The sequence below is a fragment of the Balaenoptera borealis genome, assembly GCF_965194805.1.
Source record: "Balaenoptera borealis genome assembly, chromosome: 12".
Taxonomy (NCBI): Eukaryota; Metazoa; Chordata; class Mammalia; order Artiodactyla; family Balaenopteridae; genus Balaenoptera; species Balaenoptera borealis.
In genome coordinates this window covers 58,022,608-58,144,503 of record NC_138869.1, presented here as the reverse complement: position 1 = coordinate 58,144,503, position 121,896 = coordinate 58,022,608, and the positions used below count along the sequence as shown (strand labels likewise).

At 42.8% G+C, this 121,896-nt stretch overlaps 1 long non-coding RNA gene across 1 annotated transcript; it reads left to right on the top strand.

Moving 5' to 3' along the window:
* Positions 1-8,825: 8,825 nt before the first annotated feature.
* On the top strand, positions 8,826-83,560 carry LOC309608564. Its single transcript, XR_014232972.1, has 2 exons — positions 8,826-8,934; positions 79,031-83,560. It is a non-coding gene; the product is annotated as an uncharacterized lncRNA (long non-coding RNA).
* Positions 83,561-121,896: the final 38,336 nt, after the last annotated feature.

Below are 121,896 nucleotides of genomic sequence, written 5' to 3'. Positions count from 1 at the left end.
CTACCCAGCCACCAGCTGAATTTGGCCTACAAACAGGTTGTTTTGGGCTTCTACCTTGAGTTACTAAAAAAATCAATTGCCAAACTATTTCTCATGAAAATCTCATTCTCAGCATCTCTTGAAAAATCAGAACCTTTTGGCCACAGTGGGCTTGGCTTCCCTCATGGTGTCAGTCAGCAGAAACTGAAAAGCAGCCACTGTCCTTAGTGCTCTTCTGCTGTCCCCTGACAAGCCCACCTCCTGGTAGGCATGTAGGCATGTGAGTTGGCAGAGCCTGGGATAGGCCGCCAGAACTAACTGGAAATTTGGAGAAACCAAGATGGCAGAGAATTTGACCTTTGGTGTGGAAGGAAATGGGGCTAGCAACTCCCCAAGCCTGGGGGAGGCAGGTCAGAGGTTCAAACAATTGCAGTAAGTTACCCAGGTCTTGGCCTGGACCCTGGGGGCTGGAGGTAGGCAGGCTTCATTCAGAAGGGGCTGGTGATACAGGCACCTCTGGAGGGGGAGGCAGATGGTGTCAGCCTGATCTTCCCAACTGTTCCTTTGGAATTTGAGCCACGATTCTGGTCCGCCTGGTAGGTGATGAACCCCACCAGCTGGTGTGCAGGCCCCTCTCCCATCACCAACTACTTGGTATTGTAAGACTCAAGATTCCCTTGCTACAGAATGCCTAACCAACCCAGCAAGTGAGTGCTTGAGCCAAACTTAATGGACCTTAGGAAAATAAGTAACTGTGACATTGATTGCACTCTGGGTGCCAGAGAGCAATTGCCATCTGTTAGAGAAATACTTCATGAGTATCTACCATGTACGGGCTCTGAGGCTACAAAGACAGGTCAGACCAACAGTAGTATTTGCCCTGTGATGCTCTCAGCTGAGGAGTGGAGGCAGATGTGTAGAAAGATAATTAGGACACATTGGGTGAATCAAATCCTGCAGCAGCCAGAGCATAAGTAACAGGTCTCTGCTTGGAGAAACACAGGCTTCCCAGAGGAGATGGCATTCAGCTGGGCTTAGAAAATGAGGGAGTGTTTGTTTACCAAATGAAGAAAAGAAAAGAAGCCATTAGCCACAGGAATCAGCTTGTGCAAAGCCAGAGGTTTGCAGGTTTGCTGAAATGAGCAGCAGTTCAGGGTGGCAAGCACAGGGGGTGGGGTGGGGGGGAGTAAACAAAGTGGTGGGGATCTGAGAAGGGGGTTGGGGTAAAGTAGTGTCTTCAAGTCAAGGTGTTCAGACCTGAGCTTGTACATTGAATGTCAACTCAACAGGGTATATTATCAACTTTGTTTCTTTGAAGGTCAAATCTGGTGACACATTAAAGATAGACTAGACAAGAAGAGCTGGAGATGGACAGAGCAATTCTGAGGCCATTTGTAAACCTAAACTAAGGAATAAGGAGGTAAGGAGGAATTTTCTAGAAAGCTCAACACTTGCATTAAAAGGGGAGGTGAGGAGACCTTCAAGATGGTGGAGGAGGGAGACATGGAGATCACCTTCCTCCACACAAATACATCAGAAACACATCCACATGTGGAACAACTCCTACAGAACACCTAGTGAACGCTGGCAGAAGACCTCAGACCTCCCAAAAGGCAAGAAACTCCCCATGTACCTGGGTAGGGCAAAAGGAAAAAGAAAAAACAGAGAAAAAAGAATAGGGACGGGACCTGCACCAGTGGGAGGGAGCTGTGAAGGAGGAAACGCTTCCACACACTAGGAAGCCCCTTCGCGGGTGGAGACAGGGGTAGCGGGGGGGAAGCTTCAGAGCCACGGAGGAGAGTGCAGCAACGGGGGTGCGGAGGGCAAAGCAGAGAGATTCCCGCACTGAGGAGCAGTGCCGACCAGCACTCACCAGCCTGAGAAACTTGTCTGCTCACCCGCCAGGACGGGCGGGGACTGGGAGCTGAGGCTCAGGCCTTGGAGATCAAATCCCAGGGAGAGGACTGGGGTTGGCTGCGTGAACACAGCCTGAAGGGGGTTAGTGCGCCACAGCTAGACGGGAGGGACTCTGGGGGAAAGCCTGGACCTGCCTAAGAGTCAAGAGACCAATGTTTCGGGGTGCGCGAGGAGAGGGGATTCAGAGCACCGCCTAAACGAGCTCCAGAGATGGGCACGAGCCACGGTTACCATCACGGACACCAGAGACAGGCATGAGACACTAAGGCTGCTGCTGCAGCCATCAAGAAGCCTGTGTGGAAGCATAGGTCACTATCCACACCGCCCCTCCTGGGAGAGTGTGCTGTCCGCCACTGCCAGGGTCCCACGATCCAGGGACAACTTCCCCGGGAGAACACACGGTGCGCCTCAGGCTGTTGAAACGTCATGCCGCCCTCTGCCACCATAGGCTCACCACACATTCCGTACCCCTCCCTCCCCCCGAACTGAGTGAGCCAGAGCCCCCAATCAGCTGCTACTTTAACTCCATCCTGTCTGAGCGAAGAACAGCCGCCCTCAGGTGACCTACACACAGAGGCAGGGCCAAATCCAAAGTTGAACCCCAGGAGCTGTGCGAACAAAGAAGAGAAAGGGAAATTTCTCCCAGCAGCCTCAAGAGCAGCGGATTAAATCTCCACAATCAACTTGATGTACCCTGCATCTGTGGAATACCTGAGTAGACAACGAGTCATCCCAAGATTGAGGTGGTGGACTTTGGGGGCAACAATATATATATTTTTCCTTTTTCTCTTTCTGTGAGTGTGTATGTGTATGCTTCTTTGGGTAATTTTGCCTGTATAGCTTTGCTTTTACCGTTTGTCATTCGTGCTAGGGTTCTCTCTGTCCATTTGTTTTTTTTTTAGTATAGTTTTTAGCACTTGCTATCATTGGTGGATTTGTTTTTCAGTTTCGCTGCTCTGTTCTTTTATTTCTTACTTTCAATTTTTTTTTATTTTTAAATATTATTTTTTATTTTAAGAACTTTATTTTACTTTTTTCTTTCTTTGTTTTTTTCACCCTTTTCTTCTGAGCCGTGTGGCTGACAGGGTCTTGGTGCTCTGGGCGGGTGTCAGGCCTGTGCCTCCGAGGTGGGAGAGCCGAGTTCAGGACATTGGTCCACCAGAGACCTCCGGGCTCCACGTAATATCAAATGGCAAGAGCTCTCCCAGAGATCTCCATCCCAACACTAAGACCCAGCTCCACTGAACAACCAGCAAGCTACACTGCAGGACACCCTATGCAAAACAACTAGCAAGACGGGAACACAGTCCCTCCCATTAGCACAGAGGCTGCCTAAAATCTTAATAAGGTCACAGACAGCCCAACCACACCACCGGAGGTGGTCCTGCCCACCAGAAAGACAAGATCCAGCCTCATCCACCAGAACACAGGCACCAGTCCCCTCCACCAGGAAGCCTACACAACCCACTGAACCAACCTTAGCCACTGGGGGCAGACACCAAAAACAACGGGAACTAGGAACCTGCAGCCTGCAAAATGGAGACCTCAAACACAGTAAGTTAAGCAAAATGAGAAGACAGAGAAACACATAGCAGATGAAGGAGCAAGGTAAAAACGCACCAGACCAAACAAATGAAGAGGAAACAGGCAGTCCACCTGAAAAAGAATTCAGAATAATGATAGTAAGGATGATCCAACACCTTGGAAAAAGAATGGACAAAATACAAGAAATGTTTAACAAGGACCTAGAAGAACTAAAGAGCAAGCAAACAATGGTGAACAACACAATAAATGAAATTAAAAATTCTCTAGAAGGAATCAATAGCAGAATAACTGAGGCAGAAGAACAGATAAGTGACCTGGAAGATAAAATAGTGGAAATAACTATCGCAGCGCAGAATGAAGAAAAAAGAATGAAAAGAATTGAGGACAGTCTCAGAGACTTCTGGGACAACATTAAACGCACCAACATTCGAACTATAGGGGTCCCAGAAGAAGAAGAGAAAAAGAAAGGGAGGGCTTCCCTGGTGGCGCAGTGGTTGAGAATCTGACTGCCAATGCAGGGGACATGGGTTCGAGCCCTGGTCTGGGAAGATCCCACATGCCGCGGAGCAACTAGGCCCGTGAGCCACAACTACTGAGCCTGCACGTCTGGAGCCTGTGCTCCACAACAAGAGAGGCCGCAATAGTGACAGGCCCGCGCACCGTGATGAAGAGTGGCCCCCGCCTGCCGCAACTAGAGAAAGCCCTCGCACAGAAACGAAGACCCAACACAGCCAAAAATACATCAATAAATAAATAAACTCCAATCCCTTTTTAAAAAAATAAATAAATAAAAGAAAGGGAATGAGAAAATATTTAAAGAGATTATAGTTGAAAACTTCCCTAATAGGGGAAAGGACATAGTCAATCAAGTCCAGGAACCACAGAGAGGCCCATACATGATAAATCCAAGGAGAAACACACCAAGACACATATTACTCAAACTATCAAAAATTAAATACAGAGAAAAAATATTAAAAGCAACAGGGAAAAAACAACAAATAACATATAACGGAATCCCCATAAGGTTAGCAGCTGATCTTTCAGCAGAAACTCTGCAAGCCAGAAGGGAGGGGCAGGACATATTTAAAGTGATGAAAGGGAAGAACCTACGACCAAGATTACTCTACCCAGCAAGAATCTCATTCAGATTCGGTGGAGAAATTAAAACCTTTACAGACAAGCAAAAGCTAAGAGAATTCAGCACCAGCAAACCAGCTTTACAACAAATGCTAAAGGAACTTCTCTAAGTGGGAAACACAAGAGAAGAAAAGGATGTACAATAACAAACCCAAAACAATTAAGAAAATGGTAATAGGAACATACATATCAATAATTACCTTAAATGTAAATAGATTAAATGCTCCAACCAAAAGACACAGACTAGATGAATGGATACAAAAACAAGACCGGTATATATGCGGTCTACAAGAGACCCACTTCAGACCTAGGGACACATACAGACTGAAAGTGAGGGGATGGAAAATGATATTCCATGCAAATGGAAATCAAAAGAAAGCTGGAGTAGCAATTCTCATATCAGACAAAATAGACTTTAAAATAAAGACTATTACAAGAGACAAAGAAGGACACTACATAATGATCAAGGGATCAATCCAAGAAGAAGATACAACAATTGTAAACATTTATGCACCCAACATAGGAGCACCTCAATACATAAGGCAAATGCTAACAGCCATAGAAGGGGAAATCAGCTGTAACACAACCATAGTAGGGGACATTAACACCCCACTTTCACCAATGGACAGATCATCCAAAATGAAAATAAATAAGGAAAAAGAAGCTTTAAATGACACATTAAACAAGATAGACTTAATTGGTATTTATAGGACACTCCATCCAAAACCAACAGAATACACGTTCTTCTCAAGTGCTCATGGAACATTCTCCACGATAGATCATATCTTGGGTCACAAATCAAGCCTTGGTAAATGTAAGAAAACTGAAATAGTATCAAGCATCTTTTCTGATCACAACACTATGAGACTAGATATCAATTGCAGGGAAAATATGTAAAAAATACAAATACATGGAGGCTAAACAATACACTACTTAATAACCAAGAAATCACTGAAGAACTCAAAGACGAAATCAAAAAATACCTAGAACAAATGACAATGAAAACACGACGACCCAAAACCTATGGGATGCAGCAAAAGCAGTTCTAAGAGGGAAGTTTATAGCAATACAATCCTACCTCGAGAAAAAAGAAACACCTCAACTAAACAACCTAACCTTATACCTAAAGCAATTAGAGAAAGAAGAACAAAAAAAAACCAAAGTTAGCAGAAGGAAAGAAATCATAAAGATCAGATCAGAAATAAATGAAAAAGAAATGAAGGAAACAATAGCAAAGATCAATAAAACTAAAAGCTGGTGCTTTGAGAAGATGAACAAAATTGATACACCATTAGCCAGACTCATCAAGAAAAAAAGGGAGAAGACTCAATTCAATAGAATTAGAAATGAAAAAGGAGAAGTAACAACTGACACTGCAGAAATACAGAGGATCATGAGAGGTTACTACAAGCAACTATATGCCAATAAATTGGACAACCTGGAAGAAACAGACACATTCTTAAAAAAGCACAGCCTTCCGAGACTGAACCAGGAAGAAACAGAAAATATAATCAGACCAGTCACAAGCACTGAAATTGAAACTGTGATTAAAAATCTTCTAACAAAAAAAAGCCCAGGACCAGATGGCTTCACAGGCGAATTCTATCAAACATTTAGAGACGAGCTAACACCTATCCTTCTCAAACTCTTCCAAAATATAGCAGAGGGCGGAACACTCCCAATCACATTCTACAAGACCACCATCACCCTGATACCAAAACCAGACAAAGATGTCACAAAGAAGAAAACTACAGGCCAATATCACTGATGAACACAGAAGCAAAAATCCTCAACAAAATACTAGCAAACAGAATCCAACAGCACATTAAAAGGATCATACACCATGATCAAGGGGGGTTTATCCCAGGAATGCAAGGATTCTTCAATATACACAAATCAATCAATGTGATACACCATATTAACAAACTGAAGGAGAAAAACCATATGATCATCTCCATAGATGCAGAAAAAGCGTTAGACAAAATTCAACACCCATTTATGATAAAAACCCTCCAGAAAGTAGGCACAGAGGGAACTTACCTCAACATAATAAAGGACATATATGACAAACCCACAGCCAACATCGTTCTCAATGGTGAAAAACTGAAACCATTTCCACTAAGATCAGGAACAAGACAAGATTGCCCACTCTCACCACTATTATTCAACATAGTTTTGGAAGTTTTAGCCACAGCAATCAGAGAAGAAAAAGAAATAAAAGGAATCCAAATCGGAAAAGAAGAAGTAAAACTGTCACTGTTTGCAGATGACATGATACTATACATAGTGAATACTAAAGATGTTACCAGAAAACTATTAGAGCTAATCAATGAATTTGGTAAAGTAGCAGGATACAAAGTTAATGCACAGAAATCTCTTTCATTCCTATACACCAATGATGAAAAAACTGAAAGAGAAATTAAGGAAACACTCCCATTTACCACTGCAACAAAAAGAATAAAATATCTAGGAATAAACTTACCTAAGGAGACAAAAGACCTGTATGCAGAAAACTATAAGACACTGAGGGAAGAAATTAAATATGATACAAACAGATGGGGAGATATACCATGTTCTTGGATTGGAAGAATCAACATTGTGAAAATGACTATACTCCCCAAAGCAAACTACAGATTCAATGCAATCCCTATCAAACTACCAATGGCATTTTTCACAGAACTAGAACAAAAAATTTCACAATTTGTATGGAAACACAATAGACCCCGAATAGCCAAAGCAATCTTGAGAAAGAAAAATGGAGCTGGACGAATCAGGCTCGTGGACTTCAGACTATACTACAAAGCTATAGTAATCAAGACAGTATGGTACTGGCACAAAAACAGAAATATAGATCAATGGAACAGGATAGAAAACCGAGAGATAAACCCACACACATATGGTCACCTTATTTTTGACAAAGGAGGCAAGAATATACAATGGAGAAAAGACAACCTCTTCAATAACTGGTGCTGGGAAAACTGGACCGCTACATGTAAAAGTATGAAATTAGAACACTTCCTAACACCATACACAAAAATAAACTCAAAATGGATTAAAGACCTAAATGTAATGCCAGACACTATAAAACTCTTAGAGGAAAACACAGGCAGAACACTCTATGACATAAATCACAGCAAGATCCTTTTTGACCCACCTCCTAGAAAAATGGAAGCAAAAACAAAAATAAACAAATGGGGCCTAATGAAACTTAAAAGCTTTTGCACACAAAGGAAACCATAAACAAGATGAAAAAACAACCCTCAGAATGGGAGAAAATATTTGCAAATGAAGCAACTGACAAAGGATTAATCTCCAAAATTTACAAGCAGCTCATGCAGCTCAATATCAAAAAACAAACAACCCAATCCAAAAATGGGCAGAAGAACTAGACATTTCTCCAAAGAAGATATACAGATTGCCAACAAACACATGAAAGAATGCTAAACACCATTAATCATTAGAGAAATGCAATTCAAAACTACAATGAGATATCATCTCACACCGGTCAGAATGGCCATCATCAAAAAATCTAGAAACAGTAAATGCTAGAGAGGGTGTGGAGAAAAGGGAACCCTCTTGCACTGTTGGTGGGAATGTAAATTGATACAGCCACTATGGAGAACAGTATGGAGGTTCCTTAAAAAACTAAAAATAGAACTACCATATCACCCAGCAATCCCACTACTGGGCATATACCCTGAGAAAACCATAATTCAAAAAGACTCATGTACCACAATGTTCATGGCAACTCTATTTACAGCAGCCATGACATGAAATCAACCTAAATGTCCATCGACAGCTGAATGGATAAAGAAGATGTGGCACATATATACAATGGAATATTACTCAGCCATGAAAAGAAACGAAATTGAGTTATTTGTAGTGAGGTGGATGGACCCAGAGTCTGCCATACAGAGCGACGTAAGTCAGAAAGAGAAAATCAAATACTGTATGCTAACACATATATATGGAATCTAAAAAAAAAAAAAGTGGTTATGAAGAACCTAGGGGCAGGACAGGAATAATGACGCGGATGTAGAGAATGGACTTGAGGACATGGGGAAGGGGAAGGGTAAGCTGGGGCAAAGTGAGAGAGTGGCATGGACATATATACACTACCAAATGTAAAATAGATAGCTAGTGGGAAGCAGCCGCACAGCACAGGGAGATCAGCTGGGTGCTTTGTGACCACCTAGAGGCGTAGGATAGGGAGGGTGGGAGGGAGACGCAAGAGAGATGAGATATGGGGATATATGTATATGTATAGCTGATTCACTTTGTTATAAAGCAGAAACTAACACACCATTGTAAAACAATTACACTCCAATAAAGATGTTTAAAAAAAAAAAAGTGGGGGTGGGAGAGAGAGAACTGCCTCAGCTTTCTGACTTGGGAGACTGGGTGGATGATGAACCTATCAACAGAAAGTAAAAAACTAATAAAGAACTAAAATCGTGTTTGGGGAAGATGCATCAATAATGAATTGTTTGGGATAAATTTGAAACAAATGTGGGGCCTCCAAATGATGCTTTAAAATAGGGCACTAGAGATTCCAAGTCCAAGAGAATGAGAAGGAGATACTAAGACAGAGAGTTCATGGATGGTGGATGAAGCCACGTGCAAGGCTGACATCACCAGAAAGAGGAGAATAGAAAGGCCAGGAAAGAAACTCAGGAAGCCCCAAAAGTAAGAAGCAAACAGAGGAGAGGATGCAGCAACAGGAGAGAGAAAAGACAGTCGGAGAAGCAGGAAAGTAAAGTCTAGACAACAGAAGCAAGATGAAAGGGGGTGTTGGGATGGTCACCCTGACGTGCTCGCAGAGGCCAGGCCAGAAGAGATGCACATGGGACAGAGTGATGCAGAGGCCACCACTCAGAGCCACTTCAAGGGGTGGTGGTGGCCAGAGTCAGAATGCAGTGGGCTGAGGCGCAACCCGAGGGTTTGTGGAAGTAGAGATGGCCAAGGTGAACTATTAATTCAAAACGCTTGATGTTAAAGATGAGGAGAGAGTCAGAGGCACGATGTGGCCTGTGGTGGTGGTGTTTCAGCTTTGTCTTGCTTTTCAGACTTCGGGGTGGGGGGTCAAGTCGGGGGACAGGACTTGAGCATATTTTCAGGGAGTGGGAAGGACCTGGTGAAAAGAGTCTCGCTGACAGTGCAGGGGAGGGGCCTCTGGATCGTGCTCCAGTGAAGCCACCATCTGGGACTGAGGGAGGAACCACAGGCCGTCTGGTTTCACAGGTGTCATGGGAGGGAAGGTGACTTGAGGGAATGTCTCTGGAAAACCTCACATCCCCCCGAGACTTGTTATGCCCCAGCAGGTGGGTGGCACTCCCACAGGACCCACCAAATCAGAATATCTGGGAGACAGGCCCATAACCTGCATTTAAAACCAGCACCCTGGGGCCACCGTGTGACAAAGGCCATGGAGTGACAGTGGAAAGAGTGGCCTCTGAACCAAAATGCCTGTATCCAGCTCTCATCTCTGCCTCTGACCAGCTGTGTGATCTTGGGAAACTTATGACGGGTCTCTGTGCCCCTTCTGGTTAGTGAGAATGATAGCACCTACTCCACAGAAGGACTGCTGGGGAGTAAATGAGTTGGCCTACGGAACACATTTACAGTCATGTCTAACATATAGGAAATGCATGGGGACTGAAAAAAAAGCACAACCTAAAGCTGAGACATATTTCATTTGGTGGACTTGCTGAAGACTTAATCCCGGGATGCAGCCTCTCAGAGAGCTCTGAGGGACAGCTCCAAAGAGGTAAGGGAGGAGCCAGGATATACAAGGGGTTTTGCAACAAAAACCAGGTAGTTGGAACATCAAAAGTTTACTGTTAATTAAAGAAAACCAGACATCTCAAGTTAAGGAATTTAACGCTTTTCTATGTGTGGGAAGATGCAAGAATACGGGCTCACTGAAATCATTCCTCTGATATGCACCTTAGCTATCCAGGGCCAGTATCCTGCTTTTCTCCACCCTGAGTCCCCTCAGGATGCACAGTCAGGGGCAGCTGCAGAGGCTGCTGGCTTGATGGCCCCAACATCCTCTGTTTACTGATATGGCAGGCGACATTCTTGGTCCACATGCACAAGAATGTGAACATTTATGGTTTTTTCCACACCGTCTGTCATAATAATTCTGCTTACAGTTTGCCCACAAATCACCTGGGGTAGCTTGTTAAAATGCCAAATTCCACTGCTGAGACTCCAGAGATTACGATGGAGTTGGTCTTGGTCTAAGGTCAGAGTTTGAAATTCTGCATTTTGTTTTTTTACTTTTTCAATATTTATTTTTTTACTTTGGCTGTGCTGGGTCTTAGTTGCGGCACGCAGGGATCTTTGTTGCAGCGTGCAGGCTTCTTAGTTGCAGCATGCAAACTCTTTAGCTGCAGTAGGTGGGATCTAGTTCCGCGACCAGTGATCAAACTCGAGTCCCCTGTACTGGGAGCACGGAGTCTTACCCACTGGACCACCAGGGAAGTCCCGAAAATCTGCATTTTAAGCAAGTCCCTCCTCTTCCCAGACGACTCTGGTGCAAGTGGGCGGGCACAAGGACCACACTTCTAGAATCATTGTTCTGTAGGACTGGCCATCAGGCTGGCTGTGCCTCGTTCCCAGCTCTGTCCACACATGGGAGGGTCAAGATGGCTACAAGGTCTTGAGGGGGCCTCACAAGAATCCGCAAAGAGAAGAGAAAGGGCTGCCAATTAGAGCTAATTGTGACAATTCTAAGAACAACTTTCACTCTTAAAAACCCTTGACTCTCAAACTACTTTCACCCAAATTAGTCATTTGTCTACCTTAATTGCTACTGGTGTTTTCTTTGGGGGCAAAGAAACTTTGAAAAGAGATACGTGTGATTCTGTAGGAACTAAGTTTCAGGGACATGAGGTCATTTTTTGGTGTATTTACAGCACGGCTGTCCCTGTGTATGTTGGTTTCAAACCTGACATTATAAAAAAACAAGAACTGTAAGAATGTAAATGGGCACAGCAAACCAAACATTTTCTTCCAATTGGGTAGTGGTTCCACAATTTCAGCTTGAGTACTCAGTAAAGGGATGGTTATTTATTTTCCTAAATAAAAGTAATGGGGGGGAGAGGAGAAGACGGCGGAAGAGTAAGACGTGGAGATCACCTTCCTCCCTACAGATACATCAGAAATACATCTACACGTGGAACTGCTCCTATAGAACACCCACTGAACGCTGGCAGAAGACGTCAGACCTCCCAAAAGGCAAGAAACTCCCCACGTACCTGGGTAGGGCAAAAGAAAAAAGAAATAACAGAGACAAAAGAATAGGGACGGGACCTGCACCAGTGGGAGGAAGCTGTGAAGGAGGAAAGGTTTCCACACACTAGGAAGCCCCTTCACGGGCGGAGACTGCGAGTGGCAGAGGGGGGAAGCTTCGGAGCCACGGAGGAGAGCGCAGCCACAGGGGTGCGGAGGGCAAAGCGGAGAGATTCCCACACAGAGGATCGGCGCTGACCAGCACTCACCAGCCCGAGAGGCTTGTCTGCTCACCCACCGGGGCGGGCAGGGGCTGGGAGCTGAGGCTCGGGCTTCGGTTGGATCGCAGGGAGAGGACTGGGGTTGGTGGTGTGAACACAGCCTGAAGGGGTTAGCACACCACAGCTAGCCAGGAGGGAGTCCGGGAAAAGTCTGCAGCTGCCGAAGAGGCAAGAGACTTTTTCTTGCCTTTTTGTTTCCTGGTGCACGAGGAGAGGAGATTAACAGCGCCGGTTAAAGGAGCTCCTAAGACGGCGACAGCTGCTGCTGTCAGCGCAGACCCCAGAGACGGGCATGAGACGCTAAGGCTGCTGCTGCCGCCACCAAGAAGCCTGTGTGCAAGCACAGGTCACTCTCCACACCTCCCCTCCCGGGAGCCTGTGCAGCCCGCCACTGCCAGGGTCCCATGATCCAGGGACAACTTCCCCGGGAGAACACACGGTGCGCCTCAGGCTGCTGCAACGTCACGCCAGCCTCTGCCGCCGCAGGCTCGCCCCGCATCCGTACCCTTCCCTCCCCCCGGCCTGAGTGAGCCAGAGCCCCCGAAGCAGTTGCTCCTTTAACCCTGTCCTGTCTGAGCAAAGAACAGACGCCCTCAGGCGACCTACAAGCAGAGGCAGGTCCAAATCCAAAGCTGAACCCCGGGAGCTGTGCGAACAAAGAAGAGAAAGGGAAATTTCTCCCAGCAGCCTCAGAAGCAGTGGATTAAAGCTCCACAAACAACTTGATGTACCTGCATCTGTGGAATACCTGAATAGACAAAGAATCATCCCAAATTGAGAAGGTGGACTTTGGGAGCAAGATATATTATTTTTTCCCCTTTTCCTCTTTTTGTGAGTGTGTATGTGTATGCTCCTCTGTAAGATTTTGTCTGTATAGCTGTGCTTTCACCATTTGTCCTAGGGTTCTGTCCATCCGTTTTCTTTTGGTTTTTTTTTTTTTTACTTTAAAATTTTTTTTTCTTTTTTTCTTAATAATTATTTTTTATTTTAATAACTTTATTTTATTTTATCCTCTTTCTTTTTTTCTATTTTTTCTCCCTTTTATTCTGAGCCGTGTGGATGAAAGGCTCTTGGTGCTCCAGCCAGGCATCAGGGCTGTGCCTCTGAGGTGGGAGAGCCAACTTCAGGATACTGGTCCACAAGAGACCTCCCAGCTCCACGTAATACCAAATGACGAAAATTTCCCAGAGATCTCCATCTCAGCACCAAGACCCAGCTTCACTCAACGACCAGCAAGCTATAGTGCTGGACAGCCTATGCCAAGCAACTAGCAAGACAGGAACACAGCCCCATCCATTAGCAGAGAGGCTGCCTAAAATCATAATAAGGTCACAGACACCCCAAAACACACCACCAGACGTGGACCTGCCCACCAGAAAGACAAGATCCAGCCTCATCCACCAGAACACAGGCACTAGTTCCCTCCACCAGGAAGCCTACACAACCCATTGAATCAACCTTAGCCACTGGGGACAGATACCAAAAACAACAGGAACTACGAACCTGCAGCCTGCGAAAAGTAGATCCCAAACACAGTAAGATAAGCAAAATGAGAAAACAGAAAAACACACAGCAGATGAAGGAGCAAGGTAAAAACACACCAGACCTAACAAATGAAGAGGAAATAGTCAGTCTACCTGAAAAAGAATTCAGAATAATGATAGTAAAGATGATCCAAAATCTTGGAAATAGAATAGACAAAATGCAAGAAACATTTAAAAAGGACCTAGAACAACTAAAGAGGAACCAAGCAATGATGCAAAACACAATAAATGAAATTAAAAATACTCTAGAAGGGATCAATAGCAGAATAACCGAGGCAGAAGAACGGATAAGTGACCTGGAAGATAAAATAGTGGAAATAACTACTGCAGAGCAGAATAAAGAAAAAAGAATGAAAAGAACTGACGACAGTCTCAGAGACCTCTGAGACAACATTAAACGCACCAACATTCGAATTATAGGGGTACCAGAAGAAAAAGAGAAAAAGAAAGGGACTGAGAAAATATTTGAAGAGATTATAGTTGAAAACTTCCCTAATATGGGAAAGGAAATAGTTAATCAAGTCCTGGAAGCACAGAGAGTCCCATACAGGATAAATCCAAGGAGAAACACGCCAAAACACATATTAATCAAACTATCAAAAATTAAATATAAAGAAAACATATTAAAAGCAGCAAGGGAAAAACAACAAATAACACACAAGGGAATCCCCATAAGGTTAACAGCTGATCTTTCAGCAGAAACTCTGCAAGCCAGAAGGGAGTGGCAGGACATATTTAAAGTGATGAAGGAGAAAAACCTACAATCAAGATTACTCTACCCAGCAAGGATCTCATTCAGATTTGATGGAGAAATTAAAACCTTTACAGACAAGGAAAAGCTGAGAGAGTTCAGCACCACCAAACCAGCTTTACAACAAATGCTAAAGGAACTTCTCTAGGCAAGAAACACAAGAGAAGGAAAACACCTACAATAACAAACCCAAAACATTTAAGAAAATGGGAATAGGAACATACATATTGATAATTACCTTAAATGTAAATGGATTAAATGCTCCCACCAAAAGACACAGACTGGCTGAATGGATACAAAAACAAGACCGGTATATATGCGGTCTACAAGAGACCCACTTCAGACCTAGGGACACATACAGACTGAAAGTGAGGGGATGGAAAAAGATATTCCATGCAAATGGAAATCAAAAGAAAGCTGGAGTAGCAATTCTCATATCAGACAAAATAGACTTTAAAATAAAGACTATTACAAGAGACAAAGAAGGACACTATATAATGATCAAGGGATCGATCCAAGAAGAAGATATAACAATTGTAAATATTTATGCACCCAACATAGGAGCACCTCAATACATAAGGCAAATGCTAACAGCCATAAAAGGGAAAATCGACAGTAACACAATCATAGTAGGGGACTTTAACACCCTACTTTCACCAATGGACAGATCATCCAAAATGAAAATAAATAAGGAAACACAAGCTTTAAATGATACATTAAACAAGATGGACTTAATTGGTATTTATAGGACATTCCACCCAAAAACAACAGAATACACATTTTTCTCAAGTGCTCATGGAACATTCTCCAGGATAGATCATATCTTGGGTCACAAATCAAGCCTTGGTAAATTTAAGAAAATTGAAATCGTATCAAGTACCTTTTCCGACCACAACGCTATGAGACTAGATATCAATTACAGGAAAAGATCTGTAAAAAATACAAATACATGGAGGCTACACAATACACTACTTAATAACGAAGTGATCACTGAAGAAATCAAAGGGGAAATCAAAAAATACCTAGAAACAAATGACAATGGAGACACGACGACCCAAAACCTATGGAATGCAGCAAAAGCAGTTCTATGAGGGAAGTTTATAGCAATACAAGCCTACCTCAAGAAACAGGAAACATCTCGAATAAACAACCTAACCTTGCACCTAAAGCAACTAGAGAAAGAAGAACAAAAAAACCCCAAAGTTAGCAGAAGGAAAGAAATCATAAAGATCAGATCAGAAATAAATGAAAAAGAAATGAAGGAAACAATAGCAAAGATCAATAAAACTAAAAGCTGGTGCTTTGAGAAGATAAACAAAATTGATACACCATTAGCCAGGCTCATCAAGAAAAAAAGGGAGAAGACTCAATTCAATAGAATTAGAAATGAAAAAGGAGAAGTAACAACTGACACTGCAGAAATACAGAGGATCATGAGAGGTTACTACAAGCAACTATATGCCAATAAACTGGACAACCTGGAAGAAACGGACACATTCTTAAAAAAGCACAACCTTCCGAGACTGAAACAGGAAGAAACAGAAAATATAATCAGACCAGTCAGAAGCACTGAAATTGAAACTGTGATTAAAAAATCTTCTAACAAAAAAAAGCCCAGGGCCAGATGGCTTCACAGGCGAATTCTATCAAACATTTAGAGAAGAGCTAACACCTATCCTTCTCAAACTCTTCCAAAATATAGCAGAGGGCGGAACACTCCCAATCACATTCTACAAGACCACCATCACCCTGATACCAAAACCAGACAAAGATGTCACAAAGAAAGAAAACTACAGGCCAATATCACTGATGAACACAGAAGCAAAAATCCTCAACAAAATACTAGCAAACAGAATCCAATAGCACATTAAAAAGATCACACATCATGATCAAGTGGGGTTTATCCCAGGAATGCAAGGATTCTTCAATATACGCAAATCAATCAATGTGATACACCATATTAACAAATTGAAGGATAAAAACCATATGATCATCTCAATAGATGCAGAGAAAGCTTTTGACAAAATTCAACACCCATTTATGATAAAAACCCTCCAGAAAGTAGGCATAGAGGGAACTTTCCTCAACATAATAAAAGCCATATATGACAAACCCACAGTCAACATCGTCCTCTCAATGGTGAAAAACTGAAACCATTTCCACTAAGATCAGGAACAAGAAAATGTTGCCCACTCTCATCACTATAATTCAACATAGTTTTGGAAGTTTTAGCCACAGCAATCAGAGAAGAAAAAGAAATAAAAGGAATCCAAATCGGAAAAGAAGAAGTAAAACTGTCACTGTTTGTAGATGACATGATACTATACATAGAGAATCCTAAAGACGCTACCAGAAAACTACTAGAGCTAATCAATTAATCTGGTAAAGTAGCAGGATACAAAATTAATGCACAGAAATCTCTAGCTTTCCTATACACTAATGATGAAAAATCTGAAAGTGAAATTAAGAAGACACTCCCATTTACCATTGCAACAAAAAGAATAAAATATCTAGGAATAAACCTACCTAAGGAGACAAAAGACCTGTATGCAGAAAACTATAAGACACTGACGAAAGAAATTAAAGATGATACAAACAGATGGGGAGATATACCATGTTCTTGGATTGGAAGAATCAACATTGTGAAAATGACTCTACTACCCAAAGCAATCTACAGATTCAATGCAGTCCCTATCAAACTACAAGTGGCATTTTTCACAGAACTAGAACAAAAAATTTCACAATTTGTATGGAAACACAAAAGACCCTGAACAGCCAAAGCAATCTTGAGAAAGAAAAACGGAGCTGGAGGAATCAGACTCCTGGACTTCAGACTATACTACAAAGACTTGATTACTACAGTAATCAAGACAGTATGGTACTGGCACAAAAACAGAAATATAGATCAACGGAACAGGATAGAAAGCCCAGAGATAAACCCACGCACATATCGTCACCTTATCTTTGATAAAGGAGGCAAGAATATACAGTGGAGAAAAGACAGCCTCTTCAATAAGTGGTGCTGGGAAAACTGGACCACTACATGTAAAAGAATGAAATTAGAACACTCCCTAACGCCATACACAAAAATAAACTCAAAATGGACTAAAGACCTAAATGTAAGGCCAGACACCATCAAACTCTTAGAGGAAAACATAGGCAGAACACTCTATGATATAAATCACAGCAAGATCCTTTTTGAACCAGCTCCTAGAGAAATGGAAATAAAAACAAAAATAAACAAATGGGACCTAATGAAACTTAAAAACTTTTGCACAACAAAGGAAACCATAAACAAGACGTAAAGACAACCCTCAGAATGGGAGAAAATATTTGCAAATGAAGCAACTGACAAAGGATTAATCTCCAAAATATACAAGCAGCTCATGCAGCTCAATATCAAAAAAAAAACAAACCCAATCCAAAAATGGGCAGAAGAACTAAATAGACATTTCTCCAAAGAAGATATACAGATTGCCAACAAACACATGAAAGAATGCTCAACATCATTAATCATTAGAGAAATGCAAATCAAAACTACAATGAGATATCATCTCACACCAGTCAGAATGGCCATCATCAGAAAATCTACAAACAATAAATGCTGGAGAGGGTGCAGAGGAAAGGGAACCCTCTTGCGTTGTTGGTGGGAATGTAAATTGATACAGCCACTATGGAGAACAGTATGGAGGTTCCTTAAAAAACTAAAAATAGAACTACCATACGACACAGCAATCCCTCTACTGGGCATATACCCTGAGAAAACCATAATTCAAAAAGAGTCATGTACCACAATGTTCGTTGCAGCTCTATTTATAATAGCCAGAACATGGAAGCAACCTAAGTGTCTATCGACAGATGAATGGATAAAGAAGATGTGGCACATATATACAATGGACTATTACTCAGCCATAAAAAGAAACGAAATTGAGTTATTTGTAGTGAGGTGGATGGACCTAAGTTTGTCATACAGAGTGAAGTAATTCAGAAAGAGAAAATCAAATACCATATGCTAACACATATATATGGAATCTAAAATACAAAATTAAAAAAAAAATGGTCATGAAGAACCTAGGGGCAAGACAGGAATAAAGACGCAGACCTACTAGAGAATGGACTTGAGGATACAGGGAGGGGGAAGGGTAAGCTGAGACAAAGTGAGAGAGTGTCATGGACATATATACACTACCAAATGTAAAATAGATAGCTAGTGGGAAGCAGCCGCATAGCACAGGGAGATCAGCTTGGTGCTTTGTGACCACCCAGAGGGGTGGGATAGGGAGGGTGGGAGGGAGGCAGATGCAAGAAGGAAGAGATATGGGGACATATGTATATGTATAAATGATTCACTTTGTTATAAAGCAGAAACTAACACACCATTGTGAAGCAATTATACTCCAATAAAGATGTTAAGGAAATAAGAATTAAAAAAATAAATGAAAACACTAAGGCTCAAAAAGACTAAAACAAAAACAAAAACAAAAAACTGCCCCTTATTAAACAACTAGTGAGCAGGAGAAGTAAGACAGAAACCCAGGGTAAGAGTCTAAGACTCGTGCTCTCCTCATTCTGACAGGGCTCCAGGCCCACCGGTATCAGCTTTAACCAATCTACTGCTGACTTCACAAACCCATGTGCCCCCAAGAAATCTAGTTGCGTCCTTGAAATTTAAGACTTCACTTCAGCCAGAAGAAAACACACTACTTGCTCAACATTGCTAATTATCAGAGAAATGCAATTCAAAACTACAATGAGGTACCACCTCACACCGGTCAGAATGGCCATCATTAAAAAGTCTACAATTTACAATGCTTGGTGTCAGTTTATTTATCTCTTGTAAAAAAAAAAAAAAAAAAAAGTCTACAAATAACAAATGTTGGAGAGGGTGTGGACAAAAGGGAACCCTCCTACACTGTTGGTGGGAATGTAAGTTGGTGCAGCCACTATGGAAAACATTATGGAGGTTCCTCAGAAAATTAAAAATAGAGATAGAGTTGCCATATGATCCAGCAATCCCATTCCTGGGCATATATCCACACAAAACTCTAATTCAAAAAGATACATGCACCCCTACGTTCATAGCAGCACTATTCACAATAGCGAAGACATGGAAATAACCTAAATGTCCATCGACAAATGAATGGATGAAGAAGATGTGGTACATATATACAATGGAATACTACTCAGCCATGAAAAAGAACGAAATAATGCCATTTGTAGCAACATGGATGCAACTAGAGATTATCATACTAAGTGAAGTAAGTCAGAAAGAGAAAGACAAATACCATGTGATATCACCTATTTGTGGAATCTAAAATACAGCACAGGGCTTCCCGGGTGGTGCAGTGGTTAAGAATCCACCTGCCAATGCAGGGGACACAGGTTCGAGCCCTGGTCCAGGAAGATCCCACATGCCGTGGAGCAACTAAGCCCATGTGCCACAACTACTGAGCCTGTGCCCTAGAGCCCACGAGCCACAACTACTGAAGCCCGTGCGCCTAGAGCCCACACTCCACAACAAGAGAAGCCACCGCAATGAGAAGCCCATGCACCACAAAGAAGAGTAGCCCCCTCTCGCTGCAACTAGAGCAAGCCCGCGCGTAGCAACGAAGACCCAATATACCCAAAAGTAAATTAAAAAAAAAAAAAAAAGGGCACAAATGAACCTACCTATGAAACAGAAACGGCTCACAGACAGAGAGAACAGACTTGTGGTTGCTAAGGTGGGAGTTGGGGGAGGGACGGACTGGGAGTTTGGGGTTAGCAGATGCAAACTATTATATTGATATATAGAATGGATAAACAACAAGGTCCTACTGTATAGTGCAGTGAACTATATTCAATATCCTGGGATAAACCATAATGGAAAAGAATATGAAAAAGAATGTATATATGTGTGTAACTGAGTCACTTTGCTGTACAGCAGAAATTAATACATTATAAATCAACTATATTTCAATTAAAAAATAAATTTAAGAAAACACACACACACACAGAAAGAAAATATATGTAGGGGAAAACACATGGAACAACAAATTTCCAGGAAATGAATGATGACCCTTCATAAAGGTGATATACCAAAGTGTATGTGTGTGTGTGTGTGTGTGTGTGTGGTGGTGGTGGGGAGGGGACATGGTTTCAAGTTCAGAAATTTCACACTATGAGCTTGAAATCCTTCCTAGGTTTTAGGAAGGATTCTTCCACTCACTGATTCTCATTCATTTATTTTAATCAACACATATGTATTGAGGGTCATTCTGTGCTAAACAGCCAACATAACAAGGAATGCTTGTCCCTGTTTAGCTTGGGAGACAGAAAAGTAAACAAGCACTATATCCCCTGTGAAAGAATGCTAAAGAGAAGAGAGAAGGTCTTGAAGGATGAGTGGGATTTGACCAGGTGGGAGGAGGTGGGTTGGGGGTAGAGGAAATACAGAACTGCAGTGTATACAGAGAAAGCCACAGATAAACGGATTTAGATCACAGAGAGAAGACTCACATGGCTCAGGGCAGCTGGGCAGTAGGGATGGGTGAGGAACTGTGGGAAGTAAAGCAAAGGCATAATTTATTCAGAGGTAGCAGGGGTGCAGAATGAAAAGCATTATTTGCTAGCTTTACATTTACCCCAAGGAGAAAGGGGAATTATATGTTAATTTCCAAAATAGATCTATTTCTGGATTTTCAGTGTGTGTCCATGTGTTCATATCTAAACAGATGATTGAACACATCCCTAGAAAAGAAAGTGGGACTCACCAAAACCCATCATGGTTCTTAAGACATGTTCATGATTATTTTCTGCTAAAATTTCAGGTACAGAAATTGGAAGCATGGCCCCAAATGGCTACTTGGTTCTGGTGATAAATTCTACAAAGATTTCCAAAATATCCTAGTAGCCAAGACGAAGGATAGGTTAATAGTATAATTAGGTAGATCTATTGTGATTGGACAATTCAGGTATTAGGATCAGCCTAGGCAGATTCATATTTGGTCCTTTTCCTTTCATTTACTTTTCAATCAATAACTTGGATGAAGATATATGATTTCACAATGTTTCAGTAACAAAAGCAATAGCTAATAATTTTGACAATGAAATCCAGGCTCAAAGGAACCTTGATATACTCTAAATAATGAAATCTGAGATAAAACTCCTACATTTTGGTTAAAATTTTTGACACATCAACCAAATGCAACATGAGAGCCTTGTTTGGATCATGAGCTAAATAAACCAATTTTGAAAAAAAATATTTGAGACAATTTGGAAAAACTGAATATGGACTCAGTATTAAGTAATATTAACAAAATATTATCAGTTTTTTCTTTTAGGTATGATAATGACTTTCTGGTTACTTTTAGAAAGAGTTTTTAAATTTGAACAATACATGAATGTTTACAGGTAAAATTATATAACTGTGGGATTTACTTTAAAATAGTTCAGGAAAAAAAATGGGATGTGGGGGCTTCCCTGGTGGCGCAGTGGTTGAGAATCTGCCTGCTAATGCAGGGGACACGGGTTTGAGCCCTGGTCTGGGAAGATCCCACATGCCGCGGAGCAACTAGGCCCGTGAGCCACAACTAATGAGCCTGCGCGTCTGGAGCTTGTGCTCTGCAACAAGAGAGGCCGCGATAGTGAGAGGCCCGCGCACCGCGATGAAGAGTGGCCCCCGCTTGCCACAACTAGAGAAAGCCCTCGCACAGAAACGAAGACCCAACACAGCCAAAAATAAATAAATAAATAAGTAAATTAAAAAAAAAAAAAAAGATGGGATGTGGATAAATGAAATACATATATCAGAAAATTACAATGTTGAAGCTTGGTGATAGGTTCCTGCTCTGGGGACTGATTATTACCTACCCCTCTGATAAAGGTTGGTAGACAGGCTTTCAATTGTCAAAAATTAAAGTCTTGCCTCCTTTTTAGTTGGCAAGGAAATACTCGCTGTGGATGGTATCCACCCAGAAGGGTGGTTTGTATTTAGAAGGCCATCAGGTGAATAGACCACTTGGTTCTCCAAGCTCCATCATCCTCTTCAATGGGGGTGAGGCCAACCTTCTGTCTACTCTGCCCTCCACAAGCCAATGGTTTCCAGTTCTAATGTGTGATGTAAGTGCGGGCATGTGTTGAGGGAGGGGAGGGTGAGGCAGGGATCAGAACAGGGAGAGACCAACTTCTCTCTCAGTCTTTCTAGAAAGGTAACTACGTCAGGCAACATCTACTTGGTTTCCCTGCAGACTAGTCACTACTTCAGTCCCGCCGTGCAGGACACCTCCTTTTATAGTTTGGTCAATGTCCACTTGAGAAAACTGTAAAACAAGGTCCTCCCATCCAATATTCTCATTGTGTGGTGTGCCCTGTGGGAAGTTGCAAACTCTTGAAGACTACTTTATAGAAGGGCTTAAGCTTAAGCCAGGTGGTTAATTACCAAGGAGCTTATCACCTGGCTAAATGCCTCTTCTAACCCTAACATTTCATAATCTATGACACTAAGTTGTTCAAAGGTCTTTAGGTGAAAGGAACCAAGTCCTCCTGTTTTCAGGTACTGAGGCAACTAATTTTATAAATAGATGGCTCTGCTTCAGAAAAGTGAGCTGGAGCTTTCAACCTGTAAAATTGTTAACTGAAGGACAAGAACCATCATGGTATTAAATGAAGAGGCAGAAATGCAGGGGAGGCAAGTGCAAATAATATGCTAAGAAACTAAACATGTCATGGGGAGAGAAACCAGATGGGAGGGTGGAGGATTCTGAAAATTATGGCTGAGAAACAGCTTAATAATTAAATCAACACTTAGTCAACCTACGTAATTATTGTGACGTACAGAAGGTGCCTAATATTCAGAATTTTTAAAAAATCGAGTTGTACATTTTGTAAATTCCTCTTAAAATGAGCAGGTAGGATAATACAAGTGAAAGCATATCTAATCCAGTAAAAGGGAAACTGAAGATTAGGGAGGTGAAGTGACAAAGTCACATAGTTAATTAGAGTCAGCACACAAATTAGCATCCAGATCTTTGAACTCTTGATTACATTTTTTCCTCTAACAGATTAAGACAGATGAAGCGCCAGGAACAGGCCTCCACCTACAGAACCACAAAGCCCTAGAAACCCAATAAGGCTCATCCTTGGCTATAGAGTTTGGAGTTCCATTTTAATTTTTGCTGTTATCAAGTACCTTATAAATACAAATTAGTAGAATCAGGTTCTCCATCAGGTAAGAGCGTATCCCCAGAGTAATTAGGCATTAGAGCCAGTTCCTGTGGGCAGGATAGTGGTGGCGATGGAGGGCTGTGGGAAAGGTCACAAGCTGCACTCACCTGCTGGGTTAGACATGCCCCACAGGTATCATCAGAGCGGTGCCTGTCTCAGGCTCAGCTCCAGCTGGGCAAACGCATGTACCAGGAGGAGCTCTCCCCTGTTCCCCAAGCTATGAAAGTCTTTTGCACATACCCAGGTATCTTCCTGTTGCACTGCCCCCCGACTTTTCTCTGTGCTTCTCCCTGATTGCTAAGTCTACAATCACACAAAATCACAAAACCATGCAGAGCAATGCAGCTCTTTGAAATCACAGTGCTGTTGTATTTTTAGTTTGGGATGTGACCCTTTGATTAAGGCCTATCTCCCCACTAGCCTCTAAGCTAAAAAATAAGAGAGAAAAATTAACTCACCAGACAGAACCTCCTCACTTTCCAGCCGTCAGCCTCCAAGCTTGCCTAAATCTTTTCCCACCCAGCCTTCTCCCTTCCCACCTGTTATAGGAGAAGAGATGTGGGTCCTGGCTCTGGCTAATCTCTCTACTTGTATTCTAGGTTAGAGCCTTTTCTACCTGGTCATAACTTTTATATTGGCTCCCCCCGATCCTGTCTACATCTTCCAACTGTCCCACCCTGTTGGCTCCTCCCCATTAGAATGTAAAGACTCTCAGGGCCTTTTCCAGCTGCCACCCTTTCTCACTCTCCTTTCACTAGTGAACTTGACACTTGTCCACACTCACTGATTCTCCCACTTATCATTCACTCCTCGGCCCCCTAACACCTCACTGAACATTGCTCTTCCAACCTCCTTGTCACCAAACCCAACGGCTACTTTTAAGTGCTTGTTTTACTTCATCTCTCAACAACAGTTGACAGTGTTGACTGTTATCTGCTATTGAAACTTGTTTCCTCTTACGAGACACCCCAACTCTGTGTCTCCCCCCATCTATTTAGCTGTGTTCAGTCTCTTTTGCAGGTTCGTTCAATTAACAACTATCTATTGACCACTTAATACGTGCTGGGCAATGTCCTAGGTGCTGAGGATAGAAAGGAGAATGAGACAGGAAGCTTATATTCTAGTGAGGGAGGAGCCAAATAAGTAGGTAAATAAACTAACAAGATGACATCAAAAAGAAAACTTGGCCTTAGGTAGGGTTGGCCAATAGCTTCTTCCTAGGTTTAACTTTTAGTTATGCCGTGAACTTGATATCTTCTCTGTGCCTCCCTATTTCCCTATTTGGGGAAGATAATTAGAAAAAGATGACAAGGATGGGAGCAGAGTGGCAACTAGCATCCTGCACCTTCACTACTTAGAAAAGCAAGTCATGAACAGAAAAAAAAATAAGTATAAGAGAATCGGGACACACCTCAGTCCTCCTCCCCTAGAGATGCCACCTATTAAAGAAAATGCACTTCCCCCTGCCCCGACAGTAGAGGGCGCTCTTAAACTAAGAAAGCTATTGAACCATCCAAACCTGTCTGCTACATTTTCTAATGATCATCCAGTTAAATCTAAGACATTTAAAAACAGAACACAGGCAAGATCCATATGAAGTTATTATATAAGAACACTAAAGATGGGAAATAATTGATATAAATACTCTAAGGAAAGGAAAAGCAGAATAAAACTGTACACAACATTTCAACACAAATCGTATGCCATTAACAACCATTTGCAGATACAGGAGGACACCTCAAATAAGAAATCCAGTAGAGAATGGGCAGAAAATAGGAATATGTGAAATAGACACCCAAACTCAGGAAATAATTTGAATAAAAAGAAAAACTATATCAGAAATAGACTAAATTGCAAAGTCGCCAAGGGAAAATCAACTCGATTAAAAATAAATTAAGAAACATTGAGGAAATGAATAAAAAGTTAACATAAAGAAAGTGAAACAACAGATCTGAGAAAAACTATAAGTATTCTTGGAATAAGGATAACTGAAATCCATGAAGGAGAGAAACAGAACAGTGGGATCTAACTAATGTTTAAGAGTCTAATCCAAGAAAATACTCCAGGAGAAAAACATTCTGGAATGCACATATTGAAAAGGACCACCACATGCTCAGGGCTGTCAACTCCAAACCACAACTTAGAAAAAGTTTAGACTTTAAGAGATAAAGAAAAAATGACATGAGCCTCTCAGTAAAATGATGGAGTCACTGGTAAAGGATAAAAATTCAGGTTTGTGTCAGCAACGTGAAAATCCAAAGAAACTGGACCAACATTTTCTTAAAACTGAAAGTAAGAAATTGTGAACCAAGGATTTTTTTTTAATTCAGGCAAATTTCTAGAATCAAAGCCATTGAAAAACAAATTTAAACACGTAGGAACTTAAGGAATACTGTATTCCTAAATTCTTGAAAAATCTACTAGAAGATGGCCAAGAGAAGATTGGGAAAATGTCACAATTTTGAATGTACGTATGTAAATATGTGTGTGTTATATCTATAAGCACACATACACATATATTACATATATATTTGTAGATCTGAGACAAAAACAAAGGTAGTTGTAAAGATGGGAGATAGTTTGTAAATGTTTTGTTCTGATAAAGTTGAAACAGCACAACTAAAAAATTAGAGAAGGGAAAAAAAGGAAGTAGAATAAGCACATCGATTGTCACTTAGGTAACAGGTGAGGTACAAAGGATATCATTTAAAGATGACAAATCAAATAGTAGAAAGCTAAGTAAGAAAAATGGAAAATAACAAGGAAAGGTATTAATACTTAGGTAATACTACAACAAAAATACAAACCCTTTCTAAATACCAACAAAAAAAGAAAAAAGAAAATTTTAAAGCAAAAACAGACTACCTAGAGAAAAAAAACCTCACAGGAATATGTAACAAAATACACAGCAGATCTAAGCACTTTTCAGTGTGGTCTTTTCTTTCTCCCTTTTTGTTAATTCCCTACTCTGTTTTTTCCTTACCACATCCTCACAGAGCTCTTCCTCTCCCAAGGTAGTCCATGCATGTGTATTTCCATTCCCATGTGTGTTTCCACACTTATGTCAAGTATAAACACACACACACATTAATACACATGCATACATACATATTGGGAGGGCTTTTAAAATGTACAAAATGACATGTATTAGTCACCCCTTTCTGTATTTTATTTTCCTTCTTCAAGCAAACCTCATGACAGTATCTCCATGAAAAACTCTCACTCACTCATCCTGAGGCTACACAAAATACCAGGGTGTAGATGTTCCGACTCATTCATCTGTTCCCCTGATAGTTTTGTGGCCACTGGAAATAGTGCTGTAAAAACATATGAGTACACACATCCTTTTATTTCTATGGGATAAATTCCAGAAGTGGGGTTTCTGGTTTGAAGGATACTCATATTTTTTATTTCAATAAATGTTTCCAGATTGGTTTCCAAAACAACTCTAACACGTCGTATCCCCATGAGGCAAGAATATTATCTCCCTTTTAAATCTTAAGAAATTGAAGTGCAGAAAAAGTCAAGAATATGCTGGGACCCAAACTACACCTGCCTGCCTTCCAAACCGGTGCTTTCTCCACCCCGTACTCAGCCTCCCACGTGACCCGCACCTGTCCTTCAGCGGCCAAGTGTGGGTGCTTCAGGGAGAAGAGCTCGTTTTTTCTTAAACCTCCCGTGCACGCAGCTGGCAGTGCCCTCATTGTGGCCGCGGGGCCACCGCTGCTGGGCTTGTGCTATTTACAACATATAATGGCCCTCTCATAAAAGTATAATGATATAAACTTTGTAAGAATAATGATACTTCAGGAGCGAAAGTGGCTACTAGAGCTTGATGGTACTAAATTTTACCTGAGAGGTCACAAGAGATTGCTAGTACAATGAAAAATACAGGGACTCTTCTGCCCGATTAAACACATTATCCCAGTAAAGGCGGTGGGAAAGCAGAAGGGGAAAGAGAGGCAGGTCCCGGGGTCAGTTTGGTTACTACATCTCTACTCTTTTGAGTTATTATGTTCTGCAAATAACTAAAGAATGTGCCACTCACTAAATCCTACTTACTTAGTGGGGAGAGAGAGAGAGACAGAGAATGAAAGCAGAAAGCGGCATTAATTTTAAGAATAAACAAGCTGAAGCATCCTTCTGTAGCTGTTGTCGATGGAGCTAATTTTGGGAATTCGGTTATGCCTCTGGACATGTACACTGGAGAAGGTTAGCTATAACAACTCAAAGAGCATTGCTGTAACAGCATCCTTTCCAAATAAATTTGAGAAAAAACAAACAAGTTTCTGTTTTGACCACGGGGAAAAAATCGGCATGGCATTTGAGTCCTTTCACAGTGTACAGGAAAGAAGTTCTGCTAATGTGCGAGCTTTGGCAGGAGAGACATAATAATGAATAATATTATGAATAACAACATTTCACTTTCTTCTTGGAAAAATGTAGTAGAGAGTGGTCAAGTTGACGTGGGAATGGTCAAGTAGGGCCAAACCATAAGCTTCAACAAGTCTGATTTACACTTGACCATGAGCACATGAGCAATGGGACAGGAGTTCCTGGGTCTCTGTGGCAGACAGGAAACTTACAGAAAAAAATAAAAAGCAGGAAATATCAGAGTGATCCAGTTCTGCATGATGGGGCAATATTGTGTAATCCCTCTAACCTTCAACTTTCTTTTAAACAGTTCTTTAAATAATTGAGTTTCTGTTTTGTTTTTCTTTTAATCACTTTTAAACAGTCACTTTGAATGAATGCTTTAGTTTGAACTGAAAAATACCCAGGAAGAAGAGATTAGAAAAAAATAACATAGAATGTTATAACGATAATATCGTTATAACATTATATCGATATAACGATATGACATTATAACGTTATAACGATAATGATAGAAAAAAATAACATAGAATGTACCCTTATAATATTCGACTTTTTCTAAGAGCAGTCTTTTCACAACTTCCCAGTGGGGTAAACACAGTAGGTGTAATTACCCCCGCTTACAAATCAGTGTACAAATCAGTTAAGTCGCCTACGCAGGGTCACTTAGCCATAAATAGACTCAGGAAGGACTCAAACCTCCAGACGCCTAGTCCAGGCACTTACATTATAACACACTTTGTGCAAACAGCAACATGGAGTCCAAATCAGTGTTTATCACCTTCTGTATGAAATACCCAAGTTCTGGGCTGATGACACACCAAGTACAGAGGTGTTTCCGAAGGGTCATGAAGCTATCAGTGCCTGTGATGGGTTGGAAATGTCTGCTGTGGGTGAGGAGAAGGCAGTGTTAACATGCACAGCATGCCAGCCCCAGGCTCCCTATTCTCCATTTGGACCACAGTCTTTACTGGCACCCAATCCCATCAACTTAATCTCCTGGTCACTTCCTGGACCATATTTCTCAGGACTGAACCATTCCTAACATCCCGTTTTTTCATTTGTGTCTATAACCTCCTCTTCCTCCACCTTCCTCAGTTTCCACCCCCCACCTTTGTTCTTTCACCTCAGAAACATCCTCAATTCCTTGACTGCTTTCTTACCAGTCTGTCTGACTCCACAATCCATTAATTCAATTATTCTTCTACGATGCTAAACTATTTTGATCCTTTGTCTTTTTACTAAACTTTGTTTGAACATGTCTTACCGTGAATTAATCTAACCAGCCTGATTTTAAACTGAAACCCCACTGCAGTAAATGTCTCCACATATAAATCCTAGTGCCACTAAAAATTTTGGATGTTCAGCTTCAACGGGCCCATCTGTGTCCTTTTCAAACCATTTCCTCCTCACTGGTCAGCAGATTGTTGTACTGCACAGCACCTGTGAATGGTGCCCAGGGCTGTACAACGCAGCGGTGCTGTTGGTCAGCATCCCTTCTCGTTCCCCTCACTGGTCATTTCAAGCCTTCAGAACTAGCCTCAAATTCCCTCACTCATTAAAAAAGATGACTTCATGGTGCATTAATAGTTCAAAATCATGACATAAGGTAGACCTCAGTCTCTCCACCCTCAACCTAAAGAATTGTCTGTATCCACATCCATCCTTCTCTCCTTCCTTCCCCCCTCTAAACATGGGCCACCTGTTCTACAGCTGTTCCATCCTCCCGTTGAAGTGCAAGAAAGCACCCCTCCTCTGACACTCTGCCACATGAATTAGTTCCTCTCTTTTCTAAATCCTAAACCTCTCCCTCTCCGTGGACCTCTTCCCCTGGACTTATAAACATGGTCAGGTCTCTCATGCTCAAACCAAAACAGAACACACCCTTGTGTAACAGATACTGTGAGAACAAGGCCCATACATCCTTAATTCCTTCCATTTCAGGGAATACCAGCCTGACTTCAAACTGCTGACACCTGCCTCTACTTGTCCGAGGGCTACTTTGGCCACCAGAGCCCATTCTCCTTTCATTCAGCAAGCTGAAAAGTTCCATGGAATTAATGAACTGCCCCCTACCTCCAGAGCAGCCTTCCACTTGTGATTAATGGTAACTGGTGCATAAATATCCCAGCTCCCTAACTCATCAGGTGGGATAGACTCCAAGGCATATGTTCTGTATTTTCACCAAGAGTCCCCTGATAGGATTAAGTGCCAGTTGTCCCAAAGTAACTTGCTTAAAAATACATTCTTTTTTAATGCTTCCTTCTTTCCCCGTCTGTCTCATGTACTGCTCTATTTCCTGGGACTTCCTCCCGAATAAACTACTTGCACTTGAATCTATGTTTCAAAGTCAGTTTCTAGGAAAACCCAAATCAAGACACCCTCCTTTGACCCTCTGCTTACACCTAGTGACCACATACCCTTTCACTCCTTCACTGCTAAGGTTCTTGAAAAATAACCATATCATGAAGAAACTGCATTTTACTACTAGTACAGAGAACCCAAAATGGCTTAAACAAATTCAGGGTTATCTTTTTCTCATGGAACAATAAATTTGAAGGTATGAATCCCTGGGCTTATACAGCAGCCCCAGGACATCCTGAGGAACTCAGGGTCCTTCTGTCTTCCCACTCAGACATCCTTCACATCTCCTAAGCACCTCATCATCTTCAAATGGCTGAATCTCCTCCAGTATCACCTCCAGGTTTGAGGACGGAAGGTGGCAATGGATGGGCAAGAGACAGAAGGTCCCTGTCAGCTGAGTCAGCCCTTTCATCAAGGAACTTTTTCAGAAGCACTGTCCAACAGCCCCTTCTTACATCTTATTGGCCAGAATTTAGACCACACTTAACTTCAAAGACCACACTTAACTTCAAAGACTAAAAAATTTTTTTTTAATCTGGGCTTTCTGTTTCCTCTAAAAATATTGGGGTTGTCTTATAAAAAGGAAGACGGGATATTGGGTAGATAAACAGCCATCTCTGCTGTAAAAGTCTATATAACCAGTTATAATTTCTCAACTGCTATTGTCTGCTTTAACCACTGTATGGAAAATCTCTCTCCTAAGTTAACAATTACCACCTACCTCTGATACACAATAGACAATTTTCAGTCCATTTCTTACTGACTTCCCTGATTTCTCATCAACTCCCCCTATTTTACTTACCACATTTGTACCCATTTCCCTATATTGAATTGAAAGTCCTCATCAAACCCTTCAGCTTTTCAAGGTCAACAGTCTTATGCTAAACTAGTTAGGAAGGAATGGAGAGCAAAGATAAAATGGTGGAGAGTATGTCACAGTCTGCCCAATCCCCTCAAATACCCCTTTAGCATTTATTTATTTACAGGCAGACCTTGCTTTATTGCACTAAGCTTCGTTGCACTTCACAGATATTGTGTTTTTTACAAATTGAAGGTTTGTGTCAACCCTGTATTGTCAGATGATGGTTAGCATTTTTCAGCAATAAAGTAATTTTTAATTAAGGTATGTACATTTTTTTAGACATAATGCTATTTACTGCACACTTAATAGACTACAGTATAATGTAAACATAATTCTACACATGCTAGGAAACTAAAAAATTCGTGTCTCGCTTTATTGCGATATTCAACTTATTGCAGTGGTCTGGAACCAAACCAGCACTGCCGCCAAGGTATGTGTGTATTTTGTATGTGTGTGCACATACCACCCCCCCCCACCACCACCCTGGGACATTGATGTGCTTTTGCCTCCAATAGTTTTGTTTCTGAGGACTCCTCTCAACCCCTGGAACCCACTTTGCCTGTGTGAACAGAGCTAGGAGTCCCAGAAGAATGAAGAACTCGCCTCCCCCTATGGGTGCAGGGGTATAAGAGCCCCGGCTCCCTTGCTGAGAAAGTGACAACTTTGAGGTGTGACTAATGGCCCAGAGCTAAAGCTACCCTCTGCTGGACTCCCCTGAGCTCACACCTCTGTTTGGCTGCCTCCCCTTCCCCCTCTTCCTTCCCCACTCCCTTACTGGTCTTCACGGAGAGCCCTTCCTCAATAAATCACTTGCACACGTCTGGGGAATCAACGTTGAGACAATCAGGTAATAAATACCTGTTGGAATGGAATGAAACCAAACAAGCTTTTCAAGATATGTTGCTGCATGAAGATAACTTTTGAGGTTTTCATATCACCTCTCTAAAAATTAGACTGTTGCTTCTGCAAAGTAATATTTTGCTACAGTTCATAAAGTCTAAAATATCCAATTGCAATTATTTGTTTAAATGCACAGCTTATCTAATACTTATCCATAAATCATAGGTAAAATCATATAAATAATTCTAATACAATATTGCCTACACAGTTTGAATTGCACTCTGTACTAGCATTCTTAATTTTATTGTTTCATAAGAATTATTCATTGAAGTTATAGAAATTTTATAAGCAGTGTCTGAGAAATCTTTTTGGAGATATAGGAAGATACAGATATATTATCTTTGTATAGACTCATCCTTTCTTTTTTGAAGAAGAAAACTAATGGTGTTGAATTCTCCTATTATCTCTTCTCCCACCCATGTGGATGGGCGAGTTATCGGTAGGTAACTAGCTCCAAGGTCACCCTTTTTTCCTGCTCCGTGGTAGGGAGCTGGACCTGGTGGATACTTTGTTAGCCGGGATGATGCTGAGTTAGCAGAGTGCACTGAGAGAACACTGGAGAAGGAAGGGGTGTTCGCTTCCACATTCTGGTGGGCCCCTCTTGTTGTCCTGGTTGTGCTCCTGCAAAGTGGGTGGCTTTCTGTGGTCGTGTCCCCGTAGCTGGCAGCAAGAGTCACCTGCTCATGGGGTGTTTAGCAGCGTTCCCAAGGGCAGCTAATAAGTTCCCTGGGCACCCAGCTCATTTCCCAGTCATTTCCCAATGACAGCTTCTTCCCAAGGAGTAAACAGCACCCCACCACAATTTGAGAAGCTTCTCAAAACTTTTCTAGTGAATCCACTGGCTGGCTTTCCAGAAAGTCAATGATACCCACCCCTCACCCTCCTTGGAAGCTTCCTGGTGAGTTTCCTTGGCATCCCCAGTGGTTCTCTGCCTGCTAGCCTCAGCCCCAGCCTCAGCCCACTGACTCTGGACATGACAATGTACTGAACTTCTCCACCATTCAGTGGGCTTCAACCACATCCTTGCCAGCGAGGTCTGAGTCCCAGCCTTGGAAAGAACACCCCCCTCCCAAGAATTTTGTTCCTTCCTTGGGTACCTTCCCTCAGACCTAGGGTACCCTTAATAGCTCTTTTATTCCCCTCCTCTTAGCCATTTCTTTATTAATAATTTTTCATATTAAACTTTCCTTGTCTGTCTTCTGATAGGACCCTAGCTAATAGAGAGACTAAGGAATACAAAGTACCTAAATCTTAAAAATGGAAAATTCTCTAAATGTGTGAGTTCTTTGAAGATTTTTCCTAAAGATATTTAAATAGGTCGTGCCCTTTAAATCTCTTTTTCTAAAGTTGTTCTTGAAGTCTGCAAATGGTTTTCAATTTGAGGCAAAAGAAGTTGCTGCCCCCAAGAGTGAGAGCTCTGATTTTTATATTAACAATATGGCTATATGGCCGTATGACTATATACAGAAATCCGGGCTGTCACTCTTGGACTATCTACATAGTGCTCGGCACTCTACAAACAAGCATGACACAATTCTCAGAAGAGCTCTGCAGATCAGCATCACCTTTGTCTTAGAGATAAGGAAACTGAGGCTAAGAGGTGTGAAATTATTTTCCTGGTGTCACCCGCCTAATATGTGGTCTAGCTGAGATTTAAACCTATATGTGTGGATCCAAAGCCTTTCCCCTATTTTCCATGGCATCTTCTATAGGCATAGAGTAAAACTTTCCAGATTTTTGTTAATTAGTTCCTTCATTCTTTCCCCAACATTAGTTGGGTACCTGCTATGTTTCAGGTACTATACCTCATGCTAGGTTAAAATTAAAAGACCCAGAGCCCTTGCCCTCAAGGAGTTTTCATTTCAAGCATTTTTCTCAACTACGTGATCTTGACCATTCATTGTACCTTGACCCTTTTACAGGATCTTAATTCCCATCCAGGCTTGTGACACTTTTCCAAAGTTGCTGTGGGTACCTCCTGCTTGGCAACACTCTCTATTTGACTTGCCTAGTTTTTCTGCCCCCTTTTGGGTCCCTATACCTCAGAATTCAGTCTCAGCCTATTCTGTTGGCTGTTGACCTATCTGGCGGCTGCTTATCCCTCCTCTGACCTTCACCTCTTCCCCTTCTCCATCTTTGCATCTAAGACCAATCTCTAGGCTCTCCCAGAGTCCACATTCCATGACCCATCACCACCTCTCCTGGGCTTGCCTCCCCAGTCAAGCAGTGGCATGCACTTTCTCTATGTGGGGAAAGTCTGTTTCACCAGGACTCAGATTTGGGGGCTGTTCTGATCTGCCTGGGGTCATGAGCAGGCAACACTTTCACAGAGGCAGCTCCTCTGGCCTCCTCCTATTGCCTTAAACAGGGCATGTTGTATGTCTTTCCTGAATGCCCTTCTTTTCCTTTCTTGTGTCTTCTGCTCTTGCCCATAAAGCCGCCCTTCACTCCAGCTGCCTGGATAGATGCTACTCACCTTGCACCTTCCACTTTAGCATTAATTCTTCCTGACAACCCCTCCCTGTCCAGCTCAAGAACATGGGCCACCCTGTAGCACTGGGTTGTAGTGGGTGATTCTTTCCAACAGGAATCAGGAGTATCTGGAGTGCAGGGACTTGTTGAACTAGTATATACCCCAGGGCCCAGCACTGTGCTATATGGTAGGCACTTAATAAATATTTGGGGAGGGAGAGTGAGAGGGAAGAGAGAAAAGGAAGGGATGGAAGGAGGAAAGAAATGTATTCTCTGTTTCTCTTTTGATCATTTGTATGGCGTTTTATCATCTGAATTAAACAAAGTTAATCATCTGACATTTAGGATATCTCTAAAAACACTGTTTTAGGTGGGCCTTGGCTGAGCCTCAGTTCCAGCCAGTGACCTCACTCAAAGACAGAAGGAATAACTACACCACCATCAGTACCACCACAACAGAAATGACATCAAACAATGCACCAGGCCCCATGCTGAGCATCTTCTGTGCATTATCTTATTCATCACCACAGTCAGCCAATGAGTAGATACTATTCCTGTTCCTATATAGGGAAACTGAAGCTTAGAGATGTGAAGGGCCTTGCCAAGGTCACACAGCTTGTAAATAGCAGGGCAGGGATTCTAAATCAGGCCTTTAAACAGCCAAACTCCTAACTATCAAAACAGGCTTTGTCTCTAAGGAAAGTCTGTACATTCTCATGCCCAGAAGGCACACAGGACAGCAGCCTGGAACCTAAAGAGAGACACCTATCAACCTTGATCAATAAAAGGCATTTAAAAATCCACAAAATGAGTCAACATGTGATGACATTTTCTTATGGAAGCAAAGTAAATGTCGCCCCCAGAATGGTATCTGCCTGCTTATTTGAGTGGGGGTGGGAGGGTAACAGGAAAGAAGGAAGAAGTGAATAGCATCATTTGTACAATTTCCCAGCAAACTGAAATAAAAAATAATAAAACGATCGTTGCGCTCAATCAGGAATGGAGGCATCAAATAGACTATCGTAAAGAAAATATTGCAGTAGTGAGGCTCTTGGGCAGAATCAATTCCCCAACAGCCTGATAAGATTCTGTCTCAGGTCATAGCACATGTTGAGAGTCCCCCATGCACTAGGTGGGGAAAAACATTAGCTGCAGAAGACCCTTTCAAAAGGAGGGTGACAATTTTTCACAGTGATGAAACAAGCTTCATAAGAGTTGGTTTCAAAATTAAATGGCTTGTATGATGTTCACTTTGACTCCTGACACATCAAAATATAAAATGCTCTTTTGCATGCATTCTCACAGCCATTTCTCTGTAATACTGCACTGCTTTGACAAGCGTGTTATGTTAGGAGGAAATAACACACAAAGGGAGGTGGGCTGCCTGGGGACCTATCCTATGGAGTCCCCGTGACTTGCTTAAAATTATTCAAAGATCAATACAAAGAGATGGGTCTTGCATCTCTCCCCTAAACTTCATCTGGTCTCTTGGAAAGGCAAGGATGAGAATTTTCAGCTTTGAACCCTCAACTTCAGAAACTCGCTAGCTTGGTTCTGCATATACTAAATTTCAGACTAGTTTCCACTCTCAAGTGATTCATTCTCAGAATGATTGGTCACTTGTTGGTTGACAGGTTATTTACTTGGATGCAGGCAGAAGGCAGTAGGACATCATAAGAAGAGTTTACTCCCAGGCCCTGGTCCTCAGATAGGAATCCACATAAACCATTTGTGGTACATTGTTTGCCAAAGTGGCCACGACCCTCTACTGCTTCTTGGCTTGTGGCTTTGCAGCTCCTCCCATCAAGAGATAGTTTATTTCACCTCCTGTTGAGTTTTGTGTCTGGCTTTGACCAATAAAATGTGGCAGAAGTGATACTCTGCTGGTTTGAGTCTGGGCCGCAAGAACCTTGCACACTTCCACTCACTTCCATGGCCCCTGACTCCACCATGTGAACACGCCCAAGCTGACCTGCTGGAGCATCAGAGACCACATGGACCAGAGCCACATGAGCCAGCCCAGTTGTCCCAACCAACATCAGCAAGCCATCCACCTGGCCGCCATTCATCACAGGGGCATGAAGGAGCCCTGCCAAGACCAGAACTACCCAGCTGAGCCTCAACTAAATTGTCCACCCATTAGAATCATGAGTTAAACAAATGATTGTTGTGTCAAGCCTCTAAGTTTGGGTTTTTTTTTAATGCACAATAGGTAACTGACATACCATCTCAGAATTAATTCTGTTACTGGTAGGAAGCCTCATAACTGTCCCTGCCCAACACTGAGAGCTGGGGGAGTCCAGGCCGTGTGACAGTTGAGTGACCCTGGGCTCAAAATCAGTGCCTTTGGAGCAAAACTTGGAGCTTCTACAGGACAGAGCTCAGAATGCTCTATAAACCAGATCACATGCAGGTGCGAAACATAAGTCATAAGCATGGTATCTAAACACCAGATACCAGTGAATATTCCTGAGGGCACGCAGGGGTCATGAGTGGGAAACAGGAAGAAGGTGGAAGACAAGGGGGGGCAAACTCCTCGGCAGTTGTGTCGTGTGCTGGGTGCGCTCCCCAAGCACAGACGCCCTTACTCAGTATGCTCACCAGGACCTCACACCCAGGAGCTGTTCAATCAATGTTTGTAGAGTGAATAAGTGACCTGACAGCCCATACTTGGGACTTGCCTCTTTGCATCTGTGGCTGAGTAGACAGGAAACATGGGGCTTTCTTCCCAGAGGGAACATGCCCAAATGATTAGAGAATCCACTACTTTAAAACAAATTAAGAAGTATTTATATAGCCCTTCCTATGGGTTGGTAGGGTTCCAATCACTTAATAAATAATGATCCACTTAATTCTCCTAACAGCCATATGAGGTAGGCATGCACTTTATCCGTATCTCCCCCATGAAAAGCAGAGGCATGCAGCCCAAAGACATGCAGCCAGCAAGCAGCAGAACCAGGAGCTTTGTTCTCGAGTCTGCTGCTGGCATCTCCTCATGCTGCCTGTCCTAAAGTCATCACGATGAACACAGAGGCTTTAAAAAGTGCTTAGGTCAACCCCTCTTTCTATAGATGTAAACACATGAGCCCAAGACTTACATGACTATCTCAAAATCCCACCATTAATGACCCAGCAGAGGCTGGACCAGAATACACATCTCCTGACATATAGTTTGGTATTTTCTCTTTGATACCACACTGAGGATGTGAAAAGCTATTTTATAGGCATCTTTATTTCTGAAAGGGTTCAGAATTTTGAGACATCTTGAACTCTGAATCTCAAACCCAAGAAGCAGTTAACACCTAACAGGATGAGTATTCGGGAGGAGAAAGGAAACATGAAGGAGACAAGTGACAAAACCTCCAGTCCTTAGATAGCCAAGTTATGTCACAATGGACCATGGGTCCCACTTACAGACTGAAATCTACTGGGGATCCCAGAAGCCTTCAGGACTCAAGTTTTCGTTTAGCATGTGTGTGGAGGGGTCTGATGGACTAGTACAGAGCTTCTCAAACGCTACAAATCACCTGGGGATCTGATTAAAATGCAGATTCTGATTAATAAGTGCTGGGCAGGGCTGGAGATTCTGCAGTTCTAACAAACTCCTAGGTGATGCCAGTGCTGCCCACTTGTGGACCACACTTTGAGTAGCAAGGAAACACAGCCCTTAGCTGGGTTCTTCAAATACAATCTAAGGTCCTGATGCAGACAAATTCTACTCAGGGACCTGAGACAGCCTGAAAGTAAAACCCTAAATTTTGGTCAGTGGTCATTCAGAGATCTAGGCGCATGAGAGATATTCATATAAATATTAACACAAATATGCACATATAAAATACAGTTCAGTTTTTCAAAAAGGAGAAAATACACTCAGAGATCGCTAACATTACGTGAAGAAAGATAGCCAGGTTTTATGTGCCATGTGATGTGACACAGTAGGAAGTACCCAACACTGTCTATGGAATATTCTCGCCAAAAATCATTGAATTAGAGAAGACCTTAACTCTAACTACCAGTTTAGAGGAAACACGGGGGAACAGAGGAACATGTTAAACACCCATGAGGTACCAAAAAAATCCAGAATATGTGAAATTTTACAGAACAAATGAACTGATATCTTCAACAAAATTTATGCAAAATAAAAACAAGAATAGAGACTTAGAAGTCTCTTAAGAGACGCATGGGCCCAGTGTAATGTAAGAACCTTGCTAGGATACTGATTCAAACAGAGTGTAAAAAAAAAGTTTAAAAGACAATCTAGAGGAATTATTTGTTTTAGCTACCAAAATTTTTTTAAAAACCTGTTTTGGGGCACATCCTGAATTATTTACAATGAAACAATCTGATATTATTCAGAGGAATCCAGTGGCGGCTGGGGGAGGATTGTACCAGGGCATAGAAAAAACAGGTTGGCAGAGAACTAAGCCTTGAAGCTGGTGATGGGAAGGTTGGGGGATGTTATACTAGTTTCTCTGTTTTTCTATTTGTTTAAAGATTTCCAAATTCAAGGTTGTAAGTAAATAAATAAGCAAGGAAAGAAAGAGAGAGAGAGAAGAAGTGAGCAAGAGGAGGGAGGGAGGAAGAGAGAGAAAAAAAGGAAGAAAGGATGAGGGGGGAGACGGAGGGGAGGAGAGAGAGGAGTGCTCAGAGAGGGCCACCTCGCACCCAATTCCTCTTCAAAATAAGTAGATTCGGTGAACTTGTGTTTCCAATTTCAATACCAAGTAAGAGTCTAGGACATATTATTGAAATGGTGAAAGTTAAATTTGAAAAAAAAAAAAAAAAAAAGAAGAAGAACAAAAAGAAAAAGAAAGCTGAGATCGCCAGGCCCCACTAAGGGTGGGTTGCTGAAGACCCTTCCCTTTATATTATGGCTTCTTGACAGGCCTGTCAGAGATCCCGTAGACATAGGCCTCTGGATCCAGCAGAGCATTTGTCAAAGTCTCTCACGATCTCTGTAAAGAAGGCAGAGATCACGGCTCAGGTGAGAGCTCGGCGAGGTGGACTGATGACTGGCTGAACATCCATCCCCAGGAGGAGCCCTTGGGAGGCTGGGGGCAGCTCTTCAGCAGAGGCTGAAGGACTCCTGTTCAACATGCTATTGTTCTTTGTGGATGACAGATGAAGATATACAAGCTGTGTTGGTCAAAGTGACAGGGGACATAAAGTCCAAAGGACTACCTTTGAATACGTTTGATGACAGAATTATTATCTAAAGACATCTCAACATGCTACAACAGAAGCTATGTTAGCAGGCTGAAACGTAATAGTGTTTATTATCAAACAACCAACCAGGAAAGTCAAGGTGAGGAAAAGCCCAAAGCCTGTGGCTGATGCAAAAGTATGTGAGTGAAAGCCTGACTGTGGGCCAGGTGCACTTAGGGCTCTTGTAAGATACAGATGAAGGGACGCTTCCTTCCCAATGTTGTCATCCTCCTCTCCTGGCTGGAGAAACACTGACTTAAAGATTTTCTCTTACCGTAAATTCCACAGGAGTCAACAATCTAAGTAGCCGCCAAAGCTAATTTGATCTGCTAATTTGATTTTAACGTACATTAAAACAATTATTTTCCAGAATTGGGGATGAAAATAGTAACCGCGTCTACCATTTAGTAAGCATTTACTATGTGAGGCGTCATGCCAGGTACTGTACATACGTTATCTTATCTAATAGCCATACTACCCTTTCTATGTGAGCGCTAATAATCTCACCTCCTAGATGGGGAAACTGGGGCCCAGAGTGGTTCAGTGACTTGGCTGGAGTCACACAGCTGGCGAGGATCAGAGCTGGGATGCAAAGGAAACCCCGCTGTGTGGGTGTGGCTTAGGAACACAAACTGTCTGGGATGGTCCAACAAAATGCTGAGTATGGGACTGAGTTCTAGTTGCCACACTTTAGGAGAGCACTGGCACAACTCCGCCTGTGTCTAAAACCTGGTGTTTTTGGTCAGGCCAGTGAGAGGACCAGCAGATCCTAAGAGGCACAATTAGAGCAACAGGTGATTTCTCCTGTCACGGTAGGTGCTTAGTGAATGTTTGCTGAACGGCTGACTTTAGCTGGAAAGAAGTTTCATGCTGTCTGCTGTTTGGTGTCTAATGCTGTATAACAAACCGTCCCAAAACACTGGCTTAGAACAATAAGAGTCATTTACTACTGTTCTCTCTCGTGGTTCTGGGAGCCGGCTGGGCTTAGCTCAGGGATTCTCACTCAGGGCCTCTCAGGTGGTTGCAGTCATGTGGTGGCAGGGGCTGGCATCATCTCTGAAGCTTCTCTGCTCCCTTGTCTGGGGTCTGAGTTGGGAAGACAGTGAGCTGGGCTCCTCAGCATCTTCCTCTCTCTACGTGGTTTCTCGTGTGGTTTCTCCAGCCTGGCGGCTTCTGCGTAGTTGGCCTCCTTATAAGGTGGCTCAGTGTTTCAAAGATTCAAGTCCCAAGTGAGAAGAGACTCCAGTGGTAGCTGTACTGCCAGCAAGCCACACGGTGTGACTTCTGCTGCATCCTTACTATCAAGTCCACCACAAAGGCCTGCCCAGTTTCAAAGGGAGGGTACACAGAATCCACCTCTTGAAAAGCCAGGGGAGAGATTCTGGAAGAGCTTCTTGGACCAGACATGTTGTTGCAGCCATTTTTGTAAAATCCGCCACTTCCACCCAAGAATATTTGGGGTGAAGGTGAGGGGCTAGAATTGTTCTATAAGGAGTGAACTTAGGCCAGGTTATGGAAGAAAAGTAAAATGGAGACAGATTTTCCTTCAATAAAGGAAGATGTTTTAAAGGTGATGGTTTCTCTTAAGGTGGAATGAATTTTCTGCCACTGAAGGATTAAGCATGGACTGTCAGAGCCCTTCTAGGGATTGACAGAGTAAGGTACCTGCTCCCTCTGGCTGAGTGTATCCAGATATCTGCTAAGGGGACCAATTTAAGGGCCAGTATCTATAGCAAGAAGTCTTCACGAGAACCAGAAAGGCCAGAGTAGTGGGCAAAGCTAAAATTTTAAACTTTTTAAAAACGTAAAGAGCATGAGACCCAGGCTGCCAGTGGTGGGACATTCAAGTTGGGGGATGGAAACAAGAGTTTGAAGCCAGAGAAGAGCAAATAAGTATAAACAACGTGGAGCTGGATCTAAAGATTTGGAAAGTGGGTGAAGGATGGCAGAAGAGGCCTGAGCCTCTTCCCACCCTGGAGTGATGAGAGGGTGTTTCACATGCCAGCTGGGGTACTGGGCGTGCTGGAGGGGGAGGAGGGACGCTGGAAAGAGGTCAGCCTGGCCTTGAACACTATGTAGCCAGGAACACTTAAGCATCAAGTGGAGGACTTGAATTAGTGTGAACAATGAGGCGCCTTCTGAAGCTAAGACTGTTCATTCTCATGTCAAGAATCATGGGGTAAATGATGGTCAGTCTCTAGGTATTTATAAATCAAAACTGCTACCATGCTCCTCCGGGTGCTATATGAGTCCTGACAGAGTAAGGATTTTTCTGCCCTCTGATAAGTTCTAATGAACAGCAATCCCTGCGTGCCAGCTTCAGGCTGTGATGACACTCAGGCAGGGAATCACAGCTTCATGGCCTTACACATCAGCTCACTGCATGGTTTTGAGAAGGTTAATTTCATAATTAAAATCCATGTCTGATGAACAACCCACCACCAAGGAGCCATAGCAAGTCTCTTGCAGTCCTGGTAAAGATCTTTGTAAAACTGGGTTTGATACACAGAAGAGAAATCACACTGTATTACATTTATCTACCTACCTATCTATCTATCTATCAATCTATACAGGCTACTGGGAAAGCTAAGTACCTTAAGATAAAATAATACAGACAAAAAGTTGAGATAAAACGAGTGATGGGCAAATACACGTCTGAATCAATAAAGGAAATTTCATCCTGGATCACCAAAAGGACAAGGGCAGTGGCTGGCTTTTGTGGTAAGTCAATGAGTCAAGGGAGTCACTGGCCTCACGTGAGGATGAAAAAATGGGTGTAACAGTAGTGATCTTCCAGAGACCCAGAATGACCCAGTTTGGCTAATAAGCCAGCAGTTCCATATCGTACTCAAAGAGATGGGCCGCACTAAATCATTACGCCTGGGACGTCCACCATAAACCATAAGGTGCTGGTCCTTCTCCATTGTTCATAAAGTGGTCAGTGAGCCAGACCTCTCAGTTACAGAGTATATCAATCTAGGAGCAGATACATGAATTTAAATCCATATTGAGACACAGTTCAGTCGGTGGGGAGTATGATTCATGACTTTAGTTTAAAACCTCTCTGGAGCAATGTAGCTAGACTGGAATCTGTTACCCTTCACCCCTTGATGTTCACCTTCCCATGATACAGGTGGGTGAGCAAAACTGAACAGAGTCCCAAGTTGAAAAGTGGCCCAAAGGTTCAAAGAGGAGATGTAGATCGAGACCAAAACTCCCATGCCTACTTTGAATTATAAAATTTTGAAGTTGGAAGAGGCCTTAGAAATTATCTAAACGAATTTCTCATCTTATAGTTGGAAAAACTGATTCCATAAAGGAAAATGTACATATCTCCTGGCCATTTCTTTCTGATAGAGCATTTAGCCAATGCACACAGTGAAAAAGAATGGGAAAAATAAAATTTGGGCTTACAGAATTTTATTTTAGAAACCCTGCCATAGAATAATTGCTGTATCACTTGCCACCCTTGGGGCATGACCTGGTGAGAAGGAAGAAACACTGGGGGTCAGGAATTCTGTGATCTGGTCCCGCCAGCATCTTAACTAGCTCTGGAACGTTCTCTCAGGTCCCTTTCTGATTTTCTTTCTTTATCCCCAAACCTATCAGAGTTCAGAGCACATGGTTGATGCTAAAGAAATGTTTGATGAATGAATAAATGCACTTAAGCTCTAAACTTCCATGCTTCTCTGCATAGTAATAAGAAAAAAAAGTAAGTCCTCTTGAAAAGGGAAGGCTTCGTCTATCAGAATGTGGATATATTCAAATTCCTGGATATGTGCTAAGATAAATGCACAGTAATTTTGCTAAAAATACTTTTTTAAAAAAGCAATTCATTTAAGGCCACCCTGATGCCCCAGAGATGTCCATTCATATCATTCAATGTAGGAAGAGGAGCACTTCATTTTTGTTCACTGGAGAATCAAGACCTCTGGGGACAGCTTTAAAAATTGATCTCCCTTTAAGCTTCCTTATCCTTGCTTCTCAAAGTGAGGTCCCTGAACCAGCAGCAGCCGCATCAGTATTATCTGGGTGCTCGTTAGACTTGCAGAATTTCAAGCCCAACCCTAGAGTTTGAATCTGCATTTTAACAAGAGCTCCCGGTGATTTGTGTGCGAGCTGAAGTTAGGGAAGTGCTGTCACAGATCAGTCCAGCAGGCTGAGATGGTTAGGAGAAGTGCCATCCACTTTGCAGTTTGTAGTTCCCTCTGCCTCTATCAAAAAACCCGCCATTTGCACCGCCTACTTAAACACTTAAGGATAAATTCCCAGTGAAACAAACTTCAAGAAGCCTTCAGAATATTTCCTTCTTAATTATTAGATTGAACCATAGGAAATCACTGGTACTCAATGGTTTTGAACTACAAAAATGGCCATTTCATATATTTGAACTGCTTACAATGCACCAAGCTTTGTGTTAAGTACTTTTAACTATGGTCATTCTAATCCACAGAACACTCTATAAGATAAATATTAAGTCAATTTTGTAGTTGAGGAAGTTAAGGACTAGAAAAGTCACGTTCACAAAGTTTCACAGCCAGGAATGAAAAGGCTCACGTCCACACCCAACCCTGACCCTGAGGCCCAGCCTTTCTCAAGGCGTGAACCTCAGACCACCACGTGGGAAGTCTGTTAAAATGCATATTCTCGGTACCATCCCAGACATATTGAATCTAGATCTCTGGTGTTGGGGATTAAGACTCTCTATTTTATTAACTTCCCTGGGGATTGGACATGTTTTATTCGAGAACGAATTGAACCCCCTTCTTTTTATACCCTCCTTCCTTTCCAAGTAGGTGGTGAAAGGCCACTGGCATAAAAATCTAACTCACCCCAGGGCAGACTAACCATATACCCAATTTCCCAGGACAGTCGTGGTTTATGTACACTGTTTATGTTCACATTACAATTTCTACGAGTTCCTCCTTTGATTCTCAAAAGAGTTCTGGTTTGGATGATATATTATATGGTGGCCTTGTGCTAGGGGGAAAATTGGGTTGGGTTTCTCCCAAGAGAGCACCAGGGCTCTCTCTCCCCATCGGGCAGCTCTCTTGAGCTTTCCAGTGAGCTGGGCAGGGCTGGGTCTGCCCCGGTACGTCCAGTGTCCTGAGTCTCACTCTCCCCCTCCTCCACCCCTGGCCTCCCAGGCCTGCAGCTCCAGGCCAGCGGGGGCAGGCAGGCTAAGGCATTCACACAGGGATGCCCACGCTGCCATTCCCTGGAAACCTGTTAGAAACCTTTGAGCTGTTTTGATCTACGCTCCACTGAGAACGTTGTCTCTTTTCCATGTATCATCCTCTGTGCCATCGGGGTAGCCTTGCCTGAGACCCCTTCTCCATGACTACATAGGTTGTGTCCCCACTAGGCCACTAGGGCTAATGAGGTCTGACTCTTCTCTGGGACACAGGACCAGGCACTGAGGGAAATCCCAATGGGTGTTGGCTGATAGTCCAAATGATCAGATTAATGCAGTTATCAGATTATTGTCCCAGGAGCAGGTTTTGACAATTGAGGAGAAAGGAGAACCAGAAAACTAGTGGGCAGAGAATGTGATTACATCAAGGCCTTGAGGGAGTTGAGAAAAGAAAAAGCCCAAAGGGTGTCTGAAATGTCAGGATACAAAAAAAATAAACTTATCTTTAAAGAATATGTTAGCTTCACTGTCAAATAATATAATCGATATATTCTCCTTCAACCTCTAGACACCTTTTCAGGTAAAGTGTCCCTACATTTAAAAGAATGGGTCTAATTAGGAATGTACTACAGAGCATCCAGAAAGTCTGGAAACACAAAGAAAATAATCTATTCATTATATCTTTTTCATATTGGCCCATTTCATTACATGTACAGGAATTTTATCTGCAAACGTGTCTGGGGGTTGAAGAAAATGTAACTTACATATCGCTTAAAAATAAGTTTATCTTATGTGGGATGGTTAATTTTATGTGTCAACTTGACTGGGCTACGTGGCACCCAGACATTTGGTCAGACGCTATTCTTGGTGTGTCTGTGAGGGTGTTTCTGGATGAGATTAACATTTGAATCTATAGACTGAGTAAAGCAGACTGCCCTTCCCAGTGTGGGTGGGCCTCATCTAATCAGGTAAAGACCTGAATAGAACAAAAAGGCTCAGTAAGCAGGAACTCCTCCTGCCTGACTGCTTGAGCTGTGACATCAATCTTCTCCTGCCCTGGGACTGGAACTTACACCATCAGTTTTCCTGGTTCTCAGGTCTTTGGACTTGACCTGGACCTACACCTATACCACTGGCTCTCCTGGGTCTTCAGCTGGCCAACTACAGATCTTGGGAGTCTCAGTTTCCATAATCACGTGACCCAATTCTTTACAATAAAGCCCGTAGCTCATATGATTACAGAGGCTGAGACATCCCAAGATCTGTAGTCAGCAAGCTGGAGACCCAGGAGAGCCAGTGATCCAGAAGTTCCAGGCCAAGTACTAAGGCCTAAAAATATATATTCCTGAACATGTGCCTACCCTCAGGTCCAGGGCAAAACTCAGAATTGCTATAATTCAGGCTTTTCCAATATCAGTTCAACCAATCAATATATTACCCACCCACTCCCAATAAGTTTTAGTGGTCAAATAAATGAGAGAAACACTAGATAAAGGGAAAACATGGAACCAGAACCTTTAAGATGATTGCATGTATATGAGCCTCAAAGAGAGGAATATAACATGTTAGTTCTTCTCTAATGCTTTTGACCACTTATTCCCCATTCCTCCGTCACCCTCTTTTTATTCTTGCAAGACTGATATTCCAAGAAACACACTGGGGAAAAGCTGTGCCCAATCCATTCAGAATGGCCAGTTCTGATCATAAAGAAGCCAGTGGCAGGTGGGGCCTCTGAGATGTCTTCTGTGGATGGTACCCTAGGATCTCCAAGGTCCTTCCCATTCAAATTCCAAAGAGCTTGTACATATCTGTTGGCTCCACTTTTGTCATCATAAAGCAAGATTTTGTCTCTTCCTGTAGAATCTGCTTCATTTAGGACTGAAGATCAATATGAAGCATAAGGACTATGATTCCTGGCTCTGATGTTTACCAGCTCTATGACCTCAAGCAAGGTGCTAACTTCTTTGTGCCTACTTCCCTATCTACAAAATGAAGATGATAATAGTCGTTGTGAGGATTAAAGGAATGAATGCACATATAGGCTTAATATAGAGTTGTGCTGTCTCATAGGGTAGCCACCAGCCACATGTGGATATTTCCACTAAAATTAATTAAAAATAAAATTAAAATTCAGTTCCTTGGTTGCACTAGTCACATTTCAAGAGCTTAATAGCCATGTATGATGGGTGGCCACCATATTGGATAGTATAGAAGAGCCATTTCCATTGTCACAGAATGTTACAGAGCCTGGGCAGCCAGCAAGTGCTGAATAAGGGCTAGGTTTTATTTTCCCAAGGCCCAAAAATAGGTCAGGTTGGTTGATTAGACCCTTAACTCTTCAGTCAGATCTCCCTCTAGGGGACAAATACAAATTGTACGTTCTCAGTTACTCTTTGCCCTCTCTTCTGTTTATTTGTTTCCACTTCCCTCCCACCTCCCTCCCTCCCTCCTTCCTCTCTCCCTCCTTCTCTCTCTTTCCTTCCTTCTCCCTCTTCCTTCCCTCCTTTCCTCCTTTCCTTCTTTCTTTTCCTTTCTCCCTGCCTCTGTCTTTCTCCCAAATAGAAGTATCACCAGAGAGTTTCCTGGTCCTTTATCATAATTTGATACCTGAACCTTGGCAGTTGTGTTTTCCTAGTAAAATACCCTGCTCTCCGGGTTCATTGTTCCAGGATCACTGTTGCATGTGCCCAAGGGCTTGCAGTGCTCTCATACCACCTCTGGGAGGCCCAGACTTTGTGAGTCAGAGAGCTAAGACTGTCTTTCCACCAACTCCGTCCTTTCTCTCTATCAAAGTGAAAGACTTTGACATAGATAAATGTGCACCTACTTAATTATCTGTAGTAGCAAATGTCGCTGTAATGAGATCAGCCAAACACTATTGCCATGGGCTGCTGCCTAGGCCTTAGAGAAACAGACTAAAGGAAACTTTCTGTTGATAATACTCATCGTGATAAGATGTGACCACCATTCCTTTCTAAAAGGATCATAATGGATATTGATTCTTAGTTTTGGAGTTTGGCTCATTAAAATACCAAACAGAATTCTATGGAGAATGAGCTATATTGATTGGTTCATTTTGCTTTATGGGTTTGTTTCCTATGTAACATGTAATTGTATTTTATAGTTGCTATAATATGCAAGAATTAAAGACCTAATTTGGCTAAACAAGAATTGAGTTATAAATTATGAAACATTCTCTCCCATCAAACTCCTGGATAATTAAATGAAACTTTAGCAAGTGCTATCTTTGCAGATTGTTTTGTATTTGGGGTGGGAGCTGGAAGAGCGGGAACTTTTTTTTTCTCCTGTCACTTTTTAACTTTCTTAGCACTTAAGCCACTAGTAATGAGTTTAGGGATTTCAGACAAGGCTGTTAAATTTTTGCTGAGGTATATTAAGCTGTCTTTTCTTTCACATTATTTTGCTTCTAAAATCTCAAAGTGAATTGCCCTGAGTGGTATAGTGGCAAGGGCACAGGTTCTGGCGGTAATTAGACTTAAGTTCAAATTAGACTCTGCCTCTCCCTCCTCATTTCAGTAGGTAGGTTGTACTTTCCTGCATGTTGTTTCTGCACTTGACCATGTAACATGCCTTTGCTGGTGGAAAGTGAGCAGACATCATGCACAGAATAACTTGAAAAGCACTTGCATTATTGGGCTTGCCGTATTGTTCTATCACAGCCATGAGAAGAACATGCTTATATTAGCACCTGGTCTCAGGAGAAGGAGAATAAGCACCTGGATGAGAGCCACCCCCAGCCAAGCTCAACCTAGAGAGCCGACTCTTAGCCCATAGGTGTATTTCTGGGCTGAGGAAGTGATTATTGCTGTATGGTGCTGCAGTTGTATCACAGCTAACTGACATACCATGTCAAGCATTATTTACCCATCACCTTCTCCCACCGTCAAGGGGGATGGCTCTCTCTCTCAGCACTGCCCTTAGAGATGAAGAAAGTCACCAACAAGAATAAAGAGATTAAAAAAAAAAAAAGAATAAAGAGATTAGTCCATGTGCTGAATGGATATGTACACATCCAGTGCAGAACAGTTCTTCCTATCTGCAAGAGTCAAGTTTATAGAGACAGGAAAGCATTTGTGGTGTCTAAGGAGTAACTGCCTGGAAGACTAAGAATATAGCCTTTACACCATGAAACATATATTAGAGAACAGAGTTGCTTAAATAGGATAAAACATTAGAATACAAGATAACAGACAGAAGGAGGAAAAATATGAGGGGAGATGACTAAAACCTAGATGCAAGAGATATTTAAGGGCCCAGCTGAATCCAAAAAAGAAAGATGAGGAGAAAGTCTAAATAAGATTAATTTATGTGGGGTTTTTTTTCCCTTTGTTTAAATCAGAGTCTACAACTCTCACAGGGAATCCAAGCATCTAGTATGACTCCCTTAATGGTAGATTCACAGTGGCTGAGGGATTTATCAAGGTAAATGAGCTTCATAAACCCATCCACTTCAGTGATGGGTGGTAAAACAGGAAGTGACTCTGCACCCCATCCCAGGGAATCCTTGCACTTCAGCACAAAGAAGCACTGAGTGAGAAAGAAGAGCAGAAGAGACCAGGGGGATTGGAAAAGGGGTGCACAGAGATGTGGACCTCAGGACCAGATGCTCGGGCTAAGCAATGAGAACACGGCTTAAGCAAAGAAATGGGATCTTTTCTGGACTGAAGAGTGTTAACCATTAAATTTCCGAGTCCCCGTTTTATTTGACACTGTCCGGCGAGCGAGTATTGCACAAGGAAATCTTTGCATCTGGGGATAACACTAAGGTCTTTTGAGTAATACATACAAGGCAGTTCAAGAAAGATCCCACAAGACTGATGGCTAAAAGGTGGCAGGTGAGATTCAGTGTTGACAAATGTCTGATAAAATGTTTCAAGAAAATGGCGTTCTTCCATGAAACAACATCAGTAGTGTCTGTATGGCCAGTAACTTTAGGTGATTAGAAAGAGGGGTATACCCACAAAGACAAAAAAATAGGAAAGATGATGTTAGAAGAAGATGGAAAATGATAGACAAGTGGGAAGTGACTCAGTAGGAAAGAGAAACAAGAATGCTAAAGGCCTACAGAGGAGGGTGCCAGTAATATGCAAAGGGATTCAGACTGCAGAACCCAGAAACACTCAGAAATCGAAGCTATCAGGGGAAGGGTGGGGCAGAAAGCAGAAGGGTTAGCATAAAGTCTGTATAAGGAGTAGTTAGACACCCAGATCCCCTCTCCTACACCCTCAGCCACTAAATGACAATTATTCTCCTACCCAAAAAAGAGATGGAAAATTTTTTTTTCTAAAAAAATTGAACAAGGGTGGCTCCACTTCCTGTATGGTGAAGCACTATATTACAAAGACAATTAAGGAAATAGCTACATAAGTAACAGGCAGGTCCCTACCCTCTTTCCTCTACTTGCTTACTAAACACTAGGCAGGTGACTGGAAATATTTCCTGCAAAAATAAACAAGCCTAAGAGAAAGATTTCCCCATTGAAAAGGCCAGCTTACTCCCTGATTTTGCTTTAGTGAAACACAAAGATTTGACAAGCCTTACTCATATATACAGAGCTTTCACCAGTTTTTTAATACTTCATATAGAATATGATTAGATCTCCAAGGATCACCTGATATGTGTGAAAGCTCTCAACATCAAAGACTGAAACTGGACTGGCTGCATCTAACAGTTGGCCAAAAATAATAATGTTTTAAATATAAGAGGAATTAATATCATATTTGTGTAAAAGAAGTCTGAAAGTAGGCATTCCATGATGTGTGTGGTGGTACAGAGTCATTAGGGACACAGGCTGCTTCTTTGAAGATAACAGAAAGCTGTTTCATCAAGCTAGCATCTAGCTTCTAACCTCAACTAACCTCACGGTCCAAGATGGCCATTACAGCTCCAGCCATCATGTCCAATTCCAAACAGTAGGGAGGAAAAGAGCAGAAAGACAAAAAAGCAAACCCTCCAGTTGAGTCATCTCTCTCTAGGCAGCCTCCCTAGTAGCCCTCCAAACACTTCTACTTACCTTTCACTGGCCAGAACGCCCTCCTTAACTAGCTACCATGGAGGCTGGTAAATGCAGTCTTTCAGCAGGGTACATATCTGTCCTGAATAAAATTGTTTTATGGAAAAAGGAGGGGATAGATTTCAGATAGACTCAGCAATCTCAGATAAATAAACACACCCATGCGCATGCACACATACACACACACTGAATAAAGCAATTGGAAAGAAACATGGTTGATATGCCGGGAACAGAAGAAAACCTCAAAAAATATTTTCAGAAAGTTAGAAGATGTTTCACCCCATGAATAAAAAACATATTTCTATTTAAAAGAAATGAACAAAAACTAGGAGCTGTTTGAAATTTAAAATATGGTAGCCACCAGAAAAGGAGAGTGAATTGAAAGATACAGTTGAAGAAATCTCACATAAAATAAAAGCAAAAAGACTAAGAGATAGAACAGTAGAAAAGACCAGGAAACTAGAAAATTAGTCCAGAAAGCTTAATATCCTAATAATGTTTGAGAAAGAGATTTTAGAGAAAATTGAAGGAGGTTAAAAAAATAATTAGTTTTCTCTCTTTTGAAGGATATGTTCTCCCATTTGAAAGTGCTCACTGAATATCCTGTAAAATAAAGGAGAAAAATTCACAAAAGGTACATTATTATGAAATATAGGAACACCAGAAAGACAAGACAAAATTTCCAGAAAGAAAAAAAAAAAAAAAGATTCCCAAAGCAACAATAAAAGATGGCAGATAGAACTCAAAGAAAAAGTGTCTTATACAATCTGAGGGGTAATTATATTCAATATAGAATCCTATACCCAGCCAAACTATCAATCAAATGTGAGGTTAGAATAGCCATTTTCAAACATGAAGTGACTCAAAATGTTTATTTCCCATGCATTCTTTCTTGGAAAACCATTAGAAGATTTTCCCTGTTGAAATGATGCAGTAAACAAAGAAAAGGGAAAATGTGAGACCCAAGAAACACAAGATCCAACACAGAAGGTGAGTAAAGGAAGTTCTCAGGATAACGACAAGGAAGTTCTCTGGACGTCAGCTTTGCAACAGGCCTGGGGAACAACCAGTCAAGATTGTAGGAGGTGGATAGACTGGTCCAGGACAGGTGGAAGTAAGCAAAGGCATTAGAACTGATGAATATGACCATCCTGAGAGAGCCTTTATGTTTCTAGCAGAGAAAATTGGTTCACATCCATAATGCTTTACAAGTAACAAAACTGTAACAGGCTATTATCTCCTTTAAAAAAAAAAAAAACTGAGGGACTTCCCTGGTGGTCCAGTGGCTAAGACTCCATGCTCCCAATGCAGGGGCCCTAGGTTCAATCCCTGGTCAGGGAACTAGATCCCACATGCCACAACTAAAGATCCCGCATGCCGCAACTAAGACCCAGCGCAGCCCAATAAATAAATAAATAGTTTTTAAAAAAAAAATTAAAAAACTGAAAATTTGTATCAAAGGGATATATAATATAGGATAATTCATAGCTCATTTATGAACAATATTTACAAAGCTATAATAATGCAAAATGTTAATATAAGCAGAAATTATGATGTAACCATATTAGAAAGATGGGGGAGGGAAGTTTAGGAAGTATATGTGGAATATAAAATTAATGAAGTTAAACATAGCAGTTTAAGCATATGATTTAGGAAACTAGTGGTAAATAGGAGAAGAAAGAGTAAAAAAAGAATTAAGACCAGTTGCCTTTGGGGAGTGGGACTCCTGGGTGGAGAGCGGTAATGTAAGTTACTGCTGTTTTTCACGATAAACATTATGGAAGCACCACTTGACTTTTAGAACTATGACACCTATTGTTATGATGAAAGAAATTAATCATCTATGCAGAAGCAAACAAAACAAACTGGTTCTATAATGACAATTTCTGGGCAGCACTTGAAAAGATTTGGAAAAAAAGGAGAAAAAAAAGAAATGTCAAACTGTTTGAACACAGCTCTTCATTCTTCTGCTCAGACCCCCACATGCATTTCTGTCCTCCCTGCTCAGAAAAGCTTTGCCAAAGCAGGAAAATACCCAAGAAGAGATTTGTATTAACCCAGCAGTAAAGCTGCTTCACCCTAAAGTGACCGCCTTCTGTCAAGACGCTGGCCCTCCCATTATTCTAAAAAGCAAGACTAGTAATAAGGTCCTCTGTGTTAGAAGGTGAAGACTGAAGAGGACATTATCTACGTTTAATGTCATGAAAGTTCTGCCAAGAAGAATAAACTTAGTGTCATAGGAGTAGAAAAAGGCACAGGGGACAAGAGTGTCCCTATGCCCTTTCCTCATCGTCACAAATATAAAAAGTATTAACTGAGAGACATAAGTCAGTAAAAATGCATTCAATCAGCTCTACCAATTATAAAGCTAAATCAATGTAAATATCTGAAATATTTCATCAAGAAACACTCAATTGCTGAATTGAGTGACCCACTCAATACATGCAATAATATGGGTCAATATAAAAAAATGTCATGTTGGGACTTCCCTGGTGATTAGTGGTTAAGACTTCGCCTCCCAATGCAGGGGGTGCAGGTTCAATCTCTGGTCAGGGAGCTAAGATCCCACATGCCTTGCGGCCAAAAAAACCAAAACATAAAACAGAAGCAATATTGTAACAAATTCAATAAAGACTTTAAAAATGGTCCACATCAAAAAGAATCTTTAAAAAAAAAATGTTGAGTGAAAGAAGCCAGACACAAGAGTACATACTGCATTTATTCATTTTGCCATTGTTCTCTAAACTGTACATGTGTGATTCACATACTCTTCTAGGATGATATGATATGTTTCCTAATTTGAACCATTCTGAGGTTTACTCTTGCAATATTTCTGGAATATAATACTTCTACCTAAAAATACTATCTATGGAGGTCATTAATGTTTGCTGAAAACCTACTGTCCTGTAGCTACATTATATATATCATCATCTTTATACTCAGAGTAGCACTTTATTAGTTATCATGGTTCTAAATTAAAGATTAGACAACTGAGGCTCAGAAAGGCAAAATAACCTTGCTCAAGACCTAGACACGCATGCATATCTACTTGACTCCAGGGTCCCTGCTCTTTTGACAGCATCAGATTGTGGTAATTTCATTCTTTTAAGAGGTATTTCTTTTATTTTAAGAGGAAACAAAGGATTATTTGGAGCTGTATACAGAACATGATGAGGAAAGGCAGTTGAAGCTCTTATCTCTCAGAAGCCTGGAGTAGATGGTGGTGGTCTAGCCTCCCTGGAGGGTGCCCCAGAATCGACTTTAGCATTGCTCTCTTTCTTCCATCATCTTTCACTCTTCTGGATAATTATGTGCCCTGATGCTTAGAGAAGTTCCATCCTTGACATTAACTTCAACAATGATACAGAAACATTTGTCCTTCCCAGTGGGAAGCTAAGTGAGAAAACAACTGATCAATGATGAGCAGAAGACAAAAATGAACAAAACTGGAAAGTGATGATTCAAACTGCTGGGAGCCTTAGATGAATTATGTAGGATATTCCAAATGCACTAGGATTTGACTGTTGCCAAAGAAAGTAAGTAGAACCTTGGTGATTTATTTAAGAGATTGTTTAAATTCTCTTGATCCATGGCTAAGGCTCCAGAGGTGATATGACCCAGCCAGAGTTGCTCCTCTTTCTGGAGTAAAAAGAAATGAATAAAAGGAGAGGGAGGTAACTAAAGTTCCCTTCTGATCACAAAAGGATGCCTAGTGATTGTTTTAGGAATCTCTTTAGGTTGGATAAATGGCAGAATACAGAATCTGCCCTCTCCCCAGCCAGTTTCGTTTTTAAAAGCATCACAGTGAAGCCTCCAGGAGGGAGTTAAGTGCTGCAGAAGACAGCCACAAACAGCGACTTCTTAAAAATAAAACTGAAAAACAGACTAATTAATTTACAAAGTGTAGGGTATGCCAAGAGTGCAATAAAAATCCTGCCCATTTAGTGTCCACTCGTGTTTCAGCAAAACAGAGCACTTGCAAAGTGCTGTAAATTAAATTATAAGGCACAGCTATGGTGCATAATTCTCAGATACTCAGATATATATATATATATATATATATATATATCTGGACAATTGAACTGAAACCATTCTTAACGCAAAAAATCCCTTAATATCTAATTGGTAAGCATCTCTATTGGCCATGTTACCAGGACTATATCTCTGAAATTCTTAGTAGTTAGGCTGTCTAGGTGACTCAGACCAGGGTGGTAGCAGTGAATGTTGTTGAGGAGGTTAAATTCTGGATCTATTTGAAGGATCTTCTGACAAATTGATGTGGGTTATGAGAGAGAGAGAGAGAAGCATAGAGAATGACTCAGGGTTTTTCACTTTGAGCAAATGAAAGATGGAGTCATGATAAAGTAAGATGAAGAAACCCAGGAGTGGAGCGAATTTATAGGGAGAGGGAAGCTCAATTTGGACGTGTTGGGTTTGAAATAACCACTAGACTTCCAAGTATAGGACTAGAGCAGGCAGGTGAATATATGAAGAGAGAGGGGAAAGACCTGATATTTTTTGTGTGCCAACATGGTTGCCAGACCTTATATTCATTACCTCATTTAATTCCACAGAAACCTACATGTTAGATATTTTACCTCTGTTTTGTTTTATGCTGTTTATATACAAATGTTGAGTATCAAAGCATTTAAATGACATTGTCAAGGTCATACAGCTGGTAGATGGAGAGGCTGGAATTCAAATCCAGGTTGCCTGATGCCGAAGTCCATGCTCTTGCTTTTTGCTGAGCCATACTGCCTCAGGCCCGTGCCCTTTGTATCTTTTCACTCTTTGAGGAAGTGAATATTTCATTAGTGAGAACATAGGCTGCATGTTCTAGAGACCCCAAATAGTAGTGGTTTAAACAAAACAATTGAAGCTATTTCTCTTTTCTGTAACAGATTGAGGTAGGTACTCCAGGCATCATCATGGGACCCAGGCTGCCCCCATCTTCCTGCTCCACCATCCCCATGATATTTCCTTTTCCTGAATGGATCAAAATAGCTGAATCCCATGGCCATGATCCAAACAACAGGATGGAAGAAGGGAGAATGATGGTCCCTATCTGAAAATTGTGCACATCCCATTGGCCAAAACTTAGTCCTAAGCCACCTCTAGCTGCAAGGCAGGCTGGGAAATATTGCCTTTATTTTCAGCAATCAAATGTCAAGCTAAAAAACAAGGCCTTCTAATATTATACTTTGAGAGAAAAGGGGAGAATAGGGATCAGAGGATAGCAAGATCTGCTCTAAAAGTTGGACTAAATTTCTTCTTAACGTCTTCAGGTGAATGCTTATGAAACAAGTTCCTTTTATATAGGTTTGAATTTTAAAATATCATTAAAATCTCAATGTATGTGAATTTTTAAAAATGCTAATTCCTTCATATAAAATGCAAGGAAACAATATTTCAAAGGATGGTGTGAAATCATAGAAAATATATGTATTGGTCTTTGTGCCTGGTTCCTAACACGGAGCTCCTGAAAACCTTGTAATTTTCTAAGCGATAAGGGCAGTAGGAGCATCTTTTGTTCTACTATTTGGTCTTTGACCCCAGCTCCTAAATCCCTTGGAATTTCCTGGGTGATAGGAGTCTTTTGTCCAAAGGAGGAGACTCTTGGGGGACTCCTGGATGGCTTCGGGATGGGGGCTGATCACCAGAAAGACCAAGCCATGATTAGAAGCTTGGAACTTTCAGCCCTACCCCCCCATCCTCCAGGAAGGGGAGAGGGATTGGAGATTGAGTCAATGATCATGACTACCTGATGAAGCCCCCATAAAAATCCTAAAAGAATGAACTTTGGCTCGCTTCCAGGTTGGCAGAACACATCCATGTGCCGGGAGGCTGATGCACCCCAACTCCATGGGGACAAAAGCTCCTGTGCTCAGGACCCCTCCAGACCTCGCCCCATGTATCTCTTCATCTGGCTGATCATCTGTATACTTCATCACTTCCTTTATTATATAATAAACCAGTAAAAATAAGTATGTGTTTCCCAGAATTCTGTGAGCTGTTCTAGCAAACGACGGAACCTGTGGAAGGAGTCGTGGGAACCTGCAATTTATAGCTAGTCAGTCAGAAGCCCAAGTGACAACCTGGGACACACAACCGGCATCTGAGGTGAGAGAGCAGTCCTGTGGGACTGAGCCCTTAACCTGTGGGGTCGACACTAACTCCAGTTAGTGTCAGAATTGAACTGAATTGCAGGATGCCCAGCTGGTGTTGCAGAGGACTGCTTTGGTGTGGGGAAAAACCTACATAGCTGGTGTCAGAAGTGTGAGTGTGGCAGCAGTGTGTGCGTAAGGGAGAAACATAGGAGAGTTCCTTCCATACAGATGGGGACAATGTGGGTCATAAACTATGCTGACACTATTGCCATATGGAGCCACCAATTTAGCTGGTATATCAAAATACCTGTCATCCTTGGCCAGGATGAGTCTTGAAAGACATGAGTTTTTAATTATCAGATTCTCTCAGTAATGCATCTGTCACATAAACTGTGGCCGCCCAATAATTTTAACTTCCCTTTCCATGATCCAACAAGACAGTTCTTTTATAACAGAGCAACTCTTGTCAAAATAGTGTTACTTTTCAAATCAAACTGCCAATTTTAGGAAATTGAGGTCAAAAACACAAAGATTTTTCCTCTACTTCTCTCTGCTCCTATTATTAAATTGAATAACAATGACGGTAATAATCATGAGGAATGAGAGAAAAAAACTTTTTAACGTAAACCCAAAATTTACATTTCTAGTTCAGACTTCTAGCTGGTTTGTATATATCATTGTCGCCACCTGGAAGTCTAATAGACACGGCAATCCCAGAATGTCCAAACTGAACCCTTAAAATATTTACACCCTGCATAGCCTAATCATCTCAGTTGTTGGAAACCTAACCCTTCCAGTTATCAGTCCTTCCACAGGACAACAATTTGGAACGCTTCCCATGTTCTCATAACCACATCCAATCCGTCAGAAGATCCTTTTGGTTCCATCATAATCTGACGACTTCTCACCACGTCCACCTCTGCTATCATAGTACTGGCCACCATCTTCCTTTTCCTGGGCTATTGCAATATCCCCCCATTCTGCCTGTACCCCTACAGTCAACACTCAACAAAGCAGACAGGGTGATGTTTTTAAGACATGACTCAGATCATGCTCTTCCTCTGCTCAAAGCCCTGCAAGTGGTTTCCCATGTGCCTCATAGTAATGGCCACAGGGGTCTCCAAAGCCCTGTGACCTTCCTGCCTACTCCTCTCTCCCTGCTCACTTGGCTGAAGCTCCTGGGACATGACAGGCATTTCCACCTGAGGGACGTTGCTCTCGTCAGTCCCCTGCCTAAAGCGCCCTTTCGGCCAGTCATCCCCTGGCTCCAGCCCTCACCTCCTTTATGTCTTTGCTCCTCTGTGAAGCTGACCTTCATCCCTACTTAACACCTCAGCTACTCTCCACCTCAGCATGCTAGATTCTCCTTGATTCTACTCTACTTTTTCTTTTTTTTCTCCCACATTGTTCAATACCTTTACTTATTTGGCAGTGTTAATTCTCTCTCTCCACTCAGAATGCCATCTCCTCGTGGGCAGGGATCCATGTCTGTCTTGTTCATTGCTTGCAGGCCCCAGCCTAGAACAGTGATGGGCACATAGGAGCCCAGCCCAGAACAGCGATAGGCACACAGGAGGGAACTCTGCTCTGTACAACTGCAAGTCACACCTACTAACCATTTCACTTTGCACTTATCAAAGAACTATTACATTTAATAACAACTGTATTAAATTGTTTTATGGATAAAGAACATTCTCAGAAAATCATGGCATCGTACTGTTGGGATTTTTTCCTCAGATTTTGTATCATTTCATTAGAAAACATTGCGTTTATGGCTCAGAAAGCTTAACCAAATACCTTCTAACTAGTCGAGTGGTTGAAAAAGAGAGGTAAAAAGAAAACCAGCTATTTGCTTTCAGGAAAGGCATGAAAGTTGGCAAGACTTCAGATTACTAAGGGAAGAAATTCTCGAGGGTTTCATTTTAGTAACTGTACCTGGTATTAATGATCCGCCAATGTGTTGTTTAAACACTCACAGTCAACACACTATGCAAACAATGCCCTGGCCAACAGCATGCGGGGGCTTTTCACACACACCACACTTAAGACCCGAAGTCATAGCTAATTCATGGCCAAGGACACAACTAATGTGAGCAGTAAATAAAGTCGTGCCCCGAGTGTCGGCAGATCAAGAAAGATGTCACTACACTGGAATTACTCAAGGTCAGAAACCAGGGCCTCTTTATTTGTTCTCCTTCTGGACCGAGGCCTAGACCTAGCTCAGTGTGGACAGTCAGTGTAGTGGAATGAATGAATGAATGAATGAATGAACAAATGAATGACAGGGCTGCTAAGGAGGACGGAGCCCTTTACAGAGGCTTCTTAAAGTTGTTCTCATTGCTTTCACTTTTTCATTTCTCCTTCTATTTCATTAAGATGATTGAAGAGGAGGATGAGAAATAATCTCATGAGAGGAATCTGAATAATGATCTGTTTCATGGCAAAGCAATTAAAGGCCAGAGATACAAAATTATTGGGCCAAGACCGCACACATTTTGGTAAAGACTTTACAAATAAATACAATTTACAGATGTTGTCTCACATTTTTATAGTAGTTTTTCAAAACCCACACTCATGGGACTTCCCTGGTGGTCCAGTGGTTAAGACTACACACTCCCAATGCAGGGGGCCCAGGTTAGATCCCTGGTCAGGGAACTAGATCCCACATGCCACAACTAAGATCCCGTATGCCGCAACAAAGATCCCACACGTGGCAATGAAGTTCCCGCATGCTAAGACCTGGTGCAGCCAAATAAATAAATAAATATTAAAAAAAAAAACCCACACTCATGATTCTAACAATACGTCCAGACTACTGAAGATTTTCAGATTTACTCTATCGTTAAAACCAAAACTATAGGGCTTTTCTTTGTAATTATACATCAATTTCCAAGGGGATAGGGAAATAAAATTCATGAATGACTCAGTCCCAAAGAGCTCACAGACATTCCTGCTAGGGTACCCCATTCTCACTCTTGTGTGACCTTAAAAAACTCTACAATGAGAACAGATTTTGAGTGGGTGAGAAGAGGAAAGACTCCCTCCTCCTTATCCCCAATCCTTCGATGTAGGCAGTTTCTTAAAATTCCTTTTAACCAAGGACCACAATTGTTATTCCATAAAAATACTTAAAATGCAAATATCTCTGGAAGAGAAAAAACAAAACTGTTGACTTAGATTCACTCTAGGGGATAAATAGCTTATCAGATCTTTTCCAGGGAGTAGGTTCTGAGAGCTTCAGACTCCAAGGAGAGAAAAAAAAGCACTGGAGAAAAGTAAAACAAATGTTGCCTCACTTACATCTTTGCCTGAGGCTACCCTGCCTCTGAATTTAGCAGTGTCTCTACCAGATCAATTCCCAGGAATTTGTTCTGAGCACTTACAACTCCAGTGTCCGTTCTATTCTCACTACCTCAGCCTTCCTCTACCTGCCTGCTTCGGTCCTCCCAACAGTCCCTCTGCCAAAGGCAATTCCAGTTTTGTCCCCGTCTGTCTCAGTGAAGCTGCTCTCATGGGATAAAATACTAAACAAGAATCTTTTGAGATAACTGTAACCCAGGTGACTAGTAAAGGACTCAGGTTTTCCCTAAGGACAGTATTACTTGTCAGTTCCCATGGGAGTAGGCTCTGAGATGGATCTGTAGCAGGAAGTTTATTGCAGACTATTCTCAGAATCAACACTCCTGGGGAACTGAGGGGAGCAGGGCTGGGCAGGAGAGAAGCTGGGCGGCGATGCAGTTGAAGCAAAGGTCTCGGCCAATCCAACGGGGAGACTGTAGATGGCCCTTCGGAGGTGTCCTGAATGAAGGCAGGAGGGCTGCCACACTTACAGCCCAGCATTGACCAGACATCAAATGACGTCTATGCCTGAGTAGGGGGCATGATCTTGGAGAGATCTTGGGCAAGGCAGCCCCTACAGCTGAGGGCAAGACCCAAAGAGGACCATCAGCTGAAGGCCATCAGCCAACAGCACTGCCAACAGCTGAGGAAATAGGTGCTTCAGTCCTGGAGGAGCATCCTAGCAAGGTACCACGGCATCCGCTACCATAAATCACGCTCCTTTTAAGTACAAGCTTTGAACAAGGGCTCAGAGCAATAGAAAACGGATGGTTATTTTGTTAGAAACTTTACCAAGATCTGTTCTGTTCAGAAACCCATGCCCCACCCCACACCCAGCAGTAATGTCACCCATGGTTTGGTTTTGAGTTGCCAGTTCAACACTTCTGGATCAATCTGCATTTGCAACTGTCACACTGATAATAACTCAATGCGAGCATCTGCTTGCTTCACTGTAAGTGTAGTCAGACTCACAAATTAAAATGTTTGAAATTCATATTATAACAAATTACTTTTCTGTTATTTCTCCTTTATATTCAGTTAAAAATATGTGCATAAGTAATAATATTCATATAAATTTCATTTCAGGATAATAAAGGAAGCATTATAAAATATTTGATGTGAAAAAGAGAGAATTAAATCTGAAAAAGTAATTTAGGATTGGAACTTGCCCTAGAGTAATTCTCCTGGCTGCCCATTAAAATCATCTAGAAAGGTGTAAAACATCCTGATGTCCAGGCCGTACCCCAGGCCAATTAAATCAAACCTCTGGGGTAAAACTCAGGCATCATTATTCTGGAAACTCCCCAAGGAATTGCAGTGTACAGATAAGGTTGAAAAGTCTGGGGCCTGGTGCAATAGATCTCAAACTTGAGTGTGTTTCACAATCAGCTGGAAAGCTTGTCCAACCACGTTTTCCTGGGCCCCACCCCCAGAGTTTCAATAGCTCTGGGATGGGGCTGATAATTTGCATTTCTAATCAGTTCCTGGGTGATGCTGTTGCTGCTGGTCCCAGGACCATACTTTGAGAAACAGGGTTCTAGGGGCTTTGCCTAACCAGAGTCTCCCACCACATTTAACAAATCCCCACCCTTACTTCCTGGTTCCCCTACCCTCCATCCCCCAATCAAACACCTTGGAAAATCTTGGCAATTTTTTCCCTTAAATCAGCCTTTGCAAAGACCCTTTCCCCTCTACACAGCTATTTCCAAATGCTACATTTTCCCATCCCCCTAAGCAGCAACCACCAGCCACCAGCTAAGACGACCTCTAACTTCTTCCATGATTTTTCATCTCCTTTTGTATTGAATTTCTCTGTCACTTAGGCATGATTCTGCAGATTATAGGACTAGAAATACTCTCTTGAAACAGCAAACTAATTGCTTCTATTGCATACTTCAAGCCCAGCATTTATGCTGTTGGAAAGCAAATCCACTCACCTATGTCTTTTCACACTTGCTGTTTTGTATCCTGAGATGGGCCACATGCGGTTGTTCTGTCTACACAGCATTTTGCTGGCAGGATCTAGAAATGCATTACAATGTTATGACCCAAATCAAGCAATGTCTGTAAATAACACAAAGATGGACAGCAGTAATTTGGCTACAGTGCTCTCTTAGTTCCCCCTAAAATCAAGGTATTTCACAGGAGGGTTTAAAATAAGATTTAACCCTTGCTTTCTTACAGTGCTTTCAATGGGAAAGAGAACTTTCCGAAAGGTCTTCTCATATTAAGACTCATACCCTCAACTCCAAACACTAAATCTGAAAAGGCATTTGAAGATTCGGATAAAAATGAACTTTCCCATTTAAGAGAGCCTGAAGAAAAAGGAGACCAAAAAAGTCCTCATTTTCTCTAGCAAAAGAAGAATATTCACACAATTTTTCAGTTTGGCCAAGATTAGTAACTCATAATCTGAAGATACTGGCTTCTGTTGAAGTGAATATCAAGATTTATTGACCTGCGGAGTAAATACTAACGGAGGTGAAGCTGAGGTTAATAACAAAGCTCAAGGGATAATACATCTTTGTATTTGCTGAAATAAAAAGTCAGCCCATATATCGCTCATACATACATTCAGAAACCTCTTTAACCAAAAAGCTCTGGAAATCTCTTTGCTGTGACAGATTGCTTACACATATGGTCAAATTTCCATTTGTATTAACATTCTCCAGGTACACAGGCAGCCAGAAAAGCAAAGCATTAATCACTTCCTCTGAGGATCATCAGTAGCCAATCAAAGGGCAGCCACTTATTTACATATGAGATCTGATTGGAAGATCCTAACCAGCATCTCATTCTCATCAACCCTACTAATGTAAGCAGAGTATTGAACTGACCCACACTAATGTATCTTTTTATCACATACAAAATAAAAATATTCTAAACTTCTAACTTCAAAGAAATCCAAATAAATATGCTCATTGTCCACAACAAATTTTATAAACTAATGTTTGTTAAGGAGACATTTTTAAAAATAGAAAATAGAAGTTTACCTGAATAAAGGAAGAGATTTCTGGGCTCTGGTGCAGAGGACCGTTGTTGGAATTCCGGCTCTACAACTTATTTGCTCTGTGACATTAGGCAAGTCACTCAACTGCTCTGTGCCTCAGTTCCTTATCTGCAAAATGAAGATAATAGCACCAACTTCATAAAGTTGTTTTGAGATTAAATGACTTAGGATATGTAAAGTACTTTAAGTGTGCCCAGAGTGTAGCAAGGGGTATATAAATATTTGTTTCAAAAAAAAGTTCTAGGGGAAAAAGAACTTAAAGGTCACATGGCCCAAAAGCCTCAAAGCTTTGTGGGCATCAGATTCATAGTTTCCTCATGCTTGGACTGAGCCATTGACTATTAAGTATTGCTACTACTGATGTTTATTTAAATTTAAATTTTGTTGTCAACATCTAAAACTCAGGAGAATTCCATGTAAAATAATCAGTATTTACAGCTCTTCTTGAAAAACTTTTCACACACTCAAATCCATACTGGACTCATATTCTCAGAGGCCGACAATCGAATGGTGCTGAGGGGTAGTTGCCTGCTGCACAGAGGTAAGGAAGGTCCCAGAGGACATGCTCTCCTTCGGCCACAGTTCCCACACACCCCCGTTACTCCCCTTCCTGAGGCTGAGGGTCAACTGACAGGTATTACCCCAGTGACATCATTGCTTTTATTATAGAATAAAAAAAAAAAAGAAAAATGTACCATCACATCCATGTCATTTACAAAAATGGAAAAAAGAAACAACGAGCTACGTGTTTCCAAAAACAAAAAAAAAATGTGAGTCAGACAGACTTTTCTAGAACATAAAGATTTCTGGGTTTAATATGACAACAAAGTGTGTCTGCAGCAAAAGAATACAACTTAATCTTCCATTAGGAAAACAGACCATGAGAAGAGCCATGACTGGTGTGTGGAAAGGATGCCAATGAAAAGATTAACAATCTGTGAAAGAGACTGGAATTTCAACACAGTTGTTTTTGTGAGTGTGAAGAAAACAAGTGGCAATGTTGTGATACACAGTAATGTACATGTTTACGGTTCTGTCACTTGTCCTGCCCATGTAGGTATTTGTATTTCTGACCCCTGACCCAAGCCAACCTTATCATTGTATAAATGAAGGAACTGAAGCCAGAGAAGTGAAGGGATTTGAGGTGGATATGAAACCTCAACCTGGGTCTCTTGGGTACAGTTCAAGTAGGAACAGCAGTGTGACCTCACAATGATGCTCAGAGTGAATATACACCCTCACGTGAGCTGAATCCCAACCTTCTCATCTTATCAGACCATAGACACAGACACTCTCCGAGTGTTAAGCTCTGCAGTTAGAAAACACGAATCTCAGTCTTGGAATTCTATTTGCCCAAAGTGTTTACAAGATGGAATCAAATGTTTGATCTACTGGAGTTTGGGTCAACAGACCACATAAATGAAGTTAACACTTACCCAAGGTCTTAATTGGCAAAATGTCAATGTTGAGTGAAAATATAAAACAGACACTTAAACAGTAAACACACATTTGGTGACATGACATCGCATCACTTGCCAGAAATGTCTCTATTTTCCTATCTCAAACAGCATAAACAGCCTTCATTTCTTTTTGAGAAAGTGCAGCATCACTTGACATCTTTTACGTAACCTTAGTTGACTCTCTGATTCACTCTAATTTTATTATCTCATTTTCTCCCAATTCTATGAGCCCACTCATCAGATACCTTTAGAAAGACTGCAAGATACATGCCTGAAACTATAAGACCAAGGACTGGATAAAAACAAAAACAAAAATCTTACCCTCTCTCAAACAGACTGACATGCAAATTATTAAAGTCAAAGGTTACAATATTTATTAATATTTACAATTATTCACTCCAAATATGTTTTGTTTTCTATGCCTTTGCTGTTCCTTTTTTGGCCAATGGCTTTCCCAAAATAGGAAATGAAAATTCTTATTCCATTGCTTATTTTATTTTTGATGGTGTTTTCTTTTAGTTTTATTTTTTAAGGTATTAACTGATCTTTTTTCCTTTAGTATTGCCCCTTCTTTCCCTTCCTGTTCAAGGGGAGGGGGCTTTCTAGAATTGCCTCAAAGGAGGGGTCTAATGCCTCAAGGGTGAAAACCCCTTAAAGGGTGAAAATGGGCTTTCAGGCTTTGGTTTACAAAATTCTAATCCAATTAAAAATTGTGCTGATCATATATCAAGAGAAAGAGTCTGAGGGAAAATATAGAAGAGAGAGGGATCATCTTGAGAGAGTTAAGAAGGGGAGGTGTGAGATGGGATCCCAAGAAACTGAGACTCTGCACCTGTTTCCTGGGCAGAGCTCGGTGCCAGGCAGGTGATTCCAGGCTTCCCTGGGAATCCCATGCTCCTCGTCTGAGGCCACGTGCAGCAAAGACCTCCAGACCCGAGAGGCCAACGGCGTCAGGAAGAAGGACATCCCAGCACACCTGTGTGGCCTGATGCCCAAGATGCAGCTGCACGGCCCCACCCACCCCACTAAGTAACCTCCCCTGGGATCACAACTGCTTAAGGAGGTTCAAACCCTAGGGGAGGGGAGGGGAAGCTCCAAATAGACTGAGCAGAAAGAACGGGTGAATCAAAACGAAAAAGACAGTTGTGAGGTTCTATAATTGGCTTTTCTTGTATATCTGAGCTTATTACCTGAGTTTGTGAACTCATTTAAGGACAAAATTCAAGCACCAGGATTATTCTGAATGAAGATAATGTAAACAGCCCCCATTGGGTTGTCAGCAATGAGCTTATCCCCCCTTTCAACAACTCTGTCCAAAATCTCCTTAAGAAACCCTGTTTCCCCATCACTAATCTAGGCATCTAAACCAGAAACAAGGCTTCATCTTTGCTTTCCTCCACCTCTCAACCCATTTATCATTTCCTTCTGTTGGGGGAGGCCATCGAGAGGACATGACCACCGATTGACTCTGAGCCGGACCTGGGCAATCAGCAGCCCCTCCTGCATCCTTGGAATGTACATTCCACCTGCCCTGCTCACACTGGAAGCTGCTCCAAGGACGCAGCCTTGAGATAGGATAGTTCTGTTGAGACCATCTGGATAGACAGTATACGTGACTAAACCCACTTAAAGCCTCTGTGTAAACTCTTAAGATTCTGGCGGTGGATGTAGGGATCCACCTACATCCACCTCCACTTGCGACGTCCGAGACAAGCCTCCTATGTTACACCTGCCTCTTACCCATCTGGAGTGTTCTGCCACTTTCTTCAGTCTTTCCTTGCCCTCCGTGTACAGGGGTCAGTTTGGGAATCAACAATTGGCAAGCCAGGCAGGAGACCAAAGAAATGGGTCTTGGGAAAGAGCCATCTGCCAGGCGGGAGTCCCAGGTTGGTCATCAACCTCTATGTGGGGAGGGGTGACCCAGACGGTAGATACTTTTGGACCACTGTGTGAGTACAGGGATGCCTCCGAAGTCAGGGGGTCTAATGCGTTTGAGGAACTGCACAGAGTACACTGAGGAAAAGAAGTGATGACATACTTTGAGATCATTTAAAAATCAAATGGATGGGTGGCCCTGGTGGAAGTGCTTTCAGACAGGATCTTGCATCCCTAAGAACTTGAATCTTCTAAATGGTGTCAAACTCAAAAGATACCATCAGCCGTTTTCAAAACAATATCCACTAGTTTCAAAGATCCTCCCCCTTTGCAACTATGTAATCATTTCAAACCCCAACCAATCCTTTCTTAGCAAGAGCCCTTAACTTCTTGCCAGCTCCAGTACTAATTCTTGATAAATAATTTATGTAACCTTGTGGGTTTTGCCTTTATAACCCTCCCCCATTTTTGTGTCCAGCGGAACACAATTCAGTTGCTTCTTGGATCTGTGTCTCTTGGGCTGCAGTCCTAACAAACCCCAAATAATCGTTTTTCTTTTTTTTTTTTTTTACCTCAACCAGGTCTCCGTTCTTAGAATTCTTGGCTAACAGAAGAGGATGGAGGGCTGCTGTGGTGAGCTGACCTCTAGGGTGGGCAGGGTGGCTGGACACTGACATCCAGCTAGAGGTTGAAGCTCGAGTTCAGAGAGTGGGAAGAAGAGCAGAGGTTAGCGGACGTGCAGACAAGGCGGAAGAGCAGGGTGGTAAGTCCCCGTTTTGCAAAGTGAGGCAGGTGCAGGGTACTGTGCATTAAGGTCTGAGCCCTCATAGCAAAGCCTGATGGGGACGCTAAGAGGTGGGATCCTGGGAAAGTGAGGAGGGGAAGAGAGGGATGTTGTGTAATGACTGTGAAATGGACAGAACGCCCTAATGCAGAGAAAAGAAAGCAAAGGCACAGTGACAGCATCCCAGCCCATGAGGCAGCCTCCAATTCAGGAAACACTCGTGACGAGAGAATACATGCCTGCTAAGTTTACTCATATAGCTGCTAAGTTCCAGCAAAAGGCCAGGGAAGGTACCCAGGCATGGTGAGTGGGGATATGGGATACAGGGTGGAGGGTGGCATTTCTCTAACGGGCAGGAGGCAGAGGAAATGAGCCCCATCAGCACACACCCTACCCTCCGGCAGCACCTGCGTGGTGCTCGGGGGGTTCCAAGGCCTCACTCCCTTGTTAATTGGATTATTCTAGCTGCAGGGAGGCTTGGCCCAATGAAGGGGTCTCCCTGGACATGTGGGGCCTTGGGAATCTACAGAGGAGGTGCCACAAATCCATAGGGAGTGGAGACTGAGACAGGCCATCTACCCCCTGTCTTTGAAGGCCCTGACTGGGCCACATTCACTGCAGGAATATAAGCCCAGACAATCAGTCTGCCCCCAGCACCTGGTGTGGGACCTGACATCCACGCTCAGCCCCATCGTGGGACAGGACATTTATGATGTTGGGTGGTCCACTGTCCATTGCTGATCTGGGGGAGACTGACAAATCCCGGGAATGGGTACAGGCTGTGGGAAAGAGCCAAGACAGAGAGGAAGCTGGCAAAACCAGAAGGCTATCCCAAGGCTCTAAAGGGCCCAGTGAAAGGGTCCAACAGAGGCCTCAGGGATACAGTCCTATTCTAGGTGGGATGCAGGCCGCTGGAGGTGACCCAAGGCCTTGTGTTGGGCTCACTATTCTCTGGTCCGCAGAAATAAACAAAAGGTGACAGCTCTGGTGAATACTAGCGCTGAATGTACTCTAATACGTGGTCACCCTCAGGGGGTTTCCTGCCCCCCTCAGCACCATCGATGGTTACTGATGGCAAACGGTTACAGAGGTTCTGTCAAGGAAAGTCACCTTGACACGGCAAATTGGGCACCCTCCCTCCAAAGAATACAAGGTTTTTATCTCTCCAATACCAGAGAACACACTGGTCACTGACAACTTACAAGGTCAGATGCTATAAACCTCTATCAGTGAATCCACCTCCAGGTGACAGTGGGCAAACCAGTGCTGAGGGGAAACCCCAACTGGCAACCAGTAAGTTTACCTTCCCCGTGCAGAGTGGTAACTGTCAATGTAAGCTGCCTGGGGGGGATGGAGCAGGAGGAAATAGGAGAAACTACCCAAGAACAACATCGAATGGGTACTGCATGTCCTGCCCACAGTGCTTTTAACCAAAATTACATAAATGGAGACCTGACTGAAATGAAATATTTGGGGTTTGTTAGGACTGCTGCCTGGGAGACACAGATTCAAGAAGCACTTGAATTTTGTTCCACCCAACTACAAAATGGAGTTATAAAGGCAAAAACTGAAGGTTATATTTACACGAATTGTTTATCAAGGATTGAAATTGGAGCTGGCCAGAAGTACGGGTGATTGTTAAGTTAGGCTTATTTGGGGTCTGAAATGGTTGCATAGTTACAAGAGGAGACCTTGAGACCATAAGGTTGCAGCTGGCAGGTGCTGTTCTGAATACAGCTGGTGGTGTCCTTGGGTCTGGTACAGTTCAAAGAAAGTTCAAGTTCTCAGTGGGGCAGAGACCTGTCTGAGACCAGATCCTCAATGGCTGCCTAATTCCATTTTTGTTAGCATGAACTGTGAGCCAATTCCTATAATCAATCTCCTCATGTATGTATGTGATCTACATATACACTATTGGTTCTGTTTCCTGGAGAACCCTGATAATACACCCCCTTCTCTGTCCTTCCCACCCCTGCCCTGATCAATGCGTTCATCATCTCTTGACTCACCTGTTCTCCTACCCTTCCAGCTTGTCTGACTTGTCTTTGGGTTTTCAGTCTTGCCTCCCATCGAGTCTAATATCAAGGGAGCCTCTGAGAATTCTACAATTCAAATCTGGTGAGATCTTTCTGATTAAAATCCTATATTGTGGCTTCATAGGTACAGTTTTAGCTCCTGTCCCTTGATCTCTCTACAGGCTCAGGTCTTCTTCTCTCACCTCCAGCCCATGGTCACCATGCTGCCACAAAGCTGTGTCTCTCCTCGGTGCTTTGCTCCTGCTAACCCCTCTGCCCCAACTCTCCACCTCACCTTGTTCTTTCTGCCCTCCCCCACTGGGCTAACTCTAGCATATCCTGCAAGTCTCGGGAAGCCCCACTTCCTCTAAAGATTTGACCAGCTGCTCTGACAGATAGATGAGCAGTCCCTCCCTAATGCTGCCTGCACACCCTCCATACTCACGGTATTACCTTCCAAGTACCTGTTGATGTGTCTCTTTCCCCCATTAGAATTTATGAATTTTGCCAAGCTAGGGACCAGGCCTAGGTTCTGGCATTAGTTCCCAGAAACTAGCACAGTTTCAGTGTAATGGTGAGACCTCGGTCAGTTTCAGTTGAATGCATAGATAGATGAAACACAAACACACCACACACATGCGCACACACACATTACACACATGCACACACACACACACACACACACACCCCACAGAGTTTCCTCCTCTCTCTCCCGCTCTCTTGGAGGGATTAAGGGATCGCTGCTGGAAGTTCTAACTTCTAGACTAGCTAATGCCCCAGTTGAATTGATACAGATGCTGGCCCAGAAAAGGGCAGGAATTCAAAGAGCTGGATGAAGGATGAGTAAGTTTACAGAGGAAAAGGAAACTGAAGAGTGATGAAAGGTTATCTGCAGAAGAAAACCAAGACGAACCATAGAATGTGACTGTGAGGACAGAAAGGGAGGAAAAGTGACCTTTGCTGACCATTTCGACCAACTAGCCAGACAAGTGCTATATACTTTACTAATTACTTTATTAACAAATGTAATATCCCTCAAGTCTTTCTGAGGTAGATACTATCATTCCCTCCAAACAAGGAGACTGAAGTTGAGAGGGCATAAATGATACACTCTTGATTAACAGCTAATCATCACACAGCCTCGGTCTGTGTGATTCCAACACTGGTGTCGTTTCATCCACACCATGTTGCTTCTAAAGATATGGATGAAAAATGTTGCTTTTTTCCCTCAGTTCTTCCTGGGGGCAGACGGAAGGGAACAGACGGGCCTAGTCACCATCTCCTGGCTTTTATAATAGTAACAAACACAGAGCACTTAGCATATGGTTTGCACTGTTATCATTTAATCCACACCCACCCCTGGGGGGAGATGCAGTGGTCGGCCTCCTCATTTGACAGATGAGCAACCAGAGGCTCAGAGGTTTTACAAAGCCAAGCAGAGCGTGACTGGCAGATATGGATTCAGAACCAGGCAATGTGGTCACCGGATTGATGGCTTTAGCCTCCAGTGGTCCCCACATGGGACACAGAGAGACCAAAAGAGCCTGGAAGAAAGGAAACCCAGAAGGCACAGACTGTTCCTAGTCACCCCAAGGGTTTTCATCGTAACTTTATGAAGACAACAGTAGAGGTGTATATCAGCACCCATTACGCAGGCGACCTTCACCAGACCTTCAATTTGCAGCCAAATTTGATCTTGGAACAAGGCTACAAGTCATACCATTATAATTTAAACTCCTATTTCCTACAGGTAAATGCGATAAGGTTTCATTTCTGGAAAACCATTACACTCCATAAAAATACCAAGATAATCAGAAGAATACAGGAAAGGAACACAAATGGAAGCTTTTGTAAACATTTCTTATGTTAAAAAACATTTAACATAAGTTTGGTTCCTGCAGGTACTAGTCTTGTTGAAGTTGGCTAAAAATATGAATCAGTGAAGTTTGGATTGAAGATAAATGACTTTTCCTAGCAGATTTCCTGGTGGTGAGCACAGGCATATGTCACTGCTCTAGGCATCTTAGACTTGAATTCAAAATTAGAGCGATTTGTCTCAAAAAATTTATTCTCATTCGGTGTGAATGAATGGAAAATTTTTGCACAGTAAAAGCTGGGGAAAGAGTTCCCACAATGTCATTTTTTCCCCATGATCTCTTGCTCTTCTATTTCAGTAAGTCTGTTGACAATGACCTCTGCCTGATGTCAATATTGCTAATCATTACAGTCATTACTGGTTTTGGTATTTGGGTGTTCTGATATATGCTACTAAAAAATCATGCATTTTTTACTAATGTAACACCATTGTTTTAAAATTTAAATAAATCTGAAAATGATTTGCATATTGATTGCATATTTAAAGAGTTCTCTGTTGCATTCAAATTTTGTGTTGAACAAAGCTTTCTTGTTTAGAACGCATTTTTCTAAATCCCCAGAATCCTCAAGAAGAGGAAGAAAATGACAATTGATAAAGTAAAGCCTCATCCACAAGAATAATTCTTATCTAGTTCAAAGGCTTTTCCAACTAGTGGTGTATAAATCTGACAGTTCTGAAACTGGAACAGGTAACTCTGCTTAGAGTATCAGGAGTACAAGATAAAACCAAAGAAGACATAGATAAACCTGAAATGCTCTCTTTGAGACAAAACATACAGCTCTCTCTCTCCCTCTTCTCTCTCTCTCTATATATATTTATATATTTTAATATAAATAAATATATGTATAAATAAATAAATAGATGTATTTATTTATACATATATATATTTATATGACTTTGGTTCCTGAAAGTTGTCCAAAGAGTGTCCCTCAAACAGGAGACACAATTATAAAGTTATTTGAAGATGAAGAGTTTTCTTTCTCACATTCCCTGATAAGAACACACAGGAGCCATTTCAGCAGCTAGAAAAATTTGTTCAAAGATGTGCTCACAATTCCCCAATCATCATATCAATACACATGACCTTTATTTTGTTTTATTTTCAGATTTAGCTCTTTAATTTGTTTTCAAAGGGCAAATTACATTTTCAAATTTTTCGTGATTATCATTTCTTCTTTCTCATGTAATGTGCTATGGATAATACTGTGTTTATTAATTTTAATCTGTTAATGTGTATTTAGCATTTATATTTTCAATATATTTATAATTTTCTGAACATTTTATAATGGGTTTAAATGTTTTTGTGTTGGAAATGTATTTCTATTTAGTTGCTGGTTTTAAAATTTATTTTATGAATCCTGAGCATGCTTTAAAAAGGTAGTAATAATGCCAGTATTACTCAAATTAACTACCAAAATGCTGTAATTGTCAGTCAGAAAAAAACAAAAAACTTTATTAGTACAAGTTTTGGGGTTTTTAAAAAATTTTTTTTTAACTTATTTATTTATTTATTTATTTATTCTTGGCTGTGTTGGGTCTTCGTTTCTGTGCGAGGGCTTTCTCTAGTTGCGGCGAGCGGGGGCCACTCTTCATCGCGGTGCGCGGGCCTCTCACTATCGCGGCCTCTCTTGTTGCGGAGCACAGGCTCCAGACATGCAGGCTCAGTAGTTGTGGCTCACGGGCCCAGCTGCTCCATGGCATGTGGGATCTTCCCAGACCAGGGCTCGAACCCGCGTCCCCTGCATTGGCAGGCAGATTCTCAACCACTGCGCCACCAGGGAAGCCCCGGGTTTTTTAAATTTAACATAAGAAAACTGAGCAATGTGATGCTATCTTACAAATAAATCTAATATAAACTACCTGTATGACATTTAGAATTTAATTCTACTTACACTATCTCTTTAGAACATTTTTAAAAGTTTAATTTGCACAAGAATCACCTGAGGATCTTGTTGGACTTCAAGTCTCATTCAGTAGGTCTGGGCTGGGGACTAGGCTTTTGCAATTTTTAACAAACTCCCTGGTGACACTGATGCTACTGGTCCAGGGACCACACTTTAAATAGAAGCCTCTTTTCATGAACTTCACATCCCACCTCATGGATTCAGTCACCTCCAGATGAATGGTAGAGATAGGTACCAGGTAGGATCGTTTTAACACCTACGATTTGAATGAATGGAAGGGGCCTGCTGGGAGCTGGGAGGTAACAGAGCTGGGATGACCTTGGCCTTAAAAGTCAGCAGAGGGTTGGATTTATATGGAAGAAAACTGAGAGTTACAGATTCTTGTGAAGGGAGAGCTAGGAAGCCTTCTGGTCATGGTGTGGAAATGAAATATTAGAAGAAACTGGCTGAGAATGTTTCCAGCAGCTTCCGTCTTTCTTTTTTTTTTAAGGGTTTTTTTAAAAATTATGTGTAACATAGACAAAGTTATTTAAGTCAATAAAATTTTAAGGAATTTCACATGTTCTGATTCTTTCCACTGCCAATCACCTTAGTTCCTTCAAACTCATGATCTTCAAGATAAAAGAGCCCTTTCAAAAAGAAGCTGTCATGTGAGTGAGCCCACAATTCTTTTAGTTTTCAATCAATGCCCCTGAAAGAACGTGGAGTTTCTCCTTGGTTCTCTTGCTGCTCATTCACTGCTGCGGAGCAGTGAGCCCCTGGCCCCAAACTTCCTCCCAAGCTTTGGGCAGTGAGGCCAGCACAGAAACGGAACAAGACCCCTGCATTCACTGCGGGATTTGCCAGCCCATCCTCTAGGGAGCTCCCTCTGACTGCCCGGCTAGGTAAGGAGACCCTCCCGTGTGCCCCTCCTCCCAGGACACTGATGTCACTGCATCATCACCATCTGTTTGCTCGCTTCTATCTACCTCTTAAACCCTGAGCTCCCTGAGGGCTCATGACTGTCTGTTGTATGTCTGGTACACAGCAGAGTCTCCAGACTTTAGTGGACACTGATCCCTAAATATTTATTCAGTAAATGTGTGAGACCTTGAACAAGTCACCCTCTCTGAATCCTCTTTTTCCAGTATTAAATTAGAGCATGATCTGGAAGAGGGTGAACCTGCAGCTGCCCACCTGGTTTCCTTTGTGCTTTGACCTCTGTAGTGAAAGAGTGTGTTTTAATGCCTGCCCTCTACCCCAAGGCTCTTCTTAACCCCTGTGGCTCACACTGGGCTCTCCAACTCAATGCAGGTCTTGTTCCTGAATTTGGGAGACTTCACCCAAGCAATGATGGCAGAGAACTTCTACCTTTTCTATCTGTCTTCATTAACCTACTAGCTCAGGTGGTGCTCAGATTGCCTCAGGGAACAGGGTTTGTTGTAAGGAAGCACAGGGAGACAGGCGAGGAAGTCAGGAACCTTCCTCCGCAAGTGGCACAAGCACTCAGGTCCCTGAGCTTTCCCACTTGGAACAGCCCGCAGGCAACATGACGATGTTCATCATCACCCAGGATGCACCAGGAATCCCAGTCTCCCAACCCGCTTGCTGGACGCTCTGGGCAGGAGCTCATGGCTCTCTGGGTTTTCACTATGTTCTGTCGGTGGTTTGCGTAGCACAAGGGGCATCATCAATGTTGTAATGAGATATGGGGCCCAGGGCACATCCAGTGGCCTTGCAGACTGTCAGTGGTTCACTCTCCACTGCTGACCTTCCTCATCTCCATCCTCTTGTCCCAACCAGCAGGAGCCAGAATGGTGCTTTCTTGGGTATCCCAAGTGGCATCACAGGGGCGAACTCACCATATACATGTTCCCTTGTCATGGGAAAGAGCTGCTGTTTCATATCAAATGATGTGCAAACAGTCTCTGGGGGCCCTAAGTGCTCTAAAAGAGTTCTTTAAATGACTTTTAAAATATTATACTTCCATTTTGATAAAGTTGTGTAAGTACGTTGTGGATGATTGACTGACTGAGGATGGCCACGGCATTTAAATGCCTGTGTTTGCATTTGGGTTTGTGATCACAGTGGTGCCAACATGTATGCCTTTAATGACCATGGGCTGAGGACAAGAGTAGAGACCAACTACATGGCAATGCTGAATAATGCCTTCTCTCCAAGGAAAGGTCAGAGAACTTCATCATCTCTGCAACTGCGGGTTTTGCAGAAATTCTGCTACAGAAGAGTGTTGGAAAGTGGGCCCTTCACCCAGTGTCCTGTAACAGAGGCCGTGTGAAACGTGAGACCATCTGTGCCATTGCACAGTCACAAATTTATCTTGAAACAGCAATTTAGTTTCAGCAAAACAGCATCATCCAATTTATTGGATTTATATTGTCAACTTGATTTCTAATGGTCATATACTTGCAAAAATTAATTTGTAATTTCTTCTTATTTCATGCCTTTTTAAGAAATGTAATCATAGGAAGCTTACTGAAACCATTAGGTTTATATATATTTAAGTAAAGTTGTAATAAAAACAATTAAAGCCAAGGTTGGAAGCTCAGAAAATGTTCCCCTCTTAGGAGAGCATCCATGTATTAGTCAAGCTTGAGAATGAACATCCTCTTTAGAGGTGTTAACCCCCCTGTTCCAAATAAATCCTCAGTCAAAGCAGCAGGAAGAGGTACATAGCTGACTTCAAATGAGACACTGTCTGTGGGAGACTATGCTGGGGTCTCTCTCAGATCCCCTAACCAGCTGCTGGGAATGATGCCGCTAATGGCTCAGAGGTGCCCCCTTCTCTGGAGAAGTGCCCTCAGACAGAAGGGAGCACATGTGAGAGATTACACCTTCCCCTCCCACCTGGGGACACCCCACAGCCATTGACTTGCTGATTTGGGGGTTCAAGAGGCCAGTCCTCTTGCCTCAAGATGAGATCTACTCAGGGGTAGACACCATGCTCCAGAGCTCCCCGTGGGATCAGGCAGAAGCCAGACTCCAGATGAGACCACATCCTTGCGTAGCATCTTTTCCTTCTTTATCCTGCTTCCCTCACTTCACTCTTTCTCTCCTGAAAGTGCACCCCTAACATGCAGCCAAATTCCTATCTTGGTCTCTGTTTCCAGGGAGCCACACCTAAGATACCCTCCAATCCATGGAAAACATATGTGGCACTAAGGCAGGCCTGCTGTCCAGACACACATGGGGTCTCTTTGGACATGGTTCCTACCCTCCCTGTTACCATGAATGGGAGACACGCATCTCATTCCCCAGAACATGTTGGAAAATATCCCCAAGTGAGATTTAATAACCAAAGAACTCTGGCATATTAAATTTGAGCATTTCTGATTCATAGTCTGTGTGAGAATCTCAAAACCAAAATGACTTTGTTTAAATATTTCTATTTTATTTTATTTTTTTGATGTGGACCATTTTTTTAAGTCTTTATTAAATTTGTTACAATATTGCTTCTGTTTTATGTTTTGGTTTTTTGGCCGCGAGGCATGTGGGATCTTAGCTCCCTGACCAGGGATCGAACCCGCACCCCCTGCATTGGAAGGCGAAGTCCTAACCGCTTGACTGCCAGGGAAGTCCCCCTAAATATTTCTAAATCTCCAAACTAAATGGTTTTTTTTCAGGGTCCACTAATAAGAAACTTCCCTCTGATCTGAGAAGTTAGCATCTCCCCAGGCACTCAGCACTATAGCAAACTGAATAACCTTGGACCCTGGAACAGATGTACCTGCAGCCAGTCATCCATCTTTATCCCTAGGGACCACCTCTACTTGGTAGAATCAACCTAGTCTCCGAGTATGGACAGAGTCCTGATTGTCAACCCACACTCTATAACGTATCATTTCATGAAGCTTATGGAATGGGACACTTTTTTATTTTTTGTGGTTCTATAGCCTTCCCCACTTACCACCCAGCCTAGAAGAAAAACAAAGAAAACACAAATTAAAACTGAGTTAATGATAACAACAGCAATAGTGCTACTAAGCACTTATGTCAATTACTGTACAGAAGAATTTATAATTAATTACTATCTTATTTAACTCTCACAACTGCCCTGTGAGGTGACTGTTATCTCCATTCCACAAAGGAGTAAACTGGGACCTTACAGGGCTTAAATCGGGTGTCTAGGATCACATGACTAGTAATGACCTCGAGGCTTTCCAGGGCTCTGCTTATTCTCCCATCCATAGGGTAGATCATGCCAAAGTGTTTACTTGCATGTGTGTTTTCAGCAGAGATTCACACGGCCCAGCATAACCCAGAGTCAACAATCTGTGAATCAACTTCTCTCTGAGAGAGTTCCTCGTTACCTTGGCAAATTATTGAAAAAGTTCCCTTCCATTTCTCCAGTTGTGGATAACTTCATTACTTGCTTAAAAAAACACCTACAATAATAAAACGATAATTGTTGAAGTTCAAGTATAGATATTTGGGGGCTCATCCTACTGTTACATCTACTTTTGTGTGTGTTTGAAAATGTCCAAAATTTAATAAAACACAACCACAAAGAAAGATTTAGATGGTCTTCTCAACTAATGTATAGTTCCTTTACAACAGAAAAGGCATCAGTGCATTTGCCACATAAACCTCCTTACCTTATAGCTCCATCTTATTGTAATCTGACATTAAAAACAGACCCTACAAGTCCATGTATCAGCAGAATTGAGTTGGGTATGAGATACAGAAATCATATTGGACTGGCTTAAATAAGTAAGAGTTAATTTTTTCCTGGTACAGGAAGTCTGGAGGTGAGTAGGATGGGCCTGTGCAGCTGGTCCATGAAATCACCAATACCCGTATCCTCCCATCTTCCTCTTCGCCATCCTGGCACTTGGCTTTCATCCTAATGCTCATGCAATGACTGATGCCTCTCGGAGCATCACGTGTATAGTCCAAGCAGGAGGAAGGGGACAGAGGCCATAGTTTCCCCTAGTGCTCCTTCACTTACAGAGGCAAGTCCTCTTCAGGGATTTCTGCCTCTTCTCATGGGCCAGAAACCGTGAGACCTGACCATGCTAGGTGCATAGGAGCCTGGGAGTCAGTGCACCTCACTTTTCAGTATTACAGCATCATTCCTAAGTAAAACTGTATATCAAATATTGGGATAAATCATATCTTAGTTCATCTGGGATAGTCCTGGTTTACACTGGTAGTACCGGCATAATCACTAAAATGCTCCCCTTTCAGCCTCAAGTGTCCTGTTTGGATGATAAGTGATATGGTTAACCTTTCTGTAATAGAGAATGGCAGAAGAAGTGCTGAGCAAACCAACCTTGAGTATCTGCTGTACTCCAGCAACCAAAATAATTGAAAATCAATGCAAATCTTAACTTACAGTCTTTTGTGAAAATACCAAAAAAGCGTATATTTACAACACAAAGCTAAACTTCTTTCAGATGTTCCTTCCCATTTCTCTTGCTGTCAGTATCTTATGTGTGCCCGGCTGATGTTCCAAAGGGCTTTCCTCTTCCTTCTAAGTCCAGAAAATTCTCCTTCTAATTCAGTCTGTGCAGCCCCCTCCCCCCCAGGTCTTTATTATGCCTTCCTCACCTCCCCACTACCGTCTCCTCCCTTCCTCAGCTCCGAGGCAGCTCCCTGGTCTTCCCTCCAAGAAGAAACCAAATAGTATGAAATCTATATCTACCATACTAGTAACCTCTTGAGGCTCATTCTCCATTCAAGGGCCGAGACCCACTGATGAAGCCCAGTGTCCTCATTTCACAGCTGAAGAAACAAAGGCGTAAATGGGGTCAGCGATTTGCCGAGGATCCCACAGCCAGACAACGTCAGAGCAAGGCCAGATCTTAGGTCTCTGAGCCACAGATTAGTTCTCCTTCTAGTGTCTTCCCCACCAGTTTTCCCACTGGCCTTCACATGCTCATTCCTCAAGCACAGCTGGGTGGGCAACAACGCACGGAGTGCTTGCTCTTGTTACCTAGTGGTGGTGGTGGCCATGTGCATCAGACATGGAACAGAAGGAAGCACCACAAGGTTTCCCAGATGTGAGCAGGACAAGGACGTCCCCCAGCAATGATGCTCTGAACACAGCAGGGGACCCACCCATCAGGACACACAGCCATAAACAACTAACTACTAGAGGTACCAGCGCCTTCCGACTGGGTATTACCCCGCCTCCTTGCTGATCCAAGTTAAGAAGACATTTTCCTCTGTTTAAATCCAACACCACAGCCCAAGCATTCATAGCTTTGGGCTAGAAACTTCAAGTTTAAAATGCATTTGTTCACAGGAAAAATAATATGTGATTTTCTATTTGCTGGCAGGAAAGAATGTTCAAGTTACCCCTTAAATACTTTTTGGAAGTTAAATCACTTTGCTGAGGAAAAAAGATGAGTCAATAGAAACTAAATCATGATCAGATGGATTAAATTTTTCTCAATAAAGTAATTTTTTAAAGGAAGGGCAAAGTGTTTAGAAGAATGGGTTTCCAGTAGATTTTATATCAACGATCATCACTTTTCTGTACTTAAGGCTTATCCAGCCTGTTGTAATGGAAATACAGGATGTGGTCCCGAATGCAACAGTGGTATAATTTCACTGCAAGATTAACCAAGAGTGCAGTAAAACCCCTAGTTAAAATGTAGAGCTTTGGTGTTCTATTGAGTACAAGAAGGAAAACAGTACCCAGGAAGGAATTTACATTGACACCTTACATTTCTAAAGCTTTGGTTCCAGTGGGGAAATTCCTTTTGACTGCCTCTCCCTTCTGGATGGGCATTTAATTGAATACAGACTTTCAGGGAATCCCAGCATATTAGAGGTGGAAAAGGTCTTAGGGAAGACTGTGTCCAGATGCTTCATTTGCTTGGTGATGATGCTGAGGCTCTGGGAGGAGGGGTACCTCGCTCAGTCACACAGCTGGAGGACAGAGGACTCGACCCCTGGGCTCCTGATTCCAACACCGACACAGGGTCCACACTACCAGCCGTCTAAAACTCTTAGAAACAGTTCAGCAAAAGCATGAGCCAGCATTACAAACCAGAGACCCCCAGAGGAAGAAGGGATTTGCAGAGACACCTGCTCTTTGCCTCTCCAGCCTCCATCCCCTTCTGGCCACAGTCTCTGTTTTTGTTTGAAGACCCCTGGGTCCCCCACTTCAGTCCTCAAGGTTAGGTAGGGTCATGCCACTAGCCTAAGGGGTGCAGCATGTGACCCAGGTCAAGCCAATCCCCACAGGACAACCAATTCCACTGTGATGGGTTCGTGGATGCGCACGTCACCCAGTCCAAACCAACAGGAAAATAACCAGATTCTTTTTCTTTTTGCCACTAAGTCAACAAAATTTTTATTTGCAAAGTAATTTTAACCACTTTTCTGTATAGAGGGATTCTACTTATTTTTTTTAACTTTTTACTTTGTATTGGAGTATAGTTGATAACAATGTTGTGTTAGTTTCAGGTGTACAACAAAGTGATTCAGTTATATATACATGTATCTATTCTTTTTCAAATTCTTTTCCCAATTAGGTTGTTACAGAATATTGAGCAGGGTTCCCTGTGCTATACAGTAGGTCCTTGTTGGTTATCCATTTTAAATACAGCAGTGTGTACATGAACTTGAGAAAGTATTTTATTCTTTTCCTCTTTCAACTTTAAAGGGAGAAAATATTAGGCTTGAAGCCACTGCAGCCCTCTTTCTACAACTTGGCTATTGAGAATAAAGTGAGTATATCAGCCAACAGAGCCAAGAGATGACAGAAACCACATACAAGAGACATTGTTTGAACCCTGAATCCAGTCATGTCTGAAACCAGCTCAAACCATGTGCCTTTTGTTTACGTGAGCCAGTAAAGTCCACTTAATCACTCAAGCCAGTTTGGACTGGGTTTTCTATCACTTGCAACTATAAGGGTCCTAAATAACACAAAGCCCTTGAGATAATTAGACCTATTTCCTACATTATAAATTTTTTGAAAAACTGTTTTTAATAAAACTGAATCCAGACAACTGAAGCATCTTGTGCAATATCACTGAACTTTATCAGCAAAGCCAGGCCAGAACTTGACTCTAAGTCCCAGGTCAACTTCTTGAGTTCTGAGTTTTTCAGTAGGGGGTGCAGCCGGGGTCAGGTGACGGATGCCTCAAGGAACCGACGTGGGTAGTCTCCCCCAGTCACCCAAAGTAGGATGAGGAGGGTAGAGATCTAAAGCCGGGGACAAGCCTGGATAAGCATAACAAATAACAGAAGAGAAAACTCACTGAAGATGAGAGATGGAGACGTGAATCAGGATCTGATCGAAAGCAAGACAGGAGCACGTGGAATGGAATCAGGATTTGGAGGAGCAAGGAAAGGATCTCAGGCACCTGGGGACTTCTGAGGCTCCTCATTATCAGTCACCTATTTGGCAAGTCTTTTGAAGGTTAGCACGCAAAAGCGTGTAATTCCCATTATGTACGGCTGGCTTGTCTTTCCCCAGTGAGTTAACCCAAGGGTCAATATGGAGGCAGATGTGATTGTGTTGGATGTTCAGAGACCTGTGGTCCAGTCCCAGCTCTGTCACAGACCATCTGTTGGCCTGGGGCAATGCCAACACTGGGCTCAAGTAGGCCATTGGAATTTTTGTGATTTAACTGAAATTCACTCATGTGAAACTTCACATGGGAGCTTCAAGTGGTTTCTCTGAAGATAGATTATATATATATATAAAATCTATATCATGATGTATGTCTTCGTATATACTTATGATTGTGTATTTTCCTTAAACTTTAAACCCTTAATCATACAAGTTCCTTAATGGCTCTCCTGGTGCCTGGTGGTTGAAGTTCACTGTCACTGGCTTGTCACACAAGGCCCTTCATGATTGACCCCTGCCTCTGTCACCAGCCTCCTGGCTCATTTCCTCCCCACATTCCCAATATTCTTAGCACACTTCACCACCTGTCTCTCCCTTGGGAGAGAGATTCAGGAGGTGGTCCTGGCAGTTGGAGGTTGGACTGGCAGGCACTGAAATGGACGGGGCCAAAGGGATACGGGCGGGCTCTGAGGATGCCCTTCTACCCACCTGTGCAGCACCTCCTTCCTGCCCCATGGCTGAATGAAGGCCTCACGGGAGGCAGAACCACAGAACTGAAGGAGCCTGGATCCTGATCTGACCACTGGGAAGGCCGCTCACTGGCCAGGAACATCCAATTGGACTTTACAAATAAACAAATTTTGCTAAGCCACCAAAATGTGGGGACTGTTTGTTACAGCAGTTAGCCTACCCTGACTAATACGGGGAGAAAGCAGATGTTTGGACAGCCAGCCATAGTCATGGTTTAAATCTTGGAATCCGTGGGTGACAGGAGATGCAGCTGGGTCACTACTTTGTTAATAAAAATCAGTGAGATGCCAGCTGGAAAGCCATTGAGGTTACAAAGGCATGATAGGCAGGCAGACCCAAGAAAGAGCCTCTTGTTTGTAAGCAAGAAAAGCCCTGGCTCAGAAATGCAGAGGGTTCTTAAGCTTTGGCCTTTGGCTGCATTGTTTCAACTTTCTTTCCAGGAGGAGGACAGACCTGAGTAAGTCTTCCAGGCACACTGCCCTTTAGGCACTGCAGACCCATCTAAGGTTGCGGAATAAACTCCCCAGGGGAAATAAACCAGCACTGAATTTGTGCCTAAGCTCCAAGCTCAGTGACAAGGAAAGGACACTCTCCTCCATGGCTCCTGCTCAAAAAGAAAGTCAGCTTCGTGGTTACTGCCCCAGTGGGGCCAGTGATGACAAGGGTGTCAGGAGCTCCGAGGAGGGAAGGATGGAAGGGGACCGATGTAGTTAAGGGCTGGCCTCCTGCCGTGACAAGCCACCAGCCTTTACAATACAGGGTGTTACACAAGGCAGAACTGCAATCCCACTTAATCTAATTAATTTAAATTTAAATTACTTGAATGTATTGGGAACTTGTGGAGTTGGCAAACTTAAAATCACGTATTTATCTTTTTTCTTAAGTATTCATCTAAATATTTTATCTAAATAATTTATGTAAACAATTATATTAATATTTTCTTCCAATAACTTGTGTGCTGTGCACAGCATAGGCATCTGAAAGCATTCTGTTGATGGAACATGTGAATGACACATGCTTTAATACCCTTTTCGTGTATTGACAAAGTTTTTATTTCCATTCTCATATACAACACAATTAGTAAGATTTCACTTTGTTAATAGCTTTGCTTTTTCATTTCTGGTGCATCATTCCACCTCACTATCCCTCCTCGTCCCCCAACAATGACAGCAACAAAAAACACATCTCAAAAACCTTTCTCAACAGCCGCAATCCTCAGTATGTCATGTCCCCCTCCTTCATCTTGCATCGTCCCCTCCCTCCATGGCAGCCTGCTCCCTGAGAGGGACCACCCTGCTGTGATAAAAATCACCCACATTCGGTGAAACTTTACAATTCACAAAGCACTCTCTCCAGAGTTAAGGTGTTTGATTTTCACAGTAACCCAGAGAGGAAAGGCAAGACAGGTATCATTGACTCCTGTTTCAAATGAGAAAAACTGAGGCTCAGAGGGGCCCAGTGATTTGCTCAGGATCCTACAACGAGGAGACAGAGCAACAGAGGCTCAGGACACACTTTCCTCTCTCCAAACCCCGTGCTCTTTAAGCCTGATGAGGCTGCATCTCCCACACTACTGACTTCTGAGGCAGCTTGCCAGGCAACCCCAGCACACCTGCCCCCAGGTACCAGCTCTGTGACTGTCAGCCGCCAGCATCCATGGCAGGGAGTAACGAGTGAGCTCACAAAAGGGGCCACCTCAACATCCCTCTTCTGGGCAATAAGATCGTCACAGAGACAGGTGAGGAAACGAGCAGAGCTGATGGCCAGAGAGGAGACTGTGGGGATGGGGGCTGCACCTACAAGGACAGGACTGCAGACCTCCCCCAGCTGCTCACAACTCAGAGATCAGAGAGAGGAAAGCTGGGCCCTCAAACACTTTCGAGTCAGGCACCTGAGCGTTTGAACCCAGCTCAGCTGCTTCTATCATCTTGGGTAAATTTTAGCCTTGCTGAACCTCCAAAATGGGGAAGAGAATATTAACATCACAACATATTTTCAGCCTCAGCAGAGGTGGGTAAATAAAGTGCTTAGGCTAAGACCTCAATAATGGAAGCTATCATCGGTATCTATAATTTATATCACCATAACGCACCTATGACATATGATAACAAATATGAGACAACTGTGTACTGCAAATAAGACATGGATGGATCAAGGAAACAAAAAAGCTACCTAAGGAGGCTTTGCAAAGAGGTACTGTTGTCTGTATCAGTGACAAGCACCTAGCATGGGTCCTATTTCACCCTGCCTGATGGGTTCGTGCATAATGAGACGGAGGTCGTCACCCAGCATCATTCTTGGTGTGGGAAAGGAGCGGAGTCAGAGGCACCTGTGCCCCAAGGCACTGGTCACGCCCCTCAATCAAATTGTGCCTGCAAAACTGTGTTAGGGCATCTTGGATCTATTCTCTAATAAAGCACCCCAAGGAAATTCTTGGGGTGTGATGGTGGCTCAGGCACCTCTCAGACATAAGAATAAGAGTCCCCCTGGTGCGGCTTTCCAGGGTAAAGAGCTAAGTGATCCAGGGAAAGACAAGTTGGGGTTCCAAAGCAGAGGAGCATCTAGAACTCCATCGCTGGGAAAGCCTGCATTCTGTTGAAATCTTAACCTTTTGAAGGGCACTGGCTATTTTCATCTGATAGCCAAAGTTCTTGAAGTTGAGGGTTCTGTCATGAAGATCCAGAGCCCTTAGAAAGACTAGGTGGGAAATATAAATTTTGTGTCCACATCGAGTACACTATACAAATTTTAGAAGTTTGATTTTAAGAGCTAAGAAAAAAAAACCTACTAGAAAATTGGAAAATTCATTACTTTGAGAAACTAAATTATCCTTGCAGAAGTGTTCATTATCTCAACTAAAATAATACACATAAATAGGATTCTCTGAACTTGGAGAAAGAAATGGACAATTCATTGATTGATTCCAAAATATTGAGTGCCTTCTCTCTTCTAGACACTTAGCTAAATTTTGAGAACAGATAAAGATCCAACTCGTACCCTAAACAAGCTTACAGCTTAGTGAGAGAGATGGGCATGCATTAAAGTATGGCAAGTGTCAGATTGTATTTTCCAAAGATGGTTCTAACAACATCTCCCATCTCACATGCTCTTCTAGAACCTCGAACTCCCCCATCAAAAAGTAGAGTGAACCTAGTTCTCCTTCCCTTAAAACTGAGCAGGCTAGTGACTTATTTCTAGCTGAGAGAATGCAGCAAAAGTGACACAATGGGACTTCCAAAGCTAAGTCCTAAAAGGCAATGTAACCTCTGCCTTGCCTTCTGCAATACTCACTCTTCAAGCGTTTAGCTACCAAGTAAGCAGTCTGACGGTCCTGAGGACACCATGCTGTGAGGAAGCCCAGACTAGCCCCTGCAGAGAGACCACATGGAGAGGCTTTGAGACCACAGGAAAAAAGAGATGGCTGTGGGCTGACAGATGCTCCAACACCCCCCTCCCCTGTTTTGCCAGCTGCAGCCCCCATTTAACTGTCACTCCACGAGGGCCCTAAGCTAAATGCACCCAGCTGGATACTTCCTGCCTCCTGACCCACAGAAGCCATCAGAGGCAAGATGGCTTCACAGCACCAGGTGTTGTGGTGATTTTCTTCATGGCAGTAGTAACCAGACTGGGGGCCCTGGAGCACAGCCCTGTTTGCTCTGTTCACCTGTCTTTACTCTGTGGCGATCTCAGTGCCTGGCACAGTTAATATTCTAGAAGTATTTGTTAAATTTTGTCGAGTAGAGGTAAATGTTAGGTACATCGGTAGCTAAAGGAATGATTCATGACATGGAGAAAACAGGAAACTCTTTTCAGAGGAAGTGACAAGTCAATTGGATCTCAAGGGATGAATCAATATGTTTCAGTCAAACAAGGAAGGTAGAAGGCAAGCAGATGCAAAGCACAAAGTCATGGAACAGCTGGGTAGATGTGGGGAAGCACAGGTACCGTGACAGGGCTGAAATGGGGCACGTAAAGGTAAACAATGGGGACTGTGGCTGGAGAGGCCAGTAGGCCAGAGTGGGAGAGGCCCAGGTGCCCAGCGTGTGGGTCTCAGAGCCATGAGGGAGAGCCGCTACTCTCTCCATCCCCAACAGAAGGCCTTCCCCGAGGCAGCCAGGCCTCCCTGGCACATCTTCTATGGTTTCATGCCTGTATCCGGCATGTTGGCCTCTTCTCTTGACCTTGTGTCCCCGAAGGGGTGACAACTCTGTGAAGAGACTCAGCTCTACCACGCATTGAAGACCCATCTTCTCCTCATCAAGCCAGTGCAGGGTTTTTCTAGAGATGCGACACAAATCCCTTCGGATCTTGAATCTCCGAGCCCCACTGGGGTTTCTAGAGGAATTTTCCACCTCACACAGATACAGACAGGGGACAAGGACTCAGGGACACAGTGGCATCTAAGCTCTTTACCTTCCCCTCAGTTCTCCACATTTTTTTTTCCTCTAAGCCCAGAGGACCCTTGCTTAGTCTGGCAGAGGTTAGCCTGTACCTCCAGCTGGTCTTTCAAATTTGTTTGTGTACCTGCACCTTAGATGTTTGAAATGGAAAGCCACAACTCAAATCCTTTGCTATCTGTGTTTTAAAATGACATCCTTGAGATGCTGTATCCATCAGGGCAGGTTATGTAATGCCGTAGGAACAAGTTCCCAAAGCTCCGTGGCTAACATAACAAACGCCTGTTTTTCTCTCTTTCTCAGGTCACACGTCCAACTTGGGGGGGTGCTCTGTGCATTGCCTCCCTCAGGACCAAGGCAGACACAACTCTATCTCCACACATGCTTTCACAGTCACCCCCTCGAGGGAAGAGAAAGTGCTATGCAGTGCACTAGCTTCTAAAGCTTCTGCCCAGAAAAGACCCATGTCACAACTGGGGCTGAAGAGGAAAGCCTGCTATAGAGGCTACAGGAAACTGTCAGGGGGAAAATGCCTTAGTTATTGTCTTAGTCTGTTTGGGCTGCCACAGCAGAACCCACAGACCAGGTGGCTTAGGCAACAGAAATGTATCTTCTCATAGGTCTGGGGGTAGATGTTCCAGATCAAGGTGCCAGCCAGCACAGTTGGCCCCTGAGAGGAGTTGTCTTCCTTGCATATGGCCAGCTGGCTTCTTGCCAAGTCCCCAGGGGCCGTGTTCTGTGTGGTGCAGAGGGAGTGAGGGCTCGCTCTTGGCGCCTCTTCTTACAAGGTCACTAATCCCGTCAGATCAGGGTCCCTGCCTTCTGACCTCACCTGACCTTAATCCCTCCTTCACTCCAAATGCAGCCATGCTAGAGGTTAAGGCTTCCACATATGAACTTGGGGGACTCAAATATTCAGCCCACAGCAGCTACCATCGTTGAGAAGGGCCAGTATGAAGCTGAGCTCTGACTCTTCCTTTCAGAGGGGTTCAGCTATAATTTAAAAGAACTATCAAACAGTGGCCTTGGATGTCAAAGCTCCTTGTATTTTTTCGATATTATGTAGTAAATCTCTTCTGTGCTGATTTTTAAAATAGAATTAACCACCTAGTAAATTATTTTTTTAAAAAAAGCTTTCACTTAGCTGATTAACCAATGAAATCTTGACTTTAAGGAAAAAAACAAAGAGAAAACAATTTTGGTTCCTCTCTGTTCTCCACCATAAGTTAGAGTTTTCTTTTCATTCAATGTAAAGGTATAAGGGTCACATTGTCCTCACAAGGACCCTTAAAAACGCAGAGGGAGGCAGAAGGGTTCATTGCTGAGTGAAGCAACTTGAGGATTGCTTGACCGACTGCTGCTGGCTTTGAAAATGGAGGGGGGACCGTGAGCCTCAGAACACAGGTGGCCTCTAGAAGCTGGACAAGGCAAGAAAATACATCTTCCCCTGGAGCCGCCAGAAAGGAACACATTGATTTTAGCTCAGGGAGGCCCAGTTCAGACTCCTGCCCTCCAGAATTGCAAGATAATCAATGTGTGCTGTTTTCAACCACTAACTCTGTGGTTATTTGCTACAGCAGCAAAAGGAAACTAATACAAAGTGGATACTATTATTAACCCCACTAACCCGCTGATGCAACTGAGACAGGGAAGTGTGAAATAACCTGTCCAAGGTCACACCAGGCCTCCCGCATCCAGAGTCTGCCTTCTTCATCATGGGGCCAGCCGCCTCTCCAGTGCTTTCCTCAGTTGGATTAGAAATGGGTGGGGAAAGGGATGCGATTAATTGTAACCTTCACCAGTCTCAACAGGGAGAGAAGACAATAACAAACATGTGAGTATTTACAACTCGGGGCATCTGGCAGGTACTTTCTACTGGACCCTAACAACAATCCCATGCTGCGGACATGGTTATTATTCCCGTTTAGTAGATAAGAATGCTGAGTTCTTCAGAGGTGAAGCAGCTAAGCCACTGCACCAGGATCGGGAACAGTGGCGGCAGGGGCTGTGCACTGCTGTCTCACCGGCAAGCCACACCTGTACATACGTCGCTCAACTCGAAGAATTAATTTAACAAGCGTTCTAAGACACAGACATGCAGCACTGCTTCACGCCTTGAGGACAAAATATCCTGTGGATCGGGGAAGGGGGAATTTCCAGCTTTTCCACAGGCACAAGGCCCGGCTCTAAGGCTTGTGTACTGGTAGCAGTGCCCGTTCCTGTTGGCCAGGAGGCTGTGGATATCCCAAAGACATACAGTGCAGTTGCTCTGACCTGATTTGTGATTACACATGAGTCATGTCCAGAGGCTTTCAGAAATATCTAGGGCATGGAGCTGAGCCTCTGGGGAAAAGTGGGTGTAAGAATCAACAAAAATGATATAGCACCTTACTGTGATACTATCTGTATCCACAGCAGGTAAGTGTAGGAAAAGACAGACACACTGGAATCACTGAGCTGTTGCCATGCTATTACTCACAACCACAAAATCTCAGCAACGTACAATAATAAGCACTTACTTCTCACTCACATGCCTACAGTTGGGCTGATCCAGGCTGGGCCAAGCTGGGCCCCGCCATAGCCCATGGTCGGGTCCAAGTTGGCCACACATATCTCTCATTATTCTGGGACCAGCCAGCTCTCCACGACATGTCTTTTTCATGGTAATAGTAGAAGCACAACAGGAAAAAGGGGAACAGATGGTGGCTCTTAAGGACTCGGCTTGTAACTTGGCATTGCAACTTCCACCCTTTTTGGCCATATCAAGTCACGTGGCCAAGTCCAACGCCACTGGAGCAGGGAAGTATATTCTTCCCATGCATGTGGCAGGAGAAGGGGGGAGTATTTGCTGACCAGTAATCGAATCTGTCACAATCATTGCAAATCAAATGCCTCAAGGAGAAACAGATACTCTTGAAGTCTGCAAACATACTCCCATTGCAAACACACAGGCTCAGGACTTCCCTGGTGGCACAGTGGTTAAGACTCTGTGCTCCCAATGCAGGGGGCCTGGGTTCAATCCCTGGTCAGGGAACTAGATCCCACATGCATGCCGCAACTAAGAGTTCACATGCCACAACTAAGGAGCCAGTGAGCTGCAACTAAGGAGCTGGCGAGCCTCAACTAAGGAGCTCACCTGCTGCAACTAAGGAGCCCGCCAGCCACAACAAAGGAGCATGCCTGCCGCAACTAAGACCTGGCACAACCAAATCAATAAACATTTTTTAAAAAGTAAAACTTTAAAAACACACACACACAGGCTCTTGCTTCTGTTCTATGCAAACTGGTGATCTCTGCTGTCAGAGAAATGCAGTACAGCATTCCTCATCCTCAGCTTACCCATGTGTATGTTTGCTGAGCCTCTTATACATCTGAACCCCAACGACATAATGTCCCTAAATAGGATCTAAGTTCCCAGCTGGCATGGAGTGAGAGAAAACTCCACATGGAAATGATGCTCTTGTAACACAGTCTGTGATCTTGCGGTGCTGGGTGTCCTCCAGCCGCCCTGGCTGCTTGCATAGCCTGTTGGAGAGGCCTGCTGTGTGCATCATGGCAGGCTCATTGCAAACTCAGTACTTTGGAAAGAACTTTTGAGGTGTGCTGAGCTCAAAAGGAAATTTGTTTTCAATTATATTCTCTCTCAACCGAAGGCTGGACAAAACAGCAGAGAAAAGGTGAAGCCCTGAACCGTATGATTCTCGTAAGTTATAAACATGACACAAATGTTTACAAAGGTAGAGAGATCCTGCTCTTTCCTTTGAGAGAAGAAAAAAAGCAGATGACAATTTTGCAAAGCATGAATATATTAATTGTCTATGGTTGGAAACTATGCTATCAGAAATAACATGATGGATTTTCTAGTTTGTGATAAGATACTAAAGGAATCCAGGCTTCACCTTTTTGACCCACAGGACCATCTTTTGAGGAAAGAACTGGAATTCTTTCAAGTGAATCACGTAACCCTTGCAGTTTTATGTTGCTCTCATTTTTTTTTCTCTCCATGTACTTTCTTTAACCTTCATGGTTAAAAACAAATAAACAAAAGTTGTGGTAGGCTTTGCCCTGGGATCTTGTGAGAAAGAGGAAGGATGTCTCTAATTCTTTACTGATTAGTTCCGCTAACGAATGGCCTCTGTGTCCATCAAATTTCTGCTCAGGAAGGTATAAAAGAAAAGAGACAGGACTGAGATGTTTATGCCTGATCCAATTCAAGAGGTTATTTTGAATATCAGCAGGTAAGTTCAAAAAGTAATATCACACTGGGAACATTTTAGACTTGAGTGATCAGGGAATTTTGCTCTCTTCCTTATTCCTATTCTGCAGGTGGACCTGAGCTAGACAGAGCTCACACCTCACCCATCTCCTCCTCACATCAGTGACACGGTTATGGCCAGTATGTATTGGTATTTCCCCTGTGTTACAATTCTTAGCCCATCCCCAGGCAGCCATCTCCACGTGGGAACTCAACAACACAGTCCCCAGTCACAGACTAAGGTGAAGAGAGCGGGGATGGGGAAGGAACCACACACTGGTTTGCTGTGGAGGGGCTTCCGTGTAGAGGTGACACACAGCACTTGTACTCATAGCCCACTGGTCAGAACTAGCCACGTGACCCAGACTCCCCGCAGCAGGACTGGGGGGTGTGATGGAGCAGATGGATATTCACCTAGCCATAAATATCTCCACCGCACAGGACTTCAAGAGAACCAAATCCAAGTCTTTGATCACCCTGACCACATGCAACTCTAGCTGGGCATCCACGTCTCTGGGCAGGTTGACCAGACAGACACACCCTAACCCCTCCCATCTCTCTGATGTGATCATCATTTATGAGCTCAACAACAAGACTGATGTTAGAATTCAGGGGAATGTTTTAATTATTAAGATCACAAAAGATAAAACAGAGTGCAATGGGCTGAGATTAAGGGAGGAACCCTGTCTGGTGCCTGGGAAACATGAATCAACAGGATGCCCAGAAGCAAAGAAATAATCAATGTGGAAATTTTAAGAAAACATCCAGAGCACAGCTATGAACTGGTAGCTTCCAAGACACATCCATCCCACAGATGTGTTTTGTCTCACTTACACGAGGTTTGAAAAAAATGTCTTAATGAACTGCCAACACTTAAAAAATGGAAAATTCAACATAATAATCTAGATTTTCTGCTACTGTTGAAAAGATTGGAAGATTGGGCAACACTGAGTCAGCAACAGTTTTTCTGCTACGCCTGGCAACAATTAGCTGGAGAGAGGGGCACCTGCTCTTTGCAGAGGCTCAGCCATTTACCCCAATCCCTATGGAGCCCTCTTCACTTGTTTATAGCACCCGATGACCCCAGTAGGTGTTTGGGTTTGCGACTTCTGGTCTAAATGAGTTCATCCAAGTTCTTGTCAGCTCTGTAAGCAATCATGCTGTGAAGCACAGAGAGCTTGTTTCCAATCTCAAGCAGGCATCTCCAAGCACCACTGCAGGCCAGCACAACCCTTCTGGAAAGCAATGTGGCCAGGTAGCAAGGACTTTCCAAATCTCTACACTCCTTGATCCTGTAATTTCACCCTTGAGAATTTATCTTAAAGAAATATTCCCTATACTGCTTCACATAAAGGATCTTCATGACTTCATTTATAATGGAAACAATTGAAAACAAGTAGAAAGTTTATGCTGAAATCTTTAGGTAAACTATACTACACAACTAGCGAGCTCTAATGCATATATACAAAAAATAACAATTAAGGATCATTCTACTAAACTACAGGCCTCTACTCTGCAAAAATGTTAATTTATACAAATCAAAAGACAACAGAGGGACTTCCCTGGTTATCCAGTGATTAAGACTCCGTGCTCCCAATGCAGGGGGCCTGGGTTCGACCCCTGGTCAGGGAACTAGATCCCACATGCCGCAAGTAAGACCTGGCGCAGCCAAATAAATAAAAAATAAATAAATAAATATTAAAAAAGAATATTTATTAGATGATTGCATCAATATTAAATACCCTGAAGTGGATCATGCCATCGTGATTATGTGATTACATTAGAGAGTGTCCTTGTTTTTAGGAGATATTTGCTGAAATATTTAGGAGTAAAGGATGATAAAGTCTTTGACTCAATCGCAAATGATTCAGAAAAAGAAAACAATATTGTATATGGAATAGAGAGAGAGATAATGCAAATGTAGCAAAATGGTAACAACTGGTGAATCTTGGCAAAGGATAAATGTGTATTTGTTGTGCTCTTGTAATTTCTGTGGTTTAAAACTTTTTCAACTTAGAAGTTAAAGAAAAGATGCTCATCTGGAAAATGCTATGACATAATGTTAAATAAAAAATTCAAACCAGATAATCATGTATCCAGTGGGATCTTAAGTAAGTTACAAAAAATCCTTCTATACAGAAAATAAGACTGGAAGAAAAATAGTGAAACATTAACAATATTTAAGTTTGGTGGGTGGACTGGACTGGGGATGCTTTTACACTTTTTTCTATATTTTCTCCACATTTTTAATAACCATCTATCACTTTTATAATGAAAAAAAGTTTTTAAAAGAAGTGCCAAGCACCACAGGAAAAAACAAATCATTTTTTCCACCTCCCCAACTTTGAGCCTGCAGCCAGAATCCAGAGCAACAAGAGAGGAAATGGGTTCAAGCTCTCAGCTATTAAGGTGTGAAAGAGTATGTTTCAGGGGTTGCCAAGTGACCTTTAATGAACACCTGTCTGAGACAGAAAAATCATAGTCTTCCAGGCTGAGGACTCGCTGTATAATTTAGAACCATGGTGGAGCCACTGGGTATACCCCCAGATTTAAGATTTATGGCCAAGCGGAGGAGTATTTTTGAATTTGGCTGATCCTTTTTGGACTTAGACACCAGGTTCATGTGCTGCAAAGTAGCTAAACTTGACTTTGGATCATAGGCCGAGTGGGTCAGGCCTGACCAACTGGTAAGCCTGCAAGCCTTTTTCATCAGGGCAAGGCGGGCACACTCTCCATTCCCAGGAGGGATCCTGGCCAAGACTCCCCAGCAACTCTTCCCCACCTCCTTCCAACGAGCTCCTTCTAACTGCGCTGACTGCTCTGTTTCTGTTCTCCGGCTCCTGTTCTCAGAACCCATGTTCTCCTCCCAACCTCTTCTACAGGAGGCCATCCCACTCTTGTCTCTCTGAAACAGTTCCATACTCTTAACAGCCCTCTTGCTTCCTCTGGCCTTGGCTCCAAGCATCCAATAAAAGCCTCCCTTCCCTCCATTCCACTGGCTCTGGGTCTCTCCAAGCTCCCTGCCTCTCGCCCACATCCATTACTCTGTCCTGCTGGAATCATACCTAGCTTGGAAATCCCAGCCAGCTCCTCGCACCCACTTAGGCTGATATTTCTGGCCACCTCAAGGCAGCCCAAGAGCTTCCATCCAGACCCTAAGACCTCTGCCATGGCAGAGCCTAGGTCCCAGCTGGCCCAGACCAGAGCAGCAGCTGTCAACATTGCCAAGAACCCTCTTACTTGGGGGGCCTCCCTGGTGACTGCAATGATTCTTAGCAACCCTCTGATAGAAAAGACAATTCTGACACTGCCTCTAAGCCCTCATCCTGCTGAGGTGCCAGGAACATCACCCTCAGGCATCCTAGAGGCCCCCCACTCCCCAGGGTTATGCAAAGGCACTGAGCTCCTTCCTACATGATGCCAAGGCACTGAGTTGGAAGCCTGGAGTCAGAACACCGGAGATCAAATCCTTCCTCTGTCAAATGCCAGCTGTGAGACATTATGTAAACTACAGACCCTCTCTGTGCCTCAGTCTCTTCATTTATACAGTAGGAATAATATCTACCTCATAAGGTTATTGAGAGAATTAAATGACTTTCAGTATGTAAAATGCAAAGAACAGTGCCTGGCACAGAACAAGTGCTATCTAAGGGTTAGTTTTTATTACTGTTCATGAGTCGGTACCCATTCGGTACCCATTATGGCCACTGTCGTGGGGCACACACTCCTTGAGACCCAAATGTTACATCACTTCCCTGAAACATTTGGGATTTAGGAACACTTGGAGGGCAAGGAGCTCACAAGAGACCATTGCTACTGCCCTAATAGGTAAAGAGAAATTATCAAACTGAAACACATGGAGAAAAAAAATCAAAAAATGGAAAGAGTATCTAAAATCTATAAAACAATATCAAGTGGTCTAACATACATGTAACTCGAGTCTCCGAAGGTGAGGAGAGAGTGATGGACCAAAGAAATATTTGAAGAGATAAAGGCTGAGAATTTTCCAAAACCGACAGGAGACATCAAACCATATACCAAAAGCTCACAGAACCCTCAGAAGGTAAAGACAAAGACACCTTTGCACTTCCTAAGTCAAACAGCCAGAAACCAAAGATAGAGAAAATCTTGCAGGCCATCAGGAACAAAAGGCAAATTACATCAAGGGGGAAGGGGAGACTTTCTGATTTTTAATCAGAAAAAGTGAAGCCAAGAGAACAATGAAATGGCAACCTTAAAGGGGCAAAAGGAAAAAGAAACACTTAGGACTTTGCATCCAGTTTTGCTCCCAGACATCAGCCTCGACCAGGAGGGGGTAGTACCTTTATTGCACATCAAGCCCAGGGATTTAAGAGCCCAGCTTTTGCTTTACAATCCAAAGCCCACTAGGAAGGTCACCAGGCCCAAGGACCACCCACTCCTTCAGCAGCTCTGAGCCCAGCAGAACTCCCAAGAGAGCAGCTTGCATCAACACAGTGGTTCCCAGCCTTGATATTCACCTTAGGAATCACCTGTGGAGCTTTAACAAATTATGCACATCCAGGCCCCACACCTTAAGATTCTGATTTAATTGTTCTGGGGTTAGTCCTGGGCATTTTTTTTAATTTACCAAGATAATTGTAGTGAGCAGCCAAGTGGTTTGCAATCTATTATTTAAATAGGATTCTTTCTCCTTTTCAGACAGACGTGATTTTACATAACAACATTATTTCCTATGCCAAACATTAAGAGTTTCCTGATTATTTTAAAAAGTGGTAGCATAAACAGCTTCAGCAAGATTGCTATTCTGCTGACTTGCTCTCAAATTTGGATGCACGTTGGTATGACTGAAGAGATTTTAAATAGTCTAATGCCTGGATCCCCAGAGATTCTGATTTAGTTGGAATGGGTTACAGCCCAGGAGTCTGGATTTTTATAAGCTCCACTGCTCTTGAGATTTCTAGAAGGTCCAGGTTCCCAGCACAGGTTAGGGAATTCTGGACCATCAGAGGCTGCCATGGAGTGCAAGCAAGGGCACAGGAGTCACGGGAACTCCCAGCTTCGGGTCTGCTGACTTGCCCCCATCTGTGCTCAGCCACCACTTCTGCTCCTCACCAGGGCATCCCCAGGCCCTCTCTGACCCACTGGATCCCGATGGCCAGCCCAGCCCACTGCCAGCTCAATGCCAAGAGCTGCTTCTTACAGACCGCGCATGCCTTCCCCTGGTCCCTAATGTCCACACACAAACTAGAAACCTCATTACATCAAGGTTGAAGGGTTGTCAGAAGACAAACGTTTGCTGCTGTCTGGGTGTACTGGAGCAGCCAGCGCAGGCCCATGGGGAGTGCTGATTCCTGAGCCTCCCTACAAGGCTGTCAGAACCCTCAGCAACTGTCACCACTACAGGAAAAACTGCTCCTGACCGCTGAGCCGGGCTGTCGCCCCCCCTACTCTCATGGCTGGGTGTGAAAGTGCGTCTCCCAGCCCCAGTACCAGGATCACACCATTCAGCCATGGGGATGTTCCCTGGTCCAAGCTCGTTCTGCCCACCCCAATGCACAGTGAGGCCAAACAATACTGAAACATCGAGTTTGGAGCAGAAAAAGGTTTATTGCAGGGCCAAGGAAGGAGAACGAGTGGCTCGTGCACAAAAAAACCCTGAATTCCCTCAAAGGGTTTCAGCAAAGCATTTTTAAAGGCCAGATGAGGGTGAGGTAACAGGGAGTTAACCTTAACAATCTTTGGGCACCAATAGGTCTGGGGGCTTATGATCATCAACTAGTTAATTTCTTCCATTTGGTGGGGGGTTTTAGCATCTGAAAAACTTAGGAAATATGCATCAGATACTATTATCTGGGTACTTCAGAGAGGAGCTACAGCAGAGGATATGGCCAGGCGGGGGGGGGGGGGGGGGGGGGGGGGCCTGTCCTGGGAAGGCCCCATAGGGTCCTGCTGCGTTACAGGGAGGATTTAATTGCTGGACAGTTCAAATGCCAAGTCCCACTGATTTCTGTTAATCCAATTTCTGTTCTCTGATGTTATTGCTTCTGAGGCTGATGATGCAGCCACAATTCTCTGAACCTGTGGGTTTCCTGTAGTGCTACTTCTTCATCATTATTAAAAAGTTCAGAGTTTCTCAAATAATGCTTTCAAAATCATACATTCACATCATCTGGGGTATCTGTGCAAAGCTCAAATTTCTAGACCATCCACAGCCCCACTGAATCATATCTGAGGCAGAAGCATATATCAGTAGCCTGAATAAGTGCCCTGGGTCATTGTAAAGACTGAGCACCCCTGAGAGAAGGCAGCACCCTGTGGCCTGCAAGCCTGGCTTCCCGGGGCAAGTTCTGGTTTCACGGCTCAATGTTTGAGGAGACTTGAGCAAACTCTCTGGGTTCTAGTCTCCTCCTCTGGAAGGTGGAACTGAAGTATGATCTACTTTCTGGGACCGCTGTGAGGAATAAATGAGTTAACATAGGTGACAACACTTGGAAGAGTGCCAGTCTGGGATGGAAACAGACTTCACCATTAACTAACTGAGAAAAATCCAATTCACCCACCCAGAGACTGGAGTCAATATACTACCTAGCTGATTGATCAAAGTATGTTTCCTTTTAAATTTAATTTCTTTATATATATAATATATAAATATTATAAATATATAATTATATAGCATATAATATATTAAGTAATATAAAATCACATGTATACATAATTGTATGTAAAAAAGTGAAATTACACAGTAGCTTTTTTCTTTTTTAGAAAAGTTAGGTTTACAGAAAAATTGAGCAGGGAACACAGAGTTCCCACATACCTCACTCCCCTGCATACATGGTTTTCCCTTATTAACATAACTTATTAACATCTTGCATTAGTGTAGTACATTTGTTAAAATTCATTAACGAATATTGATACATGATTATTAACTAAAGTCCATAGTTTACATTAGAGTTTACTCTTTGTGTGGTCAATTCTATGGATTCTGACAAATGTAAAATGACATGCATCTGCCATCAAAGTATCATACAGAATAGTTTCACTGCCCTAAAAACCCCTGACCCCCACCTGAATAGTTTCACTGCCCTAAAAACTCCTGACCCCCACCTACTCATCCCTTCCCCCTTCCCCTCAAATCCCTGACAACCATTGACCATTTTACTGTCTCTGTAGGTCAGCTTTTCCCAGGATATCATATAGTTGGAATCATGAAATCTAGCTTTTTCAGACTGGTTTCTTTTACTTAGCAATATGCATTTACGTTTCCTCCTTAATGCTTAAGTTTTTCATGGCATAATAACTCATTTATTTTTATCACTGAATAATATTCCATTGTGTGGATGTATCAGTTTGTTTATCTATTCACCTATGGAGGGACATCTTATTTGCTTCCAGTTTTTGGTAATTATTAATAAACATTAATAAATAATAATATATTTTATTATAATATAACATTTATGAGCAAGTTTTTCTATAGACATATTTTCAGTTCATTTGGGTGAGTATCAAGGAGTGGAATTGCTGAAACATATGGTAAGACTGTTTAACTTTGTAAGAAACTGCCAAACTGTCTTCCGCTGTGGCTGTACTATTTTGCATTCCCAACAGCAATGAATTAGAGTTTCTGTTGCTCTACATCCTCGCCAACATTTGGTGTTGTCAGTGTTCTGGATTTTTGCCATTCTAATAGGTGTGTAGTAGTATCTCACTGTTGCTTTAATTTGCAATTCCCAAATGACATACGATGTTGAGCATCTTTACGTATGCTATCTGTAAATCTTCTTTGGTGAGGTGCCTGTTCAGATACTTTTGCCTATTTTTTTAACTAGGTCGTTTATTTCTTATTGTTTTAAGAGTTATTTGTATATCCTTTATCAGGTACATGTTTGGATATAAGTCCTTTATCAGGTATATATTTTGCAAATATTTTCTCCCAAATCTGTGGCTTGTCTTTTCATTCTCTTAACAGTGTCTTTCAGAGAGCAGAAATTTTAATTTACTTATCAATATTTTTTCGTTCATGGATCATGCTTTAGGTGTTGTATCTAAGAACTAACCACCAAACCCAAGATCACTTAGATTTTCTCCTATGTTAATTTCTAAAGGTGATATCACTTTACATTTTACATTTAGATTAATGATTCATTTTGAGTTAATTTTTGTGACTGGTGTAAGGTCTGTAATATCAATATGTATTGTATATCTAGGGGTAAATTCCCAGAAATGAATTTTCAGGGTCAGAGGGTTATGTAATTTTGATTGTAATAGGTATTACCAGAATGCATGTTCAGAAAATGTGTTAATACTCTATTTTTGCACCATAAAAACATGGGTAGAAAATTTTACCCATATTCCCACTATAAATTGCTATTATCACTTTTTTTCTGTCTCATAGGTATGAAAGGATATTTCAGTGTTACTTTTATTTTTATTTCCCTGACTACTAGTTGAATTTGAAAATATATTTTATATTTGGCAGCCATTTATGTTATCTCTTTTACTAATATATTTTTGCATATATTGGGGATTTTATTCTAGTTTTTTTTTATTGCCAATTTGTAAGAACTCTTTATATATTATAGATATTACCCTTTCACTACGTCTTCATTATACTTGTTTTTCCCTGATCTATCTTTTTAATTAAATTTGTTCATGGGTCACTTCATCCTTGACTTTGTTTCCACCCGAAAGCATCAATCATTGGCCAAAATGTGTAGGGAATGACTGAACGGCTTTCTTAGAAAGCTGTAGACATAAGGAAATCACAGAGAAACTAAGGTCATTCTGCCTGGAGGAGAAAATAGTAGGCAGGTGGTTCACAGGTAGAAGGAAATAAAAAGTTATTTCAAGTATTTGAATGACTGCCATGTGGAAAAAGGATCGCAGTAATTCTGAATGCTCACAAGTGATAGAACTACACTGAAGGAGAATTACATGTAGGCAGCGTTGGGCTTGATATAAGAAAGAAATGTCATGGCTGCCCCAGAACTAAATGGTAACTTATGGTTTAGAGAATTCCATGAAACATCTGAAGATGGCCAACATAAATATGGAGAGCTCCCAGGAGACGATATCATGGACTAGTTTCTATCATTCAGGAGAACTAAAACCAGTTGAAGCATTTCAAAGGAAATGGGGTTCAATACAGATAATTTAGTGATCACAAAACTGTTGGAAGGGCTGGAGAAGTTGAAGGCAGGACACAGGCATTAGCTTTCAGCTTCACTTCTACAATTCTAGTCTCACAAGATGGACAAATGCGGCAATCACACAGGGGTGGGTAACACAGAGAACCTCTCAGCTAATGTCCCAGCTAGTCTGTAGCCCTGAATCAGGTGAATATCAGGAAAACTCAGAGACCACTGCAAAATCCAATTGCATATAGGTAAAGCCCACATAACCATCTGCTGCCACTCTGGAAGAAGAGAAAGCGGCTTTTCACCTCTACTCCACTTTAGTATAAGTGCTTCTCATTGACAGAGTGTAAATGGTAAATGATATCCACAGGATATCCACAGGGCTGGAAACAAGAGAGCCTGGGAAACATAGTTCATAGACTTCTAGCCCCTGAAGTGCAGAGGAGCATTAGAAGGATATGACAGGGAATAACGTTGTCAAACACCTACAGCAGGGCTCAAGCATCAGTCTGGGGGACAGATGGAGGGTTGTACTTGATGCTATATAGCCTGCTTAAGACTTCTAGAAGCAGGATTCCATAGCACTCTCAACATCTTTGCTTCTGAAATTGCTTTTAAAGGTCGTCTCTGTCTTTGGAAAGCATGAGCAATGCTGCCTACCTAAATATAGATACGATGGAAACACACCCACTGTATCACTCTTATAGATTCTGGGCAAATTGTACTTTAAAAGATGTCATTCACTTAAGGTGACCATCTTTGTGACTGCTAAAAACACAAGCCTGTTATTCAGTTCAATTAACGTGTATTGAGGAACACCTTCTATGAGCTGTCAGAGCAATTTTAAAGCCCAAGAGGCCCAGCTAGCCACTGGTGTTGTAGACACAACCATGCACTGCACTGCTTCCCCTACAGCCACAGGATCATTGCAGTGCCTTCAAGATGGCAGGGAAATGAAGACCAGTGGCATCCTTACTTGGGTTAATTGCATCATGATAGGCAGGTGGGTCTCCCACCTCCACCCCATGTATGCTCTAAATTTCAGGCCCAATTCTACAAAGTCACATAATGAAGATTAAGGAATAGATTCGATTGAGGAAATGAAAAACTCACAAGGGCAAGGTCAGCAATACAGATATTCATAGTATACTTCATCTTTCATTATCCTAATTGAAAGGCATGCCAGGGCCAGGGAGGCAGCCAGGGAGGGGCACCTCTAAGACTTCATTCAAGAGAGATCTGCCATGAGGAGCACAGTGAACAGACAGCCTCCTCTTTTAGGGCCTCTGGAATCTACAGGAAGGCCAGCTCTCCTCCGGAAGCTCCCCAATGGCTGAGCATCATACAAGTTACAGGGGCCTACTCTCACCACCATTATTCAACATATTTTTGGATGTTTTAGCCACAGCAATCAGAGAAGAAAAAGAAATAAAGGAATCCAAATCGGAAAAGAAGAAGTAAAACTGTCACCGTTTGCAGACGACATGATACTATACATAGAGAATCCTAAAAATGCCCCCAGAAAACTACTAGAGCTAATCAATGAATTTGGTAAAATTGCAGGATACAAAATTAATGCACAGAAATCTCTTGCATTCCTATACACTAATGATGAAAAATCTGAAAGAGACATTAAGGAAGCACTCCCATTTACTATTGCAACAAAAAGAATAAAATACCTAGGAATGAACCTACCTAAAGAGATAAAAGACCTGTATACAGAAAACTATAAGACACTGATGCAAGAAATTAAAGATGATACAAACAGATGGAGAGATATACCATGTTCTTCGACTGGAAGAATCAACATTGTGAAAATGACTATACTACCCAAAGCAAACTACAGATTCAGTGTAATCCCTAACAATGGCATTTTTCACAGAACTAGAACAAAAAATTTCACAATTTGTATGGAAACACAAAAGACTCCGAGTAGCCAAAGCAATCTTGAGAAAGAAAAACGGAGCTGGAGGAATCAGGCTCCCTGACTTCAAACTATACTACAAAGCTACAGTAATCAGGACAGTATGGTACTGGCACAAAAACAGAAACATAGATCAGTGGAACAGGATAGAAAGCCCACAGATAAACCCACGCACATACGGTCACCTTATCTTTGATAAAGTTGGCAAGAATATACAATGGAGCAAAGACAGCCTCTTCAATAAGTTGTGCTGGGAAAACTGGACAGCTACATATTAAAGAATGAAATTAGAACACTCTCTAACACCATATACAAAAATAAACTCAAAATGGATTAAAGACCTAAATGTAAGGCCAGACACTATCAAACTCTCAGAGGAAAACATAGGCAGAACACTCTATGACATAAATCACAGCAAGATCCTTTTTGACCCACCTCCTAGAGAAATGGAAATAAAAACAAAAATAAACAAATGGTACCTAATGAAAGTTCAAAGCTTTTGCCCAGCAAAGGAAACCATAAACAAGACGAAAAGACAACCCTCACAATGGGAGAACACATTTGTAAACAAAGCAACTGACAAAGGATTAATCTCCAAAATATACAAGCAGCTTATGCAGCTCAATATCTAGAAAACAAACAACCCAATCCAAAAATGGGCAGAAGACCTAAATAGACATTTCTCCAAAGATATACAGATTGCCAACAAACACATGAAAGGATGCTCAACATCACTAATCATTAGAGAAATGCAAATCAAAACTACAATGAGGAGAGCACAGAAGATGGCGGAAGAGTAAGACGTGGAGATCACCTTCCTTCCCACAGATACATAAGAAAACTACAATGAGGTATCACCTCACACCAGTCAGAATGGCCATCATCAAAAAATCTAGAAACAATAAATGCTGGAGAGGGTGTAGAGAAAAGGGAACCCTGCTACACTGTTGGTGGAAATGTAAATTGATACAGCCAGTATGGAGAACAGTATGTATGTTCCTTAAAAAACTAAAAATAGAACTACCATATGATCCAGCAATCCCACTACTGGGAATATACCCGGAGAAAACCATAATTCAAAAAGAGTCATGTACCACAATGTTCACTGCAGCTCTATTTACAACAGCCAGGACATGGAAGCAACTGAAGTGTCCATTGACAGATGAATGAATAAAGAAGATGTGGCACATATATACAATGGAATAGTACTCAGCCATAAAAAGAAATGAAATTGAGTTATTTGTAGTGAGGTGGATGGACCTAGAGTCTGTCATACAGAGTGAAGTAAGACAGAAAGAGAAAAACAAATACCGTATGCTAACACATATATATGGAATCTAAAAAAAAAAAAAAAATGGTTCTGAAGAACGTAGGGGCAGGACAGGAATAAAGATGCAGGCGCAGATAACGGACTTAAGGACATGGGGAGGGGGAAGGGTAAGCTGTGACGAAGTGAGAGAGTGGCATTGACATATATACACTACCAAAAGTAAAATAGATAGCTAGTGGGAAGCAGCCACGTAGCATAGGGAGATCAGCTCGGTGCTTTGTGACCATCTCGAGGGGTGGGATAGGGAGGGTGGGAAGGAGACACAAGAGGGAGGGGATATGGGGATATAAGTATACGTATAGCTGATTCACTTTGTTATACAGCAGAAACTAACACAACAATGTAAAGCAATTTATACTCCAATAAACATGCACACACACACAAAAAAGTTACAGGGCCTGGCCATTTTTGCCCAGTGGGGTATTCCTCTGTGGGCAGTCTTAGTGCTGGCCTTCCCTGTTGGGCTGACCAAAACTATCCCAGAGCTGCATCAGGGAATGCCAGGAGCAGTCTCCTTGTGCACATGTGAGGGATTCCCTGGAGTACCTTCCTATGAATGAAATTGCTGGATCGAAAGGAATTTCTTCACGTGGCTTTCAAAGAAGTGACCATTACAGGTCACCTCATTCATGCATTTGAGCAATGCAATTTCAAACCCGTAGTATATTAAGGGCTTAATTTGGACCAAACTGTAAAGGAATTTACAGTATTTCTAAAGCAAGATGCCCCTTTAAGGATCAGCCTACCATCACCACTCAGAAATTATAAATACGCGGGCTTCCCTGGTGGCGCAGTGGTTAAGAATCCGCCTGCCAATGCAGGGGACAAGGGTTCGAGCCCTGGTCCGGGAAGATCCCACATGCCGCGGAGCAACTAAGCCCATGCGCCACAACTACTGAACCTGCACTCTAGAGCCCTCGAGCCACAACTACTGAGTCTGCGTGCCACAACTACTGAAGCCCGTGCGCCTAGAGCCCGTGCTCTGCAACAAGAGAAGCCACCACAGTGAGAAGCCCGCACACCGCAACGAAGAGCAGCCCCCGCTCGATGCAGCTAGACAAAACCCGTGCAGCAACGAAGACCCAACACAGCCAAAAATAAATAAATTAAATAAATTTATATTAAAAAAAGAAATTATAAGTATGATAAACTAAAGATTATTCCTCAAGCATATAAACCAAAGACAAATGAACATGTGTTGCGTTTGTAAGACAGTAACAGACTCCCGTTGAAAGAGGATGGTTCTCAGAGCAGCTGGAATCACCAATGAGACTGAAACAGTATCTTCTGTGAAGACGATTATAGAACTACAAAGCTAATCCCATTTCATCCTGTGAGAACCTCCCGGGGCTTCCTTTCTGCATACCTGTATTAAGAGCTTTATCCACGAGCGAGTACAGTACACCTGCCTGAGGTTCTTCCTCCCAAATCTGCCTGCCTTCCTCCTCTCTTCACACAGGTGTCCGATCCACACTGTGGTCTGAAGTCTTCCCGCACTGGTTCCTCCCTGCTTATCTTTCACGGGCATCATCCCCAACAAATTTCTAGCACTTGTAACTGGGTCTTACACTTTCTGGATGACTTAAATGAATACAGCCGTGACAGCGGCTGGACACAATGTGGGCTTTGTTCCAGAGGAGGGAGCCCTTTCCTCTTTTTGGCCCCCCATTTTCACATTGCTGGAGTTGGGGTGGGGGAGGGAGGATAAAGAATGCTTATTGCCAAGCAGCCCGGATTTGGGATGCCAGCTGTTTATAGCAGTTGTCTGAGAAAGCCAGCTGCTCTGATTCTTTGGAAAATTTGGCTCTTGAGATGATGGAAGATTCTGGTCCTATAGGAAGCTGATTTTATTTTTTCAAATTTTTTTTTCTTTCTTTTATTTTTATTTTTTATTGGGGTATAGCTGATTTACAATGTTGTGTTAGTTTCTGCTGTACAGCAAAGTGAATCAGCTTTGTGTATACATATATCCCCTCTTTTTTTGGATTTCCTTCCCATTTAGGTCATCACAGAGCATTGACTAGAGTTCCCTGTGCTACACAGTAGGTTCTCATTAGTTATCTAATTTTATACACGGTATCGATAGTGTATATATGTCAATCCCAATCCCCAATTCATCCCCCCCCACCCTCCACTTAGGAAGCTGATTTTAGATGTAGCTTCTTCCACGGGGAGAAAGGCAGTCTTGCTCCCAGATGGCTCGCTGCCCAGGTGACCCAGGGTAACTCCCAGGGCTGTTTGGGGATAGTTCTGCTCGTTGTTCAATACACAGACAACACTGCTCTTTTTATTCACACACCATGGCAAGCCTTCAAAGCAGGAGTTACTTAGGCAATCCTGGATTCTACAGCTCTCCATTCCTAACTTAGAGCAGGGCTATACATGCATTCCCTGATCTTAAAACTTTCAATTAAAAAAAAAAAGTCCAGCTGGAGAGATACACACTGTCACATGTGTACCACTCTGTGCTCCAACACCAAAAACAAGTTGGGCTTGTTGTTATGTTTTGCAAGGATTTATTTTCTCTCATTTTCCCTCCAACATGCCACCCCCAATCCTTACCACCCCTAGCACCATATAACCATCCTTCTTCCCTCCCCCTCACTTCATTTGTTCTCTCTGATGCAGGAAGAAAGAATTAGCACAATCCCTTTTTTTTGAACAATTGATTTATTCCAAGGAGCAGAGTGCAGTTCACGTGTTCCTGTATCAATACCTCTTTGAAAAAGAGGGTGGAGAAACTAAGACACAAACAAGGCAAATTGTACTAAGCAAAGTGATAACAGGTTTTCTATCAAGAGAATCCAGGACTTGGGTACCTAATTTGGGTATCTCTGCCCCTCCCCCAATGTCTAAGCACAGCCGCAAATGGACACCAACAGAGAAGCGGCAGCATGTAGGAGAGTGGGAATCACAGGAGTGGACTAAGGTCTTATTTGGCTCATAATATGCAGAAGGCAGCCAGAGAGCTTCTGGTCCAACACTTCCACTTACAGATGAGGAAACAGGTGCAATACCTTAACCTACTCAGAGTTTTACAACTAGTTGTGGTCCCTCAGAAGTAGGACCCCAGTCTCCAGACCCCTAATCTAGTCTCTTTCCTCAGTGCCTGAACTGTTTCTTGGTTATTTGACATTTTCCTGCCTCTATAACCCCAGCTGCTTCTGTGTAACCCTTACCAAGGATAAACCTAAATGGGGTGGCCCTTATTTCCTCTTTACTTGCAGCAAGGATATGGCATAGTCAGCAGGCATCGTATGAACCGGCAACAGTGCTGTAACCTTCCGCCCAGGGGCCGGCCCCTTATACTCTTTTACCACCTAACTTGCCCTCTTGCGTCCAACAGCCCCACCATCATCCACGTTTATTGCATTCTCCACAGAAGAGAGAAGCACAATTTATAAAGTCGATGAAGGGCACTGAAATCTTCGGTTTCAATAAGCAAGAATGGACACTGGCAGGCAATTAGTCCTCTCCTGTACTGAGTCAGTTCCCTACAGTTATTATATGTGGTCATTTGCATCATTGGCCCCAATATTTTATCTCTTCCTGAATTCACACCCTTTTCCGTATGTGGCCACTTTGCTTTGTCAGCTTGACTAAGTTGGAACTCCATTTCCCAAAATTTTCTTCTGTCTGGTCCTGGATTAAGTTGGCCACTAGAAAAATTTATGTGAGTTTTGGAAAAGGGAAGTAAAGCAGCAGCCACTGTCTATGTTCTGGAGGTGTGTGTCAGGCCTGGCACTGCTGCAGCCCCCGTACGTTGTCACCGACCTGCATGCTCCCCTTGTTGGCACGGAGGACAGCCAGCCCACAGGTCCTCCAGTTCCTGCTGGAAATCCTCCTTCACCTTCTGCAGCTCCTGAGCCAACGATGTGTGCGGCCGGCCACACACACACCAGCAAGGGCACCAGCCTCCCTACAAGTCACCGTGTCTTCACGCTTGGAGACAGAGGCTGATGTGGGTTCCAGGTGGTCCTTGCTCTGACCAGCAGTCTGTCTGCCTTTCCCTTCCAGCTGCTGGCCCTGACTACCTCAGGCTCAATGTCAGGCATGGAGGCAACAGCTTTACGTTGACTTCTTAACCAGCTCCCACAACTGCATAAGCCTCAGTCCCTACACCAAATCCCCTATTCTATGTCACTCACAGTAGTTCTGCTTCTCTAACCAAACTCTCAGTGATACTCCACTGACTTTACACCTACCCCTCCCTCCACCGGCAGAGTAAATTTCCTCACCTGTTGACTTTGGGTTTGGCCAGTACTTTGCCTTGATGTGACACGAGCAGGGACCTGTCCAGTGGATGCTCTGCTGTCACCACAAGAAAAGTGTACTCTGACCAGCCCCCGGTCTCAGGAGAAAGAGGGATTCGTGTGGACACAGTCACCCCCGCCACTGCAGTCTGAAGCAAAACTGCCCCAGACAACCCCAGACCCACAGTGCAAAGTAGAACCGTCAATCCCAGCCCAGCCTCATCAGCCAAGCATCAGCTGACTCACAAATGCATGAACAACAGTAAAGACTTGTTTCATTAAAGCCATTGAGTTGCAAGGTGCTTCCTTACACAGCAATAACTGACCAATATACTGTTATAAAACTTTTATGTCAGAAAATGGATTCCATACATCTCTGACTGTTGCCAAAGTTTACTTTTATGTGTTTGCAGATAACTTTATCAATACTTCATTAAAAAACCCCTCTCTTTCCATTTCACTCTACAGAGGCAGGAGAGGGAAGCGAGGACTTGAAGAGCCGTGGTCCAGGATGGTCTCTCAGTCTCTCTCTCTGTTGTCAGACAACTACCAGGAGGCTCAGGTAGTGACTGCCAAGCTGACGCCATGGAGGTCCCACAGGGAACTGCAGGTTTTCCTCAGGACGGGTCCCTCAAGGGGCAGTGAGGGAGCAGCAGCAGTAGCTGAGGATGGAGGTGAGATGAAGGGTCCTGCACTTTTATCTTGAGGCTCCCGGAAGTTTCCCTCCACTCTGCTTCTTCTTGGGGAGCCAAACAGAAAGAGCAAATGAAAAGCATCCTTCAAACAAGCCCTGGAAGGAAGCCAAGTAGCAGGAGTTCAAAGGCCCTGAGTCATCACTTTCAGGCCCCTTGGACAGGTGCTTTCCCTGTAGCAGAGTGTTCCCCCTTAATCACTTGGGGACTTTCTGTGAAACTATTTGCTGACACAGGTCTCTCCAGCTGGAAAGGACTGTTTCCCTCGTTCAGGCCACAGGGGCCAGCCTAACTTCTGCCCTATTGTTGGAAACAGCTCTTATTAGTTCTGTCCTGGCTTTAGCCTAACTGCCCCTCCGCAGCACTCACAAATCCTTAATGCTACAGGTAGCTGATGCAGTGTTTAAAGATATAAACTTCAAATTAGGAGTTTGGGATTAACATATACACATTATTATATATAAAATAGATAACCAACAAGGACCTACTGTATAGCACAGGAACCTATACTCAATATTTTGTAATAACCTGTAATAACCTGTAAGGGAAAAGAATCTGAAAAAAAATAGATGTATATGTATGTATAACTGAATCACTTTGCTGTACACCTGAAACTAACACAACATTGTAAGTCAACTACACTTCAATAAAAAAATAGAATTAAAAAAAAAAGGATATGGGCTTCCCTGGTGGCGCAGTGGTTGAGAATCTGCCTGCTAATGCAGGGGACACGGGTTCGAGCCCTGGTCTGGGAAGATCCCACATGCCACGGAGTGGCTGGGCCCGTGAGCCACAACTACTGAGCTGGCGCGTCTGGAGCCTGTGCCCCGCAACGGGAGGGGCCGCGATAGTGAAAGGCCCGCGCACCGCGATGAAGAGCGGTCCCCGCACCGCGATGAAGAGTGGCCCCCGCTTGCCGCAACTGGAGAAAGCCCTCGCACGAACCGAAGACCCAACACAGACAAAAATAAATAAATAAATAAATAAAGTAGCTATAAAAAAAACCGCAGCTTTAAAAAAAAAAAAAAAAAAAAAAAAGGATATAAACTTCCATGGCCTCTCAGCTGGCCTCCTCCTATTTCCTCCTCTCCCCTCTCATCCATTCTTGGTCCAGCAACCAGAGTGTCTTTTTAAAAACATAAATAAAATGATGTCACCCACTATCCTTGCTGAAAACCCTCTTAAGATACAGGGCAAAATAATGCACATTTTATTCACCCTCAAGGAGGTGCATAGAAAGGCCCCTGTCTACCCCATTATCACTTGTCTCCCCTTGTTCTCTGTCTTCCTGACACACCAGCCTTTTTCCCAAGACACCGTGCTGCCTCCCACTCAAGGACCTCGCACATGCTGTATTGTTAGCCTAGAACTTTCTCCCTTCACAAGTTAACTCCTTCTTACCTTTTTGGTCTCTGAGCTGGATGGCCTCCATTTCCCCTCCAGACACACTTCCACCTCCATCTCCCTGTTCTCCATCCTAGAGGGCTAATCTATATGGACTACATGAATGGTCTCCTTTGCCCTCTGACCTCTGGAAGGATATTGAAGGGAGAGATGAGAGTGAAGTCAGGGCATTTATCTTCCTGGATTACTCTTTGCAAAGGTCAGCTCTTTACAACTGTCAAGTAAGCTGTACTGGTCAGCCATTGGCGTGTAACAACCAAAACCTCTTGGTGGCATAAAACAATAAGCATCTATTTCTCAAATATATTCAGGTCATTTGGTTGGGGGGTCGGGGTACTGCTGATCTAGGCTGCTGTAATAATAATTCTTGATTTTCTGTAATTGATGATTTGACATCTTGAAAGTATGGGCCAAACTAACAGCTAAGTTGCTACATCCATACTGTCCTTGTGTTTTTGCAGGTTGCACAGACATCATATTACAAACCCTCTAACCACAAACCCCAACACACAAACCCATGATCATGTGTGTCGCACACATTTGTGACAGTGGCTCCACTAGAGGGAGAAGCAAACTCTGTGATTTTTTTTTTTTTTTTGAGCAAAATATCCAAACACCTGCCATCGTTACTAATAGTTTGGGGCATATCTATCTATCTATCCATCCATCCATTCATCCATCCACCTATCTGTCATCTATCTATCTATCTATCCATCTATTTACCTATGAGGTTTCTGTGACTTTCTCTCTCCCAGGCTCCCTATTTCCTCTTTTTCCTCCTCATAATTGAAGAGTGTGTGAAACATGGTGAAGTTTGGGAGCAGGAAGACTACAGTTACTAATGATTCTCATAGTTTTAAGGAGTGAATTTATTATTCCAGCTTTTGTGTGAAGTGTTTGCATTAGGGTACTAGGCTGCATCTAACACAGGCTTCCTGTTTTGTCCATTCAATCAATAAATATTTATCAAGAATTTACAATGTGCCAGACACTTTATTAGGCAATGAGAATATAAAGGTGAGCAAAATAAACACGGAACTAACAGTTTAGTAGGAGAGACAGACAATTAAATCATCAGAAGAGCTTAAGTGTTTGGGCTTGCTCTCTTGCTGCCCAGCTGAGCATATCTGTTTTAAAATGTACCTGGGACTTAATTTGTAGGTATGACTAAGTGACAACAAGGAGAGGTCAATGTTATCAAAAGAAAAGTTCATTGCTTACAATACCCAAGAGGAGGGGCTGTGCCATACTGCACAGGGCCTCGTAGGAAAGCACCATGATCAGTCAGGAGCAGAAGGAGTGAGGGGAAAGCAAGGGTGATATCACTGTGGTGGCGGGAAATTGTCGGGTGGGGACGTCCCCCATTGAGCAGGATATCCGCTACTGGGCAAAACATAGATGTTGGGGATTATTATGATTTACTTCACACAAAAGCTGGAGTAATAAATTCACTCCTTAAAAGTATGAGAATCATTAGTAACTGTAGTCTCCCTGCTCCCAAACTTCACCATGTTTCACACACCCTTCAATTATTGAGCAGGAAAAAGAGGAAATAGGGAGCCTGGGAGAGAGAAAGTCACAGAACCCTCATAAGTAAAGAGATGGATAGATAGATAGATAGATAGTTAGATAGATAGATGAATGGATGACAATAGATGATAGATAGATAGATCGATAGATAGGCCCCAGACTATTAGTAACCATGGCAGGTGTTTAGATATTTTGCTCAAAAAAAAAAATCACAGTTTGCTTCTCCCTCTAGTGGACCCGTCACAAATGTGTGTGCCCATGATCACACACCTAGATAACACACACACACACACACACACTCACACACAGTGCTTCCACGGAGGTATTCTGCTTTCCTTTTTATTCCAGGAGGCACAGCTCTGCCTGCCATCCCCATAAGAAAGTGGAACTCAACCACGTCAAGTCATTTCTTTCTTTCTAGAAAGATGCCACATCATTTCCCACCCTTACCCACCACTGCCTGTCTACCGCAATTTTCAATGCTCTGGGACAACCAGCCCAAGTCTGTTACTCTGTTATCTCCATTAAGCCATGGTGTAATGGTTGGAAGGAGAGAGCACACAATCCCCATTTGAAATTTTTCAAACCATTTGAAATAGTTCCCTGGGATCAGGTGAACCAAAAGAGGTTATTAGCACAAAGAGGTATTTAAGAACAAAAGCAGAGGGGAAACTGCACAATATCTGTAGGGCCATGTAGATGACCTTGTGTGTCTAGAAAGTAACAGAAATGATGGATTCAGAAGGGAAACGTAACTTGCAACTAATAAAACAAGATTTTGTTTAGAGAGAAGAGTCTCCTTGCTTGCATGTTTAACATACATGATGATAGATTCAAAGAGAGAGAGCATAAGAGACAAAAAACAATTTTCACAATGTGGTAATTTCCTCCATTCTTTCAAGTGAATGTGTCTTAGGGTGAATTCCCACTAAGCAGACCCCAAGACAAAGACTGGATGCATGTAGTTGGTTTGGAGGTGATTCCAGGAAGCATTGGTAGGGGCATGGGGAAGTGGGAAAGGGAAGAAAAGGAAAGGAACATAGGATGCATTCATGAGCAGGATGTTTCTGTGAGCAAATGGGGTGCAGTCCTTTGGGGCTCCTCAGGGAGACTGGGTAAGACCTTTCAGAGTGTTTCATACAAGGGATGCAGCAGTTGGGTTATTTACCCGGCAACACCCATCCATAACTGGTAGAGGGTGGCTCTATGGCATGGAATCCTCGGCACGCTCGCCTCCCCGAGGACAGGCTGAGCTCGGTCCAGGCATCAGAGGAAGCCCTCAGGCTGGGAGTCACGGGTGTTTGTAGAGAGAGTGATCCTGTGTACAGGGTCCTGGCAAGTGCCGGGATTGTGAACTGTGAATTGTGAGCGCACAGTGCCGACCCCAGGGTCAGTGACAGACAGGAGATTCAAACCAACCACTCTCTCCATCCTTATTCTTGTGTGGCTCCAATCAGGTGATGCTCAGGTAGCATCACAGCAAGCTGAGTGTTATTCTGATGTTGAAGGGAGGTATTTTCCCTAAATGCAAAAACACCTACTTTATCTGAGGCTCAACTGAACAAACTGCAAACTGTCCCAACTCTTGGCATTTGGTGAGACCTTTTGTACCCAAACCTTGAAAAAAACCTTGGTAGCGGCAGCTTACCTCTGCCGAGAGATGTGATGAAAGGAAGGGGTGGCGGGCAGATCAGAGGTGGTAGCGAATGAAAGGAAACATTATTGTCACTGTTGTTTTAAACAGATTGATAAAGGTGACCTGAGGCTTTACTTCTCTTACTCTGTAGAGTAACACAGTTTGTAAGAAAGAAAAAATTCAAGAACTGATATTACTAGCTATATAGCATGGGGTAGTTACTTTATCTTTTTACTTTGCTTTCACCTTCTTATCATAATCCTTTCTTGTATGGTTGTGGGAATTCCATAAGCCAGTGTGTATCCAAGGCTATCATTGTGGGTATGCAATGCATTTCAATTCTTGCTTTCAAAATTGAGATTTGCTGGGTAAACCAACATCATCAATGTATTGTCTTGTGTCCTAAAAGTCAAAGGCAAATCTGGTTTAGATCCCTGACACGTTGCCTCCAAAATGTTCCCAAGGGGGAATCGATCCTGTAACTTCCCTTGGCCTAGGAAACACCTTCTATATCTGGGACTGGATCCCAGAGCACAAAGGTGTCTTAAACCAGGGGGAAGTTGAAAGGAGGGCTGCTTCTCAGCTGCCGTGACCTGCGTGTTCTAAAGGTACTTGATGTGAAACTGTCTGTCAAAGCAGACCTACTGAACACTTGGAACTTGGCCGGGCACAAGTGTGAAACTATTTGATTTTTTCCCAAGTCATTCTCTTTGGCCATTCTTTGTTGAATCTCCCTTCCTATTGCTGATCTTGGACAGATTCTATACTTTTCAATTGTTTGACCACTTAAAAAGTCCAATCTGCTTTAAAAATTCAATCATATATTCAATTTAGCCAAAACAAAAGAGAGAGAGAAAGGTGGACATAGATAGAATTGTAAGGGAAGAGCAGTTGCAACGCAACTGTCTTGTGTCCCAGGCCTCTGACCAGTGCCCTGGGTTTTCCTGTCTGGCACTACAAGGGAGCACAGTGGAGGAAGGGAAGTGGGAGAGATAAGGGTCAGAGTGGCTGAGACAAGGTGGGTCGTTCCTACCTGAAGCCTCTCAGAATGGCTCGATGCTGAAAGTTAAGCCATTCTACATCTCCTCCCTTGACCAATCCTTCTCCTCAAAACCCCAAAACTGGATTTTCATTGCATACAGAGTCTCTTCTACTTGAGTGTTTTATAGGAATCTAGACAAATAGAAAACTAAACCCTTGGCTTTTCTTTATCTGTGTCCCTCATTCTGATTAATCCATTTCTGTCACCCTGCCACTGCCTTGCCAGTGACAGAAGCTAGAAACTATTGGATCATTGTTTTCTTTTTCTCATCTGTTCAAAGTTCCTTTCATATTGTCAGAACCCAAAGCCTCTTGCTACTAAGGTATTCTTACCTGGGTGACACTCCTCATGGACGGGTGGCAGAAAAACAATTCAGCCGCACTCATGGTAAACTCATCTCTCCTTGTCACATCAAAAGCAGAGTCATATTCTGTGCCTGCCCTCTCTCTCCACCCTGTAATTTCTAATTCTCTTTTCCACCTCCTCAAAAAGACACAGGACAGCAAAATCAGCACATGTGCTGCAGACAGATATCCAAGTCCATATCACCCTAATAAAGCCCCTGTGAGAGAGAGAACACACAGCGGCACTCCTGCGAAGCCAGGGACCCGGGACTTGACCATTCTCTCTCCCTCTCCCTGTCCCAGTTTTCTGCTTATATAGAATTAAGGAGAGGACTTGGGTGGAGAGTATGGCTGGGATATGGTTGAAGGCAGAAGAACAATTTAGGCTACCATTTAAAAATTTATTTTCAAAGCTGAATAGAGTAAAATTCACTTCTCCAGGGAATATACAGTTTTGTGAGTTTTGACAAATACCTAGAATTGTATAACAATCACCACAACCAAGGTATCAAGGTTTCATCACCTCCAAACATTCCTCCATGCTTCCCCTCTACACTCAAACACTCCCCTCCCTTAAACCCTGGCAACTACTAATTTGCTTTCTGATCTTCTAGTCTTATCTATTTTAGAATGTGATATAAATGAGATCGCATAGAGTCATCACTTGGTATCCACAGGGAATTGGTCCCAGGACCCCGGCAGATATCAAACCTGTGGACGCTCATATCCCTTATGTACAATGGTGTAGTACAGTCGGCCCTTTGTATCTGCGGGGAGAACCCCCGATGTGGAGCGCTGACTGCGTAGTCCTGTGTCAGGCCTCTTCCACTTAGCACAATACATTTCAAGATTCATCCACACTGTTGCCTTGTTCAATGGTGTGTTCCTATCTCTTGCCCAGCAGTGCTCCATGGTACAATTATACCATAGTCTGTTACCCATTTGCCAGCTGAAGGACATCTGGGTTGTTTCCAATTTTTGACAATTGCAAATAAAACTTCTGTAATCATTCACATATAGGTTTGGGGGGATAACCAGATCATATGGCAAGTATAAGTTTAACTTTACACAACACTGTCAAACTACTCAAAAGATAAATATGCAGCCAGTAAAAATGTTTAAAAGAGACTTTATTGGCAAAGCCTACGCTTCCTAATATAAAGTGAAAAGTTTACGTACGTATAATGCACTTCATATATATATAATGTGTGTGTGTTTGTGTGACCAGTCTGCTTATAAAACTAACTCTGGGGAATTAATTGGCAGCTTGCAAACATTTTAAGGGCTTTATGAATCACCTACATAACTGAACGTGTCCATTCTGTTGTGATATCATAAAACACAAAAGTCAAGTGTAGGTAGCCAAAGAAAGGTTATGAAATGAGTCACTTAAGCTCCTAGTGAATAACTGAGCTTGACTATAATGGAATAAATAGCAGCCCAGAATCAGCATCCACGAGTTCACTGAAGCCAAGGGATCTGAGCACTCAGTAAAACAGATGGTGAGGCTGGGTGAGTCCACTTTATACCGAGGAGAGCAATTTGACCATGTGCCCAGCTACCACTATGTATGTTGCCTGAACCTAACCCAGGAATTCATAGAAAAATATCAGCTCTGGTGAAATATCACCTTCCCTGTTTTCACTGTAAAATGAAATGAGAGGAAACGGGGGGAGAGAATTACAACAAAAAGTGGCACCAAAATTAGGTTGGTATATGTCCACCAAGAGGTGAATGGATGAGAAGTGGTAAAATATTCACAGAATGGGTTCTGACTTAGCAATACAAAAATGAACTATTGATACAGACAACGACATGGACAGCAAACAGTTTGCTGAGCAAAACACACCAGACACAAAATGGTACCCACCATACACTCCTGAATGTAACCTCAGATGACAGGATCACACATGGGTTTCCTGGGTGGGGCTGGAGGGGCGGGGGACTGACTGCAAAGGGGCACAAGGCAACCTTCTGGTGTGATGAAAACGGTCTGTGCGTTGATTGTGGTGGTGGTTACATGAGTGTCATATGGGAAGCAAATTTGTAATACTACCCTCTCAGGGTTTTTTGGCTGGCCCTGAGAATTGTACTGACATGAGAGACAGATTAACAGAAGAAAAGCACACAAATGTATATAAATTTCACATGACACAGGCGCCCTCATAAGGAATAAAGACCCAAAGAAATGGCAGAACCTACAGGTTTTTATAGCAGGTTGAACAACAGAGGTAATTGTGGAAAAGTAACTAAACTATGTGGGGAAGCTGGAGGAAAATAAGAACGATGTTAACAAGGTCTATTTTATAGAAGTCTCTCAGTCTCAACTTCTCATCCTTGACGATAAGAATGTTACTTTCCTTCTGCTACAGGAAGGACATCTTTCACATGGGAATTTCATCTCCTGCTTTTGAGAAAAAGAAGGAAGATCAGAGTGTTTTTCTTGTCTATGCTGTTTTTCAAGTGCCTTTAACTCGATTCTAGGCCAAAGTGGCATATTTTGGGATAGCATCTTCTGTCATTCTTCAGTGTATGTGTATATTTGCTAAAATTCATTGAACTGTTCACTTAAAATAGATGCTTTTTAATTCTACGTAAACCAGTACCTCAATAAAATGTATTAGAATTAAAAAAAATAGGTTGGTAGCTCAAAAAGCAAGAAGAGTTATCACACGTTAAATAGAATTAGAAGCTCCCTTAAAGGGCAGTGTAATTACAAAAGCATTACCCTGCGTGTGAAGGTCTTAGTGGAGTGGCCTAGGATGGTTGTTCTTGATCTTAACCACACATCCGAATCACCCAAATGTCTTTTTTAAATTCTGATGTGATTGCACTGGGTGCCGCCTGCGTATTGAGATTTTCCGAAGCTCTCTGGGTGATACCAGTGTGTAGCCGGGGGAAAGACATGAGATGGTCCGACCCCCTTCCCCTGCCCGGGCTCCTCTAGCAGAGAACAGACACCATGATTGAGCCTCCTACCCTCCAGGCCTACAATCAGGAAGGTCCCTAAGCTCAAACCGCGTGGGGTCAGATCTGGCCATGGCCTGGACTGTTCTCCTCCAGTAGAAGGTTCTAAGAAGAAAAAGGGATCCCTCTCACATGTTCACCTGGGCATGTATGTTCACTAAGTTAATTAGCCAGACTCAGCTGGTCCTGGAAGACAAGGTGGGTCATTCAGCTCCATCACTGGGTGCTGGTATATGTTCATCCCTGCATAGAGGAGAATGAGGTGGAACTGAGTCAAGGGAAATCATGTATTTTATCTCCTCAAAATGACGGAGGAGAAGGGTGAAACATATTAGGACAAAGAAATGAATGTAAAGATGCAAAACTTGGTGTCATCCTGGCCTCTAAAAACGGAGGAAGTAGCTAACATACACTGAGAACGGCTGGACACCGGTACTTTTACACGTTATCTTATTCACTCCTCACTATCCTCACTGAATATTCTGTACCAAAGGCATTATTTTGCCCACTTGATGGTGCAGCAGCTGAAGCTCAGAGGGGTCCTTTACTTTGCCCAAGGCCTGGCAGTAAATGTCAGAGCCATGCCTTGAGAATTTCCTCTAAAACCTATGTGTGCTCTTTCCACTATGCATACTGCCTCTTACTATCTTGAAAACTGATAATAATAGTAGTGGCAGTGACAGAGATAATAATATTTATTAAGAGTTTTCTATGTGCGGGACTTCCCTGGTGGTCCAGTGGCTAAGACTCTGCGCTCCCAATGCAGGGGGCCCAGGTTCGATCCCTGGTCAGGGAACTAGATTCTGCATTGCCGCAACTAAAAGATCCTGCACGCTGCAACTAAAGATCCTGCACGCTGCAACTAAAGATACTGCATGCCGCAACTAAAATATCCCACATGCCGCAACAAAGATCCCGCATGCCACAACGAAGATCCTGCGTGCCACAACTAAGACCCGGCGCAGCCAAATAAATTAATTAATTTTAAAAAAAGTTTTCTATGTGCTAGGAATAAATCTAAGGTTCTACCTATATCTATACTTCTGAATCCGTGTCTAGACCTATGTTTATACCTACATACAGATCCATAAAAAGCCACTTAATCTTCACAACAACTCTAAGAGGTAGATACTATTATTATCCTCTTTAAATATGATACAACTAAGGTGCAAAGAGGTTAAATAATTTTCTCAAGGGCACAAAGCTCAGAAGATAGAAGCTATTTAACGACAATCCTCTCCTAAAAATCACCCTACCTAACAATGCCGGGCAGGAAAAAAAGATAAGAGAATTTTGCTAACCTTGCTTTTGACCTCAATACTCAATCCAACTATGATTGTAAAATACTGGCTCTTTCCTTCAAACTCTGCAAACTTGTGATAGCCCATGTGACTTCAGTGATTATCGTAGATGGGAAGGGGCTAGTTACAGCAAGCTCTGATTTGCAAGATCAATGAGAATATGATTACCCACCCTTGTCAATCATGGATTAGTAAGAAGGAAAAAAGGCTCTGACAGCTTCTGCAGCAAGAAAAGTAAAGCACTGGGGCTGAAGAAAGTGGTGCTGAGAGCCAGGACTGGAATTGACAATGGAAAAGCAGGGCCTGCTCCTTAATCAGATCCACTTCCAAGCAGCAACCATGTGTCAGGGCTCCCATTTCACTGACATTTGCAAGTTCTTAGCTCACTAAGCCCCTCAGAGCAAATGCAAGCTTGGAAATGTGAACTGGATCCAGCCTTGCCTCATACATCACCAGCACAGCTGTTGGCTGCGTTTGCACCTTGGAACTTTAATTCATAAGAATGCAATCAGAACTGGAAGAGAATCACAGAATCCATCCTGCTAACAGCATTTTTACGTGCAGGTATTTATATACACATATACTCATAGCCATGTTAAATATAAGCTGGACATTTTCCAATATCAAAGAGAGATGATTTGAATGATAACTGGTACAGTTTACCAACTTAAACTTTTATGGGTTATGAGAAACCATTTGCAATCTCATTTTAAAAGTCACCCACATTCATACAGTTGTCACTCGCATACTTTCAAATCCAAATCTAGACCCCATCTCAGTCTGAGATGTGGTCTCAGGAGACCCCTCCCTTCCCTGTTCCCTTGGTGCCGGTGCCGGCTGGGCTCAGCTGTGCATCTTCAGGAAGGAGAATTCTTGAGGCCTCTCCAGAGTGGCAGGGGTGCCTCTCAGCCTCGCCCTCTCACCGCACTCTGTTGGCGGGTGAGGGCAGCCAGACCACATCCCCTCCCTGGGTGGCCAGTCTGGGACCCCAGCTGTCACATCACCAGGGAAATTCTACACTTCTTGGACTCCGCTTCACTAGATGGGATTGGTTTATTGAGTGCCTTTTCTCATCAGAGTATAGACATAAAAGTGTTCTATTTTTTCCCATCTCTGCTTTTATCCCCACTTTATCAAATCCACATTTTCTGTCTCTTAACAACATCTTGGGGAGAGTCCAAACTATTTAGTCAATTTTCACTGTTAAAATTGGTCTGAACCAGTCTTAAATTTCGATCTCGTGTGCACTTCAAAGCTCTCCACCCCCCACCCTCCATTAGACTGGTGGCTGAAGGCACGGAGCACGTGTATGTGCGGGGGAGGGGGTATGCTTTACACGTTCTACTTCCCTCCCTCCTAGGTTCCGCCTCTTCTGAGGTTCTTGGATTGAGGAACAGAAGGAGAAGGCAGGAGGAGGAGCAGAAAGATCATCACTTCCCTGACCCCAGAGACCCACCCCCTGTTGTTGGCCATGGCGGCTTCTCTGGCCTTCACCTTCTGGCCCTCAAGACCTCAAGACAATGTGTCAGGTCTCCAAGCGCTTACAAGCACAGGGGTGATGTTCTTCACAGAACCCTGAAGTTCCTCCCGAGCCCATAGTTCCCTGAAGTGGGGGTCCAGCTCCATCTCCACCCTACTAGAGCCCCCGCTCCCAGCCTCATGGCCTCTGCTGCCAGGGTCCCCGGGGCAGCGTATCAGGAAACCAGCCTAAGTGCAGGTACCTTGTGCAGCATCCCCCCTACCTATTATGGGCTCATCTTTGCCAAATGGTGGAAGTGCCGTCAGCTCCCCTGCCCCCCTCCCTGTGCCTCCTGGCTCTGTGCCCCCTGCTCAGTGGGTACAGGGGCTCATCAGCAAGGCCACTACCCAAGCAGATAACTGAGAATAAAAATCTCCTCTTCTTGCAGAGCAATAACTCAATCTATACAAGTGCTCTTAAGAACTCTACACCTTCCTTCCTTTAGACAGAAAAACACATCCCTCTTCCCTCCTCTGTGGGGAGAGAGGGGAAACTTCTCACTCCCCACGATGTTCTCTCCACAAGGCTGCCAACGATGACCTTCCTCTCCCCAGTGGTCTCATTATACAGACAGGAGAGGGTGGGGCTGGGTTACTAACTCGGGGACGAAGAGTGGCTTCTGCCACATTTTCATAAGCCCTGGGCTGGAGGTGTTGGGCCTGAGACTGCAAGAAAAATGCAGGACTCCCAGTTAAATTTACATTTCAGATAAAGAACAAATTGTTTTTAGTATTAGTATGTCCTAAATATTATATGGGACATGAATAATTTTTTTAGTGTAAGTATCTCAGGGTGTGCCTCCAGAGAAGGAACCTAATCCCAGACATTCCCTTCAGACCAGGAGACAGAACAGTACAGAGTGGACAAAACATACTGGAGAAAGCCACTGCCCTTACCCTTACGCATTTCTGTCATGATTCCCTAACCGTGTGCTCAAGCTCCCTCCCACTGGTGTTAAATCAAACCACTCAATAAAAGCCCCAAAACATGAAGTCAAAAGCTTTCATTCTTTGGAACGTTTATATGAGTAGATTTTTTCTTTTTTTTGGAAAGGAAAGGGCATTCTAATCCACTTATAGAAACTATGATAATTAGCTCCAAGAGGAACTCAAGAGTTTCAAAGTCATGATGTTGGCAGAAAGAATCAAAACACAGAATGAACATCAAAGTTGTAATTTTCTAGAGTAGCTAGATCATTGTATAAGTGCATTGTGGGGAGGAGAGTCACTTTCTAATTAGTAGGAAACTTCTAAGTATCCCATGCTGTACTGACTAAGCCTTTTTTTATTTTTATTTTTTTTTCCACATCTTTATTGGAGTATAATTGCTTTACAATGGTGTGTTACTTTCTGCTGTACAACAAAGTGAATCAGCTATACATATACATATATCCCCAAATTCCCTTCCTCTTGAGCTTCCCTCCCACCCTCCCTATCCCACCCCTCTAGGTCGTCACAAAGCATCGAATTGATCTCCTTGTGCTATGCAGCAGCTTCCCACATGACTAAACCTTTTTTATGAAGTCCAACCGAAATCCAGAGCACAGGCAGTGAAGAAGAATTTTTGCTTTTAATTTTTTATGTTAAAGGATCATACTCAGCAACTAAAACAGCCTCATTCTAGAAGGAGCGTCTATGTGCCCACAATTAAGCTGGCATCTGCTCAGAGGGCATCATTGGGGAGAGAGAGGAGGGCAGCCTCTTCACACTGTCTCTGACGACGAAGCCAACTGGCTCTCTGCTCGCCTCCCAGATAAGCCAATGTCTTAGGCTGGGTTCTGCAAAAGCAGAGCCTGAGGCAGGGATTCTTGGGCATGTGA